The sequence below is a fragment of the Vicia villosa genome, linkage group LG3, assembly GCF_029867415.1.
Source record: "Vicia villosa cultivar HV-30 ecotype Madison, WI linkage group LG3, Vvil1.0, whole genome shotgun sequence".
Classification (NCBI taxonomy): Eukaryota; Viridiplantae; Streptophyta; class Magnoliopsida; order Fabales; family Fabaceae; genus Vicia; species Vicia villosa.
The window spans coordinates 18,192,819-18,336,997 of NC_081182.1; the positions used below are offsets into that span (position 1 = coordinate 18,192,819).

The following is a 144,179-nucleotide window of genomic DNA, read 5'->3' on the forward strand; positions in this document are numbered from 1 at the left end:
TCTCGATTGAAAATTCTTTTGTTTTGTGTCGAAGGACATTTTTGAAATCTTTCCAACCGGGGGGCAGTTTGTCAATTATTACAGCAATTTGAAATTGTTCATCGAGGGGCATACCTTCAGTAATGATTTCATGAGCAATTTTCTGAAGCTCGTGGATTTGAGCTTCCACAGACTTTTCATCCACCATCTTGTAATTCAAGTAGCGGCTCACAACATATTTCTTTGCACCAGCTTCTTCGGTGTCATACTTCTTTTGGAGAGCTTCCCAAACCTGTTTAGCAGTCTTGTGATTACTATAGTAATCATATAGGTCATCAGCAAGACTGTTCAGAATGTGATGTTTGCATAGGTAATCATTTTCTTGCCATAGGGCAATTTCTTTTCGGAGTTGTAAGTCATCTGCTGCGGCTTTTTCTTTTGCAGCAGAGTCTCCATCAGATGTTTTGGAAGCTGCGTCCTTTTTGGAGGTTCCGTCAGATTCAGCAGTTGACTTACCATTAGTTATCTCGATTGATCCAGAAGGAACAATTGGGATGTCCTCAGTCAGAACGTGGGCAACCTTTTTCAGAGTTAGGAAAAACTTCATCTTAGATTGCCAACGTTTGAAATTGGATCCCTCAAACTTGAATGTGTGTATTATGTATAATCTCTAGTGGTTGTAATTATGTGGGTTGTAAATATATTATGCCATAAACAAAAGTAATTTCTACCATTAATTTGTATGTTGGTTTCGATTTCTACCACTGGTATCAGAGCATTAAGATCTGGGGAAAATGGTGGTATTATTAAGGTGAATATAATCATACATTGAGGCTTTATAGTGTAGTTTTGAAGGGTTGTTTGATATGCGACAAATCTAAAACAGAATATGAAAGAACGCATGGAGCACTTGGAAACACGAAAACAGTTACAAGCCTTTGCTGAAACGGTATACAAATTTTATCTATCCACAAATTTGAAAAAGATCGTATAGAAATCGTATTGTGAAGGGTATAACAAGACAATGCTTCCATTTGATTTTAGAAACCGAAAATAAAGGTGGTGGAAATAAAAAATTTGCAAATTTTAAAGCCACCTGAGAACCGGTTGCAACCATCAATGAAACAATTTCCTTCATTTCACTCACCTTGAGGACAAGGTGATTCTTTTGAGGGTTCCTTCATTTCACTTACCTTGAGGACAAGGTGATTCTTTTGAGGGGGTGTTGTTAGACTTCTTCTAAGGGCAGTTATAGGCCGTTATGAGAAGTTATTATTGTAGTCATATTATTTAGGAATAAGAGCCGTGCTATTTGTACACTCAAATTTGGTACACCGTATTTACATCGTATATTATGCACAGAAATCAAAATACAATTAATTGTTAAAAAAATAAAATTAGTAGACCATATATGCATAGTTTTAAAAACCGGACCGGACCGGCCGGTCGGACCTGTCGAACCGGGAACCGGCCAGGTAACTGGTCTGGTTCAATAGCTGGATCGGAAATGTCATTGAACCGATGTGAACCGGTCAAAATCGGTGTAAACCGGTAAAACCGGAAAAACCGGCGGTTTTTGTGAACCGGTGGTTTAAATGCATTTTTCCTATTTTTTTTATTTTTTTTATTTTAAAAAATTAAAACAATGTCATTTTGACTATTTTAATTAAAAATAAAAATAAAATAAAATAAATAAAATTAAAAAAAATGGTTGTAGATGCGGTTGATTTTGTTACACATAATTTTGATATTAAAAAAGGAGATTCCAAACATTGAAATAATTTTTCTTTTATTAAAATTAAATTTAGGAATTATTTTGTTATAAATTATTCAATTAAATTTTGTTGCGATTAAAGTTTTGTTTATATTTTATAATTAAGTACTATTTGATTGTGTGTGATATCCATGTGTAAAATTTAAATTTAAATTATGAACTTGTAAATTTTTTTATAATATGATATTTTCAAAAAAAATTAAGTACTAGTTATATTTTGTAGGGACTGAATCATTCGGTTCGATAGATTTTATACTTATATAATTTTGTTATAACGACCGGTCTATTCAACCGAGTTATCCGGTTTAATCCGGTTTAGTCATGCGGTTCGACCAATAACCCAGTGGTTCGACCAATAAACCAGTGACCCAATACCCTCACCGGTTTGATGTCCGGTCCGGTTTTTAAAACACTGCATATATGTACCATTACAGTGTAGATGTCATAAAATGGTGTAGAAATAACTTTTCTCTTTTGGTAATTCTTGTTTATTATGTATTAACTCTAGTGTTTGTAATTATGTGTGTGTTGCAAAACATATTCTGTCATAAATAAAAGCAGTTTCTATCATTATTGGATGATCATATACAAATTATTCTTCTGATTGCCTCAACAAGTTTTGAAATGAAGGTTAGTTCAAGCATATGACATGTAGTTAAAAAACCGCTTCATTTCCTCTCCGACATACACCACGAGATTGCCCTTTGGCAGATTGAATGATTTGTGATTGTTGTGAAGAAGGGCAGTATATTTTTATAGTTTCCAAGAGTTTCTTCAAATCCCTTTGTTAGACAAATCATTGATAAAATGATGGGCGCCATTAGATGAAAGATCAGATGGTGTTGTCTTAGATGCCTCTGTCAAGGATCAATAAGAGTGCAACCGTGGCCACTCAATCAAATTACATGAGCTCATGTTAAACTCAATGCTTGTACATTTGCTACTCGTTTCTTTTAAGACATGCCACACAGACACGGGACATGTTTTCTTCACATTGACAACAAACAAAGCTTTATGTTGATATATGACATGTAGCATTATGAGAAAAATATGAATTGTGTATAGTAGTGTTTTCAATAAATGATTTCTTATAACTCGACAGAGTAATTAAATTTATGTCCCACATTACAAAGCTGTGTCAATATTTGAACTATTCAGAATGCCCAGGAAAGATAACCTTCTAAATTTTAAATATATGCTTCTTTTTATAAATATCGTGTTGAAGGCGAATATACTGTGAATATACAGCCAAATTTTACGGTAACATCAAAATGTGGCAGCAGTCTATCCATATAAATTTGCATAATTTTTTGAAGATTTCGTTGTTAATTGTTTGGATTTAAAGTACGGGTGGATATCACTTGTCTTAGAAAAACAAGAACAAGAAATTTAATGTGTTTAGAGCTTGTCTGAAATATATCAAGTTAGATGTCTCAAGTCTCATTCATAGACTAATTTTCCAAAAGGTGGGTCATATAATCTCACATTTCGTACAGTCCTCTATGAAAGTCTTCAAGACAGTGCCATGTGACCATTAATGAGCCATGGCTCCCACTAAACCATATTCAATAACTCATTCACCATACAATTGGTTTTCTATATATATCCATTATTGAGTTTACCAGTAACACAAACCATTCATACTTTGAAGCATCAGATATCAAGTTTTTACTACTTCTTTGAGATCATTCTATTGTCAAGAAACAAAAACAAGAATGGGTTTTCGCTTACTTGGTATTAGACGATCATCATTTAATGCAAGCCAATCTTCTAGCAAAGAAGCGGAAGTCCCAAAAGGCTATCTTGTAGTGTATGTTGGAGAGAAGGCGAGGAGGTTCTTGATTCCAATATCATTCTTAAACAAGCCTTTATTACAAGAATTGCTTAGTCAAGCTGAAGAGGAGTTCGGTTATTGTCATCCAATGGGCGGTCTTACGGTTCCCTGCAAGGAAGATGTCTTCTTACATACAGCATCTCGCTTAAACAGCCTATAATTAATTCATACTGAATAAAAAAAGTCAAATTTGTACGATAACATAGAACGGAGTAGGATTGGCTAGTTGAGACAATTTTTGTACATGAGGAATTTTGTTATGTTTCCTCTTAAATGGAAATCTGAAATGAGAATATCATCAAACTTGTGAATTCAATTCATATGTTGTTTATTGTGTCGTCTTAAATACTTTCATTGCATACACAAACACAAGCCATGTACCAATTTTATGGATACGGTCCATTGTATACTAATAGATATGGTAATTCAAAAGTGGTATTTATTACCACACCATACAGGATATATAACAAAACTCAAAACAAAAACTTATTAAAGGAAAAACCTTTCTTTAACCTACAAAGATTTTCAGCTTGATTGTCACATGATAGCATTTTGGAAGCAAGTCAGTAGAAATAAAATTAAAAAAACATACTGATAACTGATCACATAGTATGTTGCATTTTTCTAGTGATGCTTGAAAAAAAATGGTGGAGACCACAATCATTCCATATGACTGACTGATTGGACTGAAAACTCCTCATCAATTTCGAAGATGTAACAACAACCAAGTGAATTAGAACACAGCATTTTCAATGAAGTAAAGTTTGCAAAAAACAAAGTATGTCACATTTTAAACCCTTATCTAAATCCTGCTAGTTCTGCAGAAGAGTGAACATGATGTGTGTTTTGAGATTGAGCTCATTGTGGAAGTGCCTAAAAACTAATGAACTCAAAGAAAGTGCAAAAAGTGGTAAAAGCTCCCAGCGAGAAGGCTGGTTATTCTATTGGATATATTGTGAGGCCATACAACAAAACTCAGAAGAAATAAACGAAGAATTTTGCAGCAAGTCATGATGGAGAAAAACCATAACCAATAAAAAAAAATGTCAACTTGTTTAGCAAATGATAGATAGAATTTTGAAGCAAGTCAGTAGCATTGAAATGAAAAGAAGAAAAGAGTATACCAAGAATTGGAGAAGGCAAGAATATACCAATAACTGAAGAAGGCGTTGGTGACCATAATCACGTGAACTACCCGCGCTCTTCATATGGATGGAGGTCATAGTTGTTAGGCAGCTAACGGAAGCGGCAACCCTTTACTTTGAGTTTGCCTCAACTGTTCATAAAAGTGAATGTTAGTTAAGAGTCGGACATAAATTAAAGTGAAAAAAACTAAGAGTCAAATAGTCATCATCACAGTTGTTTAAAGCTAGAAACTTATCCAAACTACGCCATCACGGTTTATATATTTTAAATGGACAAGTTTGACTAGTTTGAAAGATAGTTAGGCTGTGACACTTGTTATGACTGTTGAACTTAAAATATATCCGGTGTGTCTGCTGCTTGTGGGTTCAAACATGTACTACTGCTGACCAAGCCTTTGATGAAAGTTCTATGCTGACCTCCGTACATTTATGATGATTTGTAAACGATCAAACTACGCATTATCTATCTACATTAGAATTCACACAACAGCAGAACTTTTTGTATGTTGTCGGTACAGAGGCGTGTTAATATCAACAATTTGAAGAAAACATGTGACATGTCTAATGAATGTGTGTCGACAAAATAATACGAGTATCCATGATAAATCAAAGCATTAAGTTTAAACTAGCCAGCCATCTCATTTGACTTTGAATTGGGTTGTCTATCTAGCATGTGGTGATCCCTCATTTTATGGACCCCATCCTTTAACAACAATAATTCATCAAAGAAATGGATTTGAAGAAACTCTTGAAGAGAAGACTATAAATAAATACAGTATCTTCTCTCACAACCAACCATCACAGGTCATTCACTAGGACACATTTTTCATAAATTTGAGATTGTTAGTTATTTGTAAAACATTTAGAATGGGCTTCCGTTTACCTGCAGCTATTAGACGTGGTTGTTCACTAAGTAGCAGCCAAACATCATCAAAAGTAGCGAAGGGGTGTCTTGCAGTGTATGTTGGAGAAGAAATGAAGCGGTTTGTGATCCCTGTGTCATACTTGAACCAGACATCATTTCAAGAGTTGCTAAGCCAAGCAGAGGAAGAATTTGGATATGATCATCGAATGGGTGGCCTGACAATGCCTTGCACAGAAGATGTGTTTTTGCATATAACTTTAGGCTTCAATGGTCTATGAATATGCGACTGCAGAGAAGGACATAGATTAGTATTGAGATTTTGTAGAATATAGGCAGGCATGTTGTAAATATTGAGATAGAAACACAAATTGGCAATGTATTATTGGATGTTTTTGCTATGACAGAATTGAATGAAAAGCTATTATGATGTTATGTATATGGTGAATTTGATGTTTTCTATATCACAAAATTCAATGATGTTATGTATATGGTGAATTTGATGTTTTCACTAAATGGTGAAGCATTTGATTAGAGAGATGAGTGAAATGAAAGTATAGATATTAACAATTTAAGTCAACAAAATAACCAAAAATCAGAATAAGAATTCAACTATACATATGGTTCAAGTACGAGACAGCCCCAATTTCAAAATCGTGATGAACACCACCTACATGCATTGAAATTGAAAGGAAAACAAAACCCTAAATGCAAAATCATTGAAATTGAAAGGAAAACAAAACCCTAAATGCAAAATCATTGAAATTGAAAGGAAAACAAAACCCTAAATGCAAAATCATTGAAATTGAAAGGAAAACAAAACCCTAAACGCAAAACCATTGAAATTGAAAGGAAAACAAAACCCTAAACGCAAAACCATTGAAATTGAAAGGAAAACAAAACCCTAAACGCAAAATCAAAGAGAAAACGAACAAAACCTAAACGTAAAAACGAACAAAACCTAAACGCGAAATCAGAGAAATTGAAACCCTAAGAATTTCGGGGAAGAAAATCGCAAAAAAATTTGGACCATTTCTCGATTTGTGCGTGTCATCCTTGCGCAGGGGCCATGCTAATCTTCTCTGTATCGTTCCAATTTTATCGGATGTCCCCGAAGGGACGAACTAATGGTGAGTATCTCTTCTATATAAACTTAATAAAAGAAAACAAAGCATTCGATGTGGGACTAAAATCAACTAACATAACATAACACACTTGCTTTGTCAAACCCGCTTATTATTTCTCTCAATCTGCAACTAGTAATCTATTATGCTGTAAAAAAACTAATTATTCACTAAGCAATGATTAATCTATCCATTCACTAATAATTAGTAATATTATTTTCTTTACACTAGAAGCTCAAACACTTTTTTTATAAGCGAACCACAAACATATAACCGAACTGTGAGATTCAGAATTTTAATATGTTGTTGGCTCTTTAATTGATTAGTATTATTATTTGTTATTGTTTATTCATTAATCAATTAACTATATTATTATTTCCTATTTACACATTAATTGATTAGTCATATCCTATTAATCGATTATCTAATTTAACTAATTGATTTCTAAAAGCCTATTCAAAAATTTTAATTTGTATATTTAATGGAGATTTAATGCTGCTATGACATATGCCTTATATTAAAACTTCAAAGAGTGCTCAATAAATAGGTCGTTTGGCCCTTCCAATACTATCCAAATGCCACATCTCTTTAAGTTTTTAGGCGCCATTTACAAAAATAATCCATGAGTAGGGAGTCTCTTCGCCTACTAGCGAGATGAACTCGGCCAAAAAATAAACTAATACCTGTGACTTGATACTTCCTCTGGGTATATATTGGGTATCGTACTCAGATAATTCAACTACCCAGGATAGCACCTTTCTTGAAAAATTTGTCTTGTCCAGAACCTGTCGAATAGGGTAGTTGGTTTTACCATTACCTAACGCCCTTGAAAGTAGGGCATGGGTTTTCTTGCAATTATCGCATCTTCCATGTCAAGCCTCTTAATCTTCTAATCCCGAGCCTCTACCCCATTAAATACCTTTCTCACAAAATAAATAAGTCGCTTAACTTTGTTTGTCTCTTAGATGGTCAATAACATTAAAATAGAGGTATATGGGAAAACCTTCCACTCGCTCGTCTACTCAAACTTCTCATTTTTCTTTAAATTAGAAAAGAAATGGAAAAGCTTGTCACCTGAGAAAGAAAGATAACGAGCTAGAGAAGCAAATCACCATGTGAGTTGTTGAACTTCTTTAATGTTTGAAGGGATTATCATGTTGATGATGACCTAAGATTTATTTAGACTCGCCTCTATATCTCTCTTGATTAACATAAAACCTATAAACTTAACTTCATGTACACCCATTAAGCACTTAGCGAGATTTAAGCACATGTTGTAACTCTTGAATGATTCCAGAATGTCTTCAAGGTCTACAACGTGGCTCTTTCACTATGATGTCTTTATTATCATGTCATCTATATAGACTTATAGGTTCCTCCCTATCTGCTTTGAGAATACAATTTCCACGACTCTTTCATAAGTAGCACCTATATTCTTTAGCCCAAAGGGTCCGAAATTATAATAATAGTTGTCGTGATTGAACATGAATGATGTCTTGGGCGCATCTACAAGGTCCATTTTGATTCGACTGTGGCCGAAATATGCGTCTATGAGACTCAAACATTTCGTATCCACATGATCTATCTACCAGGCGATCTATGTTAGGTAGGGGATATGGATCCTTAGAGAATGCATGAAATTCTAGGACAACCTCAAAACTGAGCTAAAAGTACATAAGAGGACAACTTCTAGTTATGTAGGGTTATTTGAGAGTTTTACGGTGGTTGTTTCTTAAGTAACCATCTAAGGAGCAATAGAAAGTTTGAATAACTAATCTCTCTAGCTAGTCTATACATGTTCTCCATCCAATGACAATTATTGTTGGTATCAATTCATTAATTTCTTTTTGGATGACGTTCATCCCGCGCTTCTTATAAACCAATTGAACTGGTCAAACCGAAGTACTATCAAAGTTTGTATAAATCATTCTTGTCTCTAAAAGTTTAAGTACTTTTTCTTCTTTTGATTAATACTTTCATCAAAGGATTCAACCTACGTTGTGGTTGAAAAATTAACTTATAGTTTTCTTCTAGAATGATTTTATAGAGGTACTTTATATGATAACGGATTAAGTGACTTTGCCACGATAAATTATTTTTATTGAAAGGTTGTCTCAATGATTTCACAACAATATAATTTGACAGTGTCCACATTAGTGTAACCCTGAAATCATTTGCATATTTGCATATTTTAGTTGAGACTTTAATTATTTTTTGGTGTAAAAAAATTAAAAATAAATATAATGTTGTTTGAAGAAGTTTATGCGTGTTGCGACATTCTTTCGACGATGAGACATGAAAACAGTTTGATCAGATACATTTTAGCTTTAATGTTGAACCACAAGATGTGAGACTTTGATGAATTTACATCGTATATCCAAGTGTTGTTTGACCATATTCTTGTCACTCGTTGTTAGTTTTATTTATCCCACTTTAAGATACATGTAATTATTTTGTGTAATTTAAATTTTATATATTTTCTGCTATATGTTAATTAAGTGGTTAAATTGGAAAAAATAAATTAAGTGAATAATCTCCATTAAATATACAAATTAAAATTTTTGAATAGGCTTTTAGAAATCAATTAGTTAAATTAGATAATCGATTAATAGGATATGACTAATCAATTAATGTGTAAATAGGAAATAATAATATAGTTAATTGATTAATGAATAAACAATAACAAATAATAATACTAATCAATTAAAGAGCCAACAACATATTAAAATTCTGAATCTCACAGTTCGGTTATATGTTTGTGGTTCGCTTATAAAAAAAGTGTTTGAGCTTCTAGTGTAAAGAAAATAATATTACTAATTATTAGTGAATGGATAGATTAATCATTGCTTAGTGAATAATTAGTTTTTTTACAGCATAATAGATTACTAGTTGCAGATTGAGAGAAATAATAAGCGGGTTTGACAAAGCAAGTGTGTTATGTTATGTTAGTTGATTTTAGTCCCACATCGAATGCTTTGTTTTCTTTTATTAAGTTTATATAGAAGAGATACTCACCATTAGTTCGTCCCTTCGGGGACATCCGATAAAATTGGAACGATACAGAGAAGATTAGCATGGCCCCTGCGCAAGGATGACACGCACAAATCGAGAAATGGTCCAAATTTTTTTGCGATTTTCTTCCCCGAAATTCTTAGGGTTTCAATTTCTCTGATTTCGCGTTTAGGTTTTGTTCGTTTTTACGTTTAGGTTTTGTTCGTTTTCTCTTTGATTTTGCGTTTAGGGTTTTGTTTTCCTTTCAATTTCAATGGTTTTGCGTTTAGGGTTTTGTTTTCCTTTCAATTTCAATGGTTTTGCGTTTAGGGTTTTGTTTTCCTTTCAATTTCAATGATTTTGCATTTAGGGTTTTGTTTTCCTTTCAATTTCAATGATTTTGCATTTAGGGTTTTGTTTTCCTTTCAATTTCAATGATTTTGCATTTAGGGTTTTGTTTTCCTTTCAATTTCAATGCATGTAGGTGGTGTTCATCACGATTTTGAAATTGGGGCTGTCTCGTACTTGAACCATATGTATAGTTGAATTCTTATTCTGATTTTTGGTTATTTTGTTGACTTAAATTGTTAATATCTATACTTTCATTTCACTCATCTCTCTAATCAAATGCTTCACCATTTAGTGAAAACATCAAATTCACCATATACATAACATCATTGAATTTTGTGATATAGAAAACATCAAATTCACCATATACATAACATCATAATAGCTTTTCATTCAATTCTGTCATAGCAAAAACATCCAATAATACATTGCCAATTTGTGTTTCTATCTCAATATTTACAACATGCCTGCCTATATTCTACAAAATCTCAATACTAATCTATGTCCTTCTCTGCAGTCGCATATTCATAGACCATTGAAGCCTAAAGTTATATGCAAAAACACATCTTCTGTGCAAGGCATTGTCAGGCCACCCATTCGATGATCATATCCAAATTCTTCCTCTGCTTGGCTTAGCAACTCTTGAAATGATGTCTGGTTCAAGTATGACACAGGGATCACAAACCGCTTCATTTCTTCTCCAACATACACTGCAAGACACCCCTTCGCTACTTTTGATGATGTTTGGCTGCTACTTAGTGAACAACCACGTCTAATAGCTGCAGGTAAACGGAAGCCCATTCTAAATGTTTTACAAATAACTAACAATCTCAAATTTATGAAAAATGTGTCCTAGTGAATGACCTGTGATGGTTGGTTGTGAGAGAAGATACTGTATTTATTTATAGTCTTCTCTTCAAGAGTTTCTTCAAATCCATTTCTTTGATGAATTATTGTTGTTAAAGGATGGGGTCCATAAAATGAGGGATCACCACATGCTAGATAGACAACCCAATTCAAAGTCAAATGAGATGGCTGGCTAGTTTAAACTTAATGCTTTGATTTATCATGGATACTCGTATTATTTTGTCGACACACATTCATTAGACATGTCACATGTTTTCTTCAAATTGTTGATATTAACACGCCTCTGTACCGACAACATACAAAAAGTTCTGCTGTTGTGTGAATTCTAATGTAGATAGATAATGCGTAGTTTGATCGTTTACAAATCATCATAAATGTACGGAGGTCAGCATAGAACTTTCATCAAAGGCTTGGTCAGCAGTAGTACATGTTTGAACCCACAAGCAGCAGACACACCGGATATATTTTAAGTTCAACAGTCATAACAAGTGTCACAGCCTAACTATCTTTCAAACTAGTCAAACTTGTCCATTTAAAATATATAAACCGTGATGGCGTAGTTTGGATAAGTTTCTAGCTTTAAACAATTGTGATGATGATTATTTGACTCTTAGTTTTTTTCACTTTAATTTATGTCTGACTCTTAACTAACATTCACTTTTATGAACAGTTGAGGCAAATTCAAAGTAAAGGGTCGCCGTTGCCATTAGCTGCCTAACAACTATGACCTCAATCCATTTGAAGAGCGCGGGTAGTTCACGTGATTATGGTCACCAACGCCTTCTTCAGTTATTGGTATATTCTCGCCTTCTTCAATTCTTGGTATACTCTTTTCTTCTTTTCATTTCAATGCTACTGACTTGCTTCAAAATTCTATCTATCATTTGTTAAACAAGTTGACATTTTTTTTTATTGGTTATGGTTTTTCTTTAAACATTTATTTCTTTAAACATTTATTTCTTTTGAGTTTTGACGTAAGGCCTTGCAATGTATTCGATAGAATAACCTGCCTTGCATAACCATATCTAGTTATCTACCATGTAATAATAGTAAGTTTTTATAAAATTGGTGCATGCCGTGTGTTTGTGCCTGCAAAGTAAAGCAAAACAAATATTTAGGATGATACAAAAAACAACAGATAAGTTCAAAAGAATATAGTTTGGTAGGGTTCGCATTTCAGATTTTCACTTAAGAGGAAACATCAAAATTAACAAAAGAGATTCTTGATGTGTAAGAACATATCTTCATTGCAGGCGAATTAGAGACCTTCCATTGGATGATAGTACCATTGCATGCATGTTCTTAATTTGTCTTTTTTTGAGAGTTTCTCTTGAACTGCTTGTTGAGTAAAGTCATTCTCACTGAGAGCTTTTACCACTGTTTGCTCTTTCTTTGAGTTCATTAATATTTAGACACTTCCACAATAGGGTCAATCTCAATCCACATCATGTTCACTCTTCCACTGAACATGCAGGATTTAGATAAGGGTTTAAAATGTGCCAATGCCATACTTTGTTTTCTTGCAACCTTTACTTCATTGAAAATGCAGTGTTCCAATTCACTTGGTGGTGGTAGTTGTTAAATATTCGAAATTAACGAGTTTTCAGTCCAATCAGTCATATTGAAGGAAGTGCTTATCATCATCAAACCAATTGCTCTACATTCAATGACCTAATAAAGCATTCAGCCAAACCCTAATAGTTGATAAGCTATCTTTTATCTAAGCATCCAAATTTTACACATTCCTTATACTTAAGATACTTACTGCTGCTTGTAAGTATATCAGACTATTTCACATCAAGTAACTTATTGAAAACACTATGCACAATTCATATTTTTATCATAATTCTACATGTCATATATATCAAAAGAAAGCTTTATTGTCAATGTGAAGAAAACATGTGCCGTGTCTGTGGCATGTCTTGAAAGAAATGAGTAGGCAATGTACAAGCGTGGAGTTTAACATAAGCACATCTCGTATGAATGATTGAGTGGCCACGGTTTGCACTGAACTTATTGATCCTTGACAGAGGCATCTAAGACAACACCATGTGATCTCATCTCATAGCGCCCATCATTTTATCAATGATTTCTCTACTCTAGCAAAGAGATTTGAAGAAACTCTTGGAAACTATAATCATATTGTCCCCTGCCAATCACTTAATCAATCATACTTAGATTATTTTTGTTACATATGATAAATTCATCTTGTTCGTTAAAACTTTTGAAATGAGTTTCCGTTTGTTTACTAGCAGCTATTAGAGGTGCGTCATTTAGCAACACCCAACATCATCAAATGTATCAAATCTTGGGGTGTATGTCTTTTGAAATGAGTTTCCGTTTGTTTACTAGCAGCTATTAGAGGTGCGTCATTTAGCAACACCCAACATCATCAAATGTATCAAATCTTGGGGTGTATGTCTTTTGAAATGAGTTTCCGTTTGTTTACTAGCAGCTATTAGAGGTGCGTCATTTAGCAACACCCAACATCATCAAATGTATCAAATCTTGGGGTGTATGTCAGGGAGGAAATGAAGCGGTTTGTTATCCATATTCAAAACTTGTTCAGATATGATCATTAAATGGGTGGCCTCACAATTCGTTGAATGTGGCGCTTTCAATTCTTTCCTTTCAAAATGACATAATCATAAAATAAAACAAAAAGTCTTAAATGCATTTTTGGTTAATCTATTCAAGTGTTTTTAATTTTTTAATTTTTTTTTAAAACCGAGCTTTTAGGTTCTATATTTTTTGAGATTTTTTTGTTCCTTCATTATCAGTAAAGTCCTATCCGAAGTGGAAGAAGAGAAACTCATGAGAGTTTGAGAGAAAATATTTAGCTAAGTTATTTTGTCTCGGTGACTTTCAATCTGAAAGATTGATATTATGATTCTTGGCGGTGTTCTGGATTGTTGTATATTTAAGCCAATTGTATTTAATAGATTTGTGAATTATATTCCATTAACCTCATTTAATGAGATGGAATTTCTCAATTCCACCTTAAAATAATCTCACAATGATTTTTTTTAAACAAATGACTTTTAATATTATTAAAACGTATCTATATATTTAAAATAAAATCTCAATTTAATTTCAATTTTTTTTACTAACTTAATTTAATGTTTAATGGTACAACTTCTAAAAATTATTCTATACAAGAAATCTTTTAAATCATTGGAATATTTAATAGTCTTTTAAACAAATGACTTTTGATATTATTAAAATGTATCTATATATTTAAAATAAAATCTCAATTTAATTTCTAAATTTTTTACTAACTTAATTTAATGTCTAATGATAACTTCTAAAAGTTATTCTATACAAAAAATCTTTTAAATCATTGGAATATTTAATAGTTTTTATTTATGAATAAATAAATGAAGATTCAAATTTTTAATATTTTTTTATACAATAAAACCGCCATTAAATAAATAATTTTGTAACAATTTCATTATCATCTAATTCTCATAACTTAATGGTCTATTATACATTTTATAACAAAAAATAGAGTCTAACAAAAAATAGAGTCTAAGTTGATCCCTAAAAAATTTTTTGAACTAAACAAGGGTCAAACTAGAGACCCCTTAGTCATTGGACAATATCCAATACTAGTGAAATAATGTATTTTTCATATTTTAACTTACAATTTACATCCACTGAAATCACACTTAAATATTTTTCAAAACCATTAAATAAAAATTAATTAATTTATAATAACATAAAAAATAAAACGCACATGTTTAATTAATTTACAACCACTAAAATCACATTTAATTATATTTCATACTCATTCTTATTTAATATAAATATGTGATTTTAAGAAACATTGATACATTCTGATAATAAATCTTTAAATAAAATCTACACCCACTAAACTCACATTTAAATTTTATTCATACACATTTAAATAACAATTTAAAATTATTTTTAAATCTGTAAATATGTTAACTTGTAATATAAAAAATCACATTTAAATTACGTTGTTTGAGTTCAAACACATTTTAATAGAATTTGAATATATTTGGATGTGTTTTGTGAATTATTTAAACGTATGAATTTTATTTTAGATGTTATTAGAAATTAATTTTAAGGTTAAATATACGCCATTGTAATGTTAGCGAGTTTTGTTTATAGTCCTTGGTAAATACTTTTTTGCAATCTCTCCCTTTCAATTTTCAGATTCCTTCAAGGACCTCCTGACTGCCACATTGCAGCAAAGGTCGTTGGATCAGTGGTAGAGAAGATCACTTCCAGACGAAGGTCGTTGGTGCAAATTTAATTATGTCTAGGAGCTCTTTCTCGTGAATTTTTAAAACAATACTTCAACTTAGACAGGTAACAGATCAAATGTAGAGTTGGAGCTCCATGCTAGCGTTACTTAATTACTGTATCATCAGAAGTATTTAATATGCTTTGAAAGAGAGCATACAATACAACGTCTAGAATCGGTGGTAACATTGCCCAACCCCGTGCCATATTTATTACTTGGATGACATGTCAAGATCGATTGGCTACGAAGGAGAAATTATCCAGGTTTGTATTCTCAAGGATGATAAGTGTTGTTGTTGTGGTCAACAAGAAACCACCCTCAATCATTTTTTGTTTAACTGTGAAACACATAGAAAGATTTGGAGCTTTGTGCTTCTTAATTAGATGAAGATTAATCACCAACCCTGTGGATGGACTGAAGTATTTAAATATGCCTTTGTTGAAACTACTTATGCTTGTTGGAAACTTAGAAACGTTTTTTGCTTTGGGGATAAAAATGATAGCTCTATAATAGGCCCCCATATGATTGAGAACACCATCTTTAGGTGTTGGTCCAAACCAAAGATGAGGCAACATATTGCTAAGCTTATGCTTCCATAAGAGTATCTAGCTTTTGGTCGGTTGGATTTTAGGATCGCCTTGATTGTATTGTTTTTGTTATTAATAAAGTATTCCTTGATTTCAGAACAAAAATTGAATTTTAATAGTAAATTTTTTCTGTTATAATTTTATTAATTTTTATCGGTATGCACGCTCTTGCTCGATGTGAATATAAATATAGCACTTTAGTTTCATATCTTCACTTTTGTACTACTCTTCAAATTTGTATCATAGTTTTCATCTTCTATTTCTTACTTTATACATTTGTATTGATTATTAATTTTATTTTTTTTCAGGGTAAAAGATTATTCATTTGATAATGGCACATAGTGTAAATATTTCGATGTTTTTAACTCTAATATTTAGATCAATTAAAATAATTTTTGAAGAATTTGCATAGACATTTATTTGTATAGAAATTGATATCGATAAACTGTTATAGATAATGGTATTTTTATGTTGTGAAAATATTTAGGTGAGTTGGGCTTCAGATGCTCACCAAAGTCAGACAGACCTCAAGAATAAAAGAGCGCTTATAGAGGTACTTGCAGATCACCCATCAAAGAGATCCTCACATCAGCAACGAGGGCTGAACCCACGACCTCTTGGGTGTGAGCCAACTCCTTACCAATGACTAAATACTGGACATTTGAAGTAAATATCACACATCAAGACTAAATGCCACACCTTTATATTTCATATCATTTCAAAATTATTCTTATCATTTTGGTTTCAACAATGATCTAAAAATAATTTTTAGAATTCATCTTATTGAAGACTCCTTTTTAATGTATGTATACTCATTTTCATACAAGTTTTAAATTTTTTTTATCCTTTCAATTTTAATAAAAATTAAAAATAATATACACTTACGACTATAACAATTCTTTAAGACAAAAAATTTAGTTATTGTTTTTGCAACAAACGAATACAAAACTAAAAAATATAATTATAATTTTTTTTTTATAAAATTTAGGTTGAGAATAAGATAATCTATTTTTATCTTATTTTAAATTTTATTATTTAAAAAATGTTAACGGACAAATTCGATGTTGATGATGTAAAAACTAAAAGTGAATATTTTAATAAAAATATAGAAGTATATGTTTTTATGACCAAGAATATTAAAGACATGTGCGATATTTTTTATGAAACCAATTAAAGATAAAAGAAGTTATAAATAAGTGGTTTAAAATATAATCACGGTAAATCAATCTTTACATTTTTATTTTATTTTATTTTTTCCTTTCTTCTTTTGTTTGGTATGGTAGATTTTGTGTCATTAAAAAAACTCTAAGTAGATTTTTTGATTATTTAAATTTTAAAATTTTATATAAATGATAATAATTTTAATATAAAAGGTAGAAAATTATAAAATATTGAAGAAAATTTAAATGATTAAGAAATGAAATATTTGATTCAGAAAAAACTTGATATTTTCTTTTAAATGCTTTTCAATGTTGCTTTGATAAACTGATAATATTAAATTATTAATGTTTTTATATCTAATTATAATTATATTGTTATCATGTTTTGAAGATTCTTAGAAAATAAAAGAAGAAGAAGAATGTAACATGAAACAACACAAAATTTACATATTTATTAGAAAATTAAAATTGACCAAAATTATGAATTTTCTTAAAACTATGAATTTTCTTAAAATAACAATCACATTTTCTCATTGAACGTAAATCAATTCTAATAAATATATTATAATTAAAACCGTGCAAGACACAAGTTATATACCTCACCTCAAAATATTAAAAGTTTAACTTTTAGAAATTTTATCAATTTTTTTTAAAATTAATATTAAAATTAATATAAAAGATAAAATGATATAATAGAATAATATTAATAAAAAATATCTTGATCTAATATTATTGTTATTATAATTTTACACTAATAATATAGTTAACATATTAATAATAAATTAAATATCAACTTTTAATGAGTATTATAATTTTTCAATACTAAAATAACCGTGCATCATAGGATCAAAAATCTAGTATCTCTTAATTCATGAGTTTTTATAAAGGTAACTTAAAAAAAAATATTAACAACCCTAATAAACATAAACATAGAAGGATATATATTAAGTATTAACCCTAAATATTAACAAAACAACGCTAATATGACTTTTTTTATCGATTTAATTTATAATAGCCCATTAATAATAAGTCGGAGGAAATTTTGGAAATTTTTAAAAAATGACAAAATAAAATAAAATAAGGATACTATGTATACGTCAGTTTCAGTTAAAACCATTGAATGTGGCGCTTTGATTTTTTATATTTTCACAAATCTGCATGTCGTCTGTAACATTCCACTCTCTTGCTTAATACTTACACAAATTCCGAAAAATGAGGATCAAGTAATTCAGTTTCTCTATTTATTTTTTTTCATTTAAACTTTTTCAGTTAATATTTTCATTAGGGTCATGCTAACATGTGCCCTTAACATGTGTCCTTAGGGCACATGTTAAGAGCTAAATGTAGAAATTATTTCTAAAAAAATGTGCATTGTTTTCATAAAAAGTTCATAATTAATGTATTTATTACATTTTTCAATACTAATTTACTATATTTAGGTTTCTTAACATGTGCCCTAAGGGCACATGTTAGCTTTATCCTTTACTATATTATATTCAGGGTAATGCTAACTTGTGCCCCAAGGGCACATGTTAAGAAAATATAAATGAAATGTTTGTATTGAAAAAGTAAATAAATAAATTAACTATGAACTTTTAATCAAATCAATACACAATTTTCAAACACAAAGTTTCTATATCCAACACAAACATTCCATTTATATATTTCTAAACATGTGCTCTTGGGGCACAAGTTAGCATTACCCTTATATTAATTCAAAATCTATCCATTTTTAACTAATTGATTAAAAGCATTAAAAATGATGTTCTTACAAGAATTTCCCTATAAATTATTCACTGCCGCCGTTAAAATTTATAACTAATGCTAAATACGCGCCGTTAAATTCTCAATCCTTCCTCTACGTTATTTTTGTTTTTGAAATTTTCCTGTATGTTATAGGTTGGTATATACTATATATATCAGAAAATTAGGAGTGAATGAAATTTGAAAAACTCAGTTGTTTTTGTAAATATTCAATTATTAAAAGGCCTCACCTTAAATCAAAACATGATCGTTCAAGGCCCCAATTTTCCTTTTCCTCATTCTAGTAATTCAAATGTCTATGATGCTACTACCACTAAACATAACTACACTGAGTTTCATCCAGAAAAGTTAGAGGTGAATCAGCTTATCGAGTCACAGGTAATTAGTTAGTTTAATTTTCAATTTTGTTACTTATGTGTTATATGAAATCAAACTGATGTTTGAAAAAAAAAATTGGGAAATAAGTGAGACTGAGGTGATTAAATTTAAAAACTGAACTTAGTTTGCAGGAATTTTATATTGCAAAGGCGCAAACATGGTTTCAAGCGGGCGCGCGTTCTGACATCTCACTTCTTCATCTTTAACTAATAATTTGTAGTTTGATAGTATCTAATTTGGGAGGGCTTAGTGCTGTGTAGTTGGGGTGATTTTTATGCTGTGTTGACAGCTGTTTTTTTATTTGGCACTTTCTTATTTTTTCACTGTACTTTTAATGGGTTTTATCCTTTTATAATATATATTATTTTTCCATTTGAAAAATAAAATTTAAATGCAAGTTACTCAAATTCCACTAACATATTATATTTTTTAGGCTAGTAAACCATTTTATTAAATATGTATTACTCTTTATTATCCTATTAAATTATTTTAGAGTTATTGTAAGGATTTAAATTTTAAAAAAATTAATGACTACGTGGATACTTTTGGAAATTTATAGAGGGGTTTATTTCCTAAAAAATGGACAGTTCTGTTCTATAACTCTTCATATTTCTATTAAAAATTGAGATTTACTATTTTTTTTACTTTTTAATTAAAGAAATAATAATTGAAATAATTTGTTTTTATATGGTGGCAGAAAGAGACATTGAGAATATTGATTCAAGAGCATGAAAATCAACAACAAGTGATGACAATATTGAAGAACGAAGAATTAAATTTCTCTTATATGCTAGCACAAAAGGATAAACAAATAGGAGAAATGACAAATATAAACCTGGAATTGGAAGAATATTCAACAAAATTAGAGACCGATAATCAATTGTGGCGAAAAATTACTTATGAAAATGAATGCATGGTTTTGTCTCTCGATAATTCCTTAGAACAAATCAAAAGAAAAAATTCATATTATCCTGAAGATATGGAGTCATGTTGTGACATGGAAGTGCTTGAAGAAGAAACAGCTGAGAATAGTATAGTGTGTGATGATCATGGAATTGCAACAAGTTTTAACATGATTTGCAAATGTTGTTATTTGAATGAATCAACTTTCTTGTTTCTTCCTTGTCGGCATCTTTGTTCGTGTAAACCATGTGAGCATTTTCTCAAATCATGTCCGGTGTGTTTAACGGGAAAGAAAACTAGTATAGAGATCCTCTGTTTTCAAGATTTAAGTTATTAGTGAATTTGCTTGTAAATTTATTTATATACTTTTATAAGTACGAGCAATTTCATTGTTTTTTATTTTTATTTTATTTAGTACTTATGAATTAGTGTTGATGTTGAGTAAGATGTGTGAAATTTTATTATTTGTAGCAATTTTGTTCATTTTAGCAGATTGTGTTTTTTATTTAATGTGAGATTTTAGGCTATTTTATCTCACATATTTTTGCAGTATAAGAACGATTAATTTTGGAACAATTGTTTCTCTTTCAGTTGTGCACTTGTTTGTTTTATAAGATAGGATGTTGAGACATTTTAGTAAACAAGTGATGTTTGTTTCTTATTTTAATGAGAAGTTTTCTGCATAAATTATGCAGCAATCAGTTTGTGGATTTGCATAAATTTGACTGAAGAGCCCGAAACCCATACTTATGGAAGACTATTTAAAACCATGATCTAAACCTAATGCATCAACTAAGTCATGCGTATTGAAGAGATTTTTAGGGTTGTCACTCATGATGACAACCCTTGCCACGTGTCATCATGAAAACAACCCTTAGTACAAACCCTAATTAGATTATTACTAATTTAACCTTGCCTAAAAAAATAATTATAATAACCCTAATTGCAGGTTTTCAGTCAATTCTCTAGAGCCACGGGGTTGAAAGCCAATCCCAATAAATGCAAGGTGTATTTTGGGGGAACCAATGAAGTGGAGAAAGCAAATATTCTGAGTATCACAGAGTATGATGAGGGTGTGTTGCCTTTCAAGTATTTAGGAGTGCCTCTATCTTATAGAAGACTCAGTATCAATCAATGTCAACCTCTTGTGGACAAGATAACTGCAAGGATTCAACACTAGACTGCCCACCTACTTAGTGCTGCAGGTAGAGGTCATTTGGTTAAAAGTGTGCTTGTATCTGTGGTTGCCTATTGGATGCAGGTTTTCCCCCTCCCAAAGAAGGTGATCCACCATGTGGAGAGCATTTGTAGAATGTTTCTGTGGAGTGGAAAGAGCAGTAACGGCAAAAAGGAAAGAAGGACAAGTGTGTAATCCAAAAAATGCTGGAGGTTTAAATATAACATCACTTACTGAATGGAACCAAGCTACAATGCTAAAGCTTTTGTGGAATATTCAAGGAAAGAAGGACAAGCTTTGGGTTAAGTGGCTAGATGCCTATTATGTGAAAGGTAGGGACATCCAGGTCTGGGATCCTCCTCAAGACTGTTCATGGATCCTAAAGAGAATTGTGAAGAGTAGAGATCTCTGTGTGCAAATTCCTGACTGGCGAGCTACTTTACATGATGATAAATGTTCCATAGCTAAACATTACCACAGATTGAGGGGAGAAAAACAGAAGGTTGAGTGGCATGTGGTTTTCTTTAATAATGCAGCTAGACCACGAGCGAAATTCCACCTATGGTTGATGTTTATGGGGAGGTTAGCTACAAAGGACAGGATGCAGAGATTTGGTATCATCACGAACTCCTCATGTAATTTCTGTACAGATGAGGAATCTATCGATCATCTTTTTTTCCAGTGTAGAAACACTCTCAGAATCTGGAACACCATGCTTCATTGGATTAGATACACGTATATGAGGCATAATTGGAATACTTAGAGGATGTGGTTGATTCAAGAAATGGCAAAGAAAGGTTGGAAAAGACTGCTCCTGAAAATGGTGTTGGCTGAGACAACTTATGCTATTTGGAGAGCAAGAAATGATGTTGTTTTCAACAATAGACCTATGGACCAAGATATTATTGCCAAGATTCAACAAGTCATTATTACTCGCAGTAGAGGGCATAGAAATCTCCGGGATCATGTTGAATCTATTAGTAGTCAATAGGTTTCTAGATATTTGCTTTGGTAGGTTTCGTTGAATTGATGTTTGATTTTGATTGTCTAGATCCTTAGGGATCGACTGTGTATTATCCGTTTTTGTGGAATAAAAGTTATCTATTCTCCAAAAAAATAAAAATATAATAATAATATTAATAATATAATATAATATTCAACCATCACTATTAATAATAATAACATAAATAATATATAATAATATAATATTAAATTAATAATAATAAAAAAAATATAATAATAACTTATATAATAATAAAATGTAATAATAATAATAATAATAAACGACTCATTATTAGTCATTGTAAAGTAATATAATATTAAACTAATATAATGTTAAACTAATAATACTAATAAAATATAATAATAATAACAAATGACTCATTATTAGTCATTGTAATGTTACAATAAGAGTGAACCCTTAAGAAGCTACAATAGATTAAAAACTAAAATTAAAAACTTTAATGTTAATGATGAACACTTAAACAAATTTTAATATAATTAAGCCTAATATATAATACTCAAATAAATCTATAATATAAGAAAATTAATGAATGTGGAAAAGTAAAAAATATCCTTATTAATTTTTTTGCCACCACATTAAAATTGTGGTTTTTTGGTATTTACACCATAAAGTTCTTAATTTTATTATTAAAATAATACAACTTTTATATTTTATCAAACTTATCAAATTTCTCTCTATTCTTTATTTTTTTTCTCTTTCATCACTTTCTCACTTCTTTCTTCCACAAAAAAATATATTATTAATTTTTTTTTATATACGAAAAATGGTATTTATGATCGAAATATTTTTTAGTCAAAAATGATATACGGAAAAAATTTATTCAAAAAATCTATTATTTATCTAAATATTTTTATATACGAAAATTTAATATTGATCCAAATATTTTTGTAAATGATACCTAAATAAAAATAATATTTGTATATGGAAAAAATTTACTATTTACGAAAAATGTTATTTATAATCCAAATATTTTTTATTCAAAAATGATATACGGGAAAAAAATCTACTATTGATCTAAATATTTTTATATATGAAATTTACTATTGATCAAATATTTTTGTAAATGATATCTAAACAAAAATGAAGTTTGCATATGGGAAAAAAATATATTATTGATCTAAATATTTTTATATACGAAAAATGTTATGTATGATCCAAATATTTTTTATTCAAAAATGGAATAAGCCAAAAAATCTATTATTGATCTAAATATTTTTATATACGAAAATTTGATATTGATCCTAATATTTTTTTAAATGACACCTAAACAAAAATAATATTTGTATATGGAAAAAAATCATTTATTTACGAAAATGGTATTTATGATCCAAATATTTTTATTCCAAAATGGTATAAGGAAAAAATTTATTATTGATCTAAATATTTTTATATACGAGAAATAGTATTTATGATCAAATATTTTTGATCCAAAAATGGTATACGGAAAAAAAATCTATTATTGATATAAAAATTTTTTATATGAAAATTTAATATTGATTCAAATATTTTTGTAAATGATACCTAAATAAAAATAATATTTGTATTATTATTTACGAAAAATGTTATTCATGATCCAAATATTTTTTATTAAAAAATGGTATACGGGAAAAAACCTACTATTGATCTAAATATTTTTATATACAAAAATGATATTTATGAAAAAATATTTTTTTATTCAAAAATGGTATACGGGAAAAATTATATTATTGATCTAAATATTTTAATATACGAAAATTTAATATTAATCCAAATATTTTTGTAAATGATACCTAAACAAAAATAATATTTGTATACGGGAAAAAATCTATTATTTATGAAAAATGGTATTTATAACCTAAATATTTTTTATTTAAAAATGGTATACGGGAAAAAAATTATTATTGATCTATATATTTTTTATTCAAAAATGGTATACGGGAAAAAAAATATTATTGACCTAAATATTTTTATATACGAGAAATGGTATTTATGATTAAATATTTTTAATCAAAAAATGGTTTACGGAAAAAAATCTATTATTAATCTAAATATTTTTATTTACGAAATTATCAATTATTTATTTAATTTTTTTCTTTTAACATTTTTATTTAAATAAATGATATATCCAAATTCGTGTAACCGAACAGATCCCGTGGGTATGCACGAATTTCATACTAATTTTCTTATTAAAAATAATATCTCATATGATTAGTAATAATATAGATTAATAACATTATAGATTATCGAGTTCTTCCAATGTAATTTATAATAGACACTTTATTAATAGTAATAGTAATTTATACATATTTTTTTTAGTTCATTTTAGATTCTCATCACATTGGCAAAATTTTTGAGGTGATTGAATTTCAAAATAATGTAATTTCATTTTAAGTGTTTGATTTTTATTTTTTTTATTTGAAATCAAAGTTAATTTTCTAATCATTATATTTTCTCAAAAAATAAATAAATCACTTTTTACAGTAATTTTCTTTTTCTTTTTATGGGTCTTAGAATACCTCTGATACCATATGTATACGCTATTTTAATACTGTATACAACTATTTCTTTTCTTTTGTTTTAACAACATGAAAAACTCTTGAATATAGAAACAAAAAAAATTTAATCTTAAAAATAATATTATATGTTTTTCTCAAAAAATCCATTTTATTATTTTACTTCTCAAACAAACAATAAAGCACACTTTTACAACAATACATATCAAAATTATTATTTTACTCATAAAAAAATCACATTCAATTTACATACAACTAATTTTTAAATATTAAATTGTGTAAAATTAAAAAATTATTTAAATATATTTTAATACGCCCGTGCAACGCACGGGTTTTTTACCTAGTTGCTTATTGTGAGCCACTCTATTAACACCTTGATATCAGAGTTGGATTGAGTTTGAGTTGTAATTTGTCAATCACTCATAAGCTTTTAAGCAAGAGTGGATTGTGTGTCTTGGAAGTGTGTCTTCTATTATTTAATTGAAGTTGTTATCAGTGTTTTGTGATTAAAGGGAAGTGAGAGGGGGCTCATATCTATGAGTGTCTTAGATAGAAATAGCACGGCTAGTGATTATGTGAGAAGATTGTAAACAGAGGTTGTTTACTTAGGCTTCAAACTAATACTATTTTAGTAAATTTCCTCTATGGCTTGGATGCCCTCAAAGTAGGTGATGTTGAACTGAATTGGGTTATCAATTATTTGTGTTATTTACTTTGAGAAGTTTACCTTACTTGCATAATTGTTCTTGTAGTTGTGACTAATCTAATATCAGTGTCGTTACATCGTGTCGTTACATCTGGTTCGACATTTAATATATGTGTACAAAAATTTTAATTGACATTAGAGTAGACACTATTTTGTTTTGGGTGAGCTCCATGGAAATTACTTTTTGGTACCAAGGACAAGGAAGGAGGATTCAATAACAGACCACCAGTCTTAGATGACACCAACTATCTGGGTCGATCCAAGGGTAAGGCGGGCTAGGCCCCCCACCTTAGGCCTCAATTTTTTTTCTTAAAGGTATTATAGGCCTAAACAATTTAAAATTCAGTATATTTTTTCGAAAACTAAAATTATGTTTAGATGCTTGCTTAGCTCACTTGGTAAAGAAATGATGTTTTATTTCAAAGATTCTATGTTCAAATCTGTTGGGGCTACAAAAGAGAAAATTTTACTATCCTTTTTATTAAAACTAGACTTTTTGGATTTTTTTTAAACATTGTTTCATTTTTTAATGAGGAAAAAAATATTTTTCTAGAATAATTTGAATACATAAATTATTATTGAATATTTTTTTATTTATATAATCATAATATCAATTTCATATTTAATTTTAAATTAAATATATATTTTTAATCCTTGCCTTATATAATAATTAAAACATGATAAAAACAAAAATTATATTTTTCATAATTTTAGTTTAAATAATTATTTATAATTATAAGTTTTATTATTTAAATAATTTTTAATTTCGTAAAAATTTATTTTTACTTGTGCTACTCTTGCTTATATAAAAACTTTTAAAAATACAAAGACTTTTGTTTAATCAACATAATATGTGAGAGTGAACAATATGACTCACCGTACAAAGAGAATTTCATATTCAATTTTGTATTGAAAGATAATTCAACCTTAATAAAAAATGTAAATATTTAACTAATAAAATTAAAATTAGTTTCATAGTAGATACCAAAAAAATTAGTCGTAAAAAATCTTAGAACTTCTTTTAAAAATCAAATATTTAATTATAGTGGATGAATAAAAAAATTATTTTAATAGTCGCCTTAGGCCTCATATTAAGTTGGGTCGGCCCTGCCAACTATGAATATTGGAAGGCACGTATGGTGGCTTTCCTAAAATCTATGGATAACAAGGCTTGAAAAGTTGTCCTAAAGGGTTGGGACCATCCTGTTCTGAAGGACAACGATGGGAAGGAGACTTTGAAGCCATAAGAGGACTGGTCTAAGGATGAAGATGAAGTTGATCTTGAAAATTACAAAGCCTTGAATAATCTATTCAATGGAGTTAATAAAAACATATTCAAGTTAATAAACACATATACTGTGGCCAAAGATGCTTGGGAAATTCTAAGAACCACTAATGAAGGCACATCTAAAGTGAAGATGTCTAGACTTCAGCTTCTTACCACCATATTTGAGATTCTAAAGATGAAAGATGATTAGAGCATTCAATATTTTCACATGAACATTATTGAAATAGCCAATTCATGCAGTGTCTTGGGAGAAAAGATATCAGAAGACAAACGGGTTAGAAAAATTCTCATATCTCTACCTAAGAGATTTTACATGAAGGTAATGGTCATTAAAGAAGCTCAAGACATCAGTAACATGAGAGTGGATGAACTTGTTGGGTCACTTCTAACTTTTAAACTGGCTATTAGTGAGAAATCTGAAAAGAAAAACAAGAGCATAGTATTTGTATCCAACACTGAAGTTGAAGAGGCTCAATGTGACATATACTAATTAAGGAATGTCAAATATTATTGTACTACTTGGGAGGCAATTCAAAAAAGTGTTGAAGAGAATGGATAGGAAGTCAAGACCTAATGTCAAGAATATCTCACCTGACATCTGTAAGAACTATGACTTTTAGAGAAAAACCAGAACAGAAGAGAAGTCCAATCAAAGTAAAGACATTAAATGTTATGGATGTGAAGGTTTTGAGCACATTAGAGCAAAGTATCCTACATATCTCAAGATAAACTTAAAGGACTTCTATTTCTTGGTTAGATGATGATAGCTCTGAAAGTGAACCTGAGAATGAATATGATAAACTTGTAACTGCCTAAATTGGAAGGTGGGATTCTGATGAAGACTTATGTGTTATAGAAATTTCTTATGATGAACTGACTGCTTCTTACAAAGAACTGTGCAACAAAAGTGAAGAGTTATGTCAGCTAGGATAAAAACAGGAGGAAATCATATTTCAACTATAGGATGAAAAGGAATAATGTTTAGCTGATACCTCTAATATCCAGGATGAAGTGATTTTGTTAACATCAAAGCTTGGAAATATGAACAAATCCATAAGAATGTTGAACAGTGGGCCTGATATGTTGGATGAAATTCTTCAAGATGTAAAAGGAGGTAGAAGAACTACTAGTATAGGGTTGAATTATTAGAATTTAAAAAATAAAAATAAAAACCATGTGATGAGATTTGTTCCTGCTGAAAAACCATGTCAAACTAGAGCCAAGCTTCAGATTTGGAAATGTCTTTACTGTGGAAAGTATGGTCACATATGATAATTATGTTACAGACTAATCATGTAAGGATTTAAACTATAAAAGAGTGGAAAATGAAGGATGTCATCACTAGTCTCATAGCTCATACCTCTTTTAGAGTCTCTTCTAGAGAAGATTGATACTTTGACAGTGGATGTTCCAGGATATGACATGACTGAAGAATTTCTTGGTGGACATTAAGCCTCACACCGCTAGTTATGTTACTTTTGGAGATGGTGCCAAAGGATGAGATATTAAAGGAGTTGGAATTACTTTTCTTAGATCTTCTTTATTTTCTTGTCTGTTACTTAAGGGTAGAGGATATATTGAATAAGATGATATTTCTTTTGTGTGACTGATATTTTCTTCTATAGGAAAAGAAACTTTTGTTGGAGCAAAATGGGTCTCATATTGCAAGATTTTTTATCTTTGAGGTGTGTTATAAGAATTAACAGTATTACCTTTTCATTGGTTATATGCATTTCCATGTAGTAAGCATATGTTTTTATTTGGGGGTGGCGTTTTAATTGGGAGGGTAGTGAGACATCACTTTTGTTAGGGTGGGATTACGAGTGGCAAAATAGGTTCTGGCCCGCGGGCCAGCCCAACGAATGCGTGCGGCGTGGCACGGCGGCTGTGTGAGGTGGGCTACGCCGAGTAGGCGGCACCAAATCCTAAATCAACCCGCTAGTTTTTGGCGGGTGCACGGGCCATGACCTGTTTTGCCACCCCTAATACTACATGTATCTAACATAACAGAAGTCGTCTCATGGTGACTAACCGTTGCAAGAAGACGAAGAAGTTTCTCTTAGATTATCATTTCTCTTTCACCACATATTTAATTATGTTTTGCTTAGGAACCATTATTGATGTATGTACTAAGCTCACCATGAGCTAAAACCTTTTATGTTGAGAAATGTGAATTTAATATAATGTAGTCTTTTGTGTAAATGATGTCTTGTTAATGCTTCATTTTATCATGTGTTAAACTGTTATGAATATGTTTCTTTGACTAATCAACTTAGGAAAAGATACAAGCTTATCATTGTGAGAGATCCAGCAACAATTGGATTTCATGATGTAAGTGACGGAAAATAGTAGGATAGATTATTCATTAGACTAACTACTTTAAAGATAAAGAGCTACAATCATAAGAAATATTCAAAATAATTACGGGCGAGGAGATGGAAGGTCAGACAAATACATCCAGGTGGTGTTGCAGAGTACATGAAGAGGCTTAATGCGCTGACAGTAGATGATATCATCTGGACACCATACACATGTCACAAAGTCCACAGTGAGTTTGATGAATCTTTTTTATTTTCTGGTTATATGAGGTGGGAGACCTTAGTCGTTAGACACTTGCCTGAGAGGTGTCTGCGACACTATGGTTATGTCCAGGGCATTCCACAACCAGTTTCGGATGCTCAATCTTTCTCTTTTAAATATAATACATTAATATAATGAACATTCTTTCTTCGTATTATATTAATTTTTCGCTTATCCTAAATATTCAAGTATTATTTTATACAATTTAGATATATATTGTATTTAGAAACACATTATAGTATTTATAAGAGATAATATAGTACTTAAAAATGTATTATAAAGTTTTTTTAAATAAAAAAGTCTGTTAAGTGTTTCGTAGCCCGAAGCCCATTTAAGTCCGAACTCAGATAATAATTCTTCAGAACATATTACATAGAATCTTTTGGACTCAACTCTAAAAAATCTAGAGTCTACCATAACCGATCCTTTTAAGATTAAATTATTCATTTTGACAACTCTAAATTAAACCAAAACAATATATACACGAGAAGACAAGTGTATGCAGTTTTTTCAAAATTGTAATTCTAAAGATGAAGTAAAATAATATAATTTTATTTGTAACAATTTATAATCTTAATTATTTAGATTTTGAAACTTATAACTACAATTTTTAATGTAGAAATGATGTTGAATATTTTTTTTTTAACAAAGGAAACTCAACTCATATCATTAATAAGTAAATGGTCAATACAAGGAGGAACCATATTAAAGAAACTACGCCTAGTCCAAGAATTGGCCGCATTAAAAGCATGAGCAACCGAATTCACTTGGCGCTTTACAAACTTTACCTCAAAGTTGGGAAAATTATCCAATAAACTACGAATAGACGAAATAATAGAACTAAACTCAGAGAAACCATTAACATCAGAACAAATGGCATGAATCGTATTTTGAGAATCACTCTCAAAAATAATATACTCCAGATGCAAATCAATAGCACTAAGAATGGCTTCTTTGAGGGCCAAAGCTTCCGCTTCCAGGATTGGGAAGGAACCAAAATCCCAAGCGGTACCAGCAGAAAAAAAAATGCCCCATATGGTCTCGAATACACCAGCCCCTATTAGTAGTACCCCGATTAATATTAAATCCTGCGTCAACATTGCATTTTAATCTGCCTTCCAACGGAGGTCTCCATATCAGCTGATAAGGGTGCACATGATCTCGACTACCAATATCCTGAGCCACAAACCACTCCTGCCAACTACAGAAAGCATTCAAACCAAGTTTAGAATAAGCATCACTCTCATTGTTCCAAATCATGTTGTTACGGTTTCTCCACAAAATATCAATCATAACCGCAACTCTCCCTGCCAGCATACTATCCTCACTACTACAAATATCCAGAAGAACAGAAGCAACATCATCATGAAAATTAATAATGCGGGAATCAATAATATTGGACAAACCTGCCGATTGCCAACACCGATTAGTCACCGATTAGTGTTATTTAGTACAAAGTAATTTGAAGAAGAAATGCAAGAATGAATATGTGTCACTATTCTAGTGGTGAATTTTAAATTAATTTTAAATTTAACTTCCTTTTTAATAGGGATCATGGGGTTGTGGTAATAATGGATAGTTGGATTTATTCTTGCATTTCTTGTTTTTCCACTTTCTTACAAATAAGCATTTTTCTTTGCTAAATACTATAACTTGTAATATTTTATAATTTGATTTTAAAGATTTTTAATCGTACATTAATTTTGTTGTGATATTTTTTCCCTATATAGGGTGGCAAAATAGGTCCACTCATAAGTGCAGTTTGTCTGCATTTTTTAAAGAGGAACCCATTTTTTTTCCAGACTTTAGCAAATACATTAACATGATTTTGTAATTTTTAGTCTTAAAAGTATCATGCCCTCACCTTTATTGTTTTGCGACGGATCAAAATTTTTAGACTCACCCCTTCAACAATGTCCGCCCCGCCCCTGGTATGTCTTTGTCACCCCTACCAAAAATAATTTCTTCCTTAAAAATAGAGAGGATAATTGTTTAACCTCGATACAACCACCACCAATGTGCTGACTATATGACATTCCAACAATCAAAATTGCAAGCAGATGTTATTGAGTTATTTAAAACCATAGTCTGCATTTTCTTTTCCTTTCTGTTTTCTCTCCAAAAAACTTGTTACGGAGCTTCGATGATAGGTTGGATAAATCCGTCCCAATGATCACACATATTTTCTGCTTGGATTCAAATACTAAATCGGATCATAATTCATGACATGCACTGGTTTTTCAAACCGATGACTTTGGAAGAGAGATAACAACAATGTTAGAGTAAAGAGGGCGGTGGCAAACTTGGCAATGTTAACATCGATGACCAAGTCAGAGTCAAGAATTGAGGGGTGCAAGAGAGAGGTTAAGAAAAGTCAATAAAATGAAGTCTAACTTCAAATTAAATTGTCAAAAAAATCTTTGAATTATTAAGGATTTAGATCCTTTCATTCTTTGATTATGCTCGGTATAATCCACACTGATAAAGAAACTGGCCTAAAGAGAAAGAAAAAAAAAAACACATTAAGAAAATGATAACATGCACTAATTATTTAACAAATGCCGTGTATTAAACATAGATAAACTAAAATCAAATCGATAAATACTTGAGAAATGAGCTACGTAGTTCTCAGCTGCAGAATCATTAAACATACAACTATAGACATTCAAAAGCAAAATCAAATAATCAATAAGAAACAATTTCACATGAACTTAATCTAAACAAAGTTCTCCCTAATATCTCTCTACTTTTTCTTGACCCGAACTGTGTTTGTAAATAAAAGGTACCTTGCAGATTGAAGATGTATTAGTAGAGTGTAAACCCAAAAAACTGGCTAATAATGATGGCAAATCCAAGGGCTATTGCGATAAGGGAAGAAGCCCAAGTCAGCTTCTCTGTTATTCTAGGTACTCTATCCTTTAGTGCCTGGCTACACGAACCTATGAACACGGTATAACCTCCCATTGCAACTACGGTTCCAACTAAGAACATGGTGAGAAATGCAGCACCGGCCAAACGAGAAGGCAGAGCAAGGGCAGGCAATACCATCATCAATGCATCTGGTTGCAGTCCATGAACTATCCCTGTCGCAAATGTTGCAAAACCAATCTTCTTCTTTCGGGGTGATGGATTATTAAGTGATTCATAGACACCCACATCACACTCGCCATTTTCTAAGGCTACACATGGGGCAGCAGCTTCTGAAGCTTCTTTAATTCCCATAGCACCAATTACTAGCAGGGTTAAACCAACCACTCTAGTGCCCCAAGTTCGGATAATTTCAATGTGAAGTCGATCCTTCAATATTAAAAATATTAAGCCGAAGATAAGTTGACCAGCATCATGACCACAACCCCAAAGGGCTCCTACAGCAGCACTCTCCAATCTGGTGCGACCAATAGATAAAGGAGCCAAAGCAGCAAGGTGGTCCGGCCCTGATAGAGTGTGCAAACAGCCAGCAAAAAAACCAGTCCAAGCACTACTCAGGAGCTCAGTGCGGATTAATTTTCCCCCAACTGCAGCTGCAGCAGGACCTCCGGCAGCCGTTTGAAACGTTGCAAAGGCTGCTGGTACAATAGCTGGTTGAATTAAGAACGCTACAACAGCAGAGAGAATTACAATAGTCCGAGCTGTTATTGCCTGAGACAATATACATAACAATTTTTTAGAAACATATTTAAACACTGGACTTTTCAAAGATGTAAAACAAAATCAAACTGAAGAATGGAATATCACACATAAGACAATAAATTAAAATGTCAAGTCACCTACATCACCGTAATCTTCTAGTGAAACTTTTCATACATCCAAATTTCTTCCATGTTAATCCTCATGATTCATAGGCAAGAATATTTAATTGAAGAGCTAAGTTACTTAAGGAACGAAAAATATACAAAGCCTGTGAGAAAAAAAAACAATATGCCCTAGTCCCCAAACAGTGTTAAGATTTAATCAGCAACAGAACTGTTAAATTAAATTCAATCTAAATATAGCATGAAATTTAAGTTTCTACTCTGAAGCACGGACACCAGAAACACAACAATGACACCGACACGTCAACCCTTTTAATCATTTTAAAAGAATAACAAATGTCGGCGTCGTTTTCGGAAACCGAGACACTTTTTACATAAGTTTCAAGAAAGATCCTTCACCTTTCAATATTTTGGATTTAGTTGCATAAAGGAAAGGAATCAGATGCTACATCCATTGAAAAATCACACAAAAATGAAAATCACGTTTAAATATAAAAGTCGTATCCAAATCCCTACACTTTCCCTCTAAAGGCAAATTCCTAACTTCAGACTAGAATAACCAAATCATTGAATTTTAAAATACATACAGATCTCAATTTCAAAAAATAACCCTAATAAAATTAATAACCCTAATTCAGATAATCAAATGGAATTTCCCCAAGAAACAAACTTGAAACACAAATAACAACTAAAAAATTGACTTAGATGAGGGGAAAAAATACAACAATACCTTTGGTTTCTGGAAAGCCCCGGTTGCGATCTGAGTGAGAGAATTGGGTTGGGGTACCGAATTTTCGGAAGAAAGGGTTGGAAAGCTATTGGATTGTTGAATGGAAGATGATGATAATGGAGATGGATTTTGGCGGTTACAAGAAATTGGTGTGAAGAAAGAGCGTTTTGACGGGGAAAGATTGAAAGTTGATGCATATCGAAAAGGTGGATTGAAGAATGGTAAAGGTTTGAGGGTTTTGAGAGAAGGGGGTGAAGAAGATGATAGAAGCCTATCCATGCTTCTATCTATTTTTTTCAAAAGCACAAATGTAGTGCACAAACAATATTTCTTTCCTTTAATTAAGGTTTCCAAACCCTACCATTTTTCTCTTTTTTTGTTGTTGAAAATTTATTCATAATTTCAAATAATTTGCTGTCCAATGTGAAATGAAAATACTTTTTTTTTTATTAAAACAACTTCTATGATTAACTTTTACTTTATTCAATAATTCTAGTAACTATTAATTATATTTAATAAAAATATTCTAATAAATATTATTTTCTTAAAAATAAATAGGATACATTTTATGGGATGGCGGGAGGATTGATTATTTACTTGAATTGTATTTTAGGTTAAAGTATTTTTTGTCAATTTTTTTAATTAGAAAAATATCAATCAATAGTATATAACTTACATTTCTAACTATTACTTTAATTAACTTATTTCATTTTTTTTTCTAAGAACTTATTTTTAATTAATAATTTAATTATTATCTTTTAATTTTATTTATAACTGATATTAATTTTGAATAACTATAATTAAATTATTATTTTTTAATTTTATTTATAACTGATATTAATTTTGAATAACTATAATTAAATTATTATATTAAAAGCACTCTAGTTACATTTAATTCTAAATATCAATTAGTAAAACATATCTCATAATTATGTGGGATTTAATAGTTATTACATTTTGTTTATAGATAATCTACAATATTTTTTTAGAGCTTAGTTCACTCATACTATTAAAAATGATATTTTTCATATTGTTATTTATTTTTTGTTTCAAATTATTAATACTCTATTATTGTTAAAATCATTATCATAATCATCAGCATTTATGAATCTAGTGGTGAAATTGGGTAGAGGTGGGAAAATAGGCTCCTCCAATTTGAGTAGGTGAAATTGGGCCAATATTGATTAGTGAGTGATGTTGTTAGGTCCACGTTCAACAAATCAACATTCCATCACAATGTCAATAGACATGCGCTTGCTTATGCTAGGCACACGCCTGACAGGCTTTTGCCACATGCCATCATGCTCCATACAAAAACAAATTGGACAAGTAACACTTCAGTTTTCCAATTTCACCAAGTAACAACACTTTCTTTTAGTAGTTTCAAAGAGTCTAACTTGAATTCTTAAGTGTCTAACAGTGTATTTATAGGTGAATTTATGGAATGGATTGCATGAATAGGTAATGTACTCTTAATTTTATTGGTTGTATCTTTTGTAATCTTCTTGCCTGCTCCTCGAACAAGTGCTAGTGCGGAAGATGGTGGTGTAGCTGTAAAAGATATTTCAATGTTAAAGTAAGACAATATGATAACAAGTGACAAGTAAGTAGGTTGATTGTTTGATCATGTAAGAAGGGTGAACCATTTATTTAGATAATGGAGTGATCTCTTAGAGCATCCACATCCATGCTATCCAAATTAGTGGTATAAATGGATCCTACTTAATTTATTATATATTTTTTACACTTTTCAATTATTTTACCACTTCACTAAATTTTCCAAACATCCATACCACTCACTTAAAATTTTAAATTGGGTCCCACTTGTCTCACAATTATTCTAAACTACCGTGGTATTATTTGGCACCTGTGGACTGTGGTATAGAAATTTAGTCTAATTTAGATTAAATAATAATATTTTCTGACACATTGTAGCTTTACAACACAATACTACCACCGATGTGTATGCTCTTATACGCTATATATAATCATTTAAATTAGGGAGATCTCTAAGATCATCACTCGATAAGTATGAGTCTATTCTTGTAGCTTATTACAAATATTGTGGCACTTATCAAGTTTGAATATGTGATCCATATAGTACGAAATTATGTGAACATGTTGGTGCTTCTAGATATTTAATCAATAGGCATGTTAGTTTGTAGGAATGACCGGTGTGAGTTATTTTGTTGTATCACTTTGCTTGATGGATGATCTATGATGTATTTTGGATTTGCCTACTGATCGTACCTGATCAGACGGATCGTTAAGGCCTGCTCGGATGTTGGATCTTTGTGAAGTGAAAGGGGAGTGTACCTGCAAGGTACTCCGATGCCAAAGTAAGAAGACGAGCAAAGGAGTGCAAGTACAAGCTAAAGGTTAGAAAGAATTGAATACCTGACCCTCTAGTGAAAGAGGGTATTTATAGCCCCCAGCGCTGGGTCATGATCTCGCTATTGGGCTGGATTTCCAGGCCCAACTAGGAGACTGCTAGGTTTCCTAGGCGGAAATACCGGAGGTGCGTGAGTGCCCTCTGTCCTGGTTAACCGCTCCGAAGTTCAAGGGAGACGCGGTCTTTTAGGAACCACGTGGACTCCGTATTATTCGGGGGGTTGGAAGTGAAGGAACCCTACAAGGAGAAAGGGGTCCTCGGTGGAGAAAGCGCTCGCGAGGAGCGCCATGCCGAGCACTAGACTGCTCACGGGAAGCGCTTGTGCCGGGCACGGTGAAGACGAGCACTTGATTGCTCTTTGTGGGACATGGAGTGGTTTGGGCTTCCAAGGCTAAGTGGGCCGAAACTAGATTGGGCCGAATCATGGCCCAGTCCAGAACAAGAGCCCCCAAGTCGGAGTTCCGAGTAAGGAGCTTCGACTTCGCCAGTGGTCGGCCCATGTCCAGTTGATCCTCATTTCTCAATCGCGCTCGGACGGAGCTGTTCACGGTGGGAGACGAGAGACCGCGCGTGACCCTCACTCGCTGACGTGGCATTGAGTAATGATTGCCTAGGGGTAGATGGCGGCGCCTAGGGAAGGCTGTGTCAGCCGACGAGACGTTTCATATTCCGAGCGTTTCTTCTATAAAAGGGGATAAACCCCCTCATTTGGGATTTTTTGTTCTCCGTTTACGTGCTCGGCTTCAGCGTTGATTTTTCCAGGCTTCCATCGTTTGACAACGCTTACTTGAAGGATTACGTTCAAATCTGTTGGAAACATGTCACTATCAGGTACGGTTGATATTTAACTCTAGGTTATGTACATCTTTCTTTGTTTTTATGGAATTTATAGGGTGCGTTTCTGCCGTTTTGTCGTCTAAGTCGGCAGTTTCTCCTCGTGATATTCAAAGGCCATAACCGTCTCCTCGGGTTATTCAAGCGATGCCCGGGATGGGTTAGTAGTATAGTTGATTTTTCCGTCACTGCCCGGTGCCTTCGTGATTTGGCTCGTCAAACCCATGGGTCTGGCCGACGAACTCATGCTTTCCCTTGGCTCATTCATAAATACATTCGGCGCGTTTAAGGATTGCGTCGATCATGCTGCGTAGGACACGAGCGCGCATGTTTTGTTTGATTTTTGCTAAGTTTAATGGGGTGAGCCCTCGGCTAGCAACCAAGTGCATCTCTGACGAGGGGTTTAGCCGGGGGCTTCGGTGCCTGCCGCTCTACCCTTTCACTTGTGTCGCGGTGGAAGGGTGGATTTGATGGACCGTCGGATTCACTTTTTCCTTCTGCATGCAGGTGACTCCCATTCAGGATCTAGCTCGTCGTCAGGGTCGAAATCTAGCTCGTGGGCTAGTTCGCGGGAGACAACTGCGAGTAGTTCCGATGTTGAGGTGATCAAGGTTGACATCTCTCATCTCGGGGCTATAGAGGAGAGGGAAGAACAGAAGGGTTCCCCTAGTTCCGGTGCCGAGGAGGTAGTTCCGCCGACCCCACTCTTCGACTATGAGTGTGAGAGTAGTGTCGATTGGGTGGCCGACGAGCCTCTGACTGTGGTTTCCCGATACACCGAATCTCTGAACCAGGCATTCAGGGATGTTGAAGATAGGGGGCCCAGCGACCCTCTAAATTTCCAGGTCGGGTGTCCGTCTAAAAATGATCAGATCTGCTCTCGTTTCGCCGGGGATAGTTTTGCAATGTATGAGTATGTGTTCAAGGAGCTAGGGTTCCGCCTTCCTTTCACCAGTTTTCAAGTTTCCCTGCTGGCCGGTCTCAGATTGGCTCTGTCTCAGCTACATCCGAACGCCTTCGCCTTCATGCGCGCGTTTGAAGTTGTTTGTGATTATCTGGGAATCGGGGCTACTACTGCCCTGTTTGGTCGTTGCTTTCGTGTTCAGAGGCAATCGACCAGTGGGCGATTTAGTTGGGTCTCCTTCAAGAATGTTGACCGTAAGCTTTTCCAGATCTGCGTCGATTCGGTGAAGGATTTCAAAGATCAGTATTTCGTTGTTCGTCTTCAAAGCTGAGAAGCTTATGCTCCGTTGGCTCGGATGGTGACGGTCCTTGACGAGGATGAGAGGCCCGAGCGGGACGAAACCGGTGCGGTCAGGACCAAGCTTTGTAGCATGTTCCCTTTCTTCTGGTTGAGGGGGCATTTCGATCTTCCTCCCAAGAGTTATGCCTGTGATGATGCGGATCTGGATGAGCAGGAGACGGCGTCTTACGCGGTCTTATGCAAGTACGTGGATAGCTTCTCACTGACCTGGTGGGTGACGAGGAGTGGTGAGCCTGTATAAGACGTGGATGGTGTAGCGAAATTTGAGGTGCGGGACATCAACACGAAAGCTCTTCTGTCCTGCAGGACACCCGAGGAGACTAGAGCGCTGCTAGGTGGTTTTTAGGATATTTTTCTCTTGTTCTTCTTTAGTAACGCCCTTTGCTAATCTGTTTGTTTTTTTTTTCACATGCCATGCCGGAGAAGGATGAGAAGCTTCTGAAGATATCCCATGATGCGAGGAGGGTCCGAGCAAAGAACAAGAACCGGTCAACTACTTCCGGAGATAATTCAGGGTCGGCTGGCTCTCCTCAGGTGTTCACGGAGGGGGAGAAAACTCCGAAGAAGATGCGCACGGCTGAGGCGGCTCGGGAAGAACCGTCGAACTTGGGGCCCGGCCGTGGATTCTCGCTCCCTCCGTGCTTCAAAGAGGGTCAGTTCTTCGAGAAGTATCCTCTGTCTGTCTCCCCGGACGAAGTCCGTCGCGTCGAGGGAATGACTGCTCCTGCCCGTCTCAAGCAGCTTGCTTGCGATACTGCTGTGGTCATGAGGGTCATGGAGATGGCTCATGTGCTCGCGAAAGAAGGCACTATTTCCGCTGATGCCTTGAAGAAGGCGGAGACTGACAAAAAGACTGCCGAGGAAGAGGTGGCTAAGCTGAAAGCGGCTTGGGAGAAGGCGAGGAAGAGGATCGAGGATATCATTAAGTAGAAGGATAAGGAAGTGGAGGCCGAGAAGAAAAAGTTTTCTGACCTCCAATAGTCCTGGGCGCCGGCGGCGGAGGAATCCTCTGATGTAGCTGTGCTAAAGACCAGGATCGAGTTTGTCGACAAAATCGACGACTTGAAGCTCGAACTAGCTGATATGGCCGAAGCTGGGTTTAGGAAGGCAGTTCAGTAGTTGAGTCTTCTGAACCCGGGGCTAAAGACAGACAATATTGGTCTTGCGTCGAGGATCGTGGATGGTCAGATTGTGCCCGGCACCCCTGATGAGGAAGAATGAGATTTTTCTGTTCTGATATTCTGGGCCTGCGCGCCTGTGTTTTCTTGGCCTGCGTGCCTCTTGTTTCTTTCCTAGATTTTAGGGCTATTGCCCGGGATATTTGGGGCCTGCGTGCCCGTCTATTTTGTAACATTCGGATATCACCGGCCAGTTTGGTCGGGTTTTAATTAACTCCCTACCTTTAAATCTTGTTTATATTTTGATTTTCCTCTCTGTGTTTAGAATGTTTATTGCTGCAGGAAATTTGTGATCGGACCATGTTTGTACTCCGGGTGAGTGATATTACACTTAGAAGTATTTTGTTTTTGGACTATGCTCGGCCTAGGTTGATTTTCCGGGCGTGTGGGGTACGACCCGGGTGCGCAGAGCAGGTGTGCGCTATTAGCGAGCACGAGACCGCGGTCAGGGCCAAGCGCTCGCGGCGTGAACTGTCCCATCGCGAGCTGGGATTCTGCCATGCAGGTACTGCCACGGTGGGTATAGGTGTAGAGTTCCCCGTGTAGCCGGTTCTATTCCTCGGTTGGGAGTTCCGACTGTCGTTGTCGTGGAGAGCTCGCGTTCGTACCATGACGCGAGTCCGTGCCCGGTTGCCCTCTCGTGTTCGAGAGGAGCGCTTGGGGAGTGTTAGCTTGTTTCAAGCTGTAATAGCGTCTGAGTTTTTCAGCATTCCAAGGCCGAGCTAGTCTTTCACCGAGGAGGTTCTCAAGGTAGTAGGCGCCATTCTCGGTTTTGTCGTAAACTCGGTATGGGCCTTCCCAGTTTGGGGCGAGTTTGCCCTCGCGCGAGTCTTTCATGTTCCTGCAGAGCACTAGGGCGCCGACTTCGAACTCGCGTCTGATGACTTTAGTATTGTGGCGCAGAGCTATCTGTTGCTTTAGCTTGGCTTCACGGAGGGAAGACCCTGTTCGGATCTCTTCGACCATGTCCAGTTATTCCCACATAGCCTCGTCGTTGAGTTCTTCTTCGAGAGGAGACTCGGTCTGACGAGAGGGTTCTCGGATTTCCACGGGAATTACGACTTCGGTGCCGTAAGTTAATCTGAACGGGGTTTCGCCTGTGCTCGAATGAGGCGTCGTTCTATATGCCCAGAGTACGCTGTGTAGTTCCTCGACCCAAGCTTTCTTAGCTTCGCCGAGTCTTCGTTTCAGCCCTCGGAGGATGACTCGGTTAGCCGCTTCGACTTGCCCGTTTGTTTGGGGGTGTTCTACCGAAGTGAAATGATGTTTGGTGCCGAGCTTGGCCACGAACTCTTGGAACTTCCGATCGGTGAATTGGGTGTCATTATCGGTTATTATTGCCTGTGGTACCCCGAACCGAGCGAGTACGTTTCGTTTGTAAAAACAGAGTACGTTTTGGGCTGTAATCTTGGCGAGCGCTTCGGCCTCTATCCATTTAGTAAAGTAGTCTACGACGACTACCAGGTATTTGTTTTGGTACGATCCCACTGGGAACGGTCCGAGGAGATCCATCCCCCAGGTGGAGAAGGGCCAGGGCGACGATAGAGATTTAAGCTCGTTTTGGGGAGCTAAGTGCATATCGGCGTGGCGTTGACATTTATCGCATTTATGGGCATGTTCTTTGGCGTCTTGTTGCATGGTCGGCCAATAGTATCCGGCCCTGAGAGCCTTTCTCGCCAATGATCGGCCGCCGAGGTGTTGGCCGCTGATCCCCTCGTGGAGTTCCTGCAGTATTTCGAGCGCTTGAGAAGCGTCGACGCATTTGAGGAGAGGGATGGAAAATCCTCGCCGGTATAGCTTATTCTCGACGATGACGTATGAGCAGGCTTGCCTTTTTATCGTGGAGGCCTCCTTCGCGTCGGTCGGTAGTTCGTCTTTTGTAAGGAAGTTGTACACCGGGGTCATCCAGTAATGAGCGTCACCTATGGCGAGCACTGGTAGGTGGGGTGCACTCTTATCTACACTTGGCCTTGATGATATTTCTTGGATTACTGATTTGTTTCCGTCTTTCTTCCTCATGCTTGCGGGTTTGGACAAGACGTCGGCCTAGGGAATTGTGCTCTCGAGGTATATGCTCGACTTCTACCTTTGCAAAGTTTTTCATTTTAACTTTGACCAGCGCGAGATACTCGACAAGCACGTCGTTTTTAGCTTGGTAATCGCCGTTGACTTGGGATGCGACGAGTTGGGAGTCGGTGTAGATCTTTACCTCCCGGGCACCCACATCCTCGGCGAGTCGTAGGCCCGCTAGGAAGGTTTCGTATTCGGCGTGGTTGTTCGACGTGGTGAAAGACAAAACTAAGGATACTTCAATGATAAGTCCTTCGTCGTTTTCCAGGATGATGCCGGCTCCGCTTCGCGAGCTGGAGGCGTCATCTACGTAGATGGTCCATTTATTCTCGACAGGAGGAGGGGAGGTGGCGATCGAAGTCATCTCGGCTACGAAATCGGCCAGCGCCTGGGCTTTCAGTGCTTTTCTGTTTTCGTATTGAACGTCGAATTCGGATAGCTCGAGGGACCACTTCAGCATCATCCCGGCCATATCTGGTCGGCCGAGGAGTTGTTTGATCGGTTGGTCGATGTCATACCCCAAAATTTGCCCTCCTCTATTCATCTTCAATGGCTCAAGCTTCAAAGGCTTATTCAGGTCACTCTCTCCTAATCAAAGATCTCCAAAACTAGGGTTTTCATTTTATCAAAGGATTGTGAATATTCAAGGCCTCAAATGGATCTCAAGGTATCTCACATATATCAAAGTATCTTCATGTCAATTATCAAACTTCAATCCCAAGGCATTCCCATTCAAAGGCTCAGGTGATCAATAATCGACTATGTTGACCTAAAAGTCAACTATAGTCAAAGTACAGTCAAAAATCCTGACTTTTGGTCAACATCAAGTATTTGAAGTGATATCCATCATTTGATCAAAGGTTGATCATGATCCATTAATAAAAACTCGGAAATGAACAAAGAAAAGGTTCAAATTAGGGTTTTTTATAGGGGAAAGTCAACTCAACTTTGACCGGTAATAACTCTCGCATGGTTTGTCAAAAATTCTCCAACCAAAGCCTATTCTCAAGGAAATTTCATCCTCTACAACTTTGATGTTTAGCCCAAGATCAATAAATGCACCTTTTGGGAGATATGGACAAAAACATTACAAGTCCCTTTTAAAAGTCAATAGAAACACCTTTTGAGTCAAAGCTCATAACTTGAGCATGGAAGCTTCAATCAAGATGAAACAAAAAGGGTCATTTAGAGGACACTTTGGGCTTTCTAAAATGATCAAGAACGCATTCATATGATTAAAATTGAGAGAGATGCGCATGGTTGAAGTTGGGCAATTTTCAAGATATGCATGAAACCCTAATTGCTCAAAACTTGGTTTTTGAACTAATGGGCCTAAGATTTTCACTTCAAACATATTCATGACCCAGATGAAGACCTCTAAATCCATCCCCATATTTTCATCATTTTTATTATATTTATTTGAATTTTATTCAAATTAAAATGCAAATAAATTAAATAAAAATATAAAATAGATGGATAAAATCTATGCTTTGGTATTGGATCATATTTGCAGCCCAATTAACACCATGAGGGTCCACAAAAACGTGCAAAGCTAGGGCATAAGGAGATACTTCAAAAATAGCAACTTTGGTGTGATAACTTTCTCTAATATTTTAAGGGTTTAAAACAAGAGACCAAGCCCAAAAAGAAACCCTAAAGGGAGGCATATATATTCTAAAATATGGACAAGGAGAGGGGGGAGGAAAAGAGGGGCAAAGGGAGCTAGGGTTTAAAGATACAAAATTCCAAGAAAAGTGAGAAAACTGGTGTTCGATTTCTAGGACTTCCACATCAATTTCAAGCGGTGATTCGCATTCCTAAGGCTCCCAGGAATCAGGCCAGGTCTTTATGATATCTTAAGCGTCCCCAGAATCGTGGTACTCATTTGCACCCAAGGTACGTTTTTTTGAAACTCACATTCGCTGATTCACGAAGAACTAACAAGTTGCAGGTGCATAGTTGCGTTCATAAAGCTATTTGGGGCAGGATGGACGTAAAACATGGGTGTTTCGTGGCGTGAATCATCACCTGCCATGGTTAGGGCACGAAGCTTCTGCTTCGTCGTATCCCTTGCTACAGCGATTTTCAGCCAAAACAGAGGCCACGATCAGATTCGCAGGCCTTGGTTTAGGGGGGGTAGGGTTAATCTTGGAATGTTATTCTCCATATTTTGCAGGCGTGGCTATCGCGCCAATCGGAGAAGGAGGCGGAAACCGCCGCACACGGCGGGTCTGAAAAACCAGGATGGAGGTCAGAGCGTGCGTGGCGTTCCCAAGGAGCGCGATTGGTCAGTCAACGCTGCTACTCTGGTCTTCTCAAACTCTGATTGGATGCGCAAACAGCTAATGGGACCCACGCGCTGGTTGTTTGATTTTCTATCAATGGTGTTTATTTTCATATTTATTTTCTGTGTCTCATATTACTAACAGCATACAAAAGCAGTGCACTTGGTAAGGCAAAACGACTTGTAACCAAGAAGATGGGGGTTCGATCCCTGGCATCTTTGGTTTTTTTTTCATTTTATCTGAATTAAGGTTCCACAGGATCCAGTGTGGTTCACATAAGGCATACATGATACTCCCTCATCTCCCAACCATAGGATCTCCTATGATTCAAATCTAACGCCCAGGGAGATGCAAGCATACCATGGACCTTTGCAAGGCTGTCACGCAGGATTATTATCCAGGTTTTTTTGTTTATTATTTTATTAGTTTATAAACTTGTTTTATTTATATTATCTATTTTAGTTTTAGAAGTAAATTTAGGGTTTAATTAATTTAATAAATTAAGATTAGACTAATATTAGGATTTTGGATTTATCTCCCGATTATTCGATTATTTCAAATAATTTATTTAATTGGTGTTAATTATTTAAATAAAACCCGAGAAATGTTATCATGTATTAGGGTTTGCCCCACCCCATTGGCCAGTGGCCAAAGTATTAGGATTAGGGTTTTCTATAGGTTTTAGCCAAACAATAATAGAATTTAATTTATTATTCGCTTCGATTAAATCAATTGATCGCAGTGGGTAGTAATTATTTAATCGTTTAAATAAATATAAATTAAAATACATTTTATTTTGCTAAGTGGTTTTAACCAAATCTATTGGTTACGATGATTAGCATACCTTTTAAAACTCGTTATTATTTGTAATCGAATCTATCGATTATGAGGGATAACGATAAAAATCAATAATTAATTATTAAAACACATCAATTTGCTAACGGTGATAATCGAACCAATCGATTAGAATAATTAGCAATGCTTTTATTAATCTGTTAATTATGGTGATCAAACCTATTGATCATCGCGATTAATAGTACAAATTAAAATCAGGGTTGTACGCCCAAACATCTAAAACACACTAAACCACGACACTACGAATTTTCATCCTTTTCAATCAGGCAATTCAAAATGCCTTTCAAATCACAACTTCCAAAACTACGATAGGCCATTCAAAAAGCCTTCAAATCAAATCAAATTCCAATTCTAAGGCGTACAACCTTGTGCCCGAACTACGTTGACTCTGATTCTCCCTAAGGAGATACGTAGGCACTTGGCAACAAGGCGAGTCCCCCTCCCTAAAATCTCAATTTTCCCCTACTCAATATTTTAGCCATAAACCTTCACCTTAGATTCAAAGTCAATAGGAAAGGGTTGAGGGTGCCTAACACCTTCCCTTAACCCGAATATAGTATCTTACCCTGATCTCTGTACTGCGTAGGGTTTCCTATTCGCCCTTCAGAATAGGTGGCGGCTCTCTAAGTTATAATTTTTAGGGCAGGTTGCTACAGTCGGTTCGGACGACGATGGTATGGGCGAGGAAGTAGTATCTCAGTCTTCGGGCGGCTATTATCAACGCCAGCGCGACTTTCTTCGTTAGAGACGGCTAGGTAAAGGTATAGGGTCTCGTCGTTTTCCGGTCGGGAGAGGACGGGTGGCTCCGAGAGGACTTGTTTGAGGTGGGATAGTGCTTTTTCGCACTCCTCGGACCATTTGAAGGTTGCTTCCTTGCGTAGTAATTTAAAGAATGGGAGAGCGTGCTGGGCGGACCTCGCGACGAAACGGGACAGTGCTGTGAGCATCCCGTTTAGGACTTGGATGGATTTCTTATTGTTAGGTGTGGGGAGTTCTGAGAATGCTCGGCATTTATCCGGGTTGGCCTCTATTCCTCTTTCGGTTAAGTAGAAACCGAGGAACTTGCCTGCCCGGACGCCAAAGGTGCACTTCTCTGGGTTGAAACGCATCTTGCAGGACCTGGCTTGCTCGAATACTCGTTCGAGATGTGTGGTGTGGTCGGTGTCTTCTCGGGATTTGACGATCATGTCGTCCATGTATACCTCGAGGGTGTCACCGATCTCTCCTCAGAATACCTTGTTCATCATTCGCTGGTAAGTGGCTCCGGCATTTTTGAGTTCGAAGGGCATTACGTTGTAGTAGTAGTTGCCCGACTCGGTCATGAACGCCATGCACTGCTTTTCGTACCTCGTCATGGGGATTTGGTTGTAACCAGAATAAGCATCCATAAAAGACAACAATTTATAATCGGCCGAGTTGTCGACCAGTCTGTCAATGTTAGGCAATGGATAAGCATCTTTGGGACAAGCCCGGTTAACATCAGTATAATCAACGCACATTCTCCATTTCCATTAGATTTTTTAACTAGTACAACGTTTGAGAGACAAGTTGAATACTTGGCCTCGGAAATGAAATTTGCCTCTAGGAGGTCTTTTACAGCTTTCTCGATAGCCTCCGCTTTCTCGGGAGACTGCCGACGCATATGTTGAACTACTGCCTTTGCGGCTGGATCAATGGAGAGATGGTGGCAGGCAACCTCAGGGTCGAGTCCGGGCATTTCAGCTGCGCTCCAAGCAAACAGGTCGGTGTTGGCGCGAAGGCAAGCTACGAGTTGTTTCCTCGGCAGATCGGGGATGTCCTTGCCGATCTTCACGGCCTTGTCAGGGTTGTCGCCCAGCGGGACGAGCTCAAAGTCGCCGTCCGAGTTAGGTCGGACGGGATGAGTTGTCTTAGGTTGCGGCTCTTCGCCGTTCTTCAGCTCTTCTTTTGTGAAGCGAGCGTCGAGGTCGACTGAGCTGACGTTGGTTGGTTGCTGAAGATCTTCTCGAGGAGGCTTGTCTTCGGCTCTTGGTTTCTTGTTGGAGGTGGAGGGAGGAGCAATTAGTTGTAACCCCTTCATCGACGCGTCGAATATCCTTCTGGCTGCTTCATCTTTAGGTGCACGGTCGAGGGGACGGTCGTGAGTTCATCTAGAGTGGGGCGTCCGATGATACGGTTGTAGAGAGTCTTGCAGTCGATCACCAGAAATCGTGTCTTAACCTGTCTGGAAGCTTCTCCTTCCCCGAAAGTGACTATCAGTTCGATGTATCCCCAGGGTTTGGTGGTCGTCCCGTTGAAACCCTGGAGGTCGGAGCCTACATACGGAGTGAGGTGGGAGTCGTCCAGCTTGAAGGTCTGAAAAAGATGAGAATACATGATGTCGACCGAGCTTCCCTTGTCGATCAGGATCCGTTGGACATCAAAATTTGCCATCCTCGCTCGAACGAGTAGGGGGATTGTAGCATTTAGGGCTCCGGCGGGGAGCTCTTCGAGGTAGAAGGTGATTGGGTCTGACTTCTCTCTGAACTTCTAGAGGGTTGGGCCGAGGTCTGAGTTGGCGCTGATCAGCTCGTCGAACTTTCTCTTTACGGAGCTGATCGTGAGAGAACCTGGATCCCCGCCATTAGAGATGACCATTGCGGTCGGGAATCCTTCCCATGCGCTCAGAGCGGAGGTTGCTCCAACTGAAGGTATGTAGTCCTCTGGTCGCGTGATGGATAGAGCAACTTGCAATGGTCGGCCATCTGGTGAATTGTCCTCGTCAGAGTTCCTAGGTCCTTCTCTCCGGGAAGATTCTCCCTTCTTCATGTATTTAGACAGACGACCCTCCTTAATCAAAGTTTCGATGGCATCCTTAAGGTGTATGCACTCGTCGGTCAGATGCCCATGACTCTTGTGATACTTGCAGTATTTAGATTTTTCGGTCCCCGGCCAGGTGGGGTTTAGCCTCGGCGGCTTGACGTTGGAATTTTTGAACTCGGTGCTCTTGCACTCGGACAGAATACGCTCGCGTGACACGATCAGGGGGGTGTACTCATTGAAACGACCAGATGGCCCCCTATGTTCTTTTGCGTCGCGGGACCGGTCATCTTTTCTCTTTTCGTGGCCTCGGCGTGAAAGAGAGCAGTCTTGGTTTGAATTGCGGGCAGCGTCATTGCCTCTTGAGGCCTTCTTCACGGCTGCTTCGCCTTCCTCGAAAGCAATGTAAGCTTGGGCTTTGAGGAGGAGGGCGTCCATGGTGCGCACCTTCTCAATTTTGATGGCCTTCTTGAAGTCGCTCCCTGGGAGGAGCCCTCGTTCGAGGAGGTACCTCTTCATATGGTCAGTGGTCTGCACCTAGACGGCCTCTTTGTTGAACCTGTCGAGATATTCTCGGAGAGGTTCGTCGGTACCCTGGATGACAGCTTTGAGGGTTGCTTCAGATTGCGGTTGTCGGCGGGAGGCCGTGAAGTGGTTGGAGAAGAGTTTCTTGAGCTCTGCCCAGGAGTGGATGGAGTTGGGAGGAAGGTTCCTGTACCAGGTCATTGCTCCCTTTCTGAGCGTGGTTGGGAATATCCAACATTTGATGGATCCTCGGACCACGTGATAATCCATGACGGCTCCGATGCTCCGGATATGGTCGTCCGGATCAGTGGTTCCGTCATGGGGATCCAGGGTAGGGGTTTTTCCATTCCCCGGGGCAGGCGGGCTCGTCGGATCTCTTCCGATAGTGGGCTGCGGAAGTCTTCCTCGTCACTTGGTCCGGGGGAGGTTGAGTGTCTTCCACGGTTGCTGTGTTTTCGCCGAGGTTTTTCTTGTGATTTTCCAGAGGTTTTGCGATTGTCCTCGGGAGGAGAACGCTCGTGGGTCTTCACCACGATCTTGGTGGGGCCTCGGTGATCTTGATCAGGAGAAAGACTTCCAGTTTCTTCCACCTCAGGCTTCTGGTTCTTCCTGCTCTTTCGCGGAAGAGAGCGAGAGTAGGATCTTCGACGACGGCACCTTTGGGTGGGGAGCGCGAGGATGAAGGTGATCAGCGGCGATGCCTCCTCGGCGGGGAGCGAGAGGAGGAGGGGGAACGCGATCGGTGGCGTCTCCGCGGGGGAGACCGCGATCGTCGCTTCCTTTCCAGCCTGTCGATCCGCTCACTTTGTTGTTGGATGAGGCGGTTGGTCTTCTTGAGGGCCGCAAGCAAGAGGACAATGGTGGACTCAGTGTCCTCGGGGGCATCGACTTCTTCTTGGTCGTCCTCATACTGGGTTCTCTACCTCTGGGAGGTGTGAGTGAAGGAAGAGGCTCGTTGCCCGTCCTTGGAGTCAGCTTCGTTGTTCTGGTTTCGAGCTTGCTCTGGCCTATTATGGACTTGAGGCTGCTCGTTCCTGTTGTTTTGAACTTGCTCGCCCCTGTTGTTAGCTTGCTCGCCCCTGTTGTTTTGAGCTTGCTCGTTCCTGCTGGGTTGGGGGATTTCATGCCTTGGTCTCCCTTGCCCGTCAGCAGGGGGCTGTTGTCACTCTCGTCGATGTCGATTATGTCCTTCAATAGGGGTACCGTGAATGAGAGGATCGAGGTGGAAGGGATCTGGAGTTTGGTTGGTGTTGTTGTTGCCGGCCATGATGATCGCAGGATGAATTAGCTTTGATCTTTGTTCGTTAAAGACGGGGAAGCTTGGTTTCCCACTGACGGCGCCACTGATCGTACCTGATCAGACGGATCATTAAGGCCTGCTCGGGTGTTGGATCTTTGTGAAGTGAAAGGTGGGGTGTACGTGCAAGGTACTCCGATGCCAAAGTAAGAAGACGAGCAAAGGAGTGCAAGTACAAGCTAAAGGTCAGAAAGAATTGAATACCTGACCCTCTAGTGAAAGAGGGTATTTATAGCCCCTAGCGCTGGGCCATGATCTCGCTATTGGGCTGGATTTCCAGGCCCAACTAGGAGACTGACAGGTTTCCTGGGCGGAAATACCGGAGGTGCGTGAGTGTCCTCTGTCCTGGTTAACCGCTCCGAAGTTCAAGGGAGACGCGGTCTTTTAGGAACCACGTGGACTCCGTATTATTCGGGGGGTTGGAAGTGAAGGAATCCTACGAGGAGAAAGGGGTCCCCAGTGGAGAAAGCGCTCGCGGGGAGCGCCATGCCGAGCACTAGACTGCTCACGGGAAGCGCTTGTGCCGGGCACGGTGAAGACGAGCACTTGATTGCTCTTTATGGGACATGGAGTGGTTTGGGCTTCCAATGCTAAGTGGGCCGAAACTAGATTGGGCCGAATCTTGGCCCAGTCCAGAATACCTACTTAGGCTCATAGTCATACCATTACACAACTCCCATAAATTCTTAGCTATTTAATATGTAATGCATATAAATATCTCAAATCTTATTTTTAGTTTCTATAAAAAAATGATATATTTTGATTCCTATAAAATTTTTATAGATTTAGTTTTGGTCCCTATTATATTTTAAAATTGTTTAATTATTCTTAGACTTTTAAATTTTTTCATACATATTTAGAATACTAAAAAATATTTTTTCATCATTTAAAATTTTTTAAAATGAGAAGAATTAAATATAATTTTTTTAAAATTTCAAAAGATAATGATAAAAGTAATAAAAATTTCGACTTAGAAATCAAATTTTAAATTTCTTTTTTTTCGATAAACTTTTTATAACTTTCTAAACATGTCTGTAAAATAATTATTCAAAAATATATATTGATTTAACAACATAAACTAAAACTAATGGCATAATAATTTTGTAAGGACCAAAACATGTCTATTTTTATAGGAATCATAAATAAAATTTATTAATTTTACAAGGACCAAAAACATATTTAACCTAAAAAGTATTAAAGTGTGAAAATATTTTATACTTTTTTTAGATGGAATTTTTCTAAGCTGGGGTGTAGCACCGATGTGGTACTTTTGGTCCGTTAGACTTGAAGCTCAAATATGAGGTGGAAGTTTAAGCATTTTGTTGGATCGCTATGTCACTATTTGCATTTGTTTGTGATTTGTGTCATGACATATATGTACCAACTCATTTTGCTAACATAATGATGAGCCTGATACTTTTAAGGCGTGATTAAAGTTCTGTAACCTCAGTGATTGAAAATGGATTGTTCATAATTATTGATGTATTTTTGTCTGTTGTTCTTTTGATTTTCTTTTTTTATAGGTAAAATGGAAGCAAGATGACTGGAACATGTTGCGTGACATCTTGATATGTGTGCTACACTGATTGAATTCTCATTCACTTTAGATTTGTTGAAGTCCAAGTTTCTGCTAAAGTTGTTTGATAAAAAGATTTGGTTGTAAGCAACTTGTTTAGCAAGATGTCTAGAACATGTTGTTTGACATCTTGATACGTAGACTGCTCATTCTGCATTACTTGATCGCTTTAGTATTTGGTTAGAAAATTCGTATTACTTATGGTATAATGAGAAGTTTACTTTAGTTAATCTAAATCAATTTGGACAAGATTTTATTCAAATAAGAATATTTGATTTGATTGGATTCATATTAAAGAAAAATTTGTTTCAAATTTATTTTATTCAAGATTGTACTGAAATTGGATATGCAAAAATATTGATTGAAGATTTATTCCATGAAGAGATTTAATTAGATATGTTTTAATTATAAGATTTGGATTTGCACTTAAACTTCTATCTTTATTAAAGTATGATTTAGTTTCTGCAAGAGATTTATTCTAAATCGTTTACTTGAGAAGCTGAAATTGTAATTTATATCAAGTAAAGATTTTATTTGATTTGTTCAAGATTCAGAATTTTATTTGATTTGGAAAATATCTTATTCTAACAAGATTGCATGTGGAATGCTTAATTTGTATCAATCAAGGATCTTAATCTTTGTAATAAAGATTTGATTGATCATGCGTTTTTCTTGGAGGATGTGATATGAATCAAATACAACAAGAAGGATCAAGAGATTCATATTTATTCAAAGGGATCAATCAAGATTAGATATCATCATTATTGAAGAATGATCTCATGTGCCTTTTAGAAGTGTGAAAGAATTCATGATGGGCTTTTGGAGTTAGACATTTGTGGCTACATAAGGAGTTCATCTCCTTTGTGAAACCCATAACTTTAGAGAAAAAACTAATTTATAAGAGAGTTTTTGTGGAGTCTTGTCTTTGAGTTTTTGTTGTAATATTTTGTTCGTAGATACTAATTCTGTAAGCTGGAGAACAAAATATTCGTGTGTCTTTAGTTGTTCCATCTTTCAATCATATTGTAATTGTCCAAACACAGGGAGAGTGTTTGAGTGAAAGTGAGAGGGGTCTCTTACTTAGGGGGGCCTGAACAAATCTTCATGGGTAGTATTAGCAAAGTGGTCTTGAATTGGGGGAATTCATAGTAAGCTCATTTGTCCTTTTGACTATTAGGGAGTGAAGTTGATATATAAGAAGTCCTTAATAGAAATTCACGGGTAATATTAGGAAGAGAGACGTTGAACATTTGTACTTTTACAATGGAGAATGGATTTCCTTTCTTTGGTTGAATGTCCCTCAGATGTGGTGACGTTGCACCGAACAAGACTAATAATTCATTAGTTACTAGTATTTTTGCTATTATTATATCTGCCGCGTAAGTATATTGTCAAACACATTGGGTCAGACATTGTTTTTGACATCCCTCCATATGAAGAACAAAATTTCAATTTGCATCAGAGAAGGCACCCTGTTTTGTTTGGGTGTGTTCCAAGGTTCTTATTATGTTCAAGATGGAGATTATCAAAGAAGGAGGAGTAGTTCATCGGACATATATTTTGAATGGTATTAAGAATCCTTCAAAGAATATAGCTGAAGACAATTATGAAGATTGTGAAGACTAAGTAGATTATGATACTAAAGAAAATCTCAGGCTTGCTAAGATCTTTAGTAAAATATTAAGAAAACTAGATATGAGGTATATGAGTAATGTCTCTACAAATGTTCAAGACAATCAACAACACTATTTCAAGAACTGTAACTTTCAGCTTAAAGGAATAGGTGGTGAAAATATCAATTGGGTCAAATGTCTATAATGCAAAGATTTTGGACATTGAAACTGAATACTCACGTTTTTCAAGGAAACAAAGAAAAATATACAATGTCACTAATGATAAGGAAGGTGAATCTAATCAAGCAAACAATGTTGTGACTTTCACTACTCACATCAAAGACATGAAAGATGTTATATATATATATATATATATATATATATATATATATATATATATATATATATTGGTGAGTCATCAAACTCAAAGAATATGTGTGTTACTCATATTCAGAAAACAGAATGAACAATGTCAGGTAACAAGTTTCAAAGGAAATATCAAAAAGTTTGGTGTGGTAAGCCTAATATTCTTGTTCATATTTATACCTCCCATAAGGTATTTTTTGTGAAGATTGTTATTTTGATAGCAGAAGCACTAGATACTTTATAGGAGAAAGAAACCATGTTAAATTTGGTGATAATACTATGAGAAAGAAATGTGTTGGGAGGAAGATGATTGCTAGGGGGAGACCCCATATTATACCAGCATCTCACCAACATTATAGTGCAGAATGTTGAAAAACATGTTCCTGAAATCATGGGTGACATTTCAGATACAGAAACTAAGCAATGGCACAAAAATCATTGAACAACCAACATTCTCGTTTAATTAATTTAAATTATGTTTCGGGGTTTAAGGTGTTACAATTACAACCACTAAAACCTAGTGATCAACTTTAATCAACTCATTGAAAGATGTTAAATTTTATAACTCAACTAGACAAACCTTCTATGCTAAGTTTCTTAAATGTAAAGGTGTACATATAGATTCTACATCAATCCTATTAGGGCATTAGCGTGGAATACACTACACAAAATGTAGCACTCTAAAAGATCTTCAATGAATACTTGAATGCTTGAATATCTCCAACAACAAAAATATGATTTGGTTTGGTCCAAATTCAAATTTAAATCTCTTTAAATTTGATTTGATCTTCACAATTGTCCAACAAATCATATAATCATATTGTTAACCTAATAAAAATAAATTCTTAGTAAGCTAGAGCAACTTGAATAAATTTAGCAACTAAAACAACATGTGTCCCTTCCACACAACCATACAGCTTTAGCAAGCTAGAACAACTTAAACACTTTGAACACTTCTTTCATGTTGTTGTTTTGTAAAATGCAATCAATGTAAAGGACCATTTCATAATGAACTTCAATTTCCCCCTTTGCCAAATTATGGCAAAACATCTCTTTAAGATATAACACTTGTTCAAATCTTAAAGACATGACGCTTTGTTCATAACATAACAAGTGACAACTAGTAGAATCACTACCCTTCATCCACTAGCAGCAGCACTAGTCTTCATCAGAGCTTTCAGTCAGCAGCAATAACTTTCTTCAATATATCAGAGTTTAAGCACATTGGCAACAATTAGTAGCATTAAGATCAAATGTTTACACAAATCCATTCAGTTGCTCTAAACCAAACAGACAATCAAACATGCAATCATTCACAGACTTAGTCATGCATGTACCCAATTAGTACATAGCTAGTAGCATACAGTCCTACTAACTAACAATCATTAGCATGCAATCATTCATAACTTAGTCGTGCATAACTCAAACTGTTAGTAGTTAATGATTAAGATATGTAAAATCTACTAACACAAGTCACCTAACTTTCATATTTATTTGCCCACATACAAAGGCCAGATGTCCTACCCGATGCTCTAGCATGAAGCACAACACTAGCACTTCTTGAACAGTAAGTACTAAACAAACACCAGATTTACCTGCACATAGCAGATACACCACTTTTCCTCATTACTCCTCCCTTTTTTCATAATTTTGCAAATGGTTAGCTCTTCAAAGAAGTCAGCATGCACAAGGCCAATCAGGAAAACTGTGTTACATAGTATATCATTATTAATTGGCCTCAAACAGGAAGTGACATAGTAGGAAAGATCTTTCACATATTTTAGATCCTGCTTTCGTAGCATTCTTTTATTTCCAATGTAGATAACTTTCTCGTAAATTTTTCCGTAGATTCCTTCTCTAGGAAAATTTTCAAATTCTACCACCTTTTTCGGATAAAGTTATACAGGTAAATAAGGGTCATCCTCACAAGTAGAGCAATGTGTTCAAATCAATGTCATCCGAAAGATATTGAAAATTTGTCACCGCAAATTCACCCTTTCTTATGGTGCCCATTTTGTCAAAAGTCGTGATCTTAATTTTTTTTCCAGTGTTTCAAGAGATTGCCCCCCTTTGATCAGAAGACTGGACGTAGCAACTGCTGTATAAGCACAAAAATTTGCAACTGGTGTTGAAAGGATAAGTGCACATGGACATGATCTTAATTCTCGTTATGTACTTTTAACACATGAGGAGTTACTGCTACAATTGTTGATGTGTGTACAAAAACTGAAAATATTACCACAAAAACTACAAGACAATTAAAAATAAGGTCAGACAAAAAAATCATGACATAAAAATTATAACTTTAAAATCGAACTATGAAAATCAGAAACAACATTAATTTGATTTTATGAAAATTGTTAGAATGTTTAAAACAAATACATAAAGTTTTAAATAAACAAATGTATAAAATTTGGCGAATAGAATATTGTTTATTGCAACCCTTAGCTCATTGGTTTGCTTATTTTGCTCTTCTAACCATCATGCATATTCTGCATCAAATGTCATTGCGCATGCATACCGAGATCATTAACACAAATTAGGTTCTGAAAAAATGCATTAACCACAGTAAAACTTCGCCCATGAGGTTGTGGTCACCCATGCTATCAACTTCTTTCGGCATATAATTGGAGGCAAGAGAAGAAGACTAAATACCATTTCCACTCAATGTATGAGTCCGCTCTCCAATGCTTTAAGTAAAAATTCCCTAGAAAATATTAAAAACCAAATTATTGCATTATATAGCAACATAATCAGATTTACAATAACCACAAAGAAAGAGTGCTTCAAATAGTTAAGTATCTGATCTTGAATGACGTATAAAATAGCAAAATCGAACCTACTGGCATGCTTGTTGTAGCTCTTGCTTCAGTTGAGTCAATTTTCGTCTACTGCTCTCTAATTATTGCACATATGCCTGAATAAATGGAAAGAAAGATTTGAAATTGACTGTAACTTATGCGTAACATGAGACTGCAAAATGCATGAATTTATCATTTGGAGCAAGGATAAAAAAGGGCATACATTCAATAACAATGACAAAAATATCAAATCATATTAACAATTCTTAAAACTTAAAATGGTACTTAGGGTATGTTTGGATATCACGAAATGAACGGAGCGGAATGGAATGGAGCGGAGTGGAACGGAGCGGAACGAATGTACCATTCCATTGTTTGGAAATTTTAGAACGGAATAAGACAAATTATTCATTCCGCTCAAATCGGAGGGGAAGGAATATGGTGGTAAGTGATGGAATGGAATGGAATCCATACCACTCATTTCCGCTCCGCTCCATCTGTTTTTAAATTATCCAAACAACGGAATATCATTTTATTCCATTCCATTTCGCTCCGCTCCATCCGATTCCATCAGTCCAAACAAAGTCTAAGTAAACACTAAACGTCCTATTTGATTCTTCCAAAACCCAAAGACTTATCGCACGCGATGACAAATTGGCAATAACTAACATATCACCCGAATCAAAGGCAACAGATTTAACCTAAATGTTTGTTGAAATTTTAACACTAAGTTAATCTCAGCACCACTTTGAGTTTTATTTTCATTTACCTGCAACCATGATCATGATTCTGAAGCCGTGATCAATTATGATATAATTAGAATTATGTGAAAGCTTTTTACATATTTAATCATTTATTATATAATTTTTAATCTTACATGGTAACATATCTCTATTGTTTCTTGCATTAGCTTGTTAGAATCAACCAAACCCAATTTTTCTATGTAAATAGATCTTCCATCTTTATCAACTCTATGTGTTTCTTGAAGATTGAATTTTAGAACTTCATCTATCTCCTTGAATTCAAAATCCTTAACAAAACCAAAAAAAAAATGCAGTTACGAAATAGTGTTTTTATTTCTTTTATATATATATATATATATATATATATATATATATATATATATATATATATATATATATATATATATTATTACACCTCCATTGGAGCATAATTGCAAAAGATAAACCAAATTATTTCACTAGCACTTGTTTATAAGGTACTAGTACCGCTTTAGTAAGAGATAATAACCTCCAATAATTGTAAAGAATAAATTAGAAGATATAATTGGCTTTGGTCTCCGATACCAGATGGACATACATAAGATAATCAATCAGGTGGCGACAAGAAGGCATGTTCCTATATTTTCTCATTCACGCCGTCTTCTCTTCTCACCTTCTAACGCTCTCCCCAACACCCAATCCAATTTCACTAATTTAAAAAACTAAAAATAAAAATAAAAGATAAAGCAGAATCGTCCAAAATACTTGTTGCTTTTGCTTTGTTCCATTCAACTTAATCCATTTCCAATTCTTTTATCATATGAATGAATGAAGCTCCACCGTCCGTACAGTGATTGAAAGAGAAAAAATGGCGGATCCACAACCGCTGCTGCTCAATTCCGAGTCAACTCACCTTAAACAAAACGCCAGACTCCCCCGAGTCGCCTCCGTTGATGTCTTCCGTGGACTTTCTGTTTTTGTAACCTTTTTCTCTCTCTCCGGTCAACGTTTCTCTTTACTTGTTTGACTAATCTACAAAATTTATTTATCATTCTTCACATTACATTGCAGCTTATGATATTCGTTGATTATGGCGGATCTATCTTCCCCTTAATTTCTCATGCTCCATGGAATGGCATTCACCTCGCTGATTTAGTCATGCCTTTTTTTCTCTTCCTCGTTGGAATTTCACTCGCACTTGTTTATAAGGTACCTCTTTACTCCATCCACACATTATCCTTTTTCAATTCTGTATAATTTTTATTATGTTTCTAAAAATTAAATTTATAGATAGATTTTAATGTTTTAATTTTTTTATTTATTTGTAATTTATTTCTTGTATAAAAAAATGTCAGAGAAGGCCAGAGAGAAAACAAGCTACATGGAAAGCATTAGTTAGATCACTTCAACTTTTTATTCTTGGCATTCTTCTTCAAGGTCAGTAACTAACTAATAACTACCTTATATTACTTAGTCAGAGTTTTACATGTTTGATAACAAAAATCATTATCATTTCAGGTGGTTATTTTCATGGGATAACTTCCTTGACTTATGGTGTTGACATTCAAACTATAAGATGGTTTGGAGTTTTACAGGTAGTATAATCTTTCATATTTCAATTTCGTGCCGAGTTTGCTCATTGTTGTGACAATTTGAAATGGTGAACTATGAATATATACAGAGGATATCTATTGGTTATATAGTTGCTGCTTTATGCGAGATCTGGCTTCCGACTCTAAGATGGAAAGAAATGGGTTTCTTCAAAAGTTACTATTGGCATTGGTAAGATTTCAATTTCTTTAAAAGTTTAACTTTTTAATTAACACCTTGTGGTTTGTATAGAACTGAATTTTCAAAGGTGTGGTTTCACATTGATTGAAATTTGCAATGTGTATTCATTGAGCATTGAAGTCAATATGTTCATACTTGTTTTTTATATAGTTTTTCCTTTCCTCCTAAATTCATAGATATTTTTTATGCAGGTTTGTAGCAGTGATATTGTTGGCAATTTACTCCGGATTATTGTATGGTCTATATGTTCCAAATTGGCAGTTTGATGTATCAGCTGCTACCTCTTCTTTGCCTCCATTTGACAGTGGCAATGTTTACAAGGTGAGGGTAGGCTACGCGTTTGCATGCTTTATTCTCAATTATCTATTTTGTTCTGCAATTTTTTGTTTGTTTTGAATTTTATGTGCTGCATAATATAAAAAAGTTGCTAGTCTAAGACACCTGTTTTAGGGTTATTGTGAAAATGTACATGTAATGTTGTTCAAACTAGAACTGATGGGTAAGTCATTGTTTCCAATAGTAATATGTTAGTCTTGCTCAAGATTCTATTAGTTTTTTATATTTTACCAACTCATGCTTACAAAACTGACTTATAAAGTGAGGGTTGTCACGCTTTATAAACTCTAGTCTGACTTTATCTTTAATGTATGCGAGACTTGAGATTTTCTCAATAGTTTCTTTTGCTGTAAGCCATACTGTCGATGAAATTCAAAATATTTAATTTATAATTCTTGCAATGATTTCAACTCTATATCAGGTGAATTGTTCGGTGAGAGGAGATCTTGGACCTGCCTGTAATTCTGCTGGAATGATCGATCGGTATATTCTTGGTCTTGACCATCTATACAAAAAGCCTGTTTATAGAAATCTTAAGGTATCTTATAAATGGTCCCATTTCTTTGTTCAATGGTTTACAACATACTTTGATATGTTAATACCTTGATTATGTAACTTTCAGGAGTGCAATATGTCTAGCACTGGCCAAGTTTCAGATAGTTCACCATCATGGTGTCACGCCCCTTTTGACCCAGAAGGCATTTTGAGGTAACTAGTCTACTTCACATTTGTATGAAAGTTTATCACTTCACAGTTTGGTAGAATCTACTATTTCCCCCTGTTTACACCTTTTTGATTCTCAAATCTCTATAGATAGTTGAGTAGTTGAACAATGAATATTAATTTAGCAGAAATTTATATGATAGTTATATGCTTTATGTAGAAATATGGAATATTTTTATATATTTTGTAAAGAATACATAAGAGGTATTTATAGACTATAAATCTATCTAAATAAGGGAACGGTAATTATTCTCCCTATAAATGCTAATTTAGTCATAATGACCTGTACAGGACAGCAGCTCATAATGAGCTGTATTATGAGCTGTATGATATTCAAATATTCTAATAATAATAATATTGATATTACAACACTCCCCCTCAAGTTGGGGAATGGATATCTATCATCCCCAACTTGCAAGTAAGATCTCGAAACCGCTCCAAGGGAAGTCCTTTGGTGAGCACATCAGCTAACTGAAGTCCTGATGGAACATACTGTGTAGAAATAAGACCACTATCCAATTTCTCTTTGATGAAGTGTCGGTCTATCTCTATATGCTTTGTTCTGTCGTGTTGGACTGGATTGTGAGCAATACTAATGGCAGACTTATTATTGCAGAAAAGTCTCATAGGAGCTTCATACTTTATTTTCAAGTCATCTAGAATGATCTTCATCCACAACAATTCACATACTCCTTGAGCCATGGCTCTAAACTCTGCCTCTGCACTTGATCTGGCAACTACATTCTGTTTCTTGCTCCTCCATGTCACTAAATTTCCACCTAGAAACATACAATATCCAGTGGTGGATCTCCTGTCAACAACCGACCCTGCATAATCTGCATCAGTATAAACCTCCATAGACAACTGCTCACTTTTCTTGAACAATAGTCCTCTTCCTGGGCTCATCTTTAGATACTGCAAGATTCTATCCACTGCCTGTAAGTGTCTCTCCTGAGGGTCATGCATGAATTGACTGACAACACTAACTGGATAAGCTATGTCAGGCCTGGTGTGAGATAGATAAATGAGTTTTCCCACAAGTCTCTGGTATTGAGCTTTATCAACCCTTGGGCTTTCCTCATCACTCCCAATCTTGTGGTTTTGCTCTATAGGCACTCTGGTGGGTTTACAACCCAACTTGCCAGTCTCTTTGAGAAGGTCAAGGACATATTTTCTCTGACAAATGAAAATGCCTTGTTTTGAGTATGCTACCTCCATACCTAGGAAATATTTCAACTTTCCAAGGTCTTTCATTTCGAACTGAGCTGCCAACTCCTTCCTCAAGTTCTTCTTCTCAAATTCATCATTACCTGCTATGATCATATCGTCTACGTAGACTAACAAAAGAGTGAGTTTACCATTTTGAGCATGCTTTATAAAGAGAGTATGATCACCTTGGCTTTGTTTATAACCCAATGACACCATTACATGAGTGAGCCTTCCAAACCAAGCCCGAGGTGATTGCTTGAGCCCATATATGGCCTTCTTTAACCTGCAAACCTTATTACTTCCTGAAGTAGGGTCGTATCCGGGTGGGATCTCCATATACACCTCTTCCTCCAAATCTCCATGCAAGAAAGCATTTTTCACATCAAACTGTTGCAACTCCCAATCAAAGTGAGCTGCCAAGGAAAGAATGATTCTTACCGTGTTCATTTTTGCTACTGGAGCAAAGGTCTCTTCATAATCAATTCCATAGGTCTGGGTGTATCCCTTTGCAACTAGCCTCGCCTTATATCTGTCGAGTGTGCCGTCGGATCGGTATTTTACCGTATATATCCACCTACAGCCTACTGGCCTCTTGTCATTTGGCTTCTCAATAATCTCCCAAGTCCCATTTTTCTCTAGTGCATGCATCTCTTCATTCATGGCTCGAATCCAGTTCTTATCCTTCAATGCTTCTTGTACTGATGCAGGAACTCTAATAGAGTCAATAGCTGAAATAAAACTCTGATGCTGCACAGAAAGCTTTTCAGTAGACACAAAATGAGATATAGGGTATTTGGTACAAGACCTTTTTTCTTTTCTCAAAGCAATAGGTAGGTCATCAAGGTTTGGCTCACAAAAATTACTAGGCTCAGGGTTAGGAACACTTACCTCAGGTTCAGACGATTGGACTTGTTGGGGCAGAACGGGTTTACCTTTCCACCTTTTTCGCTGGAACTGTAACTTGTATTTGTCAACATTATTTTGCACCGGTATTGGTACATCACCACCTTCTTCATTAGGCATCAAGGGCTCATGTATTACAGGAAGAACAGACAACTCAGGAGACGGCTCTGGGTCCTGCATTAGAGGAATAACTGGAAGGACAGACAACTCAGGAGACGGCTCTGGGTCCTGCATTAGAGGAGTAACTGGAAGGGCAGACAACTCAGGAAACGGCTCTGGGTCCTGCATTAGAGGAATAACTGGAAGGACAGACAACTCTGAAGACTCGGCTTCTGGATTATTCTCCCCCTGAAGCTGAGGACTAGGATAAAAAGACTCAGATTCCTGAAAAGTAACATCCATGGATATATAGACACGACGACTAGGAGGATGATAACACTTGTACCCTTTCTTATTTGAAGCATATCCCATGAAGATACATTTAATAGCTCGAGGATCTAACTTACCCCGATGAGAACCATGAACATGGACAAAGGCAGAACAACCAAATACACGATTCTGAAGACTTGACATAATGGGCACGGACGGATAAAATCGAGTCAGGACCTGCACAGGACTAACACCAGATAACACCCTAGAAGGTAACCTATTGATTAAATAAGCAGAGGTCAAGACAGCTTCCCCCCAATAAAATTTAGGAACATTCATTTGAAAGCGTAATGCTCGGGTGATTTCAAGAAGATGACGATTTTTCCTTTCAGCAACCCCATTTTGTTGTGGAGTGTCAACACAAGTCAACTCATGAACAACACCATTAGTTTTGAGAAAATTGTGAAGATTTTGGTTTACATACTCCTTACCATTATCTGACCGTAACCTTTTAATAGGTTTCCCAAACTGTGTTTTAACCATTTGAAAAAAGTTAACAAACAATTGACATACTTCAGACTTATCTTTCATAAGAAAAACCCATGTAACCCGAGTACAGTCATCAATAAAAGTAACATACCATTTTGCACCAGAAATATTGGAAATGGATGAAGGCCCCCATACATCAGAATGGACAAGATCAAAGGGTTCGACACTCCTAGTATCACTAGGGGAATAGGTTGCTCGATGGGATTTGGCAAACTGACACACATCACAATGAAAGGAATCAGCCGACACTTTGGTAAATAAGTGAGGGAATAAAGACCTGAGCATGCGGAAAGGAGGATGTCCAAGACGCCTGTGTTGGAGCCATATTTGAGTATTTGCCCATGACTCTGAACCAGCCTGATGACACTTGCTTTCCTTATGAGGTAGACAATATAACCCGTTCTGTTCCTCAGCAATTCCAATCGTCTTCCCTGTGGCAAGGTCCTGAAAAACACAATGAGAATGAAAAAAGGTCACAGCACAGTTCAAGTCTTTAGTGAGTTTATGGATGGACAAAAGATTGTTAGAAAGCTTAGGGACATGAAGCACATGATTTAGATGGATAGATGGGCTTAGGCGAATGTTACCAGATCCGACAATCGGGGTTTGGGACCCATTTGCAACGGTAATATGGCGTTTATTAGGTAAAGGTGAATAAGAAGAGAGATATGACATATATGGAGTCATGTGATCGGTTGCACCAGAGTCAATAATCCAGATATCTTTAGAACAAGAGGCATTTAAAGCTAAGAAGCTAGAGTTCTTACCAGTCATGGTTAGAGAACTAGTGTTAGAGAACTTACTTAAGGAGTCCATAAAGAGAAACAAACCGTCTCGAGCCCGGAGAGGATTGAGATCTACTGTTAGGAGAGGATTGAAGGGCTGCCAACGAGAAACACCAACAAAGCTGACAACCAAACAATCAAAGGCTGCAAACAGCAAGAAACAAAGGTACAGCAATGAAGGCTGTCCTGAAAAACAGAGGTACAACAATGAAGGCTGTCCTGAAAAACAGCAATGAAGGTGAAACAGTTCGGATCTGCACCGGCGGTTGAGCGGTGCACGACGGCTACAAAGTCACCGAGTTCACTAGGGTTCCAAGAGAAAGGGAACCTCAAAAAAAAAAAAAAGGACCGTAATAAGAACGGCTAGTGTTTTGAGCGCGGAAGCAGAGCCCCTAGAATCGGGTGCTCTGATACCATGTAGAAATATGGAATATTTTTATATATTTTGTAAAGAATACATAAGAGGTATTTATAGACTATAAATCTATCTAAATAAGGGAACGGTAATTATTCTCCCTATAAATGCTAATTTAGTCATAATGACCTGTACAGGACAGCAGCTCATAATGAGCTGTATTATGAGCTGTATGATATTCAAATATTCTAATAATAATAATATTGATATTACAACACTTTATATTAATATTTAAGTTATGTTGATCGGTACTGACAGAAGACAGTTTATAAATCATAATCCTTTTCATTTGTTTTCAGCTCCATAACAGCTGCAGTTTCATGCATAATTGGACTCCAATACGGTCACATTCTTGCCCATTTAGAGGTGAGATCATGTATTGAATTAACTGAAACTTGTATGCCATGTAAAATTTTAGCATTTTCCATTTTATGAGTTCTTTAATTTTAAATTTTAACTCAGTGGTGTAGCCACACCCTCCCCCCTAAACTTATTTTGGCGCTACATTCTTTGATTGTGCAGTAGAGCCGACGCAGCTGATCTATTCTTTTCTGTAATACTGTAGGACCACAGACGACGCATAAATCACTGGCTTGGCTTTTCAGTTTCACTTCTGGCCCTCGGATGGTTCATGGCTGTATTAGGTATGTTGTTACTCACTGATATTGATTCGAGTGTTTTCTCTTCATAATCACGGTTGTTAGAGTTTTTAGCAAATCAACCCGTGTCTACGTTCACTGATGCAAAGAAAAAATTGTATTCATTTAACTTTCTGTTTTCAGGAATTCCTCTAAATAAATCTCTGTACACAGTCAGTTATATGCTGCTTAGTTCTGCAGCTTCTGGTCTCACATTTATGGCTTTATATGTTCTGGTGAGCCATCTGGCAGATATATTATCTACCGATCCTTCTTTGCAGCAATAATCTCTTGCAATGGAAATTTAAGATAATATATAACACGGGTTCGACAATGCAGGTAGATGTTTACGGTCACAGACGTTTGACAAGTGTGTTGGAGTGGATGGGAAAACACTCTTTGAGTATATTTGTCCTTGTATCTTCAAACTTGGCCGTGATTGCTATTCAAGGACTTTATTGGAGGAAACCCGAAAACAACATTGTAAGCAAAGAAAGATATTGTTGCTGTTGCAAGCTATTTTATGTTTTCGGATGTTCCCAACAAACAATTGACTATAATGGTTTGGGTGTAATTTTCTTTCATGCAGATACACTTGATCGTCTCACGATTTCGTCAGAAGTAATAACTTGCTTAGTCATATTGGATTGGACTGCTGTAATTGGATTTGCATTGTTCCATCTCTCAAAGTGAAGTGTGTATATATTTATTCAACTCAAAGCAAACAGAAGCATTCATGTATTGGTGACTGCAAATTGCAAGTCTTCAAAAACATATTCAATCTGTATTATTAGCAACATTCAGGAATTTTTCCACGCAAAATTTTGCCTTAGATCATGACATGTTCGATTCTTACGAGGTGACGAGGCCTAAAATCTTTCCATGTAAAATTACGCAACTCAAGTCACACTAATCTAAATCTAGTTTTATGCATTTTTTATTAATTTAAGGTGTAATGACTTATATTTTGCTCCGTCAGTTTAATCTATAATCATTTAAAAGTCATTGGTTTCTTGGCAAATTTCCTCTTGGCTGTAGTCATTCACCATATTGAAACTTACAACTCCCTCCGTAGAAGATATGCACGTCAAATTCTGACCGTAGAAGGCTCACCAAATAGTTGTGATTCAAAGGAATAGAGTTTGATTTCTTGAGTTGTAATAGTTTCATCATTCTAACATTTTGTAATCTTTCCAATACTAGGGATAGTTGTTGAGGGAAAGTTAGAAGGTCCTCATATTTATCGGGAATCCTAAATAGAAATTCACGGGTATTATTAAGAAAAAAGACATTGAACTAGAAGAGTTCATCTAAGACCAATTTATACTCTTACTATTAATAGTGAATTTTCTTTATTGGGTTAATGTCCTCTAGATGTTGGTGACATTGCACTGAGCTGTGTTACGAATTCCTTGTGTTTTATTTACTTCATCTGCATTTTATTGTTACTGCGTTGATCTTGTCATACTCATTGTCTTACACATTGTGTTTGACATCTTTCCAAAGGGAGAACATAATTTCAAGAGTAAAATAAGTCAAATAAAATTCAATGGTTAATAATGAAAGGAACTGAAGATGTGAAAGCTCTTCAAATCTTGCGATTAAATATTTTAGTTTTTCGGATCAGGAATATGTACATTAGGAAAGATTAAGTCTTGCTATACTAACGCAATGTGTGCGTACGCGCGCGCACACACATATTTCAATCTCTTCATCTATTTCACATTCCTTTTAAAAATCAATCCTGATAAGTGTTTAACTCATTAAGAAGCGTGTATTACCAATTAGGAAATCAAAACTTGCTGTCTAATTGATCCGAGATTTCTTTTAATCAATTAAGGAGCGAGTTCGCCTCCTAATAATTAGAAAGCCAATTAACTAATTAATGAGAAAACCTGGCTTAGAGATTCCTATTTTGGCTAAGTTTAATCGATTAGCGCCGCAACCTAATCGATTATAGAGCGGTCATACCCATATATCGTTGCATTTTATAGCTAAATATTCTCCTTCATAAAAGAGTGGTGTGTTCACTTCAAGAGAATTTTTTTTTGAACTAAGTACTCTCTTATCTCACTCATTCTTCTTCTAAAATCAATTTTTTTCACTACACATTGCATTAGTGCTGAGAGAGTGAAAGAATTATAGTGAGAGTTGTGTAGTTTTATATTGTACTAATTTTGTAATTCAAGAGTTTAGTTCTCTTGTGCATTTGTAATTGACTTTGAGGATGCAAGCTAAACCTTGTAAAAATCTTGTAAGGAATGTAGTTGGTTGATTCTACTGAGGAAAAGCTCAAGCTGATAATGAAAATCTCAAGGAAAAATTCTTTGGGATTGGAGTAGGCTGCGTGATTTTAGGCCGAACCAGTATAGTTTCTAGTGTGATATCTCTAACTCTATCTCTTTACTTTCATCTCTTTATTTTTCCGGTGTCTAATCTCGACTTCTACTCACTTCTTAAAATTAATCAATTTATAATCAACCTTTTGCGAAAAGTTTTTCAAAAACCATATAACACAATTTACCTCCCTCTTGTGTTTGAAGTCACTTGGTCAACAAGTGATATCAGAGCCCGATTTTTGTTATAAGACTAATCGTCTCAGAAGGTAGGAATGACTTTAAACGATTCACTAAACAAACTCATATCCTTTAATGGAGAGAGGGGTATACTTATTGAAAAGAGAAGATGAAAATCATTATAAGGGGGGTGATTATGATACTTGGGTTGTTGTGAAAATCGGTCCTTTTGTTCCCACACATATAGTTGATGGTGTTATGGAAAGAAAATATAGGGAAACCTAGACCAAAGAGGATAAGGAAAGGGTGCTACACAGTTTGAGGGAAAAATATCGCTCTTGGTAAAATTTACATCAGTACTATGTCTACTTAGCTTGTAGTGGCTGAGCATAGGCGTGGAGACACCATTGACATCACACATGTGAGGTTTTGACAATAAATCTTTAATGTACTTGAATTGAGTGAGTAACATAGATTCATTGGAGTGATGATTAACTTCAAAGCCCATAAAATATTATGGTTTACCCAACTTGTTCAAAGAAAATTTATCACAAAGTTTATTGATGGAATCATGAAGCAGTTTAGAGGATGAGGCAATTATAAGAATACCAGTGATACCTTGAGATGATCCGAGAAGCCAAATTGAATAACATTTCCATCATGATTTTCCATAACTTTAAGAACTCATTTACATCCTACAACTTTTATAATCTATTTCACTCCTTTTTCTTCAGGTTCATAAAGTCTAACTATTAATAATTTCTCATTGGCTTCATAGAACTTTCACTGTTAGCAAATTCTCTTCCGCTTCAAAAAAGCTCTAATAGTGGAAATTTCCAATTTCAACTCTTATATTGATCACCGCCGTAACATTCAAGCTTTAATCATGAATGACTTCATCTCGTTGTCGCTAATTTGCATGTGGTCCACAATAAAATATTACCCAATTATTATAACTTCTAACACTTTTCAATAGAGTAGAGAAAAACAATTTATTTTACCGTTAATTTTGTTTGGAGATTTAAATTATTATTATTTTATTTACCATTAAAATTGCATGGGATAGAAGTAGAAGAGACATAAAACATTATTTGTTTTTGTTTTTGTTTTTGAAAGAGTTGTCGTACGTGAGTGGCACGAATGCTGTGTCACTTTCATTAAGGTGTGAGATAATGAAAGAACACTGATCAGAAAATGACCGCATCATTTCTTTACTTCACTCAACGGAAACTTTCACATATCCTTTTGTTTTTAGTGAAACCTCAAATTGCTTCCCCTTAGTTGCACTTTTACCTTAAGTTAACCTCATTAACCAACAACAAATATATGGGTGCTACCAACTAAAATAAAAAATCAAATTTAAATATATCTTTATTCTAAACTAAAGTTTTATTCATCTCAATTTATTATACAACTTTTAAATTTGTTCACTACCAATTTTGGATTTTTTTTCATACTTGTGTGACATCATCCTCAATAACATGATATGAAAAATTGTGCTCAAGTTGATTAAGACATAATTAAAATAGGAACTCAACTAGAGATTCCACTGGGGCTCTCCGGCCTACTGAGTTCTATGACTTCAACAGGACAAGATTTCACCGGGATTCTCCAACTTATCTATATTTAGCACCTATTGGATTCTACAACGTCAACATATTAATATCCCATTGGGACTCTCCAACTTCCCCATGTCTAGAACTTACCTAGGTTATACAACATCTACAGGTCGAGATCCTACCGGGGCTCGACTTCTCTATGTCTAAAACCTACCGGGTTCTATGACGTCAACGGGTCAAGATCCTACATGGTCTCTTTGATTTCGCTACTTCACGAACCTACCAGGGTTCTCCAGTTTTCCATTAAAGTTGAGATTTTTTCCGACTTTATTAAAGTCGTAAATATTCCTAATGTACGTCAGGATGAAACCCCCAGGAACCGATTCATCGTCAAGACCACGGATTTACGGGGAGCTTACTCGAATGCACAACCCTAAATTATGTTTATGTGATCCGGAATAAACTCAAAATACTACACCCTTACAAGCCTCGTGCTTTAGGGACTTATGTACATCCCAGAATTTTAACCTACAATGTCGATTCTCATGTGTGAGTTACCATCCAAACCAGATTCAAAAGCAAACGAGGTTCTATCCAATAGAAATCTGGTCTGATATTTGGTGCCAGGATGATAGTAGTATCCTAGGTGGGCATTTAAGCCGATTTAGACCTGATGACGGGATTGTAGCTCATCTGTAACGGTCGGGGTTTAGCCCGAGGGTCATGGGTCAGTTACGAAATCATCATTGAATTCATTACACTATCTAATTAAGGGTATTATAGTTTTAAATACTATGGTTGCGAATGTTACACCATTGAATACAACAGTTATGCATGTTACATTGGAGAGGGATTGCTAAGAGCGTTACATCATTCTAGCAACTTCAGTTATGATTTATTAATGGAGACTTTCTGGATTCAATAGGGAGAGAAAGTGTAACACTCCAATTTTAGTAATTAATTATATATTTTATATTAATTAATTAATAGTTTGATTTTTGTGAGTAATTGGTTTTATTTAAATTATTTGATAGGTGTGTTACACTACGCCAAATTTGGCTTTTAGCAGCACCCCTACGAAAGCGCTTTTAGGAAAAGCGCTGGCATAGGCTTCGCTAAAGACAAAATTAAAAAACACGCTAAAAAAGCGCTCTAATAGTGGGGGGGTATGAAAGCGCTTTTAAGAAGCGCTCTGGTAGGGGGGGTTATGAGAGCGCTTTTCAAAAGCGCTCTGGTAGGGGGGGTACGAAAGCGCTTTACAAAAGCGCTCTGGTAGGTGGGGGGAACGTGGGGGGAACGAAAGCGCTTTTCAAAAGCGCTCTGGTAGGGGTGTTTAATGAGAGCGCTTTTTGTCAAAAGCGCTGGTATAGCCCAGGCTATGAGAGCGCTTTCCAGAAGCGCTTTAGTAGCCTTATTACTAAAATTAAAACCAAAAACACGCTTCTACTGTTTCTCACTTTCTCTCTTTCTTTTTCTCTCTGCACGCGAACCAGAAACCCCACCCCTCACCGTCGTCGGTCCTCCGTCAACCTTATCGGTCCTCCGTCCACCACCATCGCGCGAACTTCTTCTCCTCCGTCCACCACCATCGTTTCGTCTCCGTCTCTTCTCCTCTGGTAGCAACTTGCTTTGCGCCACCCAGGTATCACACTTCTCATAGCTTTCATATCTGGAAGGCTTCATGTTTGTGAGTATTTGTGAATATCAGTTGTTGTTCTTTGTTGTTTTCTTTTCCTCTTAGATTCATTATGAGATTGTTGTGTTTAATAATATATTCTAAGAGAGAAAATTGCAAGATAGATATAAAACAAGTGTATGTGTTTCTCAATCTGTTAGATTACACTCAAAAACACAGCATTTTGTTAATTGAATTACCTCTTTTCTTAACAAATACAATTGTTGGGCACTGTCATGGAGAAACATGAAGCCTTGCAGCAGCTACAAGAGTTTTTTACTTGAGTATTTCTTGAATTAGAGGAAAATGTTAGGTTATTTCCATTGAGGGAACTATTTGATGAATACATATCTGGAAGTTTGAGATGGATAGTACATACATAGCTATATAGATTTTGGAATTTGATAAAATATATATTATATACTTTTATTTATATATAATAACTCTATGATATATATGTTGTGTGTGTATGAGATTGAGAGTGATGGTATATATTATACAATAAATTGGCTTGTTCAAGGATGCCAAGTACTGTAAAGTATGAGAATGACAGCACATAGAGAAATTAAATAATAAATAATATATAATAATAGTAATAATATATACCTTATGAGAGTTGAATTAATGAGGAAGAGAGAAGGTAAAGAATGAAACAAGAGTGAGTTAATGTATATAGACAAGGATGATTCATAAGGTTTGCTTTTGAGCAAAAAGTTTTATAGCTTCGTGTTAGTAGTGGTGTATTTAATTAACTGCATCGTGTGTCTTGTGTTAGTAGTGTTAGTAGTGGTGTATTTAATTAACTGCATCATGAGCTATTCACCCATTCTTATTATAATCATACATTGAATTGAATTTCTTGTATAGGTCTGACTGGATTGATAACTTTGGATCTCTTTGGAGCTCGTATCATTGACTCTGGTACTACATATTTAGGAGTATGTACACACATCAAACTATTGTTGATTTCCTTTGTTCAATCGATTTTGTCTTGGTGGTTACTAACTTTGTGAATTTGCTATAGGGGTAACTTGTGTATAGTGAAAGTTTGATCGTTTCCCAGCCTAGTTCGACGTTTGGCGTTTTCTTGAGTTCGGTAACATCCGAGGTAAATTTCTTTCTCAAATTACTGGTATTATGATGAATTTGTCTGAAATTGTGTGATTATATATGTTACGTTTTATTGCTTCGGATTCATTCCGTTTATACTTTGCGTTTTGACAGAAACACATTAGTTTTATGTGTTTAGAGAGTTAATATAGGAGGTACTTACTAACTTTGTGAATTGAATTCGCCATAGGGGTTACTTGTGAAGAGTGGAAGTTTGACCGTTGTTGTTTAGCTTAATTAAGACATGGATAAGACATGGATGAATTCAAACCGATTGTCGAAAGAGTACGAGAAAGGGGTATGGGAATTTGTTGAGTTTGCGGTTGCGAACTCCAAAGACCCGCTTCGAATGCCGTGTCCTTGCTTGGGTTGCTGTTATGCCGGGGGTAAGGTTAACGGGAATCAGTTGGGATCTCATTTACTACGGTTTGGAATTGATAGAAGTTATACATGTTGGACAATGCATGGTGAGAAAAGTACCGGGAATGCTGGGTCGAGGTGTAATAGGAAGTATGCTTCAAACGACGATTGCACAGACACATACGATTGTGATCGTGTCGAAGAGATTGCAGAAGCGCTGGAAGAAGATCTAGCGGATTGTCCCAAAATGTTTGAGAGGTTGGTAAGCGATGCAGAGAAACCGTTGTATGATGGTTGTTCAAAATTCACAAGATTGTCTGCGGTGTTAAAGTTGTACAACTTAAAGGCGGACAATGGATGGTCGGATAAAAGTTTCACAGAGTTATTAGCCCTTATGAAAGATATGCTACCAGAGGATAATGTTCTTCCCAATCGAACGTATGAAGCCAAAAAGATGTTGTCTTCTATTGGAATGAGCTATGATAAGATACACGCATGTCCAAACGATTGCGTTTTGTTTCGAAACGAGTATGCAGCGTTGAATGAGTGTCCTAAATGTGGTGCCCCTCGATATAAGAAAAAGTTGTCTCCTGCTAAAGTCTTATGGTATTTTCCTATAATTCCGAGATTTAGACGCATGTATCGTAGTGAGACCGATTCAAGACACTTGACTTGGCATGCAGATGAAAGAATTATTGATGGAAAGTTGCGACATCCGGCAGACTCACCACAATGGAGTAAAGTTGATACTGAATATCCTGAATTTGGAAAAGAAGCAAGAAACCTTCGGTTGTCATTGTCTACTGATGGAATGAACCCGCATGGTATTCAAAGTATCTCGCATAGCACATGGCCTGTGATTCTTATGATTTATAACTTACCTCCGTGGCTATGTATGAAGCGTAAGTACATGATGTTATCTATGCTAATTTCTGGGCCTAAACAACCAGGGAATGACATAGACGTATACTTGGCACCCTTAATCGAAGATTTAAAGTTTTTGTGGGAGAGAGGTGTGGAGGTTTACGATGGGTATAGGAAAGAAAGTTTCAACTTGAGGGCGATGTTGTTTGGAACAATTAATGATTTTCCAGCATACGGAAATCTATCCGGGTACAGCAACAAGGGTCAAAAGGCGTGTCCTGTTTGTGAAGATGAAACCGATACGACACGATTGGCGCTTTGTCAGAAGAATGTCTTTCTCGGCCATCGTAGATTCTTAAATTCTAATCATCACTACCGTGGGTGGAGAAAAGCATTCAATGGAGAGGCCGAACATCGTACAGCCCCGCCTTTTTTGTCAGGTGATCAAATTTTTGAAAAGGTGAAAGATGTGAGCACTCAGTTTGGCAAGCCTTTTGCACATTCAATTGTCAAGGGTGGGTGGAAGAAGAAGTCAATTTTCTTTGAACTTCCATATTGGAAGTCGTTGTACGTAAGACATTTCCTGGATGTTATGCATATTGAAAAAAATGTATTTGACAGCGTTATAGGTACGCTACTCAATATACAAGGAAAGTCTAAGGATGGCGTTAACATAAGGAATGACATGGTAAACATGGGGATGAGAACTGAATTGGGGCCCGTGACGAAAGGAAGACGAACATATCTGCCACCTGCTGTTTACACTCTATCTAGAAAGGAGAAGAAAACATTGTGTAAGTTCCTCAGTGAAGTAAAAGTTCCAGAAGGCTACTCTTCAGATATTAGAAGACTTGTGTCCATGAAAGACCTCAAGTTAAAGAGTTTGAAGACGCATGATTGCCATGTTATAATGGAACATTTTTTACCAATAGGTATACGTTCTATTCTGCCAGAAAAAGTAAGAAGCGCAATAACTAAGCTGTGTTTCTTCTTCAGGTCTATTTGCAGTAAGGTGGTCGATCCCGCGATCTTACCAACATTGCAAAATGAGATAGTTGTTACTTTATGTGATCTTGAAATGTATTTTCCTCCCTCGTTTTTTGACATAATGGTTCATCTAGTCGTTCATCTTGTGAAAGAGACACAACTGTGCGGACCAGCTTATATGAGATGGATGTACCCTGCTGAACGTTATATGAAAATATTAAAAGGGTACGTGAAAAACAGAAGTCGACCGGAGGGTTGTATTGCCGAGCGATACGTTGCTGAAGAAGCGGTTGAGTTTTGTACTGAATATCTGTCAAATGTTCAATCAATTGGACTCCCCAAATCTCATATTGTCGAAAAAAAAGAAGGAAAAAGGCTAATTGGAAATAAAGTTGTGACAGTATCAATGGTCGAACGGGATCAAGTGCACTTGTATGTTCTGCACAATGAGATTGAGGTTGAGCCGTTTGTTGAAATGCACAAAGTTGTTCTCCGAGATTTAAATCCAAATAGAAATGAGAACTGGATAGTACGAGAGCACAATCGAAGTTTCATATCGTGGTTTAGAGATCATATTTATTCAAAGTATCGTTCAGATCCTGCTTCAGTAACAGAAAGGTTGAGATGTTTAGCCTATGGTCCATCTGTAATTGTACTTTCTTATAGCGCATACGCAATTAATGGATACACATTTTATACCAAAGAACAGGATGATAAAAGTACTATGCAAAATAGTGGTGTTACCTTGGTAGCTGAAGCTATGCACATATCAAGTGCGAATGACTTAAATCCGAAATTTGCAAATTTGTCATATTTTGGGGTTATCGAGCGCATTTTGGTGTTTGATTACGCGAAGTTTCAGATTCCTGTATTTGGTTGCAAGTGGTTGAAAATAATAGTGGCGTACGAATGGATAAGTCAGGATTTTTGCAAGTGGATCTCAATAGGGTAGGGTACAAAGATGAGCCTTTCATTCTAGCCTCTCAAGCTAAACAAGTGTTCTATGTCAATGATCCGACAAGTACGAAATGGTCTATAGTGCTTTTATCTAACAAAATAGTTGATGAAAAAATTGAAGATCAAGGTGATATTGGTGTTGGCATTGAATCTTGTACAAGAAACGATCAAAATGAGAATGAATCTTGTATTAGAAATGATCATAATGAGGGTATTTGGATCAATCCAACCGTCCGCATTGTTAAGAGACGCGTAGTACACAAACCTACCAAGAAAAGAAAGAGACGTTAGTGATAAAGGTAATAGTATACATAGTCCGACTAATTTGTTTTATTCAATTTGGTGCATATTCTCGTTTTGTACATAACTTTTGAACCATGTATCCGCTTGTTGACTTCTTTACATGTAACTATACTATTTTGACGATTCCGGAGCTGCTCATGCACTTATCTTTACATTTCGGGACTATTTTTTTATCGGTTTTGCTTCTGCCCGTAATCAAAAGTCGGGCTTAGGGTCTGAATTTCGGAAAACCGACTTTGTTTTTGAGTCCGTGGCGACGTTTTACCATAGCCATGTAAATTTCGTTCAATTCCGATAACTTTCTTTTTTTACGCTTATTTTGATTTGTACCGATTTCGTTTCCGATTTACTTGTACATGCATGGTTTGACTTCCATTTGACTTGTATAGATTGTTAGCTTATTAATAGTGTACTAATGTGCTTTAGTTTGTTTGATACAGGTTCAATGGCTTCAGATAGAGATGCTCCACCTGAAAACCCACCTGAAAACTTACAAGAAAACTCACAAGAAAGAGTTGCTTCGGATACAAATGCTCCACCTGATACTGAAGCAAAAGAGGTTGCACGAGGCATCACTATTATGAGGGATATCATACGACATAGAGACCAAGGATTAGTATACCGATTGGAATGGAATTCTGATAAACAACCAATTGGTCCTAATTCTGCAAAGTTGACAAGTTATATTGGTACACTTGTCCGTATGCATATTCCAGTCTCCATAGCTACCTGGAAATCGAAGACGAAAAATTTAGAATTGGAGGAGAAAAAACAAGCGATTTGGGAAGAGCTTCAGGTATATATCATATATGGTTAATTGTTGTTATTATCTTGACGATAAATTGTTTAAATTATTTATACTAACACACTATGCGTACTCTTTTTGCAGAGGACTTTTGAGATACCAGATGAACGTAAAAGCTACATACTTAGTTTGGCCGGCAAGAGATATAGAGGGTGGAAAAGTTTTTTGACAAACACCTATCTTAAGGATAAAGATGGAAAATTTCTTGAAGTTGCACCGGGACGGCCAACAAAGTATGCGACCTTCATTGATGAAGCAGATTGGGCTGAGTTTGTAAAGCAAAGAGATGAAGCTTTTCAGAAAAAGAGTGCCACGAATAGGGAGAGAGCATCCAAACCCGCGTATCCATACAAAAAAGGGCGTTTGGGATATGCACGCTTAGAGGATAAAATTGTAAGTAAATAGAAATTCGATTTAATTAATTGTCTACATGTGCATGTTTTAATTGACGATTTTATCGTTTGTGTCAATGCATAGTTGGAGGAGACTAAAAGTGAGGAAGCTTCACTTCCTGTACATGTGTTGTGGAAGGAAGCTCGTGTGGGCAAGAATCACGCTGTCGATCCCGATGTTCAGAGAGTTTATACTGAATGTGTAAGTATAATACTGTGTCTTTAATTAAATCAAATGTTTTTTAATATATAAATGACTTTTTATCTCCACTAATAATTATTTAAATGTAAATGAATTACAGGAGACCTTGTCGCAATCGGCATCCACCGGTGAGGAGAGCGTACTTAGTAGAGTACTAGATGCTCCCGAGTATCCCGGTCGGGTGAGGGGTAAGGGTCATGGTGTGACTCCAACCTCTTTTTATAAGAGTTCTAGGAGAAGATCAAATCTTACCAATGAAGAAGTGTTGCAAAAGTTGCAGGAATTGCAAGCACAGGTCTCTGAATTGCAAAGAGACAAAGATATGTATATGAGAGAAAAGTGCAACACTTCATCGGTGAGAGAAACTAGTGATAAGGCTAGTATCAACTATCAAAAGAAATTTCCCGAGGTAATTATAAGTTTTTTTCCTTACAAACTGTTCTATTTTATTAATGATAATGACTTTATATTTACTTTTGGTTTAGGGCATTTCATCTTGCCAACTATACTTATCGGAACCGAATTATCGACTAGTTGGCAAGGGAAAAGTGCACAACACTTCGGGAGATTTACTTCACCACAGACCGCTCCCGGATGGACACCTGAAAGTATCGGTGGATGTTGTATTAGATCGTGATGCGATTCTACCGGTACCTGACATGGTCTCAGAGACGACATTGCTGCGAGATGCAATAGGATCGTTTGTTGCATGGCCCTCGGAGCTCATTACCATTAGTGATGAGGTAAATTGAAAACGATTATGAATCATTTAGTTTTCGAATGTCAATTCTAAACCGTTTATTAATTATGTTTTACATTTTATTTTTAGACTGCTCCTATAAAACCCGCAATTAAGGGTAAAGGGATTTTACAGGAGGAGGAGTCTGTTGCATCGCTAAAAGAGGTACATTTAAAGTGTTAATATATAATCTGAATCAAAATATGCATGATTTTATATTTTACCTAACTTATATGATTTTTAGGCATCCGCTCGGGAGTCACAACAAGTGACGCAGCAGGTTCGTAGCGTACCACCCAGTGGTCCTCCGAAGCAAGCGGCAAGAAAAGGCGGTGCTTTTGTGCCTCGATACCGGGCGACACTCGCAACAATGGTTGATATGTCCGATATGAAGGATGGTGCTTTACGGGAAATCGATATGGATGAAAGTGTCTTCGGTATTGAGTTCAAGTCACATATTACAATTGACGACTTGCAAGAGATTTTTGACCAGGATCAACTAGGCGTCAGTAATATGCAATCATACATCCGGTAATATTCACTCATCCGATATATTATTTAATTAGTCCCACAATATAATTTATTTACACTTTTCAATAAAAAGAATCTAATGTTTATTATGTTTTTATTTAAGGTTGTTGTATGACAGAGTGTTGCGCGGGACTGCATTGTCTAACAGATTCCGGTTCGTGTCTTCCGCCCATTGCAGCGGAATGGAAATTGTTTCGGATCCGGAATCTGTTAGACAGCGCTTAGTCGATAGATTCATGTCCACCGGCAATACAGAATGTCTGCATCTTTGGGCGTATAATACCCGACCAGTAGGGTTAGTTTCTCATTCTTTATTCATCTAATCTCTGTTTCTTTAGTGTATAGCAATATTTTCATATAACCTATTGTTTTAATTTATAGAGCACACTGGTTGCTGCTTGCTATCAACCCGATAAGGGAAGTCGTGTATTATCTGAATTCGGTAAAGGGTGAATGGACCAATTATCCGGCCATGAAGGAAATCGTTGATTTGTAAGTGGGATCGTTCTAAATATATATTCGTGTATATTTATATATTTACTTATTTGTGGGATTGATCTAAACATATGCTTTTATATATTTGTTAATTAGATCAATACAAGTATTCCGTAGTCAACGGGACGCACAGGTATCCCGGACTAAATCAAACAACATCACCTGGATCGAAGTGCAGGTACATTACTTTTCACAAATTTGCTTATAATATTTATGCTACTTGGTAAAACAAGACAACTTATATAGAATCTTATTTGTTTTTCTATGTAGTGTCCGATACAGCGTAACAGTTCAGACTGCGGATACTTTGTATTGAGGTTTATGAAAGAAATCATTCAGGCGAATCAATTAGAGATTCCTCCCACGGTATAAAGTTATAACTTAAGATAATTTCATATAATTTATTACATTTACCTAAATATATTATTCATATTATGTTTTTGTTTTATAGTACCTTGACGAATTCCGTGCTGCTGGGTACTCGAAGCTAAAGTTAGAAGAAATCAAAGAGGAATTGTGTCAATTTTATATTAAGCAATTTTTCATGCAGATTTGAACTATAATATTGTTGATTTTGTAATGATGTATATATATAATTTTGTAATGATGTATATATATAATTTTGGATATTATAATGGTATATATTAGTATATATATTGTCTTACTGATGGCTGAAATAATATAGTCGAAAATATATTACAGGTCGAAAATATATTACAGGTCGAAAATATTACAGGTCGAAAACATTACAGGTCGACTGGGAGGATTAAATTATAGGCTGCACATAAAAATACCTCATTTAGCAACTACAGCGCTTCTAAAAAGCGCTCTTAAAGGTCCACATACTAGAGCGCTTCTTAGTAAAAGCGCTGGCAAAGACCAGTAAAAAAGCAAAAAAAACTAAAAAATTACGCAGCATACAAAAGCGCTTTGGGAAAAGCGCTCTGGTAGGCCCCCCTATGAGAGCGCTTTGTCTGGAAAAAGCGCTCTCATAGGGGGGCCTACCAGAGCGCTTTTCCAAAAGCGCTTTTGTATGCTGCGTAATTTTTTAATTTTTTTTGCTTTTTTACTGGTCTTTGCCAGCGCTTTTACTAAGAAGCGCTCTTAAAGGGGGGTCTACCAGAGCGCTTTTTCCAGGAAAGCGCTCTTATAGGGGGTCCTACCAGAGCGCTTTTTCCAGGAAAGCGCTCTTAAAGGGGGGGTCTACCAGAGCGCTTTTAAAAGCGCTTTCGTAGCCTACGCCAGCGCTGGCTTTGGCAGCGCTTTAAAGCGCTGTTAAAGGCCAAAAAAAGCGCTGTGAAAGCCCTTCCGTGTTGTAGTGTTATGTGATGGGTTAGTTAGGTTAAGTATGTCGAAACCATAGAATTATAATTAGTAATAATGTCGGTTTATGATAGAATTATTTTATTAAGTGAGAATTGTAAAAAAAAAAATTGAATAAAGGTATTTGGGCCTAATAGTGAGAATGTGAAGAGTAATATGGGAGTATGGTGAGTAAGCCCATTAGTGGTTACGAGTGTTAGTATTAGGTTAATGGTTTAATAGGAGGAAAAAGAAAATAAGAGTCAGTAAGAGGAATAGTAAAAGGAAAAAAAGTTTCACAAAAAAAGAAGAGAAAGAACGAAAAAGAGGAAAAAAAGGCAAAACCGCGAAATCAGTAGAATCAACATAGAGCAATGTAAAGGTGAGTTTTTACATTGTTATGAGAATTGTATGATGGGTAGATTCATGTTTATGATGAAACCCCTAAATTTCCATGGTTTTGCGATTGTTAGGTTTTGATGATAATCCTTGATATGTGATGATTAATTGTGTTTGGATTGATGAATTTTGTGTTTTATAAGAAGTTGATGTTTTGCTGATTTTATTGGTATTAATTTCGTGAAATTTGATGTATATAATATTGTGTGATCACTTTCCATTCATATATTATAGGGTTAAACACTATTTTGCCCGCTGCCATTTGGGGCGAATCGTTTAAAACCTTTAGTGAATTTGGTCACTTAAAAAGCTGAGGTGTAAACGCATTACTAATATTTAATAGTCATAATAATAATAATTATTTAATATTATTAGAATAATTAGTGGGATATCCGTGGACACACTTTTGTTTTTAAAATATAATAAAAATGTAAATAAGAAAAACAAAATTATTTTACCAAAAGAGTTTATTATTTTTAAAAGAAAGACATATTTTTAAAATAAAAACAAAATCGTTTTACATCAATAATATATATTTTATTTTTTATATATTATTTTAAAAAATATTGTATCTTAAATAAAAAATAATTTGAAAATAAAAATATTAGTAATATAAATAATTTAAAAAAAAACACATTTTCTTGTGTATTGGTGTGTTACGCGCATTTCTTTTTAAAATATAATTTTTAAAAGAAAAACATATATATACTTTTATAATTGGAGCATAAATATAGTTTTTTTATATACACAAATATTTTGATCAACAATATATTTTCCCGTACGTAAATATTGATTATGTTTTCACATTAATTAGAAAAAAATTTATGCAATAATTTAATTTTATAATTATTAACTAATAGCATAGTTTTTATACTATTGTAATTGTATAAATAAATATTTGTAACATAAATAAACACATTTTTCCCATACGTTCACAAGAGTATTGATATGATACGCGCATTGTCACTTATTAAATTTTATTTATTGTTACTTTATTAAAAATAAACATGATAATAATAGTAATAAACTGGTATAAATCAGGGTTTAAGATTTTAAGTATACCGGGTCGAACCGATGTTGGATCATAAATCATTTAGTTATATATATATATATATATATATATATATATATATATATATATATATATATATATATATATATATATATATATATATATATATATATATATATATATATTTGAATATATATTATATTTATTAAACATATACTATTTTATTTATATATAAATAAATTATTAAATAGGGAGTATTAAATATGAAATAAGAAGAAGAAAAAAGGGTTGCTTTTAAAAATGATAAAATAAAATATTTCAATAGTAACTTATTTGTCAGGTATTATTGCAGTAAAATAAAATATTTTAATAGTAATTTATTTGTTAGGTATGGTCCCAATGTTATAGTGTGTGCAAGAAGTCCCTAACAATATCATTAATAACATGAGGAAACCAAGAAAAAAAAATTCTAAATCTAAGGCCTAATCTAGCCAAGAAATCTGCACAAATATTGACTTCCCTGTAAATATGGGTGATCATGATATTAATAATAATCGTGTAAGATCGACATCTAAGCCAACGAGACTTGATATTCCAAGGCACAAGGTTAGTGTTAGAAAAAGCATTAATAACAAGCATACAATCAGATTCCAACCAAAAGTTTATTCCAACCAAACTCTTTAGCTTTCTCAATAGCCAACATTACAGCGCATAATTCCGCAAACTCCGCACTTCCTTCCATGTTCTAAAAAAAATCCATTTATTGTTAAGCTTATAATATATATGGAAGAATATCACTCACAAATTATAATGTCAATTCCAAAAAAAATAATAATAACATAAAAATAATAATAACATAGGCTATGTCTTTTTATATTTTTCATTTTTTGTATCATATTTTTTCTATTCTATTGTTTTTGAATACGTATTTGTTTAAACTGTTGCATGTGTCCTTTATTTTTTATAGTGGTAATATATTAAGTATTTATAAATTTAAACTGAAAATAGAAACTACAACATTTTTTACTACAATATTTTTTACTTTAGGCAACTAAAGAATAGGAAATAGATGAAAAATCGTTGCCTAAAGAACAATGCGTTTTCTACGCGTTCGCAATTTTTTAAAAGTTTGTTGTAACCAATTGAACTCTCTCCATGAAGCATGCTTGTCAGGTCAAGTTTAAAAGTTAATATTTATAAATTTATGTATAAAGTAATTTTAATTGTTATTAATCAATGGTATAAAAAAAACATTTACACTATTACATACTTTTTCTTTTTTTTTTTTTAAAACCAAAAGAGGAGATTAACAATCAAAAGGAAAAAGGAAATACAAGAAATACAAGAGGGGACCAAACCATATCTTTTAAGAACAAATTACAAGTCTAGGGATTCTCGCCTTGTCTTACAAATATTTCGTATCCATTTCATCATGCACAAAATTAAACCAAGCGAATGCGTTGCTCTTTCAGCATATGTTAGCTAGAAAATCTGCACAAAAGTTGGTAATAATAAGACAAATATATTTAAAATTTTAACGATCATAATTAATTGATCGAATAATAAAAATTATTTTTTAATATTAAAAGTTTATTAAATAAAAAAAATATAAATAAAATTGAAAGGACGTATTATTATACAAAACACATGTTCTTTAGGAGACAAATTTTACTTTATAGTCTTTTGTTTAAATTTAAATAAAAATATATATTAGAAATTTATTCTAAAATAAATCAAAATTGAAAAGATAGACAAAAATTATTCTATGTAATAATAAAGAGAGGTGCTATTTAGCACGAAGTTATCTTCCAACGAAACACGCGAATGCTAATATAGCTTATTATTAAAAGGAAAATGCTAATTGTTAAGAAAACATAAAAACAAGAAAGGCAAAAATAAATCTCAACCATTCATTATCACCACCACCCCCATGATTCCTATTAAAAAAGAAATTAAATTAAAAATAAATTAAAAATTTTCCTATAATATAGTGACATGTGTTCATTCTTGCATTTCTTCTCCAAATTCCTTCGTACTAAATAGCATTACTCTTATTAAAATACACAACTTCAATATTTGATGGAATACACCCTATTCTTGTGAATGTTAAACGGTGATGATGTCACCCACGTCATTTGTTAACTTTCGTCTCGTAACCAGTGTTTTAAAAACCGGACCGGCCGGTCGGACCGGTCGAACCGGGAACCGGCCAGGTAACCGGTCTGGTTCAATAGTCAGATCGGGTATGCCATCAAACCGGTGGGAACCGGTGAAAACCGGTGAAAACCGGAAAAACCGGGAAAACCGGGTAAATCGGAAAACCGGCGGTTTAATTGCTTTCTTTTTCTTTTTTTTACTTTTTTTTAAATTTTTTTTTTAACATTTCTTTTAAACCTTTTTTTTAATATATTTAGTAGTGTATTATTTAAATAGCATTCTCACATAGTTTTTTTGTTAGTGACAAATTAAAAATTTTATTGTCTATTTGTTATCTTTGCTAATAAATTTTCTTAAATAGCATAAACATATTGAATTTTATTTGATTTTCTTTTTAGGAGGATTTTATTTTGAATTAAATTTGGTACACATTGGATTTATTTTGTTACAAACTATTTAATTAGATTATGTTGTAATTAGACTTTGTTTGCAATTAGACTTTGTAATTTTTTACTATTTTGTTATGTGTGATACCTTTGTTTAAAATTTGAATTTAAGTTATGAAATTGTGAATTTATGATATGATATTTTTAAAAAATTTAAAAGCTAGTTATATTTTTTTAGAGACTGAATCATCCGGTTCGACCGGTTTTATACCTATATAATGACAGATCTATTCAACTGAGTTATCCGGTTTAATCCGGTTTAATCCGGTTTGGTCGTGCGGTTCGACCGATAAACCAGTGACCCAGTACCCTCACCGGTTCGATGACCGGTCCGGTTTTTAAAACACTGCTCGTAACAAACAGTATTTCTCAATAATAAAAACTCCAAAATAAAAGTTGATTATATTGATAACTGTCAATTAAACAAAAATTTATTAATAATATTTTTAATATCTTTTTATATGTTTATAAAATATAACAAAACTGCACCTAAAAAACACAAATAGAAATTTGAGATTTTGTGCAATAAAATGAGTTATTTTAATAGAAAAAAAAAGTCTTTTTAAGGAAAAAATATAAAGTTTATCAAAATGTCAGTTTACCAAAATAAAAGTTATAAAGAAATCATGTGGAGTTAAAATAAACTAATTTTTTATTGCTGGAAAATGATAAAATTAAAAATCTTTGCTTATCATTTTAAAAAAGGTTTATTTTAATAGATGAAAAAAATTAATGAATTAGTATATAAAAGAAAATTTTTTTAATAAAAAAATGAATTTGGTAAGATTTATAAAAATAATCATTATCATTAATTTAAATAGACCATATAGAAAATTTATATTTTTTCTTAACCAAAAGAAGAAGATATCATAAATCAAAAAGAGAATACAAAGAACACAACGGGGACCACCAAGCCAAGACCCCTTAATGACAAATTCTAAACTTATGGGTACCCGACTTGTCTAGCAAGTAATCTCTAATGATATCTTCATGAAAAAAATTAAATAAGCTAAATGTCTTGCAATTTAAACCAATGTTAGCCAAGGAATCCGCACAAAAATTGGCTTCCCTAAAGATATGTGTTATCATGAACTCAATTTATATCGTGTAATCCCAACATAAAAGCCAACGAGATTGAAACTTCCAAGGCACTATAGAACGATTCTTAAAGATATTCACAACATAAACGCAATCCATTTCCAACCAAAGTTTGGAAATGTTCATCCGCTTAGCTTGCTTAATAGCCAAAATAGCCGCAAAAAGCTCTGCATTTTCAGGAGACTCATAGCCCAAGAAATCACAGAAACTCAGGATATGAATGGCATTGTGATCCCTAAACATACCATCGCATGCAGCCAACCGCGGGTTACCCGTTGCCACTCCATCAATGTTGCATTTCTTCCAACCTCTAAGAGGAGGAGACCAAAGCACCTCCAAAGTTGTAGTTGTCTTCTTAGGATTCAGAATAACATCAAACTTCTTGAGCAAGCAAAAGTTGGATATAGATGAATCTGAAACCTTGCAAGAGCTATTACCAGCTAACTTAGCTGGAGCAGCCACCATAACCACACAAGTTTTCCAATTCCCAGCTTTATCCTCAAATCTCGCCTTATTTCCAGCAGACAAAATTTGGTAGAATATGGAAGCTATGATCGCATGAACAACTGACTTGGCCTGAAGAGACCAACTCTGCTTAGGATTTTCCAACAATCATCAATGTTTGCAACCACCAGACTTAACTGCAAGGAGCTGACAAACCAATTCCAAACATTTCTAGCAAACTTGCAGTGAAAGAAAAGATGAGCTGAGCTCTCACAATAGGAAAGACAAAGATTACAAAGAGAAGGAAAAGAGAAACATCTAATACTCAAGTTCTCATCAGTAAGTAATTTGTTGTGAATTAACCTCCAAAGAATCATTGAGTGAGCATGGGGTGTGTCAACATCCCAAGGAAAGGATTTCCAGGTTGTAGAGGGGTTGTGCTTAATGATGGTGTTGTAGGATTCCTTAAGAGTAAGTTGTCCATCTTTAGCATTTTTCCAAATGAAAAGATCCTCAATCTCAACATCAGGAATGGTCACTGCAAAAATAGAATGTAACAGATTTGGAAAGGCTAGCTGGATGTTGTTCCTAATAGACCATGAATTGTTGATCGACCAATCACTAACTTTTGAAGTTAGAGCAAAATGAAACTTCTCAGGAATATGAAATTTACTAGCTAAAGATTGCCCTAACCAATTGTCTAGCCAGAAATTCACCCTTGTGCCATTTCCTATACTCCACATGCAATTTTCCATCATAGTACCATGAGCTTCTTGAATCTTATGCCAAATAGAGGATTTAATAGAGTACTTAATAATTCTACCATTCCTCTTAACTCTAACTTTCAGAAGATTAGACCAGCTCTGATTGTCATTTAAGGACTTCCAGCAAAGATGCAAGTTGGTGGCAGAATTGTAAGCCTTGAGGGACAGGATTCCCAAACCTCCTTCAGATTGCTTTTTGCAACAGATCTTCCGAGCCACATTAACTATTTTTTTCTTATCAATGTTGTCACTCCATATGAAGTTCCTCATCCATGTTTCTATCTTATTGACAATGCTACCAGGCCATTTATAAATGGAAAGACAATGAATTAACATGCTAAGAATGGTTGATTTCACCAATTGAACTCTGCCTACCATAGATAAGAGTTTTGCCTTCCAAGCTGCAAGCTTAATCCTTACTTTATCTGCAATATATTGAAAATAACAAACTTTAGGCTTTCCAACAATTAATCATAATCATCACAATAATAAATTAAAAAAATACAACCTTATCACTATTTTTTTTTTGAAATAAAAGAATTTTATTATTTCAAAGTAATCAATTACAAGCAAAGCCTATAATCCATAAGACATCTAATTACATAAGTAGCTTAACTATATGCTCTCTATAGGAGGGTTTCATCCATCCTCTATATACAATTGTATCCTTAATATTGCTTAGCACACTATCAATATCTCTAAAAGATCCCTTGTTGTTAAAAATCTTGGTGTTTTTGTACATCCATATATTGTAAATCACTTATGTGATGACAGCTTTGAGGATGCTCGCTTTCCTACCTTTACTCTTGGTCTTGCTCTTAATCCAGTTAAAGTCTATGCTCCTGTTAACTTTGATGTCCAACCACTGTAAGACATTCTCCCATATCACTAATGTATGATTGCATTGAAACATTAGATGATCGATAGTTTCAACATTCACATCACAGAATTCACATTGTTGGTGCTGCATTATCCCAATTCTGTGCAATCTCTGCTTAGTGGGTAACCGGTCCTGAATAGCAAGCCAAAAGATAACTTTGGCTCTAGGTCTTGCTATATTGTGACTCATCACATGATACCAATCAACCTTATTGTCCTCCACCATAAGCGCATTGTAAATTTTCATCATTTGAAATGTACCTGTGCTACTCATATTTGACCACAGCTGTTGAATATTAGTAATACTCACCTTGCTTGCCAATATATGCTTCAAGATCCAGGTGCAGCTACTAGTTTTAATATCATTCATACAGTCCCTGCCTTTTAAAAAGTAAGTGTGAACCCATTTAACCCATAGGTTGTCCACTTTCATACAGATATTCCACAAACTTTTCAGCATAGCCACCAAGTTCCAGATGTACAGATTCATAATACTCAGCCCACCATACTTCACAGGTTTACAAACTTAGGTCCATCTCACAGGGCCCTTCTTCCCAGGTGTAACTTTCCCTGCCCAGATAAAATTTCTGCATATAGAATCCACTTTTTTAATAACTGCCATGGGGAGAGGTAAACACATCATCCAATATTGAGTTATTGCAGCAATAACACTTTTCACCAGTTGAATCCTGCCTGCTATACTCAGTAAATTTGTAGTCCAATGTCTAATCCTGCTCACAATCTTATCAATCAAAGGCAAATAATGTTGAATATTCAGATTCTTACTAGCCAAAGGGATTCCAAGGTACCTGACAGGGAATTGACCTTCTGAGTAACCTGTTTTCTGCAGCACTGCCCTCCTTGCACTACTATCCATTCCTCCAAAAAATGCCTTGCATTTCTTTGGGTTTACAATGAGTCTTGTGGTTTCAGAGAAAGATTTCAATCCATCCAGCAGCATATCTATGGAATGGTCACCTCTACTAAATAATAAAACATCGTCAGCAAAAGAGAGGTGGGTAAGATTCAGCTTCTTACACTTGCTATGGAATTTAAATTCAGGATTCTGGGACATCTTGGTTAGCACTTTATTAAAGTATTCCATCATGATCACAAAAAGTAGTGGGGATATAGGGTCCCCTTGGCGGATACCTCGTTTAGCCTCCATACTCTCTGTGTAGTCCCCATTCACATTGAACCTATAACTGACTGTAGTAGTACCCAGCATGACCCATCGTATGAACTTGTCAGGAATTCCCATTTCTGCCATAATAGTTGTTAATGCAGACCAATCTACCATGTCTTTCTGTAGATCAATTTTCAACATACTCCTTGGGGTGCCTCCTCTTCTATTGTAGCCCTTCATCAGCTCAAAGGCCAGTAATATATGATTTTGGATTACTTGCCCCTTCATGAAGGCAGCTTGGCTAAGATGTATAATCTCATGAAGCACACTGCCCAGTCTATTAGTAAGAACCTTTGAAATGATTTTATAAATTGTTGTACATCCAGCAATTGGCCTAAAGTCCTTTACCTCATTAGCCTGGTCGTGTTTTGGAATCAGAGTTACAACTGTGCTATTAAAAGCTCTAAACAGCTTTCCTTTCACAAAAAACTCTTGAATGGCAGCTATTACATCTTCTTTAACAGTGCTCCAACTGGCTTTAAAAAATTTTGCGCCATACCCATCCAGCCCAGGAGACTTTAGATCACCAATACCCTGCAAGGCCTTGAAGATCTCTTCCTCAGACACAGCTCTGGTCAGCATATCTCTTTTCTCTTGGGAGATTTGTGAGCCACTTCTCAAAGCCTCAATGTCCACCATTTTTAACTTATCAGCTTTGGTCCCCATAAGCCTCTTGTAGAAATTCACTATCTCAAGCTTAATATCTTCATGTTCAGTAGCATAACTCCCATCTGCCCTCTTTAGCATATTGATACTTCTACTCTTATGCTTGGCTTTCACTGTAGCATGGAAATACCCATTGTTCTCATCACTCATTCTCAGCCAAGTGATTTTTGATTTTTGCATCAACATTTTTTCCTCTATTTCTTGAAATTGAATAAGTTCCTCAGTATACTGTTTCACCCTGCAGATTAGGTTGCTGTCCATCCTGTTATGGCTCAGTTCACTCTGTGCTATCTCCAACTTTCTTCTAGCTTCACTGATACTTTGCTTCATGTTAGCCAAGCCTTTACTCAAATTTGTAAGGTGAGGTTTAAGCCTCTGCAATTTTCTCCATAGTATGAACATGGGGCTGCCCTCAATATGCTCATTCCAGCTTTTTTTGACAACATCTTCATACCCTACTAGCTCAATAAGACAGTTATGAAATTTAAATCTTCTATTATTCACCACTCTATGATTATCATTCACCACCTGCAGAAGGGCATGATCTGATACATTGGGAGCCAGGATTTTCAAGTTCCAATCATGGTAATTCTTAAACCAATCCACATTTCCTATGAGCCTGTCAATTCTTGAGTAAATAGTATCATTAGAGTGTCTATTGCACCAAGTAAAATAGTCACCTCTACTGTCCATTTCACTTAGTCCTGTTTGAGTCATCATATCCAGCAAGTCCACATATTCAGAATCAGAAACTAATCTCCCCCGATCCTATCCTGAGCTTTCAATACGTTATTGAAATCACCCATTAAACACCAAGGTTCAGGAGCATTAGGTTTCATAGCTGCAATGTCCTTCCACAGTCTTTTCCTGAGCTCGAGCTGATTCATCCCATAGATAGCAGTGAGCCAAAACTGGAAGTTACCTCTAGTATCATAAATTCCACAGTGTACAAATTGATCAGAGCTCTTCACCACTTTCACATCAACAGTATTCTCATTCCAAGATACCCAAATACGGCCATTTGCATGATTTTGGTAATTGTCTACAAAATTATTATGTACACCCAGCTTATCTCTTATCACTTTAGCTTTACCTAGCTTTACTCTAGTCTCTATAAGAATCAAAATATCAGGCTTTATATGCTTGAGACGGGAACTAATCTCCTTCAATTTGCCTGACTTATTAAGTCCCCTTACGTTCCAAGAGACTAACATGGGCCTCTATCTATGGTCACTATAAGGTCATTCAAAACCCCTAGTGCCTCAAAGCCATTAACACAGTGGATATCATTATTAGAATCAATCAGACTTCGTTTACCTCTATCCTTTATTGTAGATCTAGCCTCTGTCCAAGCTTTCTCATCAATACCTGCTTTTGACTGCTTGACTTCGCTTCCTTTCTCAGATATAGCTGGCTTCTCTACTACAATATTAACCTGTTTAGGATTACTAGCTGCAGTCTCTAAATCTTTTCCTTTAGGCTTCCATTGTTTCTTCACATAGTCACTACACTTGTATCCAATGCTATTGCATCTTTCACAGTACAGAGGTTTCCACTCATATTCCACTGGTTGCATTAGTCTCCGTCCCTCACAGTCCTTGATAGCATTCTCCCTGGTCAGCTCCTTTGTGATATCAATTTCAACCAATATGCGCGCATAGGACACTCACAGCTTATTGGCAGTACACTCGTCAATAACAAGGGGGACACCTAATGCACTACCAATTTTACTCAGGCTTTTTGCTCCCCATAGGTGGAGAGGAAGCTTTGGCAGCTTGACCCATAGAGGAATGGTTCGCAGCATGTCTCTTTTTAGGTTAAAATCCGGTTTCCACTCCTTCAGCATCAGTGGGATATTGCGCAATGTGTATGGCCCCTTCATCAACACCGCATCCATATCTGAGTGTGATCTGATGATAAAGTAGCCCTCGTCGTGGTAATAGAGTGATGGTATCTTGATGAAATTCGTCGTGGTAGTTCGTCGCACCCAATGTGATTGAAGGAGGAGTTGAGATTGAGATTGATGAGGACGACATTGCTTCAGAGGTCAAGTATTGGGAAACAGCTCTAATTCTGTATGCGATGGGAGACAACCTTATCACTATTATAAATATGTAAATGTTAGATAATTGTAAAATAATTAACAGATTTAATTAATTAATAAAAGTAATATAAAATTTAATTAATATAGATTTAATTAATATAATTAAATTAAACAATATAAATAATATACAAATATCTTTTTTATAAAAAGTTAAAACAATTGTCATATCATGAAAAAAATAACATATCATATATTTTTTTTATCAGAAATGAGAAAATGGCTATAGCTGTTTAAAAGTAAAATATAAAAATTAGTTTCGTGAATTGATTAATATATATATATATATATATATATATATATATATATATATATATATATATATATATATATATATATATATATATATATATATATATATATATATATATATATATATATATATATATATATATATATATATATATATATATATATATATACGGGGACGTATCAAATGAGAACTTTGGCTATAATAAGATTTGAGAACTTTTAATAATAACCATTGGATTTGAATTAATGGCTTAAATTTACCTCATATTATATATAAAATATGATAATGAAACTGAACCATTTTATTTTGAATCTCCTCTAATTCCATAGGTCTCTTATACACCACGCAAAATTTTAATTTTGTCCCTGCTTCCGTAGATGCACAGCCGGAAGCACCTTATATTTTGAAAAAATTTGCTTCCTTCCGTAGATGGAACACTCTATTGAAAAAAAACCCATCAAACCTTTTCATAGATGTAACTACGGAAGATTTTTCCCAATTAATTTAGAATTTGTTATTTTCCCAAATAATCAAACCCCATCAAACATTTCCGTAGATGTAACTACTGGAGATTTTTCTCAATTAATTGAGAAACCTTTCTGTAGATGTAACTAAGATTTTTTCCGATTAATTGAGAATTTAGGATTTTCTTAATTAATTTGTAATTTAATTAGAGATTTTCTCAATTAATTGAGAAAATCTCAAATTAATTAAGTTAATGACATCTACGTAATGAAATTTATGATTTTCCCAATTAATTGGAAAAATTCCAAATTAATATCCCAATTAATTGGGAAAATATCAAATTAATTAAGTTTATGAAATCTTTCGTAGATGTATCTACGAGCATTCTGATTTTCCCAATTAATTAAAAAAATCCCACGTTTCACCATGTTTTAAGGATTCCGTAGATGCATCTACGGAAAAAACCATTTTTTTTAAAAAAGTATTTCCGGAGATGCATCTACGGAAGCGTGAGGACAGTTTTGTCAATTCGATGGTGCGTGAGAGATGCATGGGGTAGGTTAAGAAATTCTCTTTATTTTTAAATAAATGATAGAGGTTATGTGATGTAGGAGAGAGAAAAAATATTGACACATAATCTTCACAATTTATTTTAAAATAAAATGATTCAGATACATTCTCATGTTTTCATATAAAAATGTCATTCTCATATGATACGTTGTATATACGTCCTCTAAATAGAGTTTGCTAACGTAGACCTATTTATTTTCAGGAAGGTCTATTTTAGCAAACATTAACTTCAAAATAGTTAAATGCACCTTAAGATGCATATTGCTAAAAGACATCTTCATAAAAATAAGTGAGTGTATAAAATTCACCCACTTATTTTTATAAAAGTGTGTTTTAGTAAGCTTTAACTAAAAAAAATAGTTAAGTGCACTCTAAGTCTGCAAACTATATATATATATATATATATATATATATATATATATATATATATATATATATATATATATATATATATATATATATATATATATATATATATATATATATATATATATATATATATATATATATATATATATATATATATATATATATATATATCACTTTTATTTTATTATTTAGTAAATGAACAAATTAGTGATAATAATTATCAGAGACTTGTCCACAATTGTGAGGATTGAGATCAAATTCGAGACAAGATATCCAATTGACAATTTCAACATTTTGACACCATAAAAATAAATATTATAACAATTATATTGAAAAAATTAAATTCTTAGTCTCCTTTTAGAAAAATGATAAAAATGAAGTATGAAATAATTAAGGTAAAATATTAATTTTTTCCTTGGAAATTAAAAAGATTAAGATAAAATATTTTAAAAGTTAAGAGACCAACGTGATACGAAAAATAATTAAGAGATCAAAATGAATATTTTATCAATATTTAATTAGTATATTATATTTTTTTCACTTATAGTTGATAAAATTATTTTTAAAAAAATTCAATTTGTTTTGTGACAAACATTTGTTTATTTAATGCAATCCACCGATTTCTTTTATGACCCAATTTCAAAATTATTATATTAAAAAAATAATATAATTTGTAAATTATAATTATTTTAATTTTAATTTAAGAAATATTAATTTTAATTAATTAATTAATAACAAAGTTTTGTTTCAAACAGAGGATTAATAACAAAGTATTTTTTTAGTTTGTGAATTGTATGTAAGATAAATTTTTTTAGCTGTGTATGTAATATAATTGATCTCTATTTTTTGTTGCTATTAAAAAAATATTTAATTTTAACCATTGTTAATATTTTTCCGGTGTGCTTGTATATTATAATAATTTTATTTTTTGTTTAATAAATTTTAAATTTAATTAAAGATTAATAACTAAATATTTCTTTAGTGTGTGAATTGTATAATATAATTGTTCTCTATTTTTTCTTTTTTTGCTATTAAAAGATATTAATTTTAACAAATGTTTTTTCTTTGCCCACAGACTACTGTTGTATTATGATTTATTCACTAATTCATTTTAAAATGATGTAAAACTTAGAACTAATTGCTTTTATTTATTTCTATGTTGCCGATACCTAAAAAAACCATGAATGTTAACTATTTTTAGTGATAAATGTGGTATAATTTTATAATAAGATATAAGTAATTTATTTATTATTAGTCTGAAAAAACTCCAGCTAAAAGTAATATAAAAAAATAATAATAATAAATTATATATAAAATGATATGTGATGAAAAATCTATGGGTAAAAATAATTATTTTCTTTATATATATATATATATATATATATATATATATATATATATATATATATATATATATATATATATATATATATATATATATATATATATATATATATATATATATATATATATATATATATATATATATATATATATATATATATATATATATATATATATATATATATATATATATATATATATATATATATATATATATATATATATACACATTATTTTTGTTGTTAAATTAATTTGAGATTATTTACTAAAAAAATTATAATTTTGTCTAGAGAAATAAAACTTATAATATTATTAAATTAATTTAATGTAATTATTTAATATTAAATATTTGTCTTGTAGAAAAGTTGTGTGCTCAACGATCTTCTTAGTTTCATTTTTTTTTTTTAAAATGATAAAAATGAACTATAAAATAGTTAAGTTAAAATATCAGATTTGGTTCCTTAATTACATCATTGAAAAACTCAAATAATATATTCTGAAAGGTAAGGGGTGACAAAAAAAAAATTAATAGACTAATATGAACATAAGGATATAGTTAAGGACTAAAATAAATATTTTATTAATATTTAATTAGTGTATTATGGTTTTTTTTCTCTTTTATTTGATAAAATTATATAAAAAAAAAATTTGTGACAAACATTTTGTTTATTTGATGTGGTCCACCAATTTCTTTTATGACCCAATATCAAATAATTATGTTAAAATAATTATATGATTTATATATTATAATTATTTTAATTTTTATTTAAGAAATATTAATTTAAATTAATTAATTAATAACAAAGTTTTGTTTCAAACCGAGGATTAATAACAAAGTATTTCTTTAGGGTGTAAATTGTATGTAATATGATTTTTTTTAGCTGTGTATGTAATGTAATTTATCTCTATTTGTTGTTGCTATTAAAAAAATTAATTTTAACCATTGTTTAATGGAAAATATTTTTTCGGTGTGCTTGTATATTATAATTATTTTATTTTTTATTTAATAAATTTTAAATTTAATTAATGATTAATAACAAAATATTTCTTTAGTGTGTGAATTGTATAATATATATTTTTTTTTTTGCTATTAAAAAATATTAATTTTAACAACAATTTAATGACAAATGATTTTCCATATGTCCACAGTTGTATTATGCTCAATGATTTATTCAATAATTCTTTCTAAAATGATGGAAAGCTTAGAACTAATTTATTATAATTGTTTTTATTTATTTATATGTTGCCTATACCTAAAAAAATATAAATATATAATATTTTATTGGTATAAAATATATGGTTTAATTATATTGTTTTAATAAATATATAATATTTTATTTTTATTATTCTATTTATCTATCTTAATATTCTTTTTCTAATTACTATTTTGATCAAATATTTACAACATCTTAGTTATATTGAATTTAATGATAGTGCATTGATAGTGTAAACCAATATTTACAACATCGTCTCATGTGATTTTTATCATTAAAACTTCATATTTTCACGGGTCACTATCATCACAATACTTTTTTAATTTAATTTAATCAACCAAATATTCGTAAACGTTTAGAGTTATTAGTAATATTTGTAAATATCGATAGTAATTAAACATATTAAATTTATCAGGTTGGTGATTTATTACATATTTATTTCTAAATATTTATAGTTATTAATGATTTATAATAATAACTATATATCAGCAACAATCAAATTTTACCAAATGATCTAAAATATGAATAATTTATCTGTGCGGATGCACGAGTCTTCTACTAATTTTAGTGATAAATGTTGTATGATTTTATAATAGATACAAGTAATTTATTTAATATTAGTCTGAAAGAACCTCAACTAGAAGTAATTTTAAATAATATATATATATATAAAGATTTTTACCTAAGGGCAACTCCTCTCTCATGATTACAGCTTCAACTGCTGCTATGCTGTTATCATATTATTATTCATCATCATAATCCAGCAGCTTTAAAAACATATGATTAAGATGAAATAATAATAATAAAAATTATATATATAAATTCTTTTTCCCCAATTAAAAATAAAATTAATTACTAATTAAAAATATTAATTAAGATAGTTAACTGAGAAATGAAAATCTATTTTAAAATAATTATAAATTCTTTAATAATGATGTTTTAAAATAATTAAGTATTATTATATTATTAATAATATAATATAAAATGGACATCATAATATTAACCATTCATAAGTCTCAATTGTTTTCTTTTTTGTGATTAAAAAATTTAAAACTTAATTCATTGGGTTACTCATAAAAAATTATAAACTAAGTAATATTTAAACTTTATAGGTAGTACAAAAATTAAATATAATAAAAATTGATATTTTGAATGACTGTTCAACCAAAATATTAATTTTATTAATAAATTATATTTGTATTTTTCTTAAAACTAATCTATCATTCTAACTTTGTACTCGGTGCATGTTTTGTTTGGCTTTTTGAAATGGTCAAAAGAAATTTTAAAAGTGTAGAATTGATTGATTCTAGATGATTTTAAGATATTTGGTTAGGCAAAAGTAAAATTGATTTTGTCTCTAGAATGAATTCTAGTTGAAGATAAAATTTGTAGCTCTTGTCTCAAGAATTGATTCTCCATAATTTTTACACTAGAATTTATTGTTCGACTCACTTTTACATAAGTGTATTAAATATAAATCAATTTTACTAAACTCAATTCTAATAAAATCAATTTTATCAAACTCAATTCTATTAGAATCAATTATATGCACCGTCAATCTAAATACACCCTCAATACAAATTTTGGTATATAAACACACAATAATAAAAGTTATAACAGATTAACTTATTGATTAAAATTTTCATTAATATAATAAAAGAGTTAATAATTATTGTTTATTTTCTTAAAAAAATAATGGTCATTATTAGAATTAAGTTTTGTAATATGAAGAATTTTTTTTCATATATTTATTTCACCAAGTTAAACTCAATAAAAAACAATTGATTTAGTGCAAATACAATAATATATTTAAGAAAAACTATGTTTTTAAAACTCTACCGAAAATAAAAAAATGACTTTTACATATACATAAAAAAATGAATAATAGAGTCAATAATTATCATATCATTTTCGTATAAATTTTTTTCAATTTTATTACGTCTAATAAAAGATTCCACTAAACACAATTTATTTTTAAATTAATCCTAAGCTTTTACATGTTGTTTAAATATCATACAATTGTGCTTGTTTTAACTTTATCATTTTGTAATTTTATTTTATAGTTGTTTCTCCACTTGCTTCAAACGTCGACATTCATCCACTTTACTTGTATCATTTTAAAACTACTTATATATTAATAAAAAATGCAATATATATATATATATATATATATATATATATATATATGAAAAGTAATAAATATTTATTGAAATTGTATTTATATTTTTTATTTCATATTTATTATAAATTATTTATATATATATTATTTATATAATTATTATTAATAGTTTTAGTTGAATATTATATTATGATTATTTTATTTTTAAAATATTAAGATTTATCTTTAATATAGAATTAAATTAATAAAAATAAAATTTACGATTTTTATTTAAAGTTGCTATCAAAATAATATTGATTTAAGTGTATGTTTGGTTTAAAAGGCCAAAAGCAATTCTAGAGATGTAAAATTGATTCTGAGTAATTTTAAAATGTTTGGTTAGACAAAAATAAAATTGATTTTGTCTCCAGAATGGGTTGAACTTCAACCTCCAAAATTGATTCTGAATAATTTTTGTATTTTAATTATTTTTACATAAATATATAAAAAAATTAAATGAATTTTAATCCAAACATACACTAGATTATTAAGATATTTATCATTGTAATGGTCCAAAGTAAAGAAAGGAGTTGGGAAGAAAAGAGAATTTGAAAAGAAATGACCGTTGTTATCGTGGCAGGTAAAATGGTTTCCAGGCTGACAATGTGGGCCTCTTCTGCGGTGGTTAGATCATTACCTTTCACATGCTCCCTGCTCTTCTTCAACCCTAGTCTATCCTTACCCTGTCCCACTCTTTCTCTCTTTCCAACTGTTTTTACTTTTGTTCCAACACACAATTCAAATTTCCATATTTACCCTTAGCTTATCCACATCTACACTCAATGCAACACCACTGTTCCTTTGCCCTTACACCTCCTCCTCCATAAATACACCCTCATTTCCTCCAACAACTCCCACAACAACTACAAAAAACTGAAAAATGTCGAAGGAAGTGAGTGAAGAAGGTCACCAACCTCATCACCACAGTGGGAAAGACTATGTTGACCCACCACCAGCACCTCTTCTTGACTTCGCTGAAATCAAGCTCTGGTCCTTCTACAGAGCTCTCATCGCTGAGTTCATAGCAACTCTCCTCTTCCTCTATGTCACTGTCGCCACCGTCATTGGCCACAAGAAACAAACCGGACCATGCGACGGTGTTGGCCTTCTCGGCATAGCGTGGTCCTTCGGTGGCATGATATTCGTCCTCGTCTACTGCACCGCCGGTATCTCCGGTGGCCACATCAATCCTGCAGTCACATTTGGCCTCTTCTTAGCTCGTAAGGTTTCTCTTATAAGAGCTGTTTTATACATTATATCACAGTGTTTAGGTGCCATTTGCGGTGTTGGGTTGGTGAAGGCTTTCATGAAGCATCCTTACAACAGCCTCGGTGGTGGTGCTAACTCTGTTGCTTCTGGTTATACCAAAGGCTCTGCACTTGGTGCTGAGATTATCGGAACTTTTGTGCTTGTTTACACCGTTTTCTCTGCTACTGACCCTAAGAGAAGTGCTAGGGACTCTCATATTCCTGTTTTGGCTCCTTTGCCTATTGGTTTTGCTGTTTTCATGGTTCATCTTGCAACTATATGATAGAAGGGTAATAATAGGATTTATATTATTAGTATGGTTATTGGGCTTTTAGTAGTGTTTGGGCTTTTATGTTATTATTATTATCCATTAAGAAAGTTATATAATGTAGTCTCATAGAGACATTTGGGATCAATCAATGAAAAATCAAAGTTTATTTTATCTTTTATTCTCTTAGCTTGTAGTGTTCTTCCCCTTTAGTTAGAAAACCCTAATTTTATAGTCTTGATAGGAATCTTCCTATCAATTGGTGCTTTCATTCATGTACTCTAATCCTCCTATGGATTATGCTTATCATACACCTTCATCTCATCAATGGAGCATTCCTCCAACCTATTCCACACCCACACCAACACCTTCATTTCCATCATTCCCATGGGAACTCTTTACACCTTACTACACTCATGGATCTTCATCACCAAAATATTATCTAAATCATGGATATTCACCTCATACACCTACCTCATATCCACCACCACCTAACTCATATTCATCCTATTCATCTTCTCATGATTCATACTACTACCCTAATTATTATCATCAACTCCAACCACTAAACACCTCTTCCATAAATGGTCATCAATATCAAACCCATTTTAAAATTAGAAGGGATTCTGTTAAATCTCTCCGTGTAACTCATCATTCTTTTAAAAAAACACTCAAAAAAAAATTTGCTTATACCATTTCCGACAGCTCACTTTACAATGAAAATGGGAGAAACCCTCTCCCCACACCTCAAACCCCATCCTCAGTGGTTTATCCTTACACCCATCGTCTCTCCCGAATTCACTTTCAATTAAAATCGAAACAAATAAGATCTCCAATATTTGCTTCTCATTTACATAGAGAAGCTAAACGGTATCCCCAATTCAGAGCGACGGCGGAATCTCTGAGCAAAGCTTCAATGGCGGTATCCTGGATCGGCACAGATGTTCACCTATACAACGACCCCGAAGACGTCAACATCGCCCCTCTCCTTGATAGCAAGTTTGATTTCGCGACAACAAATGTTGAGAAATTTCTCGTTATACCAGAAGATGAAGAGGATTTTCAAAACATCCAAACCACTTGTCGCACTGTAATCGACGATGTCGGCGACGTTTCCGACGAAGCTTCCTCTATTGAATCCTCTCAATCCTCTCAAGACGACTTATTCGGTGAAATCGACAAAGAAATCGCTCTCAAATGCAAAGAGTTCGTTATACAAGGTCTTCTCAAACCTTATCCCGCCAAAGAGGATATTGCCGACGTCATTCACGCAGAGCTTCAACCAGATGAAGTCGACGATGCTGAAGAAAATGAGCAACTCAAGGGTCTTGCGGTCAATTCTGATGAAACTCTGGGAGATTTATTAGGTTCTAATTCTGATTCTTTCTTTGATTTAGATTTTGAGGTAGGTGGTTACTATTGCTGTCTGTTGATATATCCTAAGGGTGATTCACAAGCTTTGTCTGATTATAATTCTGTTTATCTTCAATTCATGGACCCTAGCAGAACTTCTTCTTCCAAATGGGACTGTTTCTCTAGTTATTGTTTGGTATTTGTGAATGTTATTGATGATTCCAAAACCATTCATAGTGATTCTTGGCATAGGTTTACTGCTACGAAGAAATCGCGTGGTTGGTGGGATTTTACGCCTGCTTCCACTATTTTTGATCTGAAATTGGGGTATATGTCTAGTAATGATTCTGTGTTGATTACAGCTGACTTTCTTATTCTAAATAAGTCTGTTAATCTTAGCTGGGATAATAATGTGGTGCAGTCTTCGGCTCTGTCATCGTCATCGTTGGCGTCTTTATCGGTTGTTGCAGGCCCTGTTTCTTATCTTTTAAATGGGAAGTTCACATGGAAAGTTCGTCATTGCAGTTTGCGTAAGGATATGGTTAGGACTCATACGACAATGAGTCTGGTTTTTCCTGCTGGGACAGTGACCGAGTTTCTTCGGATTTTCAGTCCAGGTCTTGGTTATGTTTGTGAAAAGAATCGAATTGGCGATCAGTCTTATGAAGAGGCCAGAGATGAAGACCAGAAGCTGTTTTCGCCTCATTCACTTCTGTCCAAAATAGACAAGTCTATTGTTGGAATTCATAAGAATGATATAGAAATTGCTGTCAAGACTTACCGCATGATGTCTCAACTGTGGTTTGCGCATGCGTTTGCGACTCTGTTAAATGCTGGTACACCTAAGGCTCAGTTGAGTAGTTACTTCTTGATATGCATGAAAGATGATAGTACTGAGGGTATTTATGATACATTGAAGGAGTGCGCTGTCATCAGTAAATCTGCTGGAGGAATTGGTGTTTATGTTCATAATATAAGGGCATATGGCAGCTACATTTGTGGATGCGCCAACATATGGGACAATCTCAAAAATCAACTTGGTATCTTCCACAAACACATTAAAGACATAATGGATGCTAAAGCTTATCGAATGCTACGCGAATTATTTTCGAGACCACACACTGACAACATGAAGATCATCAAGGCTTTAATTTATTCACATGAAGACAATTTCCCTCTATATGATGGTGTTTCAAAGAAAAGGGGTAGCCGTGAGGCACTTAGGAGAAATAATGTATTATTTCTGTTTTCATGCTTGGAGCTTTCAATGGATGAGCTTCTAATACTTGAACAGATCTACAATGAATTTTCTGTTATGATTGTCCAGTCTAAACAGTGGGATCCAGGAGTGGAAAAAGAAAACTGGATTTAGCAATTTGTTTTTACAACCTTGAGGACAAGGTTGTTTTGAAGGGGTTGGCAATGATAGAAGGGTAATAATAGGATTTATATTATTAGTATGGTTATTGGGCTTTTAGTAGTGTTTGGGCTTTTATGTTATTATTATTATCCATTAAGAAAGTTATATAATGTAGTCTCATAGAGACATTTGGGATCAATCAATGAAAAATCAAAGTTTATTTTATCTTTTATTCTCTTAGCTTGTAGTGTTCTTCCCCTTTAGTTAGAAAACCCTAATTTTATAGTCTTGATAGGAATCTTCCTATCACTATACCTATCACCGGTACCGGAATTAACCCGGCCAGAAGCTTCGGCGCTGCTGTTATCTTCAACAATGGCAAAGTTTGGGATGACCAAGTAAGTCTAATAATACCATTTTTTTTATTTAATTTCTCATGCAATGCAATACAAAGTAGTTTAGTATTATTAAGTATGTGTTAATTAACGTGCATGGTTTGGATTACTGTTGCAGTGGATTTTCTGGGTTGGACCGTTCGTGGGAGCGGCGGCTGCGGCGGCGTACCATCAGTATATTCTGAGAGCGGCGGCTATCAAGGCGTTGGGCTCGTTCAGAAGCAACCCCACCAACTAATTAATTAGGAATCATGCATAGATTGTGTTTGTTAATTAATTTATTGGCATGGTTCACTACTATGATGCAGATTGATTGTTTATTTTATTTATTCGGTTTGTTTTGTTTGTATGAGATGATGCATGTACTGCTCACTTTTCATTTCATATTATTTATATTTTAATTACAATTTATTATTTATTTATAATCTGTTTTATTCTTAGACTTGAATTCGTAATCAGTAATATTATCCCATTCCAAATTGGTTTTTGAGATTGCATGGGTCTAATCCTTAACATTGTGGATTTTTGAAATGATCTCTAAAATAACAAAAAGATTAATCTACTTTTGCCAGCTTTGCTAATTGTTGGGTTTAAACGTGGTAGTTAAGTTTCATGCGGTTATTATGAATTAGAATAAGAGATAGTCTCCAACGAATGGCAGCATATTCCTTGTGAAGGAGATTTGGATGGATTTCTGCCTCCTTAAATTATGTTAGGGATTCATTTCTTATTAACATTGATGGAAAGATTGAAAGATAAACTTGATTAACTTCTGAAAATTTTATAATCTTAGAACTAAGAATCACTAGTTTTAGTAAATGAGTAGCTAGGAGTTCAAGAGTTTAAATTGAGTATACCGGTACTTTAATACAAATTGTTTTAAAATTTTAATTTACTTTAAATTCCTTATTGGTATTTTTAGTATAAATTATTTTATAATTTAAAGTTATTTTAAATTAAAATAAAATAAAAATATATGTGGTATTGAATTATGCTATTGACTGTATACGAGGAAAACATATTGGTGTGGTTTTGATTAAAATGTTATACGAGAAAAACATATTTGTGTGGTTTTGATTAAAATGTTATACGAGAAAAACATATTTGTGTGGTTTGATTAAAATATTTTTATTTTTGGAATTGAAAAATGTAGGTTTTATTGTTAGTTAGACGATCTTCAAAATTATTTCGAGAAAAACATATTTGTGTGGTTTTGATTAAAATATTTTTATTTTTGGAATTGAAAATTGTAGGTTTTATTGTTAGTTAGACTATCTTCAAAATTATTTCAAATAAAATGATCAAAAATATAGTGAGTACCAAAAAAAATATACATGTAAAATATTTTTACTTGTAGAGCTGAAGTGTGTAGATTTTATTATAAGATAGACAATTTTTAAAATTATTTTAAGTAAAATGATCAAATATTAGAAATTATATTCTAACCATCAATATATTTTTTAACAATCTCCGGTGTCCTTGAATTTAGTTCGGTATTGATACCCTTAAATAATCAGATACTATCATATCATTATTTATTTTATTTTATTTTAAAAATAAAATATAACAAAAAAAATCAATCTCCCAATTCTCCTTAAGATGCAAGAATTTGAAAATTTTATTAGAGAAAAACTTTGAAGGATTTTAAAAAGCTTTGTGGCAAGTAATTTTCTAAGCGTTTCCCCCTACTTGTTACCGTTAACAAAATTATTATACTTTGGCGAGTCCGTGAGTTGGAGCTAGAAAAAAAAAAAGGTGTAGAGCATTCCATTATAGGCCAATTTTGGAGGGTGGCCTCAGATTCTTTATCAAAAGTGTTTGAATTGTTACAAAAAGAGAAGAGGCTTCACTCTTTTCGAAAAAGTTGGAACTTGTCCTCCTTAAACTACTGGGCTCAACACACAGCTAAAAAGTTGGGGAAAAAGTAAAACGTAATGGTGAAAGTGAAGAGGCCAGGGTTCAAGAAATACTACAATTATGCATGGGAAGACACGTGTATTTCTCTTTATCAGAACAATATCACATGTTTCCATTCCCTGTCTACTAGCTAGTGTAGTGGGTTGGTGGCCCTACATCCACCACTGCGTTTGAAGTTCAAAGAGAGTTTGAACTGATTAAGGAAAGGTATATAGTAGACTAGTAGTAAGAGCATCTTCAACAATCACATCCTAAGTAAAGTTCATAGTAAGATATGCTTTCATAATTTTTTTTATATAAACTTGGTGTATATTTGTTTAGGTTAGCTTTTGGAAAAGATAAACTAGAATTGATTTTAAAATAATTTTTAAATTTTTTTATTTATGTGATAAAAAGAATTTTAATTTTGAATGAATTGATTATGTAAATTGATTTTTAGTTTAAAATGAGATGAATGAATGATTTATACTTAAATAAAAGTAATGCTAACTTGTGTACTAAAGAATAAATATAATAAAATTTACATGAAAATCGTTTTTTAAATTTACTATTAAATTATAATCAATAGTTTTATTGTTTTTTTCAATACGAATTTACTATTTATAGGTTTTCTAACATGTGCCTTTAGGGGAGAAGTTAGCATTACCCTAAATAAATTTATATAAAAGTGAGTTAATCAGTAAATCTCAATATAAAAATCATATTTAAATAAAAAACACTACAAATTTTAACTTTAAATAGAATTAATTATGATGACAAAATCAATTTTACTTTAGAATGATAAAATTACAATTGTGAACTATATTGTACTATGCACTAACGAGTTGATCATTACAGAACCAATGGTTTACTATTTATAGCAACTCACTCATGCTTTATGTTATCATTCACACCATGCATGTCATTCATGGTTCTCATGCATTGCTCACCAGATGCTACCATCCTCTTCGTACATCATACATTGTATAATACTAGGAGCCTTAGGGCATAAGCTACTACTACTTCTAATACCCCTCACAAGCTCAAGGAGAGACAACCGCCAAGACTTTGAGCTTGGTCCTAAAATCCTAAAATGCAGTCGTGCTAAGGGGTTTCGTGAGGATGTCTGCAAGTTGAATTGAGGTTGGTGTTGGAACAAGTTTGATTCTACTTCTCAAACCTTAAGTTTTGATGATAACAAAATATAGAGAACAATTTTGTACACCAATCGTTTCTTTGAATACACAGAATTTGAGCGTAAAATCTGAATTATATGGATTATGATATATGCTAATTTTGAAGAATATGCTCTAAATAAAGACAAGTTCTAAAGAAATTGAACTTTGAAGAATAATATTATCTAAAGATAGAGACTCTGATCAAGCAGACTTTAGGCTCTAGATAAAGATAGATTTTGAATGTTATTTAAAGAAACTCTGAAATGTCAACTGATTTTTAGAAAGAGTTACAAATGAAGAAGTGTTTATTCTTTAGTCAAGACTATGAAGCCTCAGGACTATGAACATTAGACTCGGAAGTCTCACTCTCTTCAAGTTTTAAAGAGAAGACTCTGAAACTCTGATCAAGCTTCAAAACACTTTATACAAGAAGGCAATTATTAGAATAATGAGTGAAAGAAATATTTCTGAATAGTATTAAAAGCGCCAAAATCAAACGTTCCAAAAGGACAAATACGTCGGATAAATACGCTGATATCCTTTGCACTACCTTGATTTTCATGAAAAGGATTGTACTATTGATGTTGCCACTCATTTCATCCTCACCACCACTACATGCAACAAACAAAAAATCATAACAACTATGTTTTGAGGATTTTCCGACTTCACCCTCCAACACATCTTTTCACCATCTAAATGGAAGTTTGGAAAGATAAGATTTTTGCAAGTGTGAAAAACTGAAGAAAGAATTGAGAAAAAATAAGAATCATTTTTTAGAGAAAAATCTTCATCACTACACTTTAAACTTTTTACTGTATAACTTTTCTAAAGTGTAAAGTTTGTATTTCATAATGCGTGTATAAGTGTGTGTATCAGCTTCTTGAAGCAACTTTATAAATTCATTCTCTATTTTGTGAACCCTGATTTAGTTCCTTAAGAGAGTAGGGTATAGTTAGGTTTCTCAAGAAGTCTTTGACAGGTTTTCATTTAGGTTGTACTCAAAGTTCTGATTAGTGGATTAAGTCCTTATTGAGAAGGAAAAATCACCTTGGTGGGTGGACTGGAGGTTGCTTAGTTAACAACGAACTAGAATAAAATCCTTGTGTCTTTTGTCATTGTTGCATCTTGTTGTTTGTTTTCTTGGGTGAAGTAAAAGTTTCAATCTATAAACTCAATTCAAACCCACATTTCTTTTTTTTTTTCCGCACCTTCAGTTTGTACATGTTGAGTCTTCATTCTCTTGGGAGATCATGCTCACAGACAAAGTGGATATCAAGTTCAATATGCTTTGTGCACACATGGAGAATCGGATGTGAGACAATAAAACTGCACTAAGGTTATCACAAAAAAGAGTGAGGAGTGATTCCAACCATAGCAATTTAGAGGTAGGATGGGCAAGAGTATGACATTTGGCTTCAATGCTTGAGATCTAGCCACAAGAGGTTGTTTCTTATTGACCATACATCCACCACTACGTTTGAAGTTCAAAGGGAGTTTGAACTGGTTAAGGAAAGGCATATAGTAGTAAGAGCATCTTGAGCAATCACATCCTAAGTAAAGATCATACGTTAAGATACGCTTTAATAAAAAAAATTATAAACTTGGGGTATATTTGTTTAGTTTAACTTTTGGAACAGAGCAACTAATTTAAAAGTGTAGAATTGATTTTTAAAATAAATTTAAAGTTTGTTTGGTTACATGGTGAAAAGAATTTTGAATGTGAATGAATTGATCATGTAAAATTGATTTTAGTTAAAAGTAAGTTGAACAAATGATTATTATATTTCTAATTGATTAACCAATCCTTCCTAGTATGGTACCCTTACATTCCTAATTGATTAGCGTATTTCGTTTCATTATTCCAAATTCAATCGTTCTTATTATTCCATATCACCCATAACATATCATCCACTCTACCGGTGATTCCTCTTATCCTCCTTACTACAAATTTAATGAATAACCATTTGTGCATCATTCATCCTTGCAATTTGCGGCCTGATCACGTCTTCTAAACCTGCCTTCGACATGAGTTAATACCCTTCCAAATACGATATTTGATTAATACAAGAGTAACCTTCTTACTTGTTCCCACCGTAGACATTAGCCCCAAATAAGTACTTGTGCCCAACACGAGTCTCACACCCATGATACGAGAAACACCCTCCTAATCTTGATTGGTAATATTGCGGTTCAAGAATACCTCTGATTTATACATGTTAATTTATTATCCATACGCTTCTGCGTACACCTACAAAATTTCAATAAGATGACTTACTTCAAAAATATTTACCCTGCAAAAAAGAAAATAATCGTCAGCAAAAAGTAGGTGGGACACCATATGTTCCCCTAACATATTTGGATACCATGAATGTCTCTTGTGTCGGTTGTTCTCTTGATAAGAGAAGAAAGACCCTCTACTATTAGGATAAAGAGGTGTGGAGAAAACATACCGCCTTGCCTCAAACCCCTTCCTGGATGAATAGGTCATACTCGATCTGAATTAACCATTATAGAATAGTTCACTGAAGTTTCACACATTATTATTCGGAAATGCATTGCCGAAATAAGGTTTGTTTCAAAATTTAAAAAACAGTTTTGACAGCATGTATGTTTTTTGCATTTGTTAGGTATGGTGCATTCCGACAACATTGTCAGGGATGAGTTAGAAGCTCTAGAGGAGGTGATTAACGATGTTAAGACGATTTCATATGCGGTGGATGTTCAACAACAATTTACAGATGAAATGACTTTCACTTGTCGTGAACATTTGCTAGAGTGAGTCCGAAATGAAGCTAGTAAACTTGGATTTTGCGTTGTGATAGTAAGGTCCGACAATGGCACTAGTAGAAGGAAAGCATTTGTTGTGATGAAATGCGAGAGGGGTGGGAAGTATGTTCCAACAAATCGGAAGTTAAAACATGATAACACGGAATCGAGAAAGTGTATGTGGTTTAAGTTGCGCATATCTTGTAGGGTTGATGGTTTATGGCGTTTTAGCGTCGTTTACGGACTTCATAATTACGCATTGGAAACCAAGCTACGCGGGCATCTAATTGCGTGTCGGCTAAGTCGTGAAGAGAAGGATTCTATTTTAGAATTATCGATAATCAAAGTTGCACCGAGAAACATACTTGCCGACTTGAAGCGAAAAAGACTAGATAGTGTTTCAAATATCAAAGCAGGTATACAATGAACGATACAATCTCAACATTGTGAAAATGGGTCCGAGGTCGGGAATGCAACACCTTTTGTAACTTTTGGGTGATAACCAATACGTTTCAAGTTTCAGAGCATGTGAAGACAAGGTTACTGTTCATGGCATATTTTGGACTCATGCCGAAAGTATCAAGTTGGTCAACACATTTCCAACCGTCTTTATAATTGATTTTACGTATAAGACCAACAAGTATAGGCTTCCGCTTCTAGAAGTTATCGGTGTGACCTCTACGGACATGACATTTTTGGTTGGTTTCGCTTTTTTAGAATGTGAGAAAGAAGATAACGTTACATGGGCTTTGAGAATATGTAAGACTTTGTTGGTTGATCAAAACAATATGCCTAGTGTCATTGTTACCGACCGAGATAATGCTCTTATGAATGTCGTCGGTACCATCTTTCCATCGTCAACCACATTACTTTGTCGGTATTGTATAACATCAAATGTGAGAGCTAAGCTCTAACTCGCGGTTGGCACGGAAAAAAAGGATGACAATGGAAACATCATCAAGCCCGGTGGTCGATAAGATAATCGACTCATGGAAGGAGGTCTTAGATTCATGTTCCGAAGATTGGTATTTCGAGAATGTGGAAAAATTTCGGACTTTGTGTGTAATATATCCCACTTTTCTTAAATACGTCAAAACTACTATTCTTGAAAAAGTAAAAGAAAAAGTTCACCCCATTTGAGCTAAAGAACGACGACGACTTAAAGGTTATGTGGATAACTTTTCAACGATATTCGTCGAAGGGTCCGACCGAGTTGGATGCAAAACTTCAAAGATCGGGAGAAGACGTTATCAAAATGTTGTGTCGTCCTCAACTACCAGTGTATAACAATATGTAACTTTAATTTTATGTTGAACTATTCATGTAATTTGGATTATTTATGATAAAATTGTGCTTTGTTGCTATGTTTTCGTGTGTCTTGTTTCAGACTATATTTCGGATATGCATCTCCGAAATATCCTTTTTCTAAAAAAGGGGTGTTTTCGGATGTGCATATCTGAATTCATCTTATTTTAACAAAAAATGGTGTTTTCAGATGTGCATCTCCGAAGTCACATTTTTTTTCTAAAAAAATAGGGTTTCTTCAAATCATTACTAGAAATATACGTATTTCCTGCGGAATTACTTGCGGATTTTAGCTAAATTTCCGTAGGAAATGTTTTTCCTGCGGATGCTCTTGCGGTTTTATGTCCCCAGCTAAAATTTTCGTGGGTAATATTTTCCGCAGCTAAATCCGCAGGAAATAATCCGCAGGAAATTTCTACCTCAAATTAAATAAATTTTTATTTTAATAAATTTTTGAACCATTATATATATTTAAATAACTATAATATAAAATAAAATTATAATTTTCAATTTAAATAAGACATTCAAATTCATAGAACAACAAGTTACCATAAAATCTACTACAAAATTGGTGAGAAGTACTTACATAGTCATTACTAAAAATGACTCAAAAAATTAAGTTATTACTAATCATTTGTCAACCAAGTTAAAAAGATAATACAATTCAAATTACAACCAAGTCAAAAAGAAAAAAATACAAATCAAAATTCATTACTAAGGTCTTCTTCATCTGTTTCATCGACGCCATCTTCATTCATTTGTGTGATCACTTTCATTAGTGGGTTGTGGTGGATGAGAAGAAGACCCAACAAATCCTAAATGATTCATTAAAAATGAAATTTTATTATTTGCTTCGGCCATCTTTTCTTTTTGTCGATGCAATTGTTGCCTCATCACCATCTTCTCTTGTTCTTGTCTTTGCAACGATGCATTTAAAGCATGGACTTGACTTCTCAAAACTTCAACCTCTTGAGAGTCACTTGAAAGACTTAAGGGTTTCTTTGATACAAAAACCAAAGTATTAGAAGCGGTTCCAAGACCAAATACCCTACTCCCTTTCTTCTTTCCAACCGACTCTACCCATATATCCAAATCAGGTGGCATTTCAATAGTTGGTTGACTATCGGCTTCGTCCTCCCCTGAAATAGTTGCATTCTGAGAAGAAATCTTCAACTTTTTCTGTTCAAATTTATCCTAAAAGAAAATTAAAAAAATAGTAAGGAATTAAATTCAATAAAAGTTATACTTCCCAAAAGACTTATGTGCAGATTTGAAATTCAATCAAATTAACACTTTCCGAAATACTTACATATGCAGATTCAGCATGAACTCCAACCCAACTTTGATCCTTTTTCTGATGTGTGAAAAAATAGAACTCAGTCAATGATGGATATGCATCCTTTTCCTTTATCTACAAATTACAAAAGAAATAGAACTCAGTAAGTTTATCTATTAGAGTATATACTTCTGGATATTATTATGCCATCATATTTGTGTAGATTTACCGAACTATGAAAGCAAATGGCAAAGCCATTTATGGGATGAGTAAATGAGCACAATGTTGTGGATATAACTGGTTGGAAGGATTTTAAATGACATCATACATCACCTATACTATACTAAAAGGCTCAGCAAAAATATGCATTTAAAATTGAAGTTGAAGAGGAAGCAACTGACAAGAAATTGATCTTGGTATCCTACTTAAAAAACCAGCCATCCTTCTTACTTGGGTGATTTGGACAAACAACTACCAAATGAGTAAGTCAAGTCATTCTATAGATGCTTTTTATCGTTATGTTCCGGGTTAATAAACTTTTTGCTCTAAGAAATATAATGAAAAACATATAATATATACCATTCTTTTCCAATGCAAACGATGAGGAATAAACCCTCTAGTGTGAAGAGATGCGCCGTCCATAGAAGACTGGTTTCTTTTATTCGTTTCAGATGTTTTTTTAAAATTTAACGAATTCCAATGTACCAATAATTTCTTCCACGCATCAACTCCCATCCAACCCGGTCTATACTCCAAGTCTTTGCGAACATTTGTAGTAGCTGAGACATCTTTGCTGCACCTCTTCTTTCAAAGCTACGTCGCACCGTAACCTTGTGTTCTGGTGGTCATGAAAACTTTTTCTATATTAAAAAAACCATGTTATACATCCTTCAAATATACACAGCAAAGCAAAATGAAATTAAGTGATTACATTTACATGATTGTTGAACATTGCTTTGAGGAGCTGTAAAATGGAATGCATCTGTTGTGCCTTGTATCCAATTAATAACATGACAATAAGGATCATGCAAATAATAGGGTTAACAGTAGTATTCACCTAACAATTAACATAAACCTAATTGCCAACATACAAGGTACATATGCAATGCTATTCGGTTCAATACAATACCAACAGTGAGGCACCTCTTATACAATTCATGCCATTTCCAAACAAGCCAGAGATTAATATATGCAAGAATCAATAAACAAGCCAGAGACTAATCAATCCTAACCTAACTGTCAAATAGTCACAAACTGACTCAGATTCACTAACAACCATGCCACCTCTTTGAACCAAAACTAACAGTTTCACTTTTCTGCTAACTGCTTTCTAACATCTTAACTAACTGAATTCATATTCATCACCAACCTATATTAGAAGTTTAATACAAATGCACCAACCAATATATGTTTAGGCAATGTTTAAGATTACCTGAAATAAGTCAAAGAAAGAATCTCTTTGATTAGTTGATAATTTCTTCCATGATGGTTTTCCCTAACTCAAATGAGTGCGTATGATGTGGGCAATTTCTGCAACTAACAATTTATGATGATCAAACCTAAAAAATAGACATTTTAAGCACGAATATTGACTTAAAGTGGTGAAAGTAATGCGAGTAAGAGACTCACGCGTCACCTTCCGGAAGTATTGGGATTTTAGTTCCAACGGTGTCTCCACTAACATGGCTAGATGAAGATGGGGCTCCAATGACTATAATTTGAGAAGGGATGGGTCGAGATGGATGTTGAGAATGAGGTTGGGATTTTAGAATTGAATACTTAAAAAAATATGCTTACGTATTCTTGAAACCACCACGGAAAGTCAGCTTCTAATTGTTTATCAACAATATCGTCATTGAGATCCCCCTACATGCTTTTCAAACTTTGGACATACATACTACATAATATATTGTTAAGAATTAGTGTCATTATTAGTTGAATAAATATAGATATATTTATTGCTCAATACTTACTCAATAATGGGCTTAACCTCTTTGTGCTCATATATATTGAGGCACTCAGACACTTGCAAACTTGGTTAGAAGGGTGTTTTAAGATCCCACGTCAACTAGGTATGTGACTAAAGCATTGCTGAAAGACTATGAATTCCACTATAAAATGTATAAATGACATTCTAATGTGAACCATTAGAAGATGTCAATGAATTAGTCACCGAAAATCCTAACATGTAAATCTGCACATCCTTATTAAATAAGTCATTAAAATACTAATTAGTGTCTTGATTAGTGTTTGATTAATGATTAGTGACTCACGTTTAGGAAGAATATATGATTAATAACAAAGCATGGTTGTTGAACTTAAAAGGATGTATAAGTTCCAAAATAGTACAATACACAGTAGGTAGCTAGGGACCAAATCACATAATTTATATATATATCAAATTCAAATTCTAAGTTCATAACCCAACTTTAAGTTCTAAAGCTCAGTTAATCACACAACTAGTCTCATCATTCACCACCAATGATATCATTTGGATGACATCCAGAAGAGCAAACAGAACCTAACAGCTCACGTGTAGTTTTATAGTCTAAAGCCAAATACTCCCTTTATGTAACAAGGTAAAGTAGACAAATAACAAAAATATTCAAGAGACACAACGAGAGTACTACTATGAGTTGTTCTGGAGCAAACAAGGTGAGTATGATCTGGTATTTTGCGCAATAGAGCCTCGCATTTTTCAGTAGAATAACACAGGGTTGGTTCAGTTGTTTTATGCTAACTTTGAATCTTGAAAGATCCTTACATATATCCAAATAAATGAAGCCATTTATTTCAAAGGCATTTTGCATGAGCAACTGGAAAATAAGGGCAAAAAAGAATACAAGTATGAAGAATGGCCGGATTACAAATACATTACATATTTTACCTGGAAAATCACAAATTTCCAGCAAATAGATAGAGAACATAGAAAAAAGCTATTACTTTAAGTACTTCATGTGGTTATTATACATTATTGCTTCTTAGGTTGTTTATGTCACTTACACATAATTTCCTAAGATAGTACTAAATATAATGCAAATTCAATACTATCTAGCAAAATCACAGACAAACGGCGGAGAAGGGTTGATTAATTGAGAAGATAAGTTTAAAGAAATCTGTGATTGAATGTGTTTACCTATCCAAAGCGGTGGATAGAACGCTCAACCAGGAAGCAGACAGAGACAGTGGATAGAAATACAAATTGATTCATCTATTGCTTAAATATTACCATCTAATTGATTCCTAAGTGAAATACAAACTGATGGATTTAATTACTTATTCAAATAAATGTTTGAAATCAACAAGGCACAAGATAAGGGTAATTCAGAACCTCCAAAATGATTTCAATTGATATTCACAACAGTAATAACAGTATCTCTGTGAGATCAGAAAAACGATATTAACTGAGTTTTCACAAAAAGTATAAGGAAATAGTCCTGGATTCTTATTTCACAAAAATGCATACATTAAACACTGCTTATTGTTACAGTAGTGTGAAATGGGACTCTATAAACCTCGAACACCCTTTAACATTTGAAACCATAGCTATGGAAACTGATACTCTTGTAACATTCATGATTTCAATTGCTTTTTAGCTTAAACCATAACTTGATAGCACTGGTATTTCTTATTAATTGTATTAAAGAAGACCAATCTGAAGATTTCTATGATGAGGACGAAGTGTATCTAATGTCAAGAGAATACCTAAGTTGAAGAGTGAAGATGAAAAAGACGACGACACTAGGGTTCGCGAAATCGTGCTCCGGCAAGGTTGCGACAACAGAACACCGACGAAGATGCGGTGATGGGACTCCGAGGAACGGGCTACGACTATGGTGAGGTTGCGGCAAAGACCAATTGATTTTTAGGTTTTTGAATTTTGTTTGAAGTTGAGTAATTTCATTAACGTTAAGCAAAGTAACAATTTTGTTTGAAAAATTACAATATCAGTAAAGTATAGATAACTTTTGTTTCAAATATAATAACAAGTTAAAGTAGTGTCTTAGTGGTAGTTACTTGTTGCAATTAGTGGTAGTTACTTGGTGCAATTAGTGGTAGATAACTTTTGTCTCAACACTATCCTAGTTCCCATCTAATTTAATTTTTCCCAATTTTTTTATAGTTTTTAATTTTTTTTTTAAAACTTTCATCCCTATTATTTTTTTATAGTTTTTTAATTTTATTTTTTAAAAACTATCATATCTATTATTAAAATATAAGTTGAAGAATTATATATATATATATATATATATATATATATATATATATATATATATATATATATATATATATATATATATATATATATATATATATATATATATATATGGGATGTATCAAGTAGGAGGGTTTTTAAAATGAGAGATATGAGGATTAAATGATAACCATTGGATTGGATATATGGTCTTGATCAACATTAATTACAAGCATAAACAATTAATGTTCATCTAGACCATATATCCAATCCAATGGTTATCATTTATTCCTCCTATCTCCTATTTTAAAAACCCTCCTACTTGATACATCCCATATATATATATATATATATATATATATATATATATATATATATATATATATATATATATATATATATATATATATATATATATATATATATATATATATATATATATATATATATATATATATATATATATATATATATATATATATATCAAAATTTGCATACCATTTATTTATTATATTAAAAATTAAGTTTAAAATTAAAACTAAAAATTAACTAAAATACATTATAAAAATAATTAACAACATAGAAAAAATTAGGATTAAAAATTAAAATTAAACTAAATAAAAAAAATTTAAAGGTAGTGCAGTGACAATGTAAACTATTACACATACAACCAATTAAAATACTTACACTTGCCATATCATATTAATTTTTTAAATTTAAATTATGTTTTAATTAGATACATGGTTGTGATTGGTAGACAGTGTAAAAATATTTTACACTGTCCGTCCATATCCCTTTTTCTCCATAAAAACACCATAAAAATAATTAATAAAATAGAAAAAATAATGATTAAATTTTTTTTTTATAAATTAAAATACTGAAATACGGTAAATTCGCAGGAAAATTTCCTGCGAAATTACCTGCGGATTTTGTATTATAGTTGGATTTATTTAAAATAGATATTCGTAGGAAAATCCGCAGGAAAACTTCCTGCAAAATTACGTGTGAATTTTATATTTTAGTTAGATATTTTGTTTAAAATATATATTCCGCAGGTATTCCTGCGGAATTTGCTGCTAATGTTGGATCCGCAGGAAATTTATTTTATTTAATAAAGTCCCACGAAAATCCGCAGGTATATCTGCGGAATAGTTTCCACAGATAATTCGAGTATTTCTAGACGTGGCGGAGCTAGAAATTTTAGGCAGCCTGGGCAAAAACTTTACACTATTTATTATTCATCTGTTTTAATTTTCACACCTTATTCTTACTAATTTTGCCCCTAATTTTACCCCTGATTTTATCTAAAAATCCATTATTAAATTGAGGGAAGTACAAAGAAAATAGGGGTTGAGCCCGGGCGCCTGCCCGGGCTGGCTGGGCCTTGGCTCCGTCCCTGTTTCTAGTAGTGGATATGCACATCCGAAATCACACTTTTTGTAAAAAAAAAAAAAAGACTTCGGAGATGCACATCCGAAATTTAGGAGTTTTTACAACCGGTGTCCTAGAAAGCACATGGGTGTAAAAAGAAATTCTCAAATATCATCACCGCAAATATTCCAAAACTGTTGGTAACTAGAAACAAACTCGTGCGTTCGCACGGGTTCAGGTACGGGACGCGCAGTTGTTTCAGATGTATTTTTTTTAATATAAAAAATATATATAAAAAGTAATTAATATTTTAATCAGTAATTTCATGTTACCGTTAACATTCAATATTTTGATAAATATATTCATTTTCCCGTTAATATTCAATATTGCGATCAGTAAGTTCAGGTTCCCGTTAAAATTCACTATTTTGATCAGTAACTTCATGTTCCCTTTAATATTCAATATTTTAATCAATAACTTCAGGTTCCCGTTAATATTCAACATTTTGATCAGTAACTTCATGTTCCCGTTAATATTCAATACAAATAATCAGTAACTTCATGTTCCTGTTAATATGCAATATTGTGATCAGTAACTTCATGTTCTCGTTAATATTCACTATTTTATAGCAAAAAAAAATCACTATTTGATCAATAACTCCATGTTCCCGTTAATATTCAATATTTTAATCAGTAACTTCAAGTTCCCGTTAAAATTCAATATTGTGATCAGTAACTTTATGTTCCCGTTAATATTCAATACAAATAATCAGTAACTTTAGGTTCCCGTTAATATGCAATATTGTGATCTGTAATTTCAAGTTCCCGTTAATATGCAATATTGTGATCAGTAACTTCATGTTTCCGTTAATATTCACTATTTTGATCAGTAACTTCATGTTTTACGTTAATATTCAATATTTTAATCAGTAATTTCAGGTTCCCGTTAATATTCAATATTGTGATCAGTAACTTCATGTTTCCGTTAATATTCAATACAAATAATCAATAACTTAAGGTTCCCGTTAATATGCAATATTGTGATCAGTAACTTCAGGTTTCCGTTAATATGCAAAGATAAATGTTTTTAAGTGTGAAAAATTATTCAATATTTGAATCAATAGTAAAGTTGTTACCGCTTATAACAATAATATATTTTTGTATATGAAAATATTTTAATAAACAATATGTTTTTCCCCGTTTATAAATATTATTTTTGTTTTGACATTATTTATAAAAATATTTGAATCAATAATAAAGTTGTTGTCGTATATAAAAATATTTTAAGCACAAATGTATTTTTGCCCGTATATAAATATTATTTTGTATTTTTACTACATTAGAAATAATGTATCATACATGTTTTGTCTTACATTGTGATTAAAAAAAGTTTATTTAAAAAACTTCTCTCACACACAAACTCACTATTTTCTAACACGCCGCCCTATACTTCCTTATTCATCCCATTATCAAATTTCACCATTAAAAAACATAATAAAATACTTTCTTATCCTAAAATGTTGTAATTAAAAAAACTTAATAAAAAATATTATGAATAAAAAATAATATTTAAATATTTAATATTGTAAGAAAAATAATATTTTATATTAATGACTAATCCATCTCATAATATCTTTCATTATCACAAAAAAATATTATATGATTAATACATAGATTAATTAACTTTTGTCTCACCATCTATCCTAGTTCCCATCTAATTTAATTTTTCCCTATTTTTTATAGTTTTTAATTATTATTTTTAAAACTTTCATCCCTATTATTTTTTTATAGTTTTTTAATTTTATTTTTTAAAAACTACTATATCTATTATTAAAATATAAGTTGAAGAATTAAATATATATATATATATATATATATATATATATATATATATATCAAAATTTGCATACCATTTATTTATTATATTAAAAATTAAGTTTAAAATTAAAATTAAAAATTAACTAAAATACATTATAAAAATAATAAACAACATAGAAAAAATTAGGATTATAAATTAAAATTAAACTAAATAAAAAAGAGTGTAAAGGTAGTGCAGTGACAATGTAAACTAACTTTCTCCATAAAAACACCATAAAAATAATTGATAAAATAGAAAAAATAATGATTAATTTTTTTTATATAAATTAAAATATTGAAAAAGAGTTTAAAAGTAGTGCAGTGACATGTAAACTAACTTTTTCCATAAAAACACCATAAAAATAATTAATAAAATAGAAAAAATAATGATTATTTTTTTTTTATATAAATTTAAATATTGAAATATGGTAAATTCGCAGGAAAATTTCCTGCGAAATTAACTGCGGATTTTGTGTTGGATTTATTTAAAATAGATATCCGTAGGAAAATCCGCAGGAAAACTTCCTGCGAAATTACCTGTAGATTTTATATTTTAGTTAGATATTTTGTTTATAATATATATTCCGCAGGTATTCCTGCGGAATTTGCTGCCAATGTTGGATCCGCAGGAAATTTATTTTACTTAATAAAGTCCCACGAAAATCCGCAAGTATATCTACGGAATAGTTTCCGCCGATAATTCGAGTATTTCTTGTAGTGGATATGCGCATCTGAAATCACATTTTTTGTAAAGAAAATGACTTCGGAGATGCACATCCGAAATTTAGGAGTTTTTACAACCGGTGTCCTAGAAAGGACATGGGTGTAAAAAGAAATTCTCAAATATTACCACAAATATTCCAAAACTGTTGGTAAAGGGCGGATTAAACTCGTCTAGGCCGGGGCTTTATCCGGATGCATATGGCGTAAAGCTTCGAACAACTCCTCTTTGAAAATAGGAGCAAGGAGACTCATTATCCTCATTTGAAATTCTGCTGGATCCCTAACCTCACCCCATGATCATCACAAGCATCACAGTCTTCTTAAAATCCTGTCTCGCCGTAGCCGTCATGTGAAAGAATTTCGTATTCAAAATCACCGTCTTTAAATTAGTTATTGTAGGAATATTCTACACGCTTTGGGTCTCATTCAATATCTTTATGAATTTATTAATGCTGAATGAGTTTTGCAAATGGTCCAACTCACTTAAAATCACATAAATTCATTCACATTTGATGCATGAACCAAGCAGTTAAATTATATTTGGCTCAATGAATCTACCAATTACAATAACATGTTTCAAGCCATATCATGACTATTCAATGTGAAACCAATATAAAACAAAATATATAAATAAATTTTACAACAGTATATAATGTTTATACATAGATACATATAAAGTTCTTTTATAACATAAAATAAAAGAACCTCATGTTCCTTGCATTCATTTTTATTGATTAATGTAACCTCTTCTACTTCTTAATTAATTTAACAAAAAAGAAAAACAGTTTGATTATTATTATAATTATAACAATTGATCAATCTTGGACTTGATAGGTAACATGGTTTGTTCATCTTGTAATCCAGAAGACATGATCTGCTCAAGACTTCTCAAACGATCTCTGATTTCAGGAATTCTCATATGAATATCAGCAATCTCTTGTTCTTTCTGAGCCAATGTAACCAATTCCGATTCCAGCTTTTCTCTCAACGATTCCATTTCGCGATCATTATTAGCCTTTTCGATCTCCATATCCTGATGCTGTCCAATGAGTTCAATATTTTCAGTGATTTCATCTAGCGTGTTACGCAACCATGCTACGCGAAGATGCGCAGATTCAATATCCTTAACAATATCCAACAACTCATTCACTTTAGACTTAGTTAATAAATCAGAAGAAGATTGTAACTCTTGTACCACAAAACATACACATTCCATGTAATACGAACGAATTACAACTGATTCTAAATCACAGCTTGCGCCGATATCGCCATACTTATCAAGTATTGTTTGTAGAATGGAGCCAAAACTTTCTTTGACATTGTATTTTCCAATTTGAATACGCGATTCAGATATCACACTATCCGTATCTCCATCACTACTAGTTTCTACTTCTTTGCTGCTGTTGTTGTTGTTGTTGTTGAGAGTAAGTGGAGTGTCAGAGAAACTAAAATCTTTGGAACCAGTTTCAACAGAATGTGTAGTAATTGGAACAATTTCATCAGAAGCAACAACTTTGTCCTGAATAACACTATCCTTAACTTGGTCTTTAGCCTGTCAAAAAGAAACACATAGTTGAAATATATGATTAAAAAGTTTGTCTAAAGAGCATGAGGTAAAACAGACCGTACCATAACATCTGAGATGTGTGATTGAGCAGAAATTGGTCCAGAAGAAGGAATGATCTCATCTGTTTTTGACTCTATCTTTTTATTCTCAGAGTAATGTGGTTTTGTTGATGAAGCATTGGAGTTGGAGAGATTATTGGTTGTCCCATTTTTTTTTGTTGGAACACTTTGAAGAATAGGGGGTTCTGGCTTAGAACCTACCTTCTTCCTATGATCAATCTTGGAATGAGGAGTGGCCCCTGCAATCCAATTGTAATTGAACCAAGTTATTTATACATCAAATTCCAAACTGAATGATCTTAGTATATCCACAATATCTACACATGAGCTTAAAGTAACATTTTTGTATTAAACAAACTGCAAAAACTTTTGATAAAATTTGCAAGTGTATACGATTGACTCGATACTAACAGATGTGATTATAATTTAAAATTGTTATACATATGTTTGTAAAAATAGATTGAATCATAAGAATTTGATGAAAAATCTTTATTTAATCAATTTTCAAAACTTTTTTAAAGTTTGATATTCAGCCATGCGGCCGACTAATTCAAAGGAATCAATCCTACATTCCACTAGTGGAAGGTCTGTTTAAACTCAGAGTAATACCCTGTATGGATTAGCTTAACACAAAAACTGTTACTAATTAACAAAATTCGAATCTATAACTTTAAGAGTAGCAAACTCTCAGGATTCAAGTCTTCACCAACCATGAACCCGGGGTTTCAAAACACTAACTATAAGTAAATTGAATAACCTAAATATAAAGAGGAGGATTTAACCTGAATTGGATGATGATTTGTTGTTGCAATTGGCATCACATGTATGATAAGGATTAGATGCTTTAGGACAACCAGGATAAGTTCTTCTTTCTCCATTAGTTACCTTTTTGCCCATATCACCATCTGTAAAACTTCTCCCATAACTTGAAATAGTTTTTCTATTAGATTGTGGTTTGTTTCCCTTTGTCTTTTGAAAACAAGCTTGTGTGCATTGATGGTAAGGATTTGAAGCATTTCCACAATTACTACTGTTAGTAGACATCACCTAAACATGATAATAATAATGTGTTCAATTTCAATCAAATAATCCAGATAAAAAATGAAGAAATAATAAAAAGCAATAAACTCACATCCATAGGAATTATGATAAGAAGAATGAGAGAAAGTGAAAGCAGCAACGAATGAATGAGAAAAGAGAATTGAGAAAGATTGAAAAGGATGAAGCGTGCATTTATTGGACTGTGTGGGGGGGTAGGCGTGGCGGGTCTCACATTGCAGCAACGTTGACGAATGGAGTTTCCATGGTGACCATTTGACAAGTTTAGACTTTTGAATTTTTGTATGAAATGAATCATCATGGTATACGTATACTTGTCAAACTTCTTTGTCTTCTAGACACCCGTGTGAATCTCTTCTTTTTATAGCTGAATATTCCTTACAAACGGGTACTACTAGAAACCGTTGAATCAAAATAACCAACCAACATCACTTGGATTATCATCTTCTGCAGTGTCAACAATATTTGAACTTCCTAATCTTGTTGCTTCTATTTTACTAGATCAGATTTCAACCATGGAGAGATGAGAATCAATCTAATACAAAAGAGACCAACATATTCTTGCATTGATTTTGTATTAAGTGGCCCAACCAATCAACCAAAAGATTTCCTTCTAATTTTAAAAAGTATAATTTAATAATTAAAAATAAAACATAAAAAATATAATCATATATTAATAAAAAAATTAATTATAATTATTTTGATTTTTTAATCAATTTTATTTTTTAATGTATTGAATTTTTATCATAGTATTTTTTCAATTTATTAAATTTTTATTATAATATTTTTATATCTATTAATATTTATATTTTTATATCAATTGGCGTCAACTCTTCTTTTTTAAGATAGTCGTCAATTCATATGGCAACACCTCTATGTTCCAATTTTTTATATTTGAAAGTGGGTTACTTTGGGAATTAGTTTGGAAAGTTGGTTACTTGGGGAAAATTATTTTTAAAAACTAGGTTATTTAGATAAAAAAATCCATGATTTACATTTATACTAGTTAGCTTGAGTAGTTAGTTACATTCCTCTAACTTCCTAAATAGCTTTATTAACTTCCTAACAACCTTTCCAAAGTTAGTATAATTAACTTTGGTTGAGACTTCCCTAATACTCCCCTACAAACTCATTGGGATTAGAGTATAATAACTTTGAGTTTAGATCAAAAACCAGTAAACAAATTAGTAGGAAATAACTTAGTGAGCATGCCTGGGATCTAAGCATATTCCATAACATGTTGGATATGCAGCTTGCTTGCTAGTATTCTCTCATGAACAAAATATATCTCAAGTTCGATATGTTTAGTTCTAGCATGTAAAATTCGATTATGTGATAACAAAATCGCACTAAGATAATCACAAAGTAATGTGGGGTGAGATAGTTGATGTGAAGTTTAAAGAAGATGGATTCGAGCCACAAAAGTTCAGAGGTTGTGTGTGCCAAGACCAAGTATTCAACTTTAGTTCACTACCTTGCTACAAGAGACTGCTTCTTTTAGTTCCAAGCAACCAAGTTAGGGCTAGAGTATACACGGGAACCTAAGGTTGATCTCATATCATATGGATTTCTCACCTAATCAAAGTCACAATAGGCTCTAAAGGAGACTTGTTGCAACGCATTGATAGGTGCAAGCAATAGACCATATGTGATTATCCCACTTAGATACCTTAGTATTATTTTAACCAAGCTCCAACGAAATTCAATTAAATTAGCCATAAAATGGCAAGCTTTGTTTATGCAAAAAGCCATGTCTGGTCGTGTCAAAGTAACATAATACAAAGCTTATAATGTTGATATGTACATGGTTGGATCAGGTAACACGTCAGTACCATGTTTGCTTAACTTGTAGTGACAGGACATATGGGTGTTCACACCACTAGCACTATCATATTGACTTTACCAAGCAAATCCTTGATATAGTTTGTATGTGTTAGCAGCCTTGAGCCATTAGGTTGACAATGCACTTTTATGCCAAGAAAATATTTTGAGGTACTAAGCTTTTTCAAAGCAAATTCGTCATGCAATTTGGTGGGGAGATCATGGATTAATGTAAAGAATGTTCTAGTTAGTAGGATATCATCAACATATACTAAAGTAGACAAACTAATCCCTTGATGGTTGTATACAAAGAGATGATGGCCACACTTACTAGATGAGAACCCAAACTAAACCAAAATTGATGTAACTTCTAATACCAAGCCCTTGGTGCCTATTTTAGACCATAGATGGACCTTGAATCTATTTTTTATAGGTAGATATACCAATACAAATGGGCACTAGAAACCATTAAATGAAAATAATAATATAAGCAACTAACAAGAGTTTGATTTCGTACAATGGATTATCTCATGCAAGGTGAACAATATTTTGAAATTTGCAGTCTTGGTCATGACTCATCGTTGGCGAGGTATAATCTCAATTTCACTTCAAGAACATTTAATGTTCATCGTAGGGCCACAATGAAATTACTCTTTGTCACACTTAGCTTACAATCAATAGTCCCCACATCCTAATGACAAGAATGAAATCCTCACTAAAACTCCTTTCGTTGTACAAGACTTGTGACATTAGAACGACACTCTGCAATCACAGGTACCCACTATTCAAGTAGATCGACACATCTTAGAAGATTATGTTATTAGTTTAGAAGACGCTCGACCTTTTTTGTCATAACATTTTAGATCGTTCAAACCTTCATCCCTTTTCATTATCTTTATTTGCTTATTATTAGACTCATCAATCCTTGACAAGTTAGTATCACACTTGTCTCCTTGAACATCAACTCCAACATGCATAATAAATTTTATGATTACATCATTATAGGGTAACCATGAGTCATTTCTTCGAGAGTCTAAAATATGTCGAGTTACACCACTAACCTAATTAGTTTGGACATTTCTCTGTCGAAGTCATAAGACCATAACATCTTATTATAGTAATCGATTGTGATTGAACTTCTTTAAAAAGGGAACATTTGTGATGATATAGAGGAGTAGACGACAACTCACGGTTAGTTAACCAATAATTAGAGGTACTTTATGACCAATAGAAAGATCCACCAAAAAAATACTGAGTAGTAGATTGAATATCAAACTCATCCTCCAAGTTATTAGGACCATTAGAAAAAAATAGATTATTTCACTTGGCAGATCAAGAATATCACCAAAATCATCAACACAAAGTGAGGTGGGAGTTTTGCATACCAGTGATGAAATGACCACATATTTATATCTGAGGTTGATGTAAAAGACTTTCACTAGCTTAGGATAGACAGCTTCAGGCTTATTATAGATGAAACCTACTTCATCAAAAAAATCATGAACTTGAACCATTCATCATTAAAAATGTCTTATTGATAAACTTTGGCTTAAGGAAAGAGCGGTCACAGAAGTGCACATCATAGGTTTTTTTCTTAAGCAGAGAGGTTGAGAAGTAAAAAAATATGTAGCTTGTTGAAGCAGAATAATCAATTTGAATACGCTTTAAATCCATTAGAACTTTAGAATGGATGATGATTTGGATGCAAGAATAGTAAAAGGAGATAGTAGAAGAAAGAGATTCGAATGAAGAGAAAGGTGAATAAAATTATCTTTTGTAAACACTTAGTAATTGATTATGATGGAGCAAATATTACTATTATGTAATCAATTAAGGGCTACTTCTAATTGATTATGCCTTTTTCAAACTACAATCGATTATCATGGAGGATGAAATCAATTATTTTGCTCGCTCATCTAATTTGAACTCATGTAATTGATTATGTTTAGGGCATAAACGACTATGAGGCAAGATCTTATGAATTTCATATATTATGGCTTGTTTTGTGCACTTTGGCCCAATTTATTTATGCACACCCTTTTTATTTTATGTATAATATTTTATCTTAATAAAACTTGTAGAAACATTATTAATTTCAAACGAAAAAAATATTTTACTTAAAAGAAAAAAATTAAATGGAACAAATAACATTTGTCGAAGGGACATAAGAATATTACACTTTGATTTTTCCTTAACAAATTATTTATATATTCTTATCTATGTTTTAAGTAAAGAAAATTCTTTGGATTACATATTTTCTCCCCTTTCTATCTATCCTTTTGTTTGCTTTTTAATGAGACATTGAATCTTTTTTATTTTATTTTTCTTTTCTGAGAAATATTTTGAAAGTATCATCATAAGAGATGTTGAAGTATATATGTCATAAAACTTTAAGTGATGAAGAGATAAAAAATATGTTTCGAGATAGGCAAAATCATAAAATCGAAAAAAATAGTCCGATGTGAACGGTTCACGGATATCAGATTTAGTCGATTAGGTTTGCAAATCCAATAATTAATGTTAGAATATTGAATATATATTTTATATCAATTTATAGATACTATAAATTAATATAAAGATATTATAAAATATTTTGAATATTTTAAAATATATTCTAAGATATACTATATGATTATTATAATATCTTTTATTCTAACAATTATTGAGATATATTTGGAATTTGTTATGGATCAGTTGAATTTTAGGAATTATAAATATGTATCTCTTTTGTTATTGTATTGTGACAATTTTAGAAATTTAGAGCAAAAGAGAGAAATAAGGATTTAAGGAAACATTTAGAGTTATCTAGGAGGACTAAACAATACTTCTAAATATTTTAGGTTAATGTGATTATTATATTGAGAGTTAGAGAGATCGAGAAATATTTGGATAGAAAATAGAGTTTGTTCTTGAGAACTTTGAAGGCTATTTTCTTGTAGTTCATTTGTAGTCTCTTGTAACAACTTTTGAAGTATAGTGAACGAGAGAGTTGTTCTCTCCCCCAGACGTAGTTCATTTGATCGAACTAGGTAAACAAACCTTTTGTGTTTCTTGCATAATTTTATCTTCTTTTGCCAAGTTAATTCACTCTATTATTGCTTTGAGAGTTATTATTGTTGAAGGCCGTTATTTTGGTTGTCATTATTTTTTGCCTCAAACATCAAACTTCTCTATAAAAGATGCATCTACTTTCTTATTATTTTTATTTCTAGGTGCCTTCTTCTTATAATTCTTTTGAAAATCTATCATATAAGAAAAGTCTACCATTTGGGACTTTCTTAGGCTATCCACATCAGCAACTCTTCTATGGTTAATCCACATCAGCACTGCCAATTTTCTATTCTCTCAATCTTTGATTCACGTATCTATTGTTATTCCAATTCCAAAAACGGTTTCATTCACGTATCTATCGCTATTCCAATTCCAAAAACGGTTTCACACGTTCTCTTTTTTCTACCGAACTGTTTCTATTCCAATTCCAAAACGCGGTCTCTCTTTATATCGATTTGTTTCTTCTTCCTCTCAATCTTCATACAAAACTCTCATCCACTCTCGATCGTGAACGGTGGTGCAACCTCTTTCTCAGATGAAGAACACAGTTCTACTGCATCACGTAAAAATGCGATGTCATTTCGAGTTCACGCATTAAAGAAACAAACATGGTTGAATTTAACTCAAGGTATGGAATTCATAAACCCTAATCCATATTTTTTTTCTGTTTCTCTTTCTCACTCGATTCTTTTCACTCTTTCACTAATTTGCTATTGGCGGTGCAGATTTTGATCGTATTCATCAATTGTAGATTGCAGAACTTTCAATTTCGTTTCTGGAGCAAATGGTATGCGTGCTCTTTTCTGTGATGTTTCTTGAATTCGCTGTTATATGTTTTTCTTAATCGATTTGTGTTTGTTTAAATTAAATTGTTTGGCTTGGGATGCTCTCTCAAATGGATCCAGCAGTGATTACATTTTGTGACAAGATTGCAAGCCAGGGTGGCCCAGTTCAGATATTGGTTCTAATTTATATGACTGGTCATGCTTATAAGCCTTATGGTGTTTGTTATTTGATTTCCAATTATTAATACATTCCTTATCAAACGATTGGCAATGCTCGGGTTATTTTTGACAAGGCAGTGCAGGGTAACTATAAAACGGTGGATAATTTGGTCGGTGTCTGGTGTGAGTGGGTTAAATTAGAGTGGAAACATAAGAATTTTACAGGAGCAACAGAGCTTATGAGGCGGCCTACTGCAGAGCCACCAGTCGAGGTTAAACTAAAAGGTATTCTCTTTTCCCATATAATTGTTCACATTCAACTCTCCTAATTTTTAACCATGTTATTTTAATTTTCTAATTGTCAATGAGTGTTAACTAATGATTGCGTTTATATTGTGATTTTCTTTTAGTGGTGACTGATGGGAGTCAACCGGTTCAGATGGGACTTCATAAATCATTGACATTGTGGACCTTTTATGCTGTTTTGGAGGAAAGTCTAGGTAATTTGGACGTCTGTTGGATTTGAATAAAGATATATATCAAGACAAACTTGAATATCTATTGGATTTGAATAAAGGTATTTCATTTATGATTAATGATTGTTGTTTTGTTGCAGATGATGGAAAGTTAGACACTGAGTTAGATTCAGGTGAATTTTGGGCCCTCTTTGGTGGTTTTGCTCCCATTGCAAAAAAGGTAATCAATGAGGATGATATCATTACAGAGACAATCCCTGCTCAACACTTCAGTGTTTTTTTAATCTATTTGGTGGAGTATAATTGTCGTATGTATTGCAGATTATGAAACGAGGTGATACCGTGGATGAGAACATTGAGAAGATTAAGAATCTTGATGTCGAACTCAGTAGATACAAAGAACAGATCATGAAAACAAGGTTTGGTCCTACTCTCGAAAGTATTAAATTAAATCTATAGCCATGTGAGTTCTTAAACAAAAGAGAATGTTAGTCGATTGTTCTTTGTTTTCTTGAGTCAATTGTTCTTTGTTTGCTCGAGTAAATGTTTTAAAGTTATGAGGAGCATCCCAAAGGAATTAGTGTTGCTTGAGTAAATGTTTTAATTACCTTCTTACAGATTAGGATTATATATTTACCTATCATTCATTAGCATTTTCATGGGCTATGTCGTATAGTTTCATTGACATGTTTGCATGTTTTTATTGAACAACTCTCTTTCAGATAATCAAGACAGCAACCTGTGGAGGCATGGCATAATGGAGCTCTTTGTGGTCAACTGTATCATCTTTTCTTTCTTAGCCCTCTAGAAAATATGAATATACTTTTCTACATGTACTTGACCAATACCCGGTTCATTGTTTGAGGTCTGGATCTGCAGGAACCTGTTCCTTTAGGTAGCAAAGAGTCCCATAAGTTTCTGCATCTGTCTTTTTCCTTTTAAAAATTTAATAAAAGTGTTAGTTGTAGAAGTTTCTATAGTTGTGCGCAGTATTTTTTGAAGTTCTATATAACCAGTATCATTATGAGCATGATGCTGATTTTGTTCATATAAAGATGTTGCGCAACAATACTTTTGTTGCAGTGAATGGTGCTTTCTCTCAGACTGGAATCATTGATCCTTTTGCTAAGCGTCATATAACATCTTCCCACGTTGTTCCTTTAGGCGGTGTTGGGTAAGTTTTCAGTCCTTACAATTTCTCTTCTAATCATCAACTAACATTTCACTATCTATTTTCTTCTTTTCAAACTCATCTACAGTGCAGGAAGTATTGGAAGAAGTTTTAAATGTGAGTTTCAGCGTTGGCAGCTATTCCCTCTCGCAAGTGAAGACAAACCAGATTTACCTAATCAGTTTTCTGTAAGATTACAAATTAGGATTAACAATTTTTTCTATTTTTGCACATCTACACGTTATTTTGATAGCTCGTGCGCTTTCTTGATAGAATATGGCTCTGTACACAAGTTAGATTCAAGTTTCAGGATTAGTGTTTCTTCAAAGTTCCTCTATATAGTCATTAAAGGAAAAAAGGACTTTCATAATTACTTATATTTTCTTTACTTCATACTTCTAATTATATTACTTTTATTGACATGAGGTTTGGTTTCACGTCCAAATGCTAAAAAATATTCAACTGTACTATGCTCAGGGAAGCCGGATATATTGAGTGAGCCATTATAGATTTTCTTTTAATTTTACACTCACTAATTCATCGCACTGTTAATGCCAGATTTAGAATCTCTAAATTTGATTTTAAAAAACAAATCTTATTTTCATTTAGAGAAAATCCAGCTTCAGGGATTAAATAATGGGATTGGAATTTGAATGGAACAAGTTCCACATATCGCGCATTATACCCAAGAGCATGGACAGTATATGAGGGTAAGCTACGCTAATTGCCACACTTCCAGGTCCATTACAAGATTTATAAATTATACTGCATTGCATCTCTTACATTGATCATCGCAATTGTTCAAATGCAGAACCTGATCCAGCATTGGAAATATCAATCGTGCAGTATCAACTGCTCGGGAGGCCTTTGATAATGGACCTTGGCCTAGAATGACTGCTTATGTAAGCATTTCCTGAGTGTCCCCTTCTTGAATGACCTTATATTAGTTTTAAATTTTTAATGATAATGATTTTTGATAACTCCATCAACTAAGAAGTCGTTTATTGTTGCGCTTTGCTGAATTGGTTGAGAAGCATAATGATGAGATTGCTGCTCTAGAGAAATGGAACAATGGAAAGCTTTATGATCAGGCTGCCAAGACTAAAGTCCCTATGTTTGTGTGTTTATTTCTCTATTATGCCGGTACTATCAGTAACAACAAATGCATGTTTCTTATGTCAATAATCCTTTTTAAATTGTAGTAACAAATTTGTTGTTAATACTCTGATTCTTACCGGGTGGGCAGATAAAATTCATGGGATCACAGTTCCAGCTGATGGAGATTATCATGTGTCCAGACATTGCATGAACCAATTGGTGTAACAGGACAAATTATTCCTTGGAATTTTCCTCTACTTATGTTTGCTTGGAAAGTTGGACCAGCACTAGCATGTGGTAATACCATTGTCCTGAAGACTTCTGAGCAAACACTGCTAACAACTCTCATTGTGGCTAAACTACTTCATGAGGTGAGCTCATAACTAATAAGCCATAAGTGACATTTCTTTGGTCCTAACATAATCATTCAATTTTATCAAACACCGTCTTAACTGTCATACCCTACTTCTTACCACTTCGGATTGTACATGTATATCTTTGCAGACAGAGTTATTCCTTCTGATTCACTGGAATTGTTTATCGATGCATAACATATGGTTGGACATGGTGTCAGGCTATTATGGTAGCATTCGAGTACTGCAGAAACAGGAAACTGATCGCTTCAGGTCTAAAGTTAGAGCCATTTCTGACTTTACATCAAAGCTTGAAGTTGAAGTTGTAACCACTTTTGGCAAATCACTTTAGCTGGGGAAGTCCTGTTACTTCATGGACCGATTCATTTTAATTTAGAAGTTAAGTGATAAAGTATTATAAGCTCAAACTCTGATGTTCACAAGCCTCGGAGAAAAAGAATACCTAAGAAGAAGAAGCAGGTTGGCAATCTGTGTTTATTCTAATATATGCTGCATTATATTACATATTTGCATTTACCTTCTGTTATAATTATATAAGTTTGAAAAATGCAGTAGTGACTTTTTAAAATGGTTACATGACCAATAAATGATTTTGATCTTGATAACCCTCTAAGGAGACACATTCTCTATATATAAGTATATTCACTTTTGTCTTTTGTGTTCAAGTCCCACCAAAAGTGCTGCCAGAGTCGTAAGTACTACGACCCTACAAGCAAGCCTTTATGATTGAACGGGTAAGTTGTTGCATTCTCGATCTCTTCAACACCGACGCATGACACTAAAACGTAGGATTACAATCACTTTAATCATTTTCTTGACAGGTTACTGGTGTTGATTCTGTGAGATCATTTTCAAGACATTTTACAATACAGTATCAATTAGCCACGTGAATTATCAAGTGCCGAGATTATGGAGTTGAGGAGCAAAGGCGGAATCTTTGAATCATAACAAGATAGGTCGTTGACTTAATGTCGCATGAATTATAGCGTTGATTGTCTCCTTTGAAAGATAAGTCAGTTTACATTCTTTGTTGATTGATCATAATATACTATTTTTTGTTTGAAGATGCTTTATAGTATAAATGCTTCATACTCAATTGGGTTGCTGCTCTGTGCATAAAGTAGGATTTCGAACGCGGACACCAAGTCGGAATGTTTGTAGCAGTCACCGTATATTATGTTTGCACAATAAGGAAGTCACACGCATCACGACATATGCCATCAGTTTGCAACCAGCTACAACAACGATGCGGCAAGATATGATGAGTAGTCAAGGCTACAGTAAAACTGACTTCGAAGGGATGCTGTTGTCAACTTGGTTTCTACAAAATTGCATGGATCTCATTACAGTTCATTTGGATTAGGCTTAGCAGTGATTGAAAGACTAAACAGTTTCCAGAAAGAGCTTGGTAGAAAACTCGCCTATCTCCATGTCACTCAACCTCGATACACAACTTATGGCAAAACCGAGCATGGTAGTAAACGAGACCAAAAAGGAGTTCCTTTGACAAGGAAACTGAGAATAGATTATGATGGAACATTCATGTGTAGTGGTGGATTCAATAGGAAGTTAGGAATGGAAGCTGTGGCTCGAGGTGATGCTGATTTGATATCGGTTGGTCGTCTTTTCATCTCTAATCCAGATTTGCCCTTAAGGTTTAGGCTTAATGCACCTCTGAATAAGTATAATAGGAAGACATTTTACACACAGGATCCTGTTATAGTTTACACAAATTATCCTTTTCTCAGCAAAGGAAATGGGGCTGAGCTAAATGCGCGTCTGTGATTGTTCTTTTTGCTTTATCATTGAGTTTGTTACATGAACAATTAAAGTCTCAAAATCTTAGGTGAATGGTTTTATTATGAATGCAATCTCACCAATGATGGATACTAAATATGTATGGTTTGTACCTAGGTGAGATTATAGCTATAGAAATTAAGAATAATTAGTCATTAAAATTTTGACAGAGGTGATCCAAATTCATGGATGCTACTTGTAGTCCCTTTCTGTATTAGTTTGCTTTAATTGGAGGAACTATTCAAAATCACGATTTTAACAGTATATTACCAATCTTTCATAAAAGCTACCTTCAACAATGCATTTCCTTGTCATATAAAGCAAACCACACACTGCATTGTCATATATCGTACCTAGCCCATATTAAGTCTATATTAAGTGAGGTAAATCTTATTTATTTGACAAACTTTGTTATTATTATGAATAATAATAATTTTTAAAAAATTATAAATAACATATTATTATTATTATTATTATCAATAATTGTTATATTATATTTTTAATATTATATTCTAATCCCAAAAATTAAGGGGTGAAAATTGTGTTCTATTAATTAATGATCAAATGGGATGACTTATTGTAAGAAACCTGCTTAAAAGAATTACAAATGCATAATTGAACAAAAGAAAAAAAAAATTACAGATGCAAAGAAACTTGGAATAATTCTTTTCATATATTATTTAGTACAACAAGAATACAGGTTATTCAGAGTTTTAGACCCACCACTTTTTCTTGAAATTAATAAAAGTATGAATAAAATAATGAGAAAGAAAGAATTATTTAAAAGTGTAATTAGAATGAGGTTTTCTTAATAAGGTAAGGAGCTCTTCTATAGAGCTGCAGTTCAGTTTATACTGATGGTTGCTACAAGTTCACTACAATTGGTTGATTGTAGTCATTATTAGTTGCTACAAGTTCACTACAATTGGTTGATTGTAGTCATTATGATAACCTTTAACCTAACTTATAATTTTTTCAAACATTTTTGATTTTCCTAAACTCAAATGCGCGGAAACGACGGGTACCCGTGCGAACGCACGGGTAAGACACTAGTTTCTCTATAAAAGACGCATTCTCCCCTTTTTAGCTCATGCAAAATTTCTTATTAACTTCATTTTTTAACCTACCAAAAACATGTTTATTCCAATATTTCTTGTAGTTCATTTGTAGTTTCTTGTAACAACTTTTGGAGTATAGTGAATGGGAGAGTTGTTTTCTCCCCCAGACGTAGATCATTTGATCGAACTAGGTAATTAAACCTTTTGTTTCTTGCATTATTTTGTCTTCTTCTGCCAAGTTAATTCACTGTATTATTGCATTGAGAGTTATTATTGTTGAAGGCCATTATTTTGGTTGTCATTATTCTTTGTCTCAAACATCAAAGTTCTCTATAAAAGATGCATATACTTTCTTATTATTTTTACTTCTAGGTGCCTTTTTCTTAGAATTATTTTGAAAAATTCTCTATAAAAGACACATTCTCCCCTTTTTAGCTCATGCAAAATTTCCTATTAACTTCATTTTTTAACCTACCAAAAACATTTTTATTCTAATATTTTTATGACCACTTTGAGGGCTTTAAGCTTATCCAATAGAACAAAAGCTTTCCAACCATGAAACTCAGTAGTGTTTCGGAAAGTAGTTACTAACTCGTGAAGAATATTGTGAGCTAACTAGTGATTATTAAATCTAAAAGATTTGAGACCCCACAACTGATTACCATACTTCACGATAATAGGACAATGATTACAAACATCCATCTGGAAAGCCCATCGAGATGCCTCCCCTAATTGTCCCACTTCCTATTGGAAATCAAAATACAATCAATCCTACTACCTGCCCTCCTTTAGATTAAAACCAACTAAAATTTCTACCAGAGAGAGGTAAATCCATAATCTCCATTTCAGAGATAAAAATTGAAAAATCTAGACAATCCAATCTCTCATAAAACTAAAAGAAACCCGCACACCTTTTCTGTCAATAAAAGAACATATGGAATTAAAACCCCTCACAATACATCTAATAGTACCTCAAAAATTGCCTTTCCTAGTATACGAGTCTATCCATATGGCTCTTTTATCAGCTATAGAACATTTTAAGTACATGTTAACCACAAGACACATTGAATCAAACGACCCCCACTCTAAAAAGAGCCATAAGAGTCTTAATTCCCACCCTTTTCTTAAAAGCATAAAAAACCTACTAAATATGGAACTAGAGTCACAAAGATAGGAGAAAGCAGAAAAGAAAAGTCATGAAGACCTTCAGATAAAGAAAATCTCTTTGAACTCAAGCCTCATTCTGGTAAGGGCATAGGAACACTATCCTACAAACAAAAACCAATAGAGGTACAAGGTTTCACAATACCTGTTTCAAGGGGAGTAAAGGAGAAAACTAACGAGACCTAATCCAGAAGAAAATCTAATTTAAAGTCTGGCGCCCAAACTTTACAAGGAGAAACTAAAGCAGTAAGGTTCATATCATGAAGATCTAATGAAGATTGAGAAACAATTCCAATAGGCATAAATTCCACATGATAATGTTCTAGCATATTAGAAACAAAAGAGATAGTGATAATCCCCAAACGTTGAGGTAAGAATGCCAAACTACTTCCAATAACTAAGAAAAGGTAAGGGAGATGTCCATCCTATTTTAGAATCTCTTATAAAAACCGAAGATACTAAAAAAGCAATCAGGAGAACCAAAAGAGTTACCGACAATTATAGAAAAAGACTTACAATCTAAGGGGGTGGCAATATACAAATCGAGGGGGATGGGGTCATTAAGTAATTATTATCCAAAGGGGGGAAGAAATAACACAACCCAAAGGAATATCTAAATCCATACACTTTAAAAGATGATGATCCAAGGGTGATGAGACAACAGAGCGACCCAAATCAAAATAAGTCTACTTAAAACCACCCTTAAACCTTTTTTATTAGACTCTCAAACATAACATGGATTGGAATTTAAATTAAACACAAACTTCATAACATTCCTCTGTCCAAGAGACATCGATTGGTATAATTGGGAACATATTTGATGTCATTCTTGTGATTTTGGAAGACATAGTAAGTGTACAACTTCTATTGAAAAAAATAAAACCCTTCAATGACCTTAACACACTGAGAAATGACAACATGAATAACTTTTCAAAGGCTTGACATGAAATGATCTTTTTTTTTTCTTTCCATTTTTCTTCCTTCTACCTTACACGTGTCTAACACCAAAGAGGATTTGACTTGCAATGATATTGCATCATTTTTCTCATTTTCCTCTACCAAAGAAAAATGACAAGGACTTGTCAATTGAACTTGTACTTTATCACCTGCACCCTAAACCTCTAAATAGGGGATTCTATCATTTCTAATCACACATAGGTACGTATAAATATCTATCTACCCTTTTGCAAGTGGAAACATTTTTCGCACTTCTTCTTCCTCTTTCCCATCATCTTCATCATCTTTTTCTATGAAACCACACACTGCCACCATTGATGAGGTCACCGCTATAAAGACTCGATCTGAAATAAGGATTGGAAAAGTTCATACTCCACAAATCTGATCTTGATTCAACCACTCCCATACATTCAAGTACATTTGATTATTCAACATGACAATAACAATTGATCTCTTCGACCACCCAGACTTCAAACATAAAAAATCCAATATCCAAGTATATTTTTCACATGTTAGTGGTCTTATATCAAGAAAAGCTTTCACCTCCCTTTATCGAAATGTAAAGATGATCCCAATTACTGTAAAGATTTCACTTATCCAAGCATGAATAGGGATACCAGAACAAGTGATCCAAACCTTATTCTTAAAGAAGAATAAGGAATAAGGACGGAAACCAAACATAGAGACAGAGAGAGGGAAAGAAAGAGAGAGAAAGAAAGAAAGTTAACTACAAAACATTTCTTCATTTTTCTTAAACTCATCCAAGCTCTCCCCATTTGAAGCACTCAAGATTATATAATCTCCACCTAACTTAGATAGCTTGAGATGTGAGAAACCAAATATGAAGAAATTATGCGTTGAACTAATTTTCTTATTTTCATATTTAACAACAACCACTATTTTGTTTATTATTTCCTTATTTTTCTACTATAAAAAGATTCTCATCCTTATTCATCATTTTAAAGAGAATGAAATTCATTTTTCTATTCTAACTTGCTTTATATTTTTTATTCAGTACAATTATTATTAGTTTAATTAATACCCATTTTATTTTGTTATTATTTCTCTTATTTTTGCGTCACACAAGCATTAATGGTTCATAAATATTGGATTCCTCATCATTGAATGATCCACATAACTAATTATCCATTCTATTAACATCTTCATTATTAATCACTGTCGATTCTTGATCACCAGTCATATTTTCGTTAGAGAATCTTCGGCGATATGTTTCACTATCTTGATATACAACATTGACACTCCATTTTCCCAAATTTGTTCCATATTCATTACAATGTTCATACTTTTTCTCACACAAGCAGCAACTTTATGGCCATCCTAACCACAAAAAACATATTAGGTGCAAGCCCTCATACCCCAAGTTTAAAATTTATCCTCTAATCAAGGTTTGAGGAACAATATTCTTGTCCACGCCCATTTACAAAAATATTCTTGCAAACTAACCTTTAGAATATAACGATGATAAACGATCAACGCTAAACACATTATTTGCCCACCTTTTGCCAATGGTATGCCTTTGTAAACTTTCAAATAAAAAGATACAAAATAATTTTTTGAGCAATTAAGTAACAAAATTCTCTCATATTTTTAGTGCATTATACTAAGCAAGTTTCGAAAATAAATTTCAAGACACATTCATATAAAAAAATTTCTTTACATAAATAAATATTTTGTTTATTTCAAAATTAAATTTATGATTTTTTTTACAAATAACAAAAAAGAAAAGGAAGGTGAAAACGGAAAAACAACACAAAAAACTAATCTCTTGTAAACTATCACAATTGCATTCACACGAAAATATTAGTCGGGAATAACACATAAAGAAGCACGAAGCAGAAACAAAATAAAAAAAGAAACCAATATTTTGAAGTTATCATAATTGTGTTCACACGAAAATATTAGTCGGGGGTAACAAATAAAGAAGCACAAAGCAGAAACAAAATAAATAAAAAAAAGAAACCAATATTTTGAAGTTATCATAATTGCATTCACACACAAAAAAGTTCGCCGAAATAACACAAAGAAGCGCGAAACATAAATAAAACAAAAAAGTGACTAATCCTTTGAAGTCATCACAATTGTGTTCACACGAAAAAAATTCACCGAAATAACATATAAAGAAGCGCGAAGCAGAAACAAAATAAAATAAAAACTAACCTTGTAAAGTTATCACAACTGCATCCACACAAAAAAGTTCGCCAAAATAACTCATAAAAAAGCGCGAAACAAAAATAAAATAAAAGATTTAATATTTCAAAATTCAACTTTTACAATTATAGAAACCGATTATATCTCACAAAATCTACACTAAAAAAAATCAACTTTTCAAAAATATTTTATCTCAAAACTTTTCTTTACATAATTTTTACAAACTTTAACGGTATACAAATCTAATAAATATACAAAATATTTTTTATTTACATAATTAACTTGTATAAATAACTTTGGTTTTAGAAGATTTGATTTGATTTGTTAAAAGATATCAATTTGTTTTACAATGATTAGATTTTGGGTGAACGTTTAATATTTAAGGTGAAGTAATATTTGTTCTTTCAAGGTCAATTCATGGCATTGTAAAATTAAAAAAAAAAAAAAAGTAAAAAATAATTACACGGCCTTTGAAGAAAAGAAAAGAAAAAAAAACCTCGAGAGCATATTTATATAGGCTATTTTGACGAGGGGCGCATTACACAGACTAGAAGTGGAAAATGCAAAAATCGTCTCAACCAAGAAAAACAAATTGAAGAAAGCGATTGTGAAAACCTAGATAGATCAACAACGCCAATTTTCTTATTCTCTATTGCCATTGCGATTCGAGAACCGAATCACCGTCGTCGTCTCGCGGCCACCACCGCCTTGCTGTTCTGTTCCAATCGCGATTGTAATCGGTTGTTTGTTGAGCGATGGAGTTGGCGCAACTGGAAGCATTGTGTGAGAGGCTTTACAATTCTCAGGACTCAGTTGAACGTGCTCATGCGGAGAATACACTGAAATGCTTCTCTATGAACACTGAATACATTTCTCAATGCCAATATATTCTTGATCATGCTTTGACACCTTATGCATTGATGCTTGCTAGTTCTAGTTTGTTGAAACAAGTTACCGAACATAGTCTTGATTTGAAGCTCCGTCTCGATATATGTAATCTCTTTTTTTTTTATTCTCTTTTCATTCTTCATCGATGACTCTTAAGTATCTGAATTCATGGATTTTTTTGTCGTTGTTGTTGTTGTAATGCATATCTTAGGGACCTACCTGATCAACTATCTAGGGACCAGAGGACCTGAGTTACAGCCGTTTGTGACTGCTTCTCTGATCCAACTTTTGTGTCGAGTAACGAAATTCGGATGGTTTGATGATGATAGATTTCGGGACTTGGTCAAAGAATCAATGAACTTCTTGAGTCAGGTGATTTTAATGGATTTGATCTTAATTGATTTACCGGACTTAAATATAAGAATGATTTGCGGCAGGTTGTTTCACACTTTGTTGTTGTTGTTGTTGTTGTTGTTGTTGTAATCTAGGCAACACCGGGTCATTATGCCATTGGTTTGAGGATATTGAATCAGCTTATTTCTGAGATGAATCAGGTTAGACATTACTTTGTGCCACTTGAATATGTTTGATGCCGGAGTTAATATCACATTATTCTGATGGGAGAGTTATTATCTTGAGTAGTTCAGTGGTCTGTATGCTACTTGATTATGTTCACGGAAGCCATCGAATAGTTGATTTCTTTCGGTATGGTAGAAAAATGGATTGTGGTTTGATGCTTCTGTGGCAGGGAGGGGGATAGAAAAATAAGGGAAGGTTTAGTTTGTATGTTTTGTATAAATCGAACAGATCGAATATTGCCTAACCTAGCAATTAGATATTTTGAGTAGGTTCTGTATTTTGTACGTCGTGCTGTGTTTTGGAACTATGTTCTGTTTGTTTGACTTTTGTATCCTGCCTCAGGCTAATGCTGGGTTACCTGCAACAAAGCATCGAAGAGTAGCTTGCTCCTTCAGGGATCAATCTCTTTTTCAAATATTTCAGATATCTCTAACATCATTGAGTCAGTTGAAGAATGATGGTAAAATGGCTACACCCACGTTTAATTTTTTTCTGTCTGTTTAATACTTCTGATGATCATTAGTTTGAGAATTGTGATAATGTATTTTTCAGCAATCAGTCAGTTGCAAGAATTGGCACTTTCTCTCTCTTTGAAATGTTTATCATTTGATTTTGTGGGGACATCTGTGGATGAAAGTTCCGATGAGTTTGGCACAGTTCAGGTATCTGTGTGTTTTTGTTTTATCGTAAACTTTTAATGTTCGGAGGTCATGCCTTATTCCTTTACACTGGTTCGATAATTATCCTGTAAATATTGTGGTTTGCAGATTCCATCACCCTGGAAATCAGTCTTGGAGGATTCTTCAACGTTACAACTATTTTTTGATCACTATGCCATTACAAAGCCTCCTCTTTCGAAGGAGGTCCGTACATACATTTTTTTCTTTGACTGTGTACTTAATAGTCAAACCGAGTCTTGAAAATTGAATTCCGCTATAAAATACTATTAAAAAATTAATTTGTATTTTGCTTTAGACGGCCGACCCCACTCAGTGGGAAAATAATTGGTTGTTGTTCGCCTTAGACAATGATTTCTTTTATTAATGGAGGCGTTTTAATAAGTTGACAAATAAGTGTTTTATTGATTATTTTCCTTTCCAGGCACTGGAGTGCTTAGTGCGACTAGCGTCTGTAAGACGTTCTTTGTTTACAAATGATGCTACCCGGTCCAAGTTTTTGGCCCATTTAATGACAGGAACCAAAGTAATCCTGCAAACAGGGCAAGGTATTGTATGCTTGTTACCTCTTTCTTTTTTTTGTGTTATAATGCCTAACTGGAAATATTATTTCTGTAAGAAAAAAACATTTATTCAGCATTGTTTTGGTAATATTTTGTTATGCAAAGCTCTCTCACACACACACATACAAACATATTTATATGACAATATGCAATGCGGTCGTTTAAGTTATTTAATTGTACCATATTAGCTCCTTAAGTTTTTTCCTTAAAAGGTTTTATAAGTCTCATATCGTGCATGGCGTTGTCCTTTTTTGGTATAAAAAAGTCCACATGACTGTTATAGTGCTGATGCGTCTATATCGGTGTTGACGTGGCAAGTCCAAATAAAATTTTACTTAAAAAGTTAAATATTTTAAATAATTTTCGTTAAAATAAAAAGCTCCAAATTAAAATTAACTAGAGTTTTCCTCCTTCTTCTTCTTCTTTAATTGAAGAGGAATACCTTGAATTGCGGGCATAGGATTGATGTGAAGGTGAACCCATGGGGATGCCGGTGTTGGTGGCATAGTTGAAGATTTGTCACCATGGTGAGAGTCCCTTGAAAGACACTGCATAGTTGAGGTCATGGGGCTGTTACATGTTGGTGTTTGGTGCACGTCATAAGCAGTTTGTTTTGGTGATCTAGGTGATGATTGGCCAAAGCCCGTGACATCAAAATCGATTTTTACACGCACATTGACATTAAACGGAAAAACACCCTAATGAGAAAAATGCAAGCTTTTGCCTTTTGCTTTGATTGTTCGTGGATTAAGGATGAAAATTTGGTATCTGATGTAGTAAATGTCGAATTCAAAGCATGGATGTCAAGATCTCGATCTAGATTTTAAAATCTTAAGATTTTACGATCTCACTCACCCCAACGATCCCGATCTTAAGTAGAATCTTGTGTTGTAGCCAAATTGTGAAAAATCGTAAAATCATTGATTTTGTGTGATCTTTGCCAGTTTCGGCCATGATTGGCCGTTATTTGGCCATCACCATTAAAAGGTGAGAAGAATGACAAGATGCAGAGGCGCAACACTTTCGGTACGGGTCGGCGGGGACAAATGCCTGCCTTTTGAAATGAAGTTTTAAATTTAAGGTTTAGAGAATATACATCTCACTTGTAGGGTTATTGACTTCATAGTTTTTTAAGTGTGTGTAATTAGACTTTTATTTTATTCGCTATGCTTCCAACATAGGCGGGAATGTTCTGTCTTATATTTCTATGTTGAATTTTTACTCACTTCCATAATCTGTCAGTGATGACACCGCGTGGATGATTCATTGATCACTGTTCAGGAAATTTAGTAGTTGAATTTAAGATCCATTGATACTTTATTTTTAAGAAGCATTGAAAGGGGAAATCCCACATAAAGCCCTCCTGGTTTAGCAAATTAAAAAAAAGTTATCAATATAGAAGCTGAACATAAGAAATATTGACCGTCCTGCCTACTTGTTTTCAAGCAATATTTTTGTTATTTATGTTTATTAGAACTTGAGGTTGGCCTAACTTATCCCTACCAAACTGACTTGTAAGGTGAGGAATGTCATTCTTTATAAACTCTTTTCAAACTCTATCTTTAATCAATGTGGGATTTTTTTAATACATTCTCTCACACCCAACGCTATTGGGTTTGATACGTGGATATAAACGGTGGGTGACCCGGAATTTCGATGAGACTTGGTTTTTCCAATACACCCCTCATGCCCAACACTGTCGGGCTTGATGCTTGAATATAAATGGTAGATGGCACGATCGATTGACTTTGGTACCCAATTAAAATTGTGAATCTTACAAAACCGGCTTGTAAGGTGAGGATTGAGGATTGCCACCACTTGTAAACATATTTCAAACCATAGATGAGGGACTCTTTAACACATCCTCTCACGCCCAATAAAATTGGGTTTGATGCGTGAATATAACTGGTGAGTGGCCCGATAGGTGGCCCAACGAATCTTGAACTAGACACTGATACATTCTTAGAATCCTGCTTGTGCCTAATTCAACCTAACAAAACCAACCTGTAAGGTTTGGAGTGCCATTATTTATTAACCTCTTTTCAGGCTCCTATCTTTTATCAATGAGGGACTTGGGTTTTTCCTAGTACTCCCACCCCTCACGCCCATCATTATAGGGCTTGATGCGTGGAGATAAATAGTGGGTGGCCTGAATTATCGATATGTGACACTTGGTTTTTCTAATAATCTATTTTTCATTTCTTTGATTTTTCTTTTTGTTGGCCATGGATTTATAATATTGACTGTTTTGGAGAAGCAGGTCTTGCAGATCATAATAATTACCATGAGTTTTGCCGTCTTCTTGGTCGGTTCAGAGTGAATTACCAGGTAGTTTTTGTGTACTTTTGCTCCTTTTGTGTCACGTCAATTTTTTTATTTTATTTACTATTACACATTAATATCACACAAACATCCAATCATATTTCACCATCATGATGGATAATTTTTTAGTGTTTAGAAAAGTAATATTATGATGTGGCTAGATGGTGCAATATGATCGAGCTGTGTAAAACCTGTTTGAGTTTTGGACCTTACTACACATCATAATAAGAGTGTAAAATCACATATTCACAGTTTTTATTTAAATTTGCCACTATTTATTAGTGAAAAATTTATTTATTGTTAGTAGCATCCAAATCTGATAGTCATTTAGCTAGCGTTTGAAAAATCTTATTTGAACTTATCTCATGATATAAATGTAAACATGTGTTTTGCCAATGATTTATTTTCAGCTTATTTGCTTAAGCTCTCTAAGATAACCTACAGAAATAGCTTATGCAGAGTTAGTTTTTGTTTCCTCTTCAATTGTAGATAGATGCATTTTATGCATAAGCTCTCATGTGATAAACACTTACTAAATAAACGCCTAATTATGCTATTTATCTAAAAGCCTTCTTAATGCACCTGGAAACTAATCTTGTACGCAATAACTCACCTCCAAAATTGTAGCCTTAAAATGCCCGGAATGTTATGGCCAATTATTTACTAGTTTTTGTTTGTTTTATAGATTTGGTAGTTTGCTTTAGCTTGTTATACATTGACAGTTTTGTTGATAACGTTTGGTGGAGTATAAAGTATTTTCATATTCTTTAGTTTATTCTATCTAAATTTGTAAAATAAATGCTGCAGTTGTCAGAGCTAGTTAATGTGGAAGGTTATAGCGATTGGATACGTTTGGTTGCAGAGTTCACTCTTAAATCTTTGCAGTCATGGCAGGTTAATTTATGTGTCACTTTTAAGAATTTTCCTCAGAATACATGACTTATTCTTCAAAAATCGCATATTCCATGTCTTTTTAAGCCATTTATCTTTGAAATAATGCCATTGCTACCTCCCCTTTTGAAAATAAAATTCAGGATTGCCATCATGTGAGAATTTTAATAAGATAAATTTCAGTAGTTATCAAAATTTCAACTTAGGTTATTCAAGTGATATGAAATACTGATTAAATTGATACCTTCTTGTCAGTGGGCCAGCAACAGTGTCTACTACCTGTTAGGGTTGTGGTCTAGATTGGTGGCTTCTGTTCCATATTTGAAGGGTGATGCACCAAGCTTACTCGGTGAATATGTTCCTAAGATTACTGAAAGTTTCATCACATCAAGATTCAATTCCGTGCAGGTGTTTCCCTATTATCTGTGCATGCTTTACTGATTGCCTGCCTTCCAGGCTGTATGCATTTAGTTTAACACTTCTCTTAATGAAACTACTGTCAAATATAATTGCTCTTTTTTTACAGGCTGGATTACCTGATGATCTTGAGAACCCCTTAGACAATGCTGAACTTCTTCAGGATCAATTAGATTGCCTTCCAAATCTATGCAGATTTCAGGTAATCATATATATTTTATATTATCATTCTTATTTTTTTTTATGAATGATATAGTTAACTGAGAAGGCAATAAGGATTCCAAAGGAGGATGGATAAAGCAGCAGAAGAAGATAGAGCTAAAATAAACAGGAACTAGAAGTGAAAACTTCTTTCCATCTTTTGAGCTTGTTTAAAATGCAATAAATAATTGATATAGTCCTACTGATTAGGTGCCTATCTCTCAGCATAAAAAATTTAATATTTGATGGGAACAGGGAAATGCTATATTGCCTTTTCAAGGAGTTTGTTTCTTTCGATTTAAGTTTTTGTGAAAAAACATGCATCTTGATAAGAAACTGTGAAGGAGAGGAAAATCCTCCATAAAGCAAACAACTTTCCTCCCAAGACCCTTTGAAAATTCAACTCCATGACTAGCCCCACACATTTTTGAAAAAGCTTGTTGTCTAAAAGAGACTTGTTTGTCAGTGTAGAAAGAGAGAAGTAATGACTCTCATATTTATATTAATAGGTTAAAAAGTAATACATAAGAAAGACAAATGGACAAATGGGCCGAATCCATATACTTAATACTATACCCTAGTAATATATTATTATACTATAACTCTTAATACTCAGAAATGGACTTCTTTGGATTGGAGTGCATTCCAGCATTTGTTGGCATCACATGCATTATGGATTAAAAGGAAGTGATATTTAGTTAGTCAACTAAAGCAATTCTTTGGCATCGATTTTCCTAGATCTAATACATTCCCTCTTGTAATCTTGTTTGTGCTCACAACAAACAAACCAAATAATCCTTTATTATTTTTTTCCATCATTGATAAAAAAATGTCTCAATTTTCTTTCGATCTACTTGAAACCCAAGTGGAAGCTAAAAGAAAGATAAGTAATCAGGTGGATAACGGACAATAAGTGTGGATGGGTTGGCCCCCAATGAAAAATGAGACACCATTCAGAAAAAAACACTTTTGGGAAATTCATCACAATCGTCTATTCACAGTGCATATTAATATATGCTAAGTTTCTGCGCTAAATTGAGTTTCAGGGAAAATACAACCCAAAAATATTATGAGTACGGGTGATCATTAATTTATGTTGATCTCCATCACCAATTTGCCAGGGGAAATTCCCAACTTCTATATGTATGCCATCAACAAATTGCAAGTGGGAATTCAGAGCTTCTACGTTGTATGTTACTAAAGGTTCTATACTAACTGACTTCCCTAGTATAACTAACCTCAACTAATCCCTAAAATCTAGGAAACCTATCCCTAGATTCTAGGAACTCTAACTGAATTAGTTAGTCACACGAGTCTATAAAATAGCAGTTCTACCTTCCTTGCAGATATGCAGA

General features: G+C 33.8%; 8 protein-coding genes, 2 long non-coding RNA genes and 2 other non-coding genes across 18 annotated transcripts in view; 8 read left to right on the forward strand and 4 right to left on the reverse strand.

Moving 5' to 3' along the window:
- Window positions 1–6,612: 6,612 nt before the first annotated feature.
- LOC131593672 (U6 spliceosomal RNA) lies at window positions 6,613–6,715 on the reverse strand. The gene has a single exon (XR_009281060.1). It is a non-coding gene; the product is annotated as a U6 spliceosomal RNA (small nuclear RNA).
- Window positions 6,716–9,560: 2,845 nt separating this feature from the next.
- On the forward strand, window positions 9,561–16,569 carry LOC131660487 (uncharacterized). 5 transcript variants are annotated; one of them, XR_009300921.1, is made up of 4 exons: window positions 9,561–10,842; window positions 11,595–11,719; window positions 15,104–15,457; window positions 16,269–16,569. It is a non-coding gene; the product is annotated as an uncharacterized LOC131660487 (long non-coding RNA). The 5 variants fall into 5 exon arrangements; XR_009300922.1 differs by lacking the exons at window positions 15,104–15,457; window positions 16,269–16,569 and adding an exon at window positions 13,380–14,152 and having other exon boundaries at window positions 9,586–10,842; XR_009300923.1 differs by lacking the exons at window positions 15,104–15,457; window positions 16,269–16,569 and adding an exon at window positions 13,180–13,370 and having other exon boundaries at window positions 9,586–10,842.
- LOC131593674 (U6 spliceosomal RNA) lies at window positions 9,743–9,845 on the forward strand. The gene has a single exon (XR_009281062.1). It is a non-coding gene; the product is annotated as a U6 spliceosomal RNA (small nuclear RNA).
- A 2,379-nt stretch (window positions 16,570–18,948) lies between the features above and the next one.
- On the forward strand, window positions 18,949–20,323 carry LOC131657657 (probable BOI-related E3 ubiquitin-protein ligase 3). Its single transcript, XM_058927029.1, has 2 exons — window positions 18,949–19,083; window positions 19,781–20,323. Exons 1-2 carry the CDS (start codon window positions 18,949–18,951, stop codon window positions 20,321–20,323), a joined length of 678 nt encoding a protein of 225 aa, XP_058783012.1.
- Window positions 20,324–31,832: 11,509 nt separating this feature from the next.
- On the reverse strand, window positions 31,833–34,056 carry LOC131660488 (chloroplast protein FOR GROWTH AND FERTILITY 2-like). The gene is made up of 2 exons (XM_058929730.1): window positions 33,736–34,056; window positions 31,833–32,892 (listed from the first exon to the last, which is right to left on the reverse strand). Exons 1-2 carry the CDS (start codon window positions 34,012–34,014, stop codon window positions 32,059–32,061), a joined length of 1,113 nt encoding a protein of 370 aa, XP_058785713.1. The 5' UTR covers window positions 34,015–34,056; the 3' UTR covers window positions 31,833–32,058.
- Window positions 34,057–56,865: 22,809 nt separating this feature from the next.
- Window positions 56,866–64,942, forward strand: LOC131660490 (uncharacterized). The gene is made up of 13 exons (XM_058929732.1): window positions 56,866–57,270; window positions 57,363–57,500; window positions 57,647–57,728; window positions 57,810–57,886; window positions 57,973–58,073; window positions 58,274–58,403; window positions 58,840–58,956; window positions 59,041–59,126; window positions 63,671–63,737; window positions 63,937–64,015; window positions 64,154–64,245; window positions 64,349–64,492; window positions 64,599–64,942. Exons 1-13 carry the CDS (start codon window positions 57,160–57,162, stop codon window positions 64,632–64,634), a joined length of 1,260 nt encoding a protein of 419 aa, XP_058785715.1. The 5' UTR covers window positions 56,866–57,159; the 3' UTR covers window positions 64,635–64,942.
- A 4,466-nt stretch (window positions 64,943–69,408) lies between these two features.
- On the forward strand, window positions 69,409–78,135 carry LOC131660491 (uncharacterized). Its single transcript, XM_058929733.1, has 7 exons — window positions 69,409–69,726; window positions 76,873–77,009; window positions 77,113–77,304; window positions 77,391–77,501; window positions 77,601–77,682; window positions 77,775–77,870; window positions 77,956–78,135. The coding sequence occupies exons 1-7, from the start codon at window positions 69,421–69,423 to the stop codon at window positions 78,058–78,060; spliced, it is 1,029 nt and encodes a 342-aa protein (XP_058785716.1). The 5' UTR covers window positions 69,409–69,420; the 3' UTR covers window positions 78,061–78,135.
- Window positions 78,136–88,609: 10,474 nt separating this feature from the next.
- Window positions 88,610–89,754, reverse strand: LOC131657658 (uncharacterized). The gene is made up of 3 exons (XM_058927030.1): window positions 89,528–89,754; window positions 89,175–89,470; window positions 88,610–88,968 (listed from the first exon to the last, which is right to left on the reverse strand). Exons 1-3 carry the CDS (start codon window positions 89,752–89,754, stop codon window positions 88,610–88,612), a joined length of 882 nt encoding a protein of 293 aa, XP_058783013.1.
- Window positions 89,755–97,012: 7,258 nt separating this feature from the next.
- LOC131660489 (aquaporin PIP2-7) lies at window positions 97,013–101,397 on the forward strand. Of its 2 annotated transcripts, XM_058929731.1 has the most exons (3): window positions 97,013–97,852; window positions 100,868–100,958; window positions 101,074–101,397. In XM_058929731.1, the coding sequence occupies exons 1-3, from the start codon at window positions 97,212–97,214 to the stop codon at window positions 101,191–101,193; spliced, it is 852 nt and encodes a 283-aa protein (XP_058785714.1). In that variant the 5' UTR covers window positions 97,013–97,211; the 3' UTR covers window positions 101,194–101,397. The 2 variants fall into 2 exon arrangements, 1 of the variants encoding a protein (XP_058785714.1); XR_009300925.1 differs by lacking the exon at window positions 97,013–97,852 and having other exon boundaries at window positions 97,924–100,958; window positions 101,074–101,213.
- A 16,737-nt stretch (window positions 101,398–118,134) lies between these two features.
- On the reverse strand, window positions 118,135–120,733 carry LOC131655045 (uncharacterized). Its single transcript, XM_058924953.1, has 4 exons — window positions 120,280–120,733; window positions 119,930–120,194; window positions 119,151–119,386; window positions 118,135–119,073 (listed from the first exon to the last, which is right to left on the reverse strand). Exons 1-4 carry the CDS (start codon window positions 120,505–120,507, stop codon window positions 118,324–118,326), a joined length of 1,479 nt encoding a protein of 492 aa, XP_058780936.1. The 5' UTR covers window positions 120,508–120,733; the 3' UTR covers window positions 118,135–118,323.
- Window positions 120,734–125,310: 4,577 nt separating this feature from the next.
- Window positions 125,311–126,545, forward strand: LOC131655046 (uncharacterized). The gene is made up of 4 exons (XR_009299637.1): window positions 125,311–125,706; window positions 125,804–125,865; window positions 125,984–126,307; window positions 126,433–126,545. It is a non-coding gene; the product is annotated as an uncharacterized LOC131655046 (long non-coding RNA).
- A 10,262-nt stretch (window positions 126,546–136,807) lies between these two features.
- The window catches only part of LOC131660492 (uncharacterized), a 22,603-nt gene continuing 15,231 nt past the window's right edge, over window positions 136,808–144,179 (forward strand). For both annotated transcript variants that reach the window (XM_058929734.1, XM_058929735.1), the window contains exons 1-11: window positions 136,808–137,279; window positions 137,386–137,546; window positions 137,663–137,728; window positions 138,096–138,213; window positions 138,306–138,415; window positions 138,521–138,616; window positions 138,855–138,978; window positions 141,254–141,321; window positions 142,123–142,209; window positions 142,462–142,614; window positions 142,733–142,825. In XM_058929734.1, coding sequence (XP_058785717.1) covers window positions 137,042–137,279; window positions 137,386–137,546; window positions 137,663–137,728; window positions 138,096–138,213; window positions 138,306–138,415; window positions 138,521–138,616; window positions 138,855–138,978; window positions 141,254–141,321; window positions 142,123–142,209; window positions 142,462–142,614; window positions 142,733–142,825 — 1,314 coding nt within the window. In that variant the 5' untranslated portion in view covers window positions 136,808–137,041. The remainder of the gene's footprint in view (window positions 137,280–137,385; window positions 137,547–137,662; window positions 137,729–138,095; window positions 138,214–138,305; window positions 138,416–138,520; window positions 138,617–138,854; window positions 138,979–141,253; window positions 141,322–142,122; window positions 142,210–142,461; window positions 142,615–142,732; window positions 142,826–144,179) is intronic.

What these genes read in the sequence shown, in the direction of transcription:
- LOC131657657 (XM_058927029.1), top strand. Translation starts at nt 18,949, where the DNA reads ATGATCGTTCAAGGCCCCAATTTTCCTTTTCCTCATTCTAGTAATTCA. An exon ending in ATCAGCTTATCGAGTCACAG is followed by an intron (nt 19,084 to 19,780) that starts GTAATTAGTTAG and finishes ATATGGTGGCAG; the next exon opens with AAAGAGACATTGAGAATATT.
- LOC131660488 (XM_058929730.1), bottom strand. Translation starts at nt 34,014, where the DNA reads ATGGATAGGCTTCTATCATCTTCTTCACCCCCTTCTCTCAAAACCCTC. An exon ending in GGGCTTTCCAGAAACCAAAG is followed by an intron (nt 32,893 to 33,735) that starts GTATTGTTGTAT and finishes ATATTGTCTCAG; the next exon opens with GCAATAACAGCTCGGACTAT.
- LOC131660490 (XM_058929732.1), top strand. Translation starts at nt 57,160, where the DNA reads ATGGCGGATCCACAACCGCTGCTGCTCAATTCCGAGTCAACTCACCTT. An exon ending in ACAGTGGCAATGTTTACAAG is followed by an intron (nt 58,404 to 58,839) that starts GTGAGGGTAGGC and finishes ACTCTATATCAG; the next exon opens with GTGAATTGTTCGGTGAGAGG. An exon ending in ACATTCTTGCCCATTTAGAG is followed by an intron (nt 63,738 to 63,936) that starts GTGAGATCATGT and finishes GTAATACTGTAG; the next exon opens with GACCACAGACGACGCATAAA.
- LOC131660491 (XM_058929733.1), top strand. Translation starts at nt 69,421, where the DNA reads ATGAGAGCGCTTTTTGTCAAAAGCGCTGGTATAGCCCAGGCTATGAGA. An exon ending in TATAATACCCGACCAGTAGG is followed by an intron (nt 77,305 to 77,390) that starts GTTAGTTTCTCA and finishes TTTAATTTATAG; the next exon opens with AGCACACTGGTTGCTGCTTG. An exon ending in ATGAAGGAAATCGTTGATTT is followed by an intron (nt 77,502 to 77,600) that starts GTAAGTGGGATC and finishes TTTGTTAATTAG; the next exon opens with ATCAATACAAGTATTCCGTA.
- LOC131657658 (XM_058927030.1), bottom strand. Translation starts at nt 89,754, where the DNA reads ATGGATGCGGTGTTGATGAAGGGGCCATACACATTGCGCAATATCCCA. An exon ending in GAGTGTACTGCCAATAAGCT is followed by an intron (nt 89,471 to 89,527) that starts GTGAGTGTCCTA and finishes GGAGCTGACCAG; the next exon opens with GGAGAATGCTATCAAGGACT. An exon ending in ATCTACAATAAAGGATAGAG is followed by an intron (nt 88,969 to 89,174) that starts GTAAACGAAGTC and finishes TGATTCTTATAG; the next exon opens with AGACTAGAGTAAAGCTAGGT.
- LOC131660489 (XM_058929731.1), top strand. Translation starts at nt 97,212, where the DNA reads ATGTCGAAGGAAGTGAGTGAAGAAGGTCACCAACCTCATCACCACAGT. An exon ending in GTTTTCATGGTTCATCTTGC is followed by an intron (nt 97,853 to 100,867) that starts AACTATATGATA and finishes GAATCTTCCTAT; the next exon opens with CACTATACCTATCACCGGTA. An exon ending in GCAAAGTTTGGGATGACCAA is followed by an intron (nt 100,959 to 101,073) that starts GTAAGTCTAATA and finishes TTACTGTTGCAG; the next exon opens with TGGATTTTCTGGGTTGGACC.
- LOC131655045 (XM_058924953.1), bottom strand. Translation starts at nt 120,507, where the DNA reads ATGATGATTCATTTCATACAAAAATTCAAAAGTCTAAACTTGTCAAAT. An exon ending in TTATCATAATTCCTATGGAT is followed by an intron (nt 120,195 to 120,279) that starts GTGAGTTTATTG and finishes TATCATGTTTAG; the next exon opens with GTGATGTCTACTAACAGTAG. An exon ending in CACACATCTCAGATGTTATG is followed by an intron (nt 119,074 to 119,150) that starts GTACGGTCTGTT and finishes TCTTTTTGACAG; the next exon opens with GCTAAAGACCAAGTTAAGGA.